Source organism: Pipra filicauda, unplaced genomic scaffold (genome assembly GCF_003945595.2).
Source record: "Pipra filicauda isolate LSUMZ 115617 unplaced genomic scaffold, ASM394559v2 scaffold25_size4600443_pilon, whole genome shotgun sequence".
Classification (NCBI taxonomy): Eukaryota; Metazoa; Chordata; class Aves; order Passeriformes; family Pipridae; genus Pipra; species Pipra filicauda.
Genome location: NW_024104376.1, coordinates 214,428 through 321,397, shown reverse-complemented (window position 1 = coordinate 321,397; position 106,970 = coordinate 214,428). Strand labels below are relative to the sequence as shown.

The following is a 106,970-nucleotide window of genomic DNA, read 5'->3' as shown; positions in this document are numbered from 1 at the left end:
TGCTTGTTCAGCTTTACCCCACCTGTCATGAAATCAGTGTGGTATGACTGATCCTCTGGCTTTGTTTGCAATTACACCCGCGGTCCTTGCAGAGAAATAACATAACAATGAAACAGGTATCTAAACACTAGTTATTTCATAAGCATTGGGCATCTGGGTTCTTGCTTGTCACGACTGCATACAGTGAAATTCTCAAAGTTATTTTTGAACTCTGTTGATTGTGTTTATGCTCTGGCTATTTTGGTGTATGCTTTCCAGCTTTGTGGTTGAGTGTTTCTTCTCCAGTATTTCCAAGCCAGCACCAATTTTAGGTTACTGAGGTAATCCAAGCTGTTATATAGTTTACACAAATATTTAGGTTTTGTTACAGCTATTTATTTTCTCCTAATTTGAATATAATTGTTTTGCATACCCCTGTTGGCCTGTTAAGACTGACAAGACAGCCTTATTGGAGGTAGCAATGAGCTATCTGGTTATTCTACTAATTGGCTGAAATCCTCCATGTTTGAGTCTTGGTTATGTGGTGTTTTTCTGGCTGATATCATCAATTATGACAGTTTTACTGGTGTATGGAAATACAAGGCCTGGAACATAGAACATGCAAGCCACTGCTTTGCTATTTTGCCTTTTACAAAAAAAACCCCAAAAGTTAAAAAAATTAATGTATGTCTGACTTAATAACCAACTACAAGGAAGGCAGAAGAGTCTGTGCTTTGGTGACTTAGGGAGTCTGAATTTATTTAGGGTCCTTAGCTATGACTAAAACCTGAGCATTGTGATTAACAGAGACAAGCTCATCTAAACTTCATGAATTTGGCTAATTCTTTTGTGGATCACACTCATTTTGACTTTCATCACATCTCACAAGTTCCACAATGTGTTCCATAGAAAGGTCTTCTCTCCTGTTATCCATTACTTTCTGTTCATTTCAGCACTATTCCTCAGTTCTTACATTTGGGACAGACTAGACAATCATTATTCAAGATAGCTGTGAACCATCGATTTATACAATGGCATAATGATATTTTCTGTTTTGTTTTCTTTTCTGTTTCTTGTTTTACTAGGAAGGAAATGTAACACATTCATTGTAGACAGTTATTCTCCCACTGTCTCACAGGAATCTGTGATGTGCTGAAACAGCATTCAGAGCTTTAACCTCAGTCACACCTACAGCTCAAGCAGTCACCTTCTGTATTGAAACACAAGGAGCACATCCAGTGGCACATCCATTGTCTAGGTATTCCTAGACAATGAGAAACAATCATTTAATGAGTGAAAATGTGACACACATGCTAATTTTAAATATTGCAGATGGCATTCCAGCTGAAAAAAAGAAATGCTTGAACTAAGGTTTGTGAAGCTTTAATAAAAATGAGCCTCTCTTGTGGAATAATCTCCTAGAACTGTAACTGTGAATTGTGTAATTATCACCAGGCTGATAATGTGTTTGGGTATTCAACTTTGGCACTGTGCCAGTATTTCCAGTGCTGGCTTTATCATTGCTTTTATTTTCCCAGCTACTTCTGTTGTGCTTTGAAGGACATCCTTAAGTTTCTAGGGTGTACATCTTTGTCATTTAAATGCCCCATTTCATGTAGCCCATTTTTCTTGCTACATTTTACTGTAGTGCTCCCAAGCACTTGGGAAGTCATCCTCCTAACACTCCTAGTGACCACAGCCTGACAGTGGTAACGTGCACTGTTACATATTATGTTATCTCCTGGTTCATTGTTTTATGTTTTAGTTGTGGAGCTTTGGAGTTATTTGAACTTCCTTTCTTTGATTTGTCACAGCTGCCCTTCATTTATTTAGCTGTTCACATCCTTGATGTTTGAGTCCTGGGAAACATTATACAGGGCCAAGAACTTCAAAGGCAAGACTATAATAATCTTCAACAATCCTTTTTTTGTTTCTCTAACTTCACTCAACATTAGTCAACCACATTCCACTAACAGTAATTTCCATTAACATTTATCAATTGAAAAACTACACCAAATCTTATCTTGGTCAAGACTTGATTTCATTCCTGCCTCCCACCCCCAGCCCAGCTGAGGATCCAGGCTATTTAGTGGTTCAGTCTATTCTCCCTTGTACTGAGAGGTGCACACCTCTCAGCTGTACACTCACTACAGCTTCTTAAAGCCTCAAATGTGCACCTGGGCAGACTGACTGCAGCTGGTGATTAGTTAAGTTGGCATGGCTGAATTAACTGCTTTTTGAACTCTTGCTTCCATTCTCCTACAGGTGAGTTTCCCCCCTACTTGTACCATGATGTTACAGGCTCCTGAACCCTGAAAATTTCAGCCCACCAGAGCAGCTCAAAGTGAAAACAGAACTAATTTATGCTACAGCAACTCCAGAATAAATAAAAATCCCAAAGCATCAGTATAAAACAATTTCAGGATTCTACCAAACTCCCTTGACATAGCATGCACTTCCTTATAGATTGGCAGCAACATTGATGGTTCAGCATCTCCTCATTTTCTCTTCAATTCAAATTCATTAAATGATTCATCCATGTTTCATGAAACCAACTTCAAGTTCCTGGAGAAACCAGGTTTTTTCAGTTAGATCATTGCTCTAAAACATTTTCAGTGAAACCAGAAGCATATACCAACAATAACAGTAGTTTCCTGAAAAATGAGACGTATCTATAGATTTATGTTCATGTTTTTGCTGGTAAGCCAGTTGGCTTCTGCCTCTCAGAATGGATTAGAGCTACATTCCTCTAAGTAGGGGCTTCAGTATATCATCCAGATGCTGATCTTCACCAAACTTCTAGGAAATTTACCTGCCACTTTGGCATGAACTTGAACAGCAACTTCCAGAGTGGTAAGCAAGGGACAGGCAAAGATGGCAGGCAGTACAAGCAGAACAAGCCTATACATTTCAGTTCCTAAGAAAATAATATAAAAAGCATCTTCAACCAGAACTACTAGAATAAACAAAACTGATTGGGAAAATTAATAACTATGACAAATGTTCCTGAGCACAGATAATGCCAACTCCTGGATAACATCCCGTGATTTAATTCCTATTGGGTTTCTGTTAAATAGCAGAGCTCTTAAGATACCATCTCCATTAACTCATGCCTTGGATGACGTTCCTTGGCTATATCAGAATCTCTTTTTTTATTTTGCAGAATGAAAAGAGGAAAGGAGAAGCAGGCATGCAAGGTCATTGGAAAATGGCACAAATTAAGGTATCATTTAAACCAGCATAATTAAGCTGCTATTTAAATACTTAGTAATTGTGTGAGCATTTACTTGATAAAAAGTGATTTTCTGGTTTACTTTAGAGGTGTCCAGGAAGAGATTTACATTTAAGCAAAATATAAATCTTGAATGAGGCTGTACACATATCAGTTTGTGCCTACACATTAGTAAAAACTAGCCAGTGTTGGAGTGTCTTTGGTTTCCTGTGTACACAATGACTGTATTTCCACTTTCTAATAACTGAAATAAAACATGAAAACATGATAGATAGCTGAGTCTTTGAACAAGCCCCTGCACATGTGACAGAGGTAACCGCCTAATAACTTCAAAATTTTCTCCAAGGCCAATTGCCTTGCTGGTACCACTCAGGCAAAGGACATTCTGAAGGCAGAGGATGCCTGACTCAGTCATGTGTAGTAACAGCTGGTCTCTGCCGGTACAGAACCGAGCCAGCTCCATCCCACCGGCTCCTCCTTCTGGTTGCCACAGAAAAGAGGTACGCCCTCCTTGCCTTGGTCATTTGGTACAGGCTTATACCAAGCACAGAGGGACTCTGCAAGCAGATATACACAACTTAGGAGTGCAGAGTAACTGTTTGTTAGCTAATGCACACAACAGACAGCTGAGACTAACACACTGCTAGGCTGAGTGTTAATATGCCCTGCAGCAAAAATCAGTGCGTGTTGGGGGAGCCAGTTCCTGACAAAGCAGGGAAAAGGCATCCTGTGCTGCTTCTTGCAGAAGACTGACTCCCAGTGCTGCTGAGCCGTTGTCTTCTGAGTCTCTGCTTTTGTTTTCTTATGGTTTAAGGACGTCAACAGACTTCCCCTTGAATCTCTGAGCTGCAGACTATTCCCATTGCAATAACCATGCACGCCTGTGGTTTCCACTCATCTTTGTCATGGCTTTAGCCAAGCACTTCTTCACAGCTTCCTACGGCAGAAGGAGCCCAGATCAGGCCACAGCTGAGCCCTGAGTCACAGGGAGACAAACCTCTCTGTGGAAGCCTTTTCCTAAAGGATCATGTGTGGATGAGAGCCTGCAGATACTTGCCCCCAGTCAGACTGTCCCCACAGCTGTCAGGACAGAGCTGGAATTGGTGACGCTGATGGGTGGCAGCTGCCTCACCCAGTACCCTCCCACCTACAGCCAAGACCGATCAGTGTGGCTCAAGCACTCAGTCTCCCTCTGTCCACACTTGCTGTCATGCTCTGGTGTGGAGTTAAAACTTAGAGGGTGCCACAGGATCACTCCAGGCATGGGGCAGAGTGGCTGGAAGCTTGCTGAGTGGAAAAGGGTCAACAGTCACTGAACATGAGCCAGCCCAGGAGGCCGAAAAGGCCAGTGGCATCCTGGCTTGTACCAGAAATAGTGAGCTCAGCAGGACCAGGGCAGGGACCATCCCCTTCTACTTGGCACTGGTGAGGCCACACCTCAAATTCTGTGCCCAGTTCTGGGGTTCTCACTACAAGAAAGACATTGAGGGGCTGAAGCATGTCCAGAGAAGGGGAATAGAGTTGGTGAAGGATCTGGAGCACAAGTCTGATGAGGAACAGCTGAGGGAGCTGGGGCTGTTTATTCTGAAGAAAAGGAGGCTCAGGGGAGACCTCATCACTCTTCAACTGCCTGAAAGGAGGCTGTAGCAAAGTGCGGGGTCTGTCTCTTCTCCCAAGTAACAAGTGACAGACAAGAGGAAATGGCCTTAAGTTGCGCCAGGGTATGTTTAGATTGGATATTGGGAAGAATGTCTTCACAAAAAGGGTGGTCAAACATTGGAACAGGCTACTCAGGGAAGTGGTCAAGTTGCCACCACTGCAGGTATTTTAAAGACGTGTAATGTGGCACTTAGGAACATGGTTTAGTGGGGGACTTGGCAGCGCTGGGTTAAGGGTTGGACTTCATGATCTTAGAGGTCTCTGCTGTATTTTGTGTTTTTATTTTATTTAGTGTACTTTGTAGATTATTTTTTTTTTCTTTGCATCTTATTGGCGTATCGAGAGACTTTACTGCAGCACGGTCTGGCTCCCGTGCAGCCGGACCGGAATCGGGGGGTTTGTCCCGGGTCAGAGCCGGTGGTGGAGGAGGAGGAGGAGAACGATTCCCCTCAGCGCCGCCCCGAGCCGCTCCCGCCCGCCCCAGCGGCCGCCAACCGCAGGATCAACGAGCGTGCGCGCGCCGCCGGCGCCCGCCTGCGCGGGGCGGGGATGGCGGGAATGACGGCCCTGGCGCGGCCCGGCCCGGCCGCCATGTCCGAGCGGAGCCGCGCCGAGGTGGACGCCACCCTGCAGACGGCCAAGCTGAACCCGGCGGAGCTGCTGCCGGCTGTGCACTGCCTCAGCTTCGGCCCGCAGGCCAGCGCCGGCGAGTGCTGCCTGCTGCAGCTGGAGCCGGGGCTCTGCGCCGAGCTGGAGGCGGGGCGCAGGTACGGCGGGGCGGGGGGCGGTGCTTGGTTCGGGCTGCGGGGACACCCCTCAAGTGTGGCTTGGGCCAGACTTCTGCTCTTCTCATGCCGTTTGCGTAACTGTCCCTTAAATCTGTCTCAGTTGTCTCAGTTGCAGTGGAAACTAAAGCTATTAACATCTACAAGACGCTTTTTTTTTTTTTTTAATGGTAAAACAGCTGCTGTGGAGCCTTCAAGCCAAAACTCAAGAGGCTGGAACAGGCTCCCCGGGGAAGTGGTCACGGCACCAAGTTCTAGAAAAATATGGACAACGCTCTCAGGCACATGGTGTGATTCTTGCGGCTGTCCTGTGCAGGGCCAGGAGCTGGACTTGATCCTTGTGGGTGCCATCCAACTCGGGATATTCTATGATTAGGCATCTGAATATAGGAGATGAAAAACTCGAGTTTTTAAAAAAGAGATTATGTCTCTAGAAGAATTCTGCTTGCTTTAAGATTTTCCTAGTGAAGGTCCCGAGGTCTGATGGATGGCAGGTGCCTGCAAGATAGACAACCTGGCAGGGAAGGATGTACAGTATTAACACAGGCATGTGGTAGGATGGTTACAGGACATCAAACTCTGGACCAAGAACAGATAATAGACAAGTTTTTGATACTGTTTTAAATTTCTTCCTTTGCTGCAATGCCAGTGACATAAGAAAAATGTTTATAATGATACAATATGAGAACTCCCTCTAAAGAAGGTAGTTCTCTGAGATTAATGTTAGCAAGCCTATTACTATTTAGTGTAATATTAATAAAGTGTCATTGGTAAGATGCCTGAAATACACAGAGGATCCCTTGGGGCACAGCTGATCTTTGTTCAGGCATGCAAGCTTAGGGAAGCGAGAGGAGCAGTTTGATTAAATTGAATCTGAGCACTTAATTTAGTGTAGCCTGTGAGGAACTGAATGTTCCTCTCTTGTGGTCCTGCTTTGGTATTTTCACGTCCTCACGAAGAATCTCTACTTAATTGAGTACATGAGCTGAAGAGGGGGGTTTGCATTGTCTCTTTGTCCTGAAATGTTCTAGAAGATGATTTTCTTTCCTGCCTGGAATTATTTGCAAGAAAATATATATGTTTTTTGAGAGGAAATTATCTGAAGGGCACCGCACCATAGTCAATTTCTGTTTGCTTTCTTTTTTCACAATGGACCAGTTTCATAGAATCATAGAATCAGCTGGGTTAGAAGGGACCTCCGAGATCATCAAGTCCAACCCTTGATCCACTACCGCTGTGGTTACTAGGCCATGGCACTGAGTGCCACATCCAGTCTCATCTTAAAAACCTCCAGGACAGAGAATCCACCACTTCCCTGGGCAGTCCATTCCAATGCCTGATTACCCTCTCTGTAAAGAATTTCTTCCTAATATCTAACCTAAACCTCCCCTGGCACAGCTTAAGACCCTATTCTCTTGTCTTGGTGATTGTTGCCTGGGAGAAGAGACCAACCCCCACCTGGCTACAACCTCCTCTCAGGGAGCTGTAGGGAGTGATGTCTCCCCTGAGCCTCCTCTTCTCCAGGCTGAACAACCCCAGCTCCCTCAGCCTCTCCTCATAGGACTTGTGCTCGAGTCCCTTCACCAGCCTCATTGCTCTTCTCTGGACCTGCTCCAGCACCTCAATATCAGTCCTCATTAAAGAACAACTCCGGTTGTAATCTAATTCTTAAGATTAGTGGACTAGTTCGGGCATTAAGCATCACTTAATCGGTGTTTTATGGGGGTTGTGTGAATAGGCATGTGGGGAGGTTTGACTGTGATCTGCATAAAAACGTGTAATGCTTGTCTTTTTGAGTTTTCTCACACTGAAATGAGAGGAAAAAACACAGTCAATTAGATTTACTTGACAGTTGAATCTTTATATTTTGGTGTACTGTGACTGCTGCCACCAACCAGAACTTCAGTTTATAACTTCTTTACAAATGTATAAATATGAAAAAAATCAGTCAAGTTTAATAGGTGTTCCTCCTGAAATAGAGTTAAAAATACATCTTTATTTTTGTGCTGTGTTTTTTTTTCCCAGCCTAGTAATCCGTGGTGAAAAGGATGAACAAGCAGTGTTGTGCAGCAAAGATAAAACTTACGACATGAAAATAGCAGATACCTCAAATATGCTGCTGTTTGTTCCTGGTTGCAAAACTCCAGAGCAGTTGAATGCAGATCTAGCATCTTGTAATATTATTCATTCACAAGTATGTCTTTCTGAGATTTTCTTTGTTTGCTTTAATTCTCTGTTTTCTTAATCTCTGTAATTTCTTGCCAAGATGCTTACGTGAAACTCAGCTGGGATTCACTTGCCTTAACACAAGCTTGTAATGCCATTTTAAATGCCTTGTGATATTGCTATAGCTGCAGGCTGACACTGCAGGAGGACATGAGTCTCCTGTAGGTTCTTTGTATATTGAATAGCTCCAGGAGGATGTCTTTATAAATATGCTTTATACACAGGGGCATGATTTCTTTTTGTTTGCATGCAGAGATGAATTGTTACCTTTGTCTTATGCACTATGAACATACTTTTATCAATCACCAGTGGATTTTTATATTTCATTGCCTGTGGTAAGTTTTTTTTATTGAAAACATTACAGTGATTGTTTTGTCTTCAAACTAATTACCCTATCAATAGATTCTTGTTTCCAGTAACTAGATTAACACTTTCTGCTGAAAATTTTTGGTAAGCAGCTTTGAATCCAGATGGTATATTAGAGAGTTTTAAGAGTCTCTATTTTTTCTTGTAGATTGCTGGTTTCTCCAATAACTATTGGGAATTAAGGAGATGTCGACCAAAACTGAAGAAACTAAGGAAGCTTTTAATGGAAGATCCGTATGAAGGGCCTAACAGTCAGGAAGATCAGACTTCAACATTTTCAAAGGTAAATTTCAAAAGTAAATTGCTTTCTTGTAATTGGTAGTGAGCAAATTCAGGTGAAGATACATTCTTAACTAGAAAAAGCTTTTCCTCACATGATTCACAGTGCTCCTTTGAGTTAATTTTTTAAGCCTAAACAAGCTGGTAATTGTTAGCACTTCCACTGAGTACAGGTAAGCAGCCTTTTTATTAGTAAAAAGAGGAGAAAAGGAAGGACACAGAAAGAGACTGGGGATTTCCCTCTTCATATGGGAAGCTTCTTGGAAGACAGTCTTCAGTACCTGTTCTAAATTTCTTGAGAGTTATATGACTGCTAAAGTCATAATGCAGCCTTTCCTTCTTTGGCACATATATGGTATGTTACGTGTGAGATGAGAGCACACCCATGTGCAAGTCACTTGCCAATCAGTAATTTATGATGACAAGGAGAAGCAGGGAGTTGAAGAGAATGACAGGGATGATATGAAGCAGAGAATGGGACTGATGCTACAAGAAGGGAAAACACAAATAAAATCCTGGTTTGCTGCCCTTTTTTGTTTCCAGGCAATTCAATTTAGGGTCTAAGGAGTAAAGGAGACATCTGCACTGTGCGGCATATGATCTCAGATAAAAGGCTGATAAAAGCTGTGGGGTTTTGTTAGTTTGGTTAGTTTTCCTTTTGACTTTAAAAACAGAAACGGTTGCTCCAAAGTATTTTATGCTGAGGCTTGATTGAAGCTGACCAAACAAGGCATCTGTGTGTGATTGGATGTGCAAATATAGATGTTACTTTTCTCCCTTGGAGAGAAAGGCTGCCTCTCTCTTCCTGGGTGATTAACAGACTGATTTCTGATCAATGTCATGATCTTGCCCCAAGAATTGCCTTTGCCACCTACTCTGATCTAGACATAGAGGGACATACAGCAAAATAGGGATGGCAGAGGTAGAAAGGCTTAAGTTGTCCAGAAATTATAAGCATTGACATAGGCTAGCAACACAACAAAATGTCATATGCAATAATATTTATTCATAATGTTGAATGAATGTTATAAAAACATGTCAATGTCTCCCAAACATTAGTGCCTACTTTGAGAACTGATCACCATTTATTTTGAAGGAGAATGTATTTCCTCTATGAGCTTGCTGGAGAACAACTAGATGTATCAGACACAAGAAGACAAATCTCACCTTGCCACTGATGGAACTCTAAATGAATCTGAAAGCTCTCCAGGGGAAAGGTCTTTCCTATGGGACTAATTCTCACTGGAATCCCAAACAATATGTGTGTAGTAAAGATTTCCACTGTGTTGTTTGCTTACACTTAATATTTTTCATGTAGTGGCAACTAATAAGCCACTTCTAATCTGTTTGAAAACAAATTATTCTATTTTGGTGGCTTACTGTAAGCTTCTCATGGTTTTCAGGACTGTATCATACACAGAGAACCCCAGCAAAAGAGCCATAAGGAACTATGAGACTGTGTGGAAGCCTGTTGCATAGTGATGTGATTAGCAAACTACAGGAAAACTTATAAATAATCTAGTACTGAATGTTACCGTGAAATGACAAGGCATACTCAGGTGATCACAGTCTGATAAGAATAAGGATAAGAAACGTACTAAATACATTATCTGGAAATTGCTGGTGTGGACATGATGCAAGTCAGTCCATTCTATTTTATATTTGTGAGGATGATGGAGCTGATAAAAGCATCAGAGCTGAGAGCAGTGATGTCTTCAAAAAAGCTGTTAGGAGTGCCAGCCAGACCCCAAAGCAGGGACAAATGCCAAGGACTTCTGTGCAAGGTATCTGAATGGCAGCATCTAACTTACAAACATATTGATTTGGGGATGTTTTTGATCTCAATTGCTAGCAGTGTTTCTTTAAGTATTATATAATAAGGTTGTCCCTTGTTGACATACTGATGGGAGCTTGGCCTGATGGTATTTCGACAAAGTGTCTAATAAGAATGTCACGGCAGGAAGAGGAGACCTTTTTATATTTATTAAATGCTTTTTTAATATGTGGATGTGCCAAACTTAGTGTTGGTTTGTTCTGTTTGTGTTCCCATAGTCCAATAGATCTCAAGTACTTAATACAATACTTTTCCTTCTGATAGGAAATAAGCTGTAATCAACAGAATTTTAATATTAGAGTGGATTAAATAGGCTGTAAGGTGAATAAAGGAATTGATCAAGCCCTATTTCCAATGGGTTGAAGTCTGGTATTTCCTCCATTTACTTCACTCTTCATGGTACCTTCTGTTCCTACCATGTCTTTACTACAGTATCCACAGCACCTTCCCATCTCACCTCATAACTGTTCTGCAAGGAGCTGTATGTATTGTGGCTGGGTCTGTGCTTCGTGTCTGCTAATTGGATAGCAGACACCAAAAGTGATAAGTGATTTTTGTTTTGCCTTTTCTTTGAATCTCACAGATTAATATATGTGATTTTAGGAAAGCCAGAATACATTGACTTTTCATTCTTGGTGGGATACTTTACTTACGATGTCTGCGTGTGCTAATTTGACATCCTGGGAATACAGGTGTATTACTTACACCTGGCACAAAAACTTTCCTGTAGTTGGACTGACTTATATTGAATAACCCTTTGAGAAAATGTTGTAAGTTACAGTAAAAGTTTCAGAGAATGTGGTAAACCTTAGAAAATTCAGGGTCTGAGGAAAAACATCTATCTTAAGTCTTTCCTTCATTATAGCTTACAATGCATTTAGCATGCTTGCTGAAGCAAAGAAGGACTAAGGATAACCTGGTTTATTTCCTTCTTTTTTTCCCTTCTTGCAGTATACAACAGAAGATTTGTTAAGTCTGATTCAAGCAAGTGAAGAAGAAATACTCCATCAATTGCAGATTATAAATGCCTGCAAAATTGAAGGTAGTCATCTCTGAAGAATATTATTGCTTATGAGGAAATAACCCTGCTATTGTCCCCAAAATATGTGTCTCCTTTTTCTAAGGCTCATTCCACATCCTTGTCTTTCAAGGTGCAAGTTACTTCAAAATTCTAAGACCTGCTTCCATAGTTCTATGTCCTCCACTGCTATGAAGCTGATCGAAAGAATAAAGCCGAGCAGGCACTGCCAGTCTGTCTCTTCCCAGGGTAATTCCTTCTTTGCTGCTACAAACACTGGCATCAGAGTATCCCACCCATTGCATGAATATTTTTTTGGCTGGTTGCCCTCTTCATGAATGAGTAGGTACTGCTTTTTGCAGTTCTAGAGGCAAAAATAGCTGATCCTTACCTAACTCCAGCCTTTTCCTAGTCCTTTCTTCCTCCCAGACTGGGTTTATCTCAGTGTCTTCCTACCACGTGAGGCAAAACTTGAGCAAGTGCCTCACCTTGGGACAGGTCCTGCTCATCCTTACTTGGCCATGCCCAAACCCACACCGGAACACCAGGTGACAGCAGTCCTTGAGTCATAGACTGAAACAGGGCAGAACTGAGCTCTGAAGGTTATCAGGTCCAAATTCCTGCTTTAGAACAGAGCCAGCTTGTAGCTGGATGCTCAGGGCCTTGGCTGATTGAGTTCTGAGCATTTCCAAGAGTGGAGATTGCACACCCTCTGTCAGGCTGTTCTGGTGTTTGACTATCTACAGGGGGAAAAATCCTAGTAACCAGCTGGGTTTTCCCTTGTTACCTCACATCCCATCGTTTTGCACCACTAGGAATAATTCTACTCCATCATCTCTGTACCCCATCCCATTATGTAAGCAAAGATCTCAGAGATGGCTTCCCTTGTCAGTGACACCTGCACAGTACCATTGTACCACAGCTGTGCTTTGTCACATCTGGATTGTAGTGGACTTGCCTGGTCCTGAACTGTTGCTTTGCAGTGCCAGTGCAGCCAGTCGTGTTCGTGCCTGAACTAATTACTAGTTTCTCCAGGTCTGATTCAGCTTGGGATGGGATTTGTAGTGTCTGTGACAGTTAATCTACATGAAGAGTTATGAATAATTGAGATGATTAAATGTCATTCTCCTTTACATTTGTTCTTGTTATTTATTTCTGTTTCTCACTTTTAATCCCTAAAAAGACAGAATGCTGCTGCCGTACTTTGTAAAGGTGTGACCTAAATGTCCAGACTCTGTAATGTATCTTAATGGGAATAGAATTAAGGTGTTAATGTTTTCCTTCTAACAGTGTTTTGTGATGTTCTGTTTGGCAGGATATTGGAGAATTCTAGAATTCAACTATGAAATGAAACTCTTGGATCACGTTACTCAGCTAATAGACTCAGAGTCCTGGTCTTTAAATAAGGTTCCTTTACATACCTGCCTGGAAGAACTTGGATCTCTAGAACCCAGGTAAGCAATTATTTTTAGTACTTAAAATTGCCTACATTCATTATTAACTATTACTAATCACAATAATTATTAACTGTTTTTTATAATTATAGTCTTCCAAATCTAGATTCCAGTTACCGTGGTGTTAATGATACATTTTCTTTGCCTCTAAAAGTATACAAGAGCATTAGTAGTTTAGACAGATAGGTTAGTAAACTGATTCTAGTGTCTATTGGTAATATTTTCAATTCATTCAATAGTAGAAACATTACAACTGAATTGTAAATGATGGAAGTAGCATGTACTTAAGCAGTAAATGGCTGAGCATCTTGAAACACCTATTCTGAACTACAGCTAGCCAAAAATGTTTAGTTTACCTCTTGCGTACTGTCTGAGATGTGGGTATGTTTTCTGGTGTAATGCTGATTTCAGAATATAAGAGTTGAAGTCATGAAGTAATTCAAGATTACCATTCAAACAAAGTCTTAAGTTTACAATATGTAGCATTTTCCATTCATTTGGCATTTGGCTCAGAAAGAGATCTTGCTTTTGTGTCTGCAGTTAGGCTATAATTTTATGCCAGAGTTCTAGAAAAATGCCTACTATTCAGTGAGGGGTAATTAACTGCCAAATTTTTGACTTGCATCCTAGAATCATTTAGGTTGGTAAAAGACATTAGGATCATTGAGTCCAACTGTTAACCCAGCACTGCCAAATCTACCCTTTAACCATATCCCTAAGTGCCACATCCTACACAGCTTTTAAAGACGTCCAAGGATAGTGACTCCAGCACTTCACTGGGCAGCCAGTTCCAGTGCTTGACAACCCTTTCCATGAAGAAATTTTTCTTACATCCAATCTAAACCTCCCTTGATACAACCTGAGGCCTTTTCCTCTTGTCCTGTCACTTGTTACTTGGGAGAAGACACCGACCCTCACCTGGCTACAGCCTCCTGTCAGGGAGTTGTAGAGAGCGATAAGGTCTCCCCTGAACCTCCTTTTTTCCAGGCTGAACCCCAGCTTCCTCATCTGCTCCTGCAAGACTTGTGTTCCAGACCCTTCCCCAGCCCCGTTGCCCTTCTCTGGACACGCTCCAGCCCCTCAGTGTCCTTCTTGTAGTGAGGAGCCCAGAACTGCACACAGGATTCATGGTGTGGCCTCACCAATGCTGAACACAGGGGGATGATGACTGCCCTGGTCCTGCTGACCACACTGTTTCTGATACAATTCTTTCTCATTGGAAAGAAGTAATATTGCAAGAGTCTCTTTTCCATATTCTCCTTATGCATTCTAGTCGTTGTGAGTTATAACTAGAAAGTGAAAGAGACCTTTGGGGTTGACAGGCTGAATTAACTCCCATCTGTTATTTCTGTCCCCTTTTGTTCGCTTTTACTTCTAAGTTTTTACCAGTTTCTTCATTTCACCCATGAAGAAGTCTCATCCTCTGCTCTCTCAGATTTATTTTTTCCCCTATACCTGTTCCTTCATCATTTTCTTGGTAACTGTTTCTGTGACATCCTAATGAACAGCGTTAAACTTGATTTCTGATTTTATTTTTTTTCCAGAGAGATGATAGAACACATTCTTTTAAGCTATGGGAGGAAATACATTGATGATGGTAAGTTTGTGAAAGCTTGCATGGTTTAACTTTGGATAAAGGAAATAGTTATTAAAGAGGAAATGCAGATTTTGTGAGGATGCCCCAAACAAATGAGTTTACTACAGTGCCAGTAAAAGGAGGGAGAAAACTGAGCTAAAAATCAGTAAAATTGTTAAAGGACATTTCATATGAAAAAGGACTATTAAACTGTACAAGATAATAGTGAAAAACTGGGAAATAACAGATGTACTAGAAGTGACTTATTAGGTGTCTACAACCCTTATTTTTGTGACTAAGACAGATCACTAGTAAAACTTAGATGGCATATCTCTTTGAATACCCTAGGAGGTCTCAGATATTTAAGCAACTAATTGTGCTGTTGTGAATAGTCAATGGCATGAATTCAGCTTGCCTGAAGTAGGGATCTGCCTTTGGTCCCTTGAACTGCACCACAAGATCCGCTTATTGTATTGATTAAATTTCCATTGCCCATCTCACACACAGACATAATATTGCAGTGCCTTAATCTCAGTCTCAGTTCTTCCCCACAATGGCTTTTGTCTCACCATTGGCTGAAGCAGGAGTTGCACTTAACCTTAAAGAACATAGGAAAGTAGTTGGAGTGGCAACAGACTGTCATCTTAATATATTTAAAAAGGTTGCACAAGTTGCATGAGGAACAAGTCTGAATGACAGGAGGTCTGTGTGACTGAAAAAATGGAAGGAAATGTTTATACATGATTTTGTTCAGAGAATTTTAGTTAAGTCAGTATGAGAGAAAATGAAGTCTCTTTATTCCCTTCATCATCTCAAAGAAGTGAAAATTTTGTTAATTGTTCAACCACAAACAGCAAATGCTTTACTAGAAGTCATTCAGAAATAGGAATGAAAGCTGTAGGAGAAACAGAGTACTGTGAAAGGGGAAAAATGGAGGGCAAATACATTTATTGATATGAATTAATACTGGAGCTGGGACAGTGCTGCTCTATTCTGCATAATTTGTTCTCGAGAATGAGAAGATACCATCATTTATCCAAAGTAGTACCAAGTCAGATGACTTACCAAGAAAAAGAAAGAAGAGGATACTTGGTTTACAGCAGACTGTAGAACAGAATGGAAGTACAAGACTGTTTTTTGTTCTTTTATCAAAAAGTGGGAACGCAAGATATAACCTGTTTTTTGTTTCTCAGCAGGGGAGGTTTACTTTGAAATGCATGAAGATAAAATATGTAGAGCTATAGCACAAATGCTTTTGCAAAATGCAGTTAAATTCAATCTGTCAGAGTTTCAAGAAGTCTGGCAACAAAGTGTCCCTGAAGGGATGACAACAAGGCTTGATCAGCTTAAGGTAAACACATAAAGAAGTACGATTCTTTCATGAGTAGGCTGTAACTGACTTGTGTCATACATAGATTTTATCCATTACTGGGTATTGATTGTGTTGTTTCTGTCAGCTTGTGAATTAAAGTACATTTTATGATATCCTCTATGAGCACCAGTAGTCTGGAATCATGATAATTCATGTTTCTGTAACTCCAGCATGTTTCACTGTTTGAAGAAAAGTTGCAGCTGTGCAGTTACTACTTGTACATGTAACTAGAACAGAGGCTGAAGCTGTTGTTGAGCAGACTGTAGTGACAGCCAGTAGAATAGCAAGCACTATGGGAATCCTTTTGCTCAAAGGAGACAGAGAAAGGCTGGAACTCAATGAATTCCCCCTTCCTTCTTGTCATAAAGGAAATTATAAATATTGCCTGTAAAACCAGCCCCTTTATGATATTTCTTCACTTTGCCTCTGGTAGTGCAGTTCTAGGAGGCTTTGGATGTGCAAAGAGCAACTTGTATGCAACATTGTCTGAAAGAAGTTTCTTTTTGCTTTACATTTTCTCTCTGATGCTGATCTACAGGGCTTGGCTCTTGTGGATAAAAGCTCAAGGCCAGAGACCATCTTTCTGCTAAAAGTAGAAGACTTACCTGAAGACAATCAGGAAAGATTCAACAGCTTATTCAGCATACGGGAAAAGTGGACAGAAGTGGATATTACCCCTTATATACAGTAAGGATATATTTCCTTTTATTAAAATATAACTAGCATTATATTCTTCCCTTTTTGCACTGCTGGCTTCTGATGAGCTATCATTGACTCAAATACTATACTTTGCATTTGAAATGAATATGAATTCTATATGAATAGAATACCTCTGGGATCGGTAGCTCTATTTGTTGGGTTTAAATGCGTGTAAAAAGCTGATACTACTGGATTTAAATGGGTGATAATGTGTACTTTTGCCTATTGCTTAAATGTCAAGCAAAGTTCTAAAATTTAGGTAATTTAAAATATTATGTGACAGTTTCAGTAGTTCATTTTTCTTTTCTCCTAATATCCTAATCCAGGATAACTTGCTATGGTTACAAGTATTTCTTGGGTTCATTTTGTTTGAGAATACCTCTAATGCCAGTGTCATCTGCTTTATTTTCTCTATAGAGACTTGTGTGCAGAGAAGCAGACTGTTGGTGCTCTCCTGACAAAATATGCTCGCTCCTCAATGCTGAATGGTGTTAAAGTTTATAATTCCAGAAGACCCATCTCATAACAAGTATTGTTTTATGAGCTGAGGATACTGAACAGACTAACAGTGAACATTGCTTGTTGCTGCCTCCTGGGGAAAGGAGTTGCCAACCACCAATGTTATACAGTGTACTGGAGTTTAAGCAGCTGAGCTTCTTGAAGGAGTACTGTTCTCTGCTCAGCTAAGTAGAATGTGAGAGCACTCATCTTCTTAGGAACTACAGTTCAGCTCACCTTCCTTTGCCCACCAGCTTCTTTTTCCTTTGTGTCTAGTTAAGCCAGGAGTCAAACTACTTCTTGAATACACTTTCATCTGTCTATCCAGAAGCTAAAATCTGACATGAATATTTAAAACCTTGATAATAATTCAGTCAATTGAATTGATTTAAACAGGAAAAGGGAATGTTTAGCCTTTTGCCTGTTAGTGACCGTTTTTAAAGATTTCATTGAATGTTAGTGAATAGTGCAGACCTTGAGAAGCTCATGAAAAAATCATTCCTGATTGAGACTACACTAGTCTTTATTTTGAAAGGTGGTTCTTTTTATGGTCACATCTGTGAATACCATTAGCACAAGCTCTTGACATTTTAACACTTGGCAGAATGGCTTTTTTAAATATTACAAAAACCCCAAATTGCACTGAAGTGTGAATATAAGAAAGAGCAGCTGGACATTATGTTATGAGTGTCCTATAAACTATCATTAAAACGTAGCTCAGATAAAACTAGTGCTTTACAGAAGACTACCTGTGCTTTTAAAAGAGAACTTATAAAACTTTGTGCAATTATTTTTTATTTTTTAAAAAAATTTGTTATGGCAAATAACTGCACAAAGAAATTGTGCCTTGAAAACTTGCAGTGGAATATTATTCTGTATAGAGCAATGAAACAGGAGTTTTTTGATATTATCATGAAGTCACGTGCCTGAGATTGAAATTTTGTAATCATTAAAAAGGATTGTTTGTGTGTCAGTGAACTGGAGCTTAATGTTAGACAGTTTTCAGATTTATTATTTAAACTTAACAGTTGTAGGTTATTTGATACAAAAAGCATTTGCTGCATCAAACTCAGAAGTGAGGTATGAAAAACCTTGGAACTGCCAACATTCCAGCTGTAGGGTGAGTAGGGAGGGGAAAGAAACTGTAAATCAAATGTAACTCTTAGGACGGCTATGTGCATACGTGGAATTTTGTTACAGATAAAATGCTGAATAAAAACTATTTCCTAAGCTCTGTTTATTGCTGCCCAGCGATACAAGGTCAGTTCCCTGTGCTCCTCAGTGCTGGTGCAGGGGTGTGGTGTTTGACTTACGATGGCTCCCTGCCGGGAAGAACCGCCTTGTTCCCTGTCTGGTTCCAACAGCTGTGGGCTTCCAAAAGCACCAGAAGGTTCCCTCTTGGAGATCAATAGTATCAATGTAAAAGCCTCGAAAATTCTTTCCATTGCATCACAGAAGGTTCCGTAGTTGAAATACACGACACAATTGATAATTCTGTAGTCTGTGGTCCCAGTGTATATTTGTATAGAAACCCCGGCATCAGTAGGGGTGGGTTTGTGAAACAAGTAAGAAATGAAGTATTTAATGAAAAGTACCATATTACAACACATCACAGTGCTCCTGATTTGTTTTGTTGGACATTCAGCATGAAATGACGCTTTCAAAAACTCCATCAGCTTCTTTGATGCAAGCATTTACTTGAACATAAAATAGATGAATTGACAGAAAAAATCTTGAACTTATCTCGTGTCCTCCTGACACTAAAAGTAGAGACCCAGGCGGGCTGTGAATGAAGGGGCCGTTTTGTGGCGGTGTGCCGTGATTCCAGGCGCGTTCCCGAATTAAATCGTTTTTCATTCCCAATCGGATGCCGATCCCCCCGTTCCCGCGGCACCACCGCCCCTCCCCCCCTTCCCGCCGCACCGAGGCCCCGCCCCAGGGGGCGCGCGCGTGCGCACGGCGGCCTCTGCGCGCCTGCGCACGGGGACACGGCCCGGCGCCTTACGCGGCTTTCGGATCATTTTGAGGGGTTATTTCCTTTTTTTTTTCACTTTTCTTCTGGCCGTCATTGCTCCGCCCTTCTGTAAAAAGCAACACTCCAAAAGACTTTTCCAGCCTTAAAACAGTAAAGCTTCGTGAATCGGGCCGTGACCCCTGACCCGCCGAGGTCGGAGGTGACCGCCAAGATGGCGGCGGCTGTCGAGGGACAGCGCGCGGCGGGGACGCGGCGGCCGCACTGCTGAGGGAGAGACCAGCGGGGCCGACCCTGCCCCGAGCCCGGTCCGGCCCCACCCGGCCCGCCCGACCTCCGCAGCGCTCCTTCTGCTCTCCGTGGGCGGCGCTGCCCCAGCCGGCGCTCCCGGGAACGCGGACCCCGGTGCCATCCCGATTCCGTAGCTCCCGCCTCCACTGCCCGCCGAGCCGATCGGTTTCCGCAGTTCCTGCGGAGAGGAAGCGGCTCTGGACTGGTACCGGACGCCCTGCGGCAGAGGGGCTGCGTGTGCACTGACAGAAGGTTATGTGCAGACACCGATTGCTGTTGGTGTAACGATGGTGCTCAGCCGAGCTGAAGATTCCTGACTGCTGGGGGTCACGGGTCCGCTGAGGAGATGAGTGATCAAATCCGACGTGACTCGGGGAAGAGTCGAAGGACCCATTGAACGAGGATGGTGTTGGTGCCAGTCTGACGGTCAGCAGTGTGTGTTGAGTGCTGCGGTTCAGAATGAATAGGAAGAAAGGAGACAAAGGATTTGAGAGCCCAAGACCATATAAATTATAAGTATCTATTTTTTTTTAAGTTGCTGTACTTGAAACCAGTGCACACTGAAACAGGCCGATCAGTAATGATTTACCTGAGAAGGTTGGAGCTATTGTTTGTGTTCTTGCATTCAGAAAACGTGTGTTGCAGGTTTATGTTTTACTGTGTAAATGGATTTACCCATGGAGTGAGCCTGTCAACCATGCAGTCTTATCTTTTGAAGATATTTACATTATGCTCTTCAGACCTTGGAGATTTTCCACACAGTGTCAGTACTACAGATCATACTACCATGTTAAATTCTTACGGCTGTGTCAAATCCTTTTCACTTAAGGGCTTTTTTATGTATAAAAAAATATTTGCCTTTGCAGCAAGCAGCTTTGTTAAGCAAATTGTCATTTTTACACATTCACTATTTTGGTTGTAACCAAGCTGCAAAGCAATTGGTGGTGGATTTCAGTTGATCTTTATATATTTCTCTCTATACCCCCTTGAATCCTTTATAGATCTGTAACACAAATATATTTCTAAGTAGAATCATTATATACAATTATATCATCATCATCATGGCTGGGCTTTGCGAACGAAGATTTGGGAAGGGCACTACCCACGTTTGTTACAAGCGCATTGGTGGCTAAAAAGGCCGATACGAGACAGGCATGTCCGGTTGCAAAAGGCACAGCAGAAAGACTCCTTAGGTGGTATATTCTGCAAGGCACGGTTCTTTCTGTGTTGTCTTTTCTCCTCAAGAGTGATCCTGCGTGCTTTCTTAAAAGCATCAGCAGCATTATAGATGGTATGTCTCCAGACCTCCTGATTGGAGGCCAGAGTAGACCAGTTATGTTGATCAATATGGCCAAGACTGAGATGTTGTTTCAGGGAGTCCTTTTATCTTCTCTTTGGGGCTCCTCTCTTGCAGCAGCCAGTGGCAAGTTCACCATAAAGCAAGATCTTAGGGAGGCGGTGGTCCTTCATCCTGGAGACGTGCCCTGCCCATCGCAGCTGTGTTCTCAGCAACGTGGCCTCAATACTTGTGACTGCTGCTTGCTCTAGAACAGATGTATTGGTCACATAATCTGACCAGTGGATGTTTAGGATTGTACGGAGGCAGTGTTGATGGAAGCGTTCTAAGAGACACAGGTGGTGGCGGTAGATGACCCATGATTCGGAACCATATAAAAGAGTAGACAGCACAATGGCTCTGTAAACACTGATCTTTGTACTTTAATACAATTAAATATGGGTAATGTCTGAGTCGGTTTTTAGGTGTTATTCTCTTGTAGGAATTTTTGTCATACTTGATCTCAGCTGAAGCAATATCACTTTTTAAGGTTCAGGGTACGTGAGTATGCATATAATGTGTGATATGTCATAAAAGTTGAATTATTGCAAGGTTGTATCTTGAGTCATGAATTACACTACTTTAATACCAGTCTTGATTAATATATAACCATTATTTTAAGTAATAAGTTCTTATGGCATCATCATGACTGGGCTTCGCAAACGAAGATTTAGGAAGGCTCTATCCACATTTGTTACAGGCACACTGGTGGCTAATGAGGCCAATGCGAGATAGACATGTCCGATTGCAAAAGGCACAGCAGAAAGACTCCTTAGGTGGTTTATAAAGCAAGACACGATTCTTATGGCATGTTCATTGTAAAAGCACATGCTATATCTTTTAATGTATAATACCTGCTTACATAAATTGTGTGTGAGAGTCAACTCCTCAGATAAATTTTCGCAGGTCTCTGATTGCAATGGCTACATACCATTTTTGATACTGTATATCACTGCAATGTTAGGCCTTGACACTATGCCATTGGTACTGCTTTATTTTTACGTATAGATAAGTGATGTTCAAAACCGATGTTGCTATCTTCTGTAATCTTCCTAGTAATACTCATAATGGTATGATACTATGTTTGATTTTATTAGAACTTTCTTGACCTTGTGTGCAACTTCTATTCATTATTTGGTTTAGACTATGTAAGCAATTTAGACAACCATTAATTCTTCTTATATAAGTATATTTTATATGCAATATTTACCTATATATACTTATATCCTGTATAGCTCTCTATTTTTTTTAAACTGGGTTAAAGTATTACTTTAAATGCTGGCATTTATGCAAAACTTACTTATTTTAAATTTTTCTTTTCTTCCAGTACAACTCATCAGGTGGTTTGTATCAACAACATAAATTTTCAGAGAAAGTCTGTTGTAGTAAGTATTTCTTAATAAAATGTGAAAGTAGAAATTAAACATCTGGGTTTTATTCATGCTTTTAGAGGAAACAACTGCACACACAAGCTAATTATGTTGTTCAGACTCTTCATATGTTATATTTTCTAATCTGATGCCTCTCATAAGTCTGTCATTCCTTGACATGCATCAAATAAAATACCTTCTAATTGTGAACGCTTTAATCTCTGTACAAAAAAGGTGTCTAAATGAAGGCCACTGCATTGCAAGTAGTATTACAGAGCAATTTGCTGTTCAAAATTGATGTTCATGCAGTGTTAGCTGATGTTAGAGATAGGTGTGTAGAGTTTTTTAGCCTATATGTGAGTTCACTGGGCCTTTGAAGAGACTGATGATTTCAGGCCTGAAGTCACAGAGGGTCTTTGTGAATTTAGACATCTGCTTAAATAGATTCTGCTTAGATTTTAGAAATTGTGTAAAGCTCAGATACCAAAACCTACATCATAGTGATGATAAATATAGTGATGCTAACAACTTGAAATCTAGTCAATAGAGGCAGATTATTTCCGGTAAAAGAAACATGATTGTCAGTCATGTTCAGTTTTTTTGTTTTGTTTTGTTTTATTTCACATGTGGGAAAATTCACCTGTTAAATAGCATGGAAGACAATCTACATGTCTAAAAGGGCAAACCAGTTTCCTTTTAAAATAAATATCTTTATACTGATGATCTTCTTTGAATTGTGCTAATAAGAATTCTTTTATATCTCCCTATTTTATGAGTTGATAAAGATTTTACAGAAGGTTTGTTTTGTGTTTTCATAGGGTTATGTGGAACTGACAATATTTCCCACGGTTGCAAACCTGAACAGAATCAAGCTGAACAGCAAACAGTGCCGGATTTACAGAGTGAGAGTCAACGATTTAGAAGCAGCTTTCATCTATAATGATCCAACGCTGGAGGTTTGTCACCATGAGTCAAAGCAGTAAGTGGTGTGTTTAAAACTCTGCAGATTTAGTGTTTTCTTTTGCTCTTAAGCATGACCTATTTTATTTTACTCTGAAGTTTTACCTGGTAATTTCCTAATGGTGACTTTTGGTATGGTGACCTAATTTTGGGGAAGTATTTTGGCAATAATTTTTCTTCTTTAGAATTTCTTTCACTAACATACCTTTGTATTGTTTTGAAAAAGAATCAAACACTTCTTTAAAAAGTACTTTATGGGGAAAAAGTCATTGCATTTAAACTATTTGTTTGTGACAGACACTCTGTATTCCTTTATTCATCACTTATACAAGAGCTTCAATAATTCAGTTTGCAAATACAGTTTTCATTTATATGGGACACTGAGTTGGTTATCAGAGCCATGAAATTTTCTTTTGAGTCCTGATAGTGAACCACTCGAGTCTATTAATTCTGTAATTCTACTTGTTTTGTGACTTGATATTTTTGTTGTTGTTGCTATTGCTCGGTATGTCAAAAATTCAGAATCCTCATTGCAGGGCTTCTAAGTTGTTATGAAGTGCTAGAAGTAAAGCTTTTGGTCTTTCCTATGGAATCAAACTTCTATTGTTTCTTGTGGTAGATAAGAGTATAAGTCCTAGCACGTTACCTGAACTCACTTTGAAATTTGAAAGAAAAGTTTCAAATTTATTTACCAGCTGATATCGAAGAGCAAATTTAAAAACATGAATTGTCCCACAAGTTTTGGGGAACAAATATGGGAAGGGAGTTCAGTAAAAAATCTCATCTCTGTTTGATTTTTTTGTAAGTGAAGCACAATGGGCAAATGTTTTCCCAAAGTATTCTCTTTTGATTTATTGAAACTTATGTTCATGTTCTCACACCTTCTTTTTGCTGAATTTACAATTTGCTGAATTGTTAAAGAACTTCTGGTGAAAGTGTTGTACATATTTAGCAGCAGTTGATATGAAATCACAGAGACCTTTAGGTTGGAAGAGACTTACTGACACCCAGTCCAACTCACCTGCTCACGCAGGGTCAATTAGAGCAGGTTGAATGGGGCTGTGTCCAGTTGGTTTTGAGTATCTTCAAGGGTGGAATCCCTGCAGTCTCTCCAGGCAACCTGCTCCAGTATTGATGACCCTCACAGTAAAACGCATTTTCCTGTTTTCTGATAGAATTTCATGTATTTTGTGTCCACTGACAGGACCAGAGAGCAGTGGGCACAAACTGAAATACAGGAGGTTCCCTCTGAACATCAGAAAACACTTCTTTACTGTGAGGGTGACTGAGCACTGCAACCCCAGAGAGATTGTGGGGGCTCCATCTTTGGAAATACTCAGATGACAGAAGTCATCTGGACATGTTTCTGAGCAACGGGCTGTCAGTGGCCCTGCTTGAGCTGAGGGACTGGACCAGAGACCTCCAGAGGTTCCAACCTCAGCCATTCTGTGATTCAGTAATAACTGGAATCCTGCATAACTTCTGGCAGATGTGAGAAAGAAGCATAATTTAAAATTATCAGAGTGAGCAATCCATTATGTTAAGAAGGGGATCAGGAGAGATAATTCTATAATTTTGTGCAGAGTTTTTCTGTTCAAACTATTCAAACTTAATAGAAAATCTCTGTATTTCATACCTCCTGTGTTATTCATAGTTATGAAAGACAGAGGTCACCAAATATTCATAACAAAAAATTTGTATGCGTCTTTCTGTATCTCAGAAGTCAAAGGCAACATAGGTTACAAAGTATTAGGTGAAACATGCATTTTTCAATTGAAATACCTGGTCCAAATTGGGTAATTAAATATAGCATCTCTGCTCTTAAGGCAGGATTGCAAACAGAAGTGCTAGAAATCTAAAACCTCTCAAGAATTAGGATCTCAAAAAAATCATCAGTGGATTTCCTCTGCCATTCATTACAAAGAACTGCTTCTAGAAACAGCAGTGGTTTGTAGTAGTTTTTAATCATCTGGTCAGCTCTTCCAAGTTCTCACTTGTTACGGCAAGTTTAGTGATGATGGCCTTTGTGCCCTTGCAGCTGAACTAGGCTGCAGCAGTTATTTTGAACAGGACACAGATTAGACATGATGTTTTGCCTCTAATGGTACAGAGACAGTTACCTTTTGCATAGTTTTCCTCAGTAGTCTGTTGAATTAGTAAACGTGAAGTTAAGAGGGTTCTTGGCAACCTGTTTATTTAAAATAATTTGTTTTCAATCTTTACTCTTTCCTGTTGTGTGTAGCAAGTATGAAATAAGTTCAAGTTACAAGGTTTTGTATACAAGTATTTTCTCTTTTTTTTGGATGATGGTTTTGGTTTCGTAGATGTTGTTTTCTAAAAGAATGCATAAAATCTTAAAAGTGTTAAAGTTGGATAAGACCTGTAAGATCATCAAGTCCAACTGTCAACCCAGCACACCATCATGTTCACCATTAAACCATGTGCCATGTCCACATGTTTTTTGAACACTTCCAGGAATGATGACTCCACCACTTCCCTGGACAGTCTGTTCCAATGCTTTACAACCCTTTCTGTGAAGAAATTTTTTCCTAATATCTAATCTGGGGCATAAGTATGTAGAAGAGTTAATTTAATGTACCCTTTCCTACTTTTTTATCAAAGTTAAGATAATTTAAAGACTTCTTACTCCCTTATTTAGAATCAGAATTCCATTAGAAATGGAAAATTCTGTATGGAGTAAAGATTAGAAGACTTGCTACAGCATCTCTGACTTGAGAGATTATGTTTGCTGATAGGAGGTGAAAGTAAAGAGAAATGGTTTGTTGTTTATGTTGTGCAAATTTTGGCATGCAAAAAACAGTTTAAAAAGGGTTGAGAAATTGGAGATTAAAAGAGCTTTATCTATGCAATTGTTTCTGCCTCACCATGATATTCTTTGCTACTTCTTGGGTGAGATGTCAGATCATCTGTGTGTTCTGAGTTTAAATATTCATCTTGTTTTCAGTTCAAATAATACTTCCAGGTTTTATCATCTATTACTGCAAAAATCATTGACACACAGTCTGTGTTGTTTCACATATTCAGTGTTGCAGGAGGTGAAACAATTTTTTTCAATCTTGTATATTGTCACTTTTGAATATCCTTTCCTAAAAAGGTAATTAAAAATCGCTAAAATTTGTAGGAAACGTTAGAAACTGTTAATTAGTGCATTAGATATATTTTCAGCTTTAATGCCATTGCCAGTTTATCTGTCAGTCCCAAACCATAGTTTCAGGTAACAAGCGAATGAGCTTTTAGAGGCTTATCTAGAAATAAAGTCAGACTTCGATCTTGTAATTTCTTTTGGGGGCTTCGGGACAACATGGCTTTTTCATATCAGAATAGATGGATGAACTTAGATAACACAGTCACTTTCTCCCTGACTGAGCAAACACCTGAGTAGTGAGGTATGAAACTATTCACACTACTTTCCCATGTATACACAAGGTGGCAGAGAATCCCATCTTTGCTTATGCTTTTCAGGAAGAGTTTGAAGTCTTGCAAAGACTGGAGAAAACAGGGGAGGAGGATTTTCCCCCAGCTTTTGACCCCCTTTTTCTTCTTCAGGCCTGTTACAACAGCTTTAGAGAATTTTGATTTCCTCTGGATATTAAGGACGTTAAGGAAAGCAGACCAACAGGCACTGTGGCCACTCAAACTGCAGCTGAGCCAGAGGAACAACCAATGCTGCTAGCAGTCGCCCCTATACAGAAGAAGGAATCCAAGACAAAATCAGTTTGCTTAGTGAGGGATGAAGAGGAAGTAGGGCCCTCAGAACAGGAGGAAGAGGCAGGGCCAGAGATAATCACCTCATCCCTATTGCCGGGTGAGCTGTGAGCTCTGAGAAACGATTTTAGCTGCCAGTTGGCTGAGCCTCTGGTGACCTGGCTGGTCCAATGCTGGAGTATTGCGGCCCACAATATGAAACTGGATGGTAGTGAAGCCAAGCAACTGAGATCCTTGTCCTGGGATGTGGGCATTGACAAGGAGATTGGGAAGAGGACAGAAACTCAACCTCTGGAGGCGACTCCTGTCAAGCATGAGGGAAAGGCATTCTCTCAAGGAGGATCTAGTAGAGCACATCAGACCCACAAGAGTATAAGGCTTTAGTTGACACCAGCACACAATGCACTCTGATGCCATGAAGATATGTAGGGGCAGAATCCATCTCTACTTTTGGGGTGACAGGGGGATCCCAACAGCTGACTGTACTGGAAGCTGAAGTGAACCTGACTGGGAATGAATGGCAAAACCACCACATTTGACTGGCCCAGAGGCCCTGTGCATCCTTGGCATAGATTACCTCAGGGCAGAGGAAATTAGAGAGCTGAATACCTTGCCTGGTCTCTAGAGGACCTTTCTGCTGTGGGACTGCTGAGGGTCAAAGAACAACAGGTACTGATTGGTACCACAGTAGTGCACTGTCAACAACACTGCACCAACCAGGACTCTGTGACCACCATGCATGACATGATTTGTGAACTGGAGAGCCAGGGAGTGGTCAGCAAGACTCTCCCACCCTTTAACAGTTGTATATGGCCAGTGTGTAAGCCCAGTGGAGAGTGGAGACTGACAGGAGACTATCGTGGCCTGAACAAAGTCACACCACCATGGAATGCTGCTGTGCTGGACATGCTGGAACTTCGGTATGAACTGGAGTCCAGGGCAGCAAAGTTGTGCCACCATCAATATTGTCAGTGCATTCTCCATTCCTTTAGCAGCAGAGCACAGGCCACAGTTTGCCTTTACCCGGAGGGGAGTGCAGTACACCTGGAACCGACTGCCCCAGGGGTAGAAACCCAGCCCCACTATTTGTCATGTACTGATTCAGGCTGCACTGGAAAAGCGTGAGGCTCCAGAACACTTGCAGTACTTTGATGACATTCTTGAATGGGGCAACACAGCAGAGGAAGTTTTTGAGAAAGGGGAGAAGAGAATCCAGATCCTCCTGAAAGCTGGTTTTGCCACAAAACAAAGTAAGGTCATGGGACCTGCCCAGGAAATTCAGATTTTAGGAGTAAAATGGCAAGATGGATGTTGTCAGATTCTAATGGACATGGTTAACAAAGTGATATCTATGTCCCTACTGACTGGTAAGAACGAAACACAGGCTTTCCTGGGTGCTGTGGGTTTTTGGAGAATGCATATTCCAGATTATGGTGAGGTTGTAAACCTTCTCTATCAAGTGACCTGGAAGAAGAATGATTTAAGTGGGGCCCTGAACAACAACAAGCTTTTGAACAAATTAAACAGGAGATTGTTCATGTAGTAGCCCTTGGGCCAGTCAGGACAGGACAGAAGAAGAACATGCTCTGCACTGCAGCCGGGGAGACTTGAGGATAACCGCTGGGGTTCTGGAGCTGGGGGTACGATGGATCTGAGGCCTGTTACACCCCAACTGAAAAAGAAATCCTGGTAGCTTAGGAAGGGGTTTGAGCTGCTTCAGAAGTGACTGGCACTGAAGCACAGTTCCTCCTGGCACCTTGACTGCAAGTGCTGGGCTGGATATTCAAAGGGAAAGTCCTTTCCACACGTCATGCCGCTGGTGCTACGTGGAGTAAGATCGCTGTGGTCACACAGTGAGCTGGAATAGGAAATCTCAATCTCCCCAGGATCTTGGAAGTCATCACAAACTGACCTGGTCTGAAGGTGAAAAGTTTGGACTACCATCAGAGGAGGCGGAAAAGGTGGCACGTGCTGAGGAGGCCCCACCATATAATCAACTACCAGAAAATGAAAAGTGACTTGCTCCTTACTCATGTTTCTTGCTCTACTGTAGCTCTACATCAAAAATGGAAAGCTGCCCTATGGAGTCCTACATGGCAGGTCACAGAAGCTATTGGGAGGCAAGGCAGATCAAGTCAGGTTGCAGAGCTGAAAGCTGTCCAACTGGCTTTAGATATTGCTGAACAAGCAAAATGGCCAGTGCTCTACCTCTACAGTGACCCATGGACGGTAGCAAATGCTTTGTGAGGGTGGCTGGACTGATGGAAAAAGGCCAATTGGCATTGCAGAGGGAAACCCATCTGGGCTGCTGAATTGTGGCAGGACATCGCTGCCCAGGTAGAGAAATTGGCTGTAAAAGTACATCATGTAGGTGCACACGTACCCAAGAGTTGGGCTGCAGTCTGTAATGCTGAATTGGTTGTTCAATGACATTGCCACTGTATGCCAGAACTACCATGGACAATGAGTATCTGCTCCACATACACCAGTCATGAACTGCTGGTGCACCTTGCAACCAACTGACGGCACACCAGCCCTCCTGCCCTGGAAGACATCTAGGACGGATAGAACCCGCAGTCGTGGACTAAATGAGCTCAACAGACATCTTGGAGGGATGACCATTGACTATGGAAATGGTACCTGTGCTTGTGTATGTATATATATATGTGTGTGTGTATATACATATACACATGCATGTGTATAGTAGGAAGGTGTAGGATTTGGGGATGACGTAGATGGTATAAAATAAGGGGTGGATAATGTCCTAGTTCTGGCCAGGACAGGGTTAAGTTTTGCAGTAGCTGTGAGGGGACCGTGGCCAGGACATGGCCAGGACCCAGAGGTTTTTCTGTCACCTCAGTCATTTTCCAGGGATCAGGGAAGGGCTCACTTCTGCCTCGGTTAACAGGGCAGAGGGAGCAGTTGGGTATTTTCGGAGGAGGTTTTCTGTGGGGTGAGCATTAATATGTGAATTGTTTGTCTCTTTCCCTGTACTCTGTGTTGTTTGTATTGTTGCTGTTACTGTTCTTGTCTTACTTCATTGCTGTTTCCAATAAATTGTTTTTATCTCAACCTGAGTTCTTTACTTTTTGTGCCTCCGGTTCTCCTCTCCAGCCCACCCTGGGGGAAGGGGGAGGAGAAGGGGAAGTGATTGAGTGGTGTGGTTTGGAGTGTTTCAGTAGGAACACTAAATTGGGGAATACTGTTCCTAAACCATGGCATAAAGGTGTAGAGAACTTTTGAAAAAAGAGGGGACAAAGTCCTTAAGCTTGGGCAGGAATGGAAATTAGGTTTCTCAGTGTGCTAAAGATTCAAATCATTGCCTTATTAATAAATTACATATATGTGTACAAATTATCTATTTAAAATATGCTGCATATAATATGTACTATGTCATATATATACTCCAATATCAAGTGCTAATTCTATCTCGGAAGCAAAATAAAATAGTAAATGAATTACAGGTAATGAAGAGTAATTAATTGCTTGTAGATCGAAGAACTTATTTTGCCAAGTTGATGTTAAGTACTGTAAGAAGACAGTGCTTTGTAGACTACGTATTTAGCACATATATTTGTAGCACTGGTGCAGCTAATAGTGAGAAATGCTATGGAAAGTTGACATGGAGCTATTTGGAATCAGTTAGTAGCTTTAAAAGGTACTTTAAAAACCTCTGCAGGATCTCTTCTTTATGAGCTGCATGCACTTGGGGTGTAATTAACAGTGTTTGGGGTGAATTCTGATAATAAGATGTATCTCTACCAGAAAGAAAACATGAATGCTTTTTTTTTTTTTTCATTGTCAGTCTATGCTTAGCATCAGGACAATTTATCATTGTTCTTTGGGCTGTCACTTTTGGTTTGTGCTCTGTTTTTGTTAAAATGACCATATCCAGTTTATGGAGAATAGTTCAACCTATGAAAAAATTAATCTGTGGTACTAAGCTTTTAATGGATTCTTTTACAATGAATCACCCATTTGAATTAGAACACTTCACAAAAATAGAAATATCAGAATAGACTGTTTTCCATAAAATGTTAAACTCTGTGGAGTCTACCTTTTTTGCTGTAAAATCATAACCTTTTCCTGTCTGTGAACTCACTGATGTTTGAAGTGTAGCCACAAGCTCATCACAATTCTCAAATCTGGAGAAAATTCTCACTGATGTATTGGAAAGGGATCCCCTATCAAAAATAGTCAATTTTCAGGACCAATTTAGATTAAAATTAAAAACTTTCAGACTTTACAGTCTAACAGAATGTTACTGTTGTTTGCTGTTGCTAGTTTTTTTAATTACTAATATAGTTCTTAGTCATGCTCATGTTCGTGGCTAGGCTTCATCCAGTCTTTTTTTAAATAGAGTTTTTCTGGTGGTATTTGTTTGCCTTTCTAGGATGCCATTTGAAGAGAGTTTAAAACAACATTGGCTAGGGTATTTCTTTGACCCCTCAGTATGACAGGTCAGGGAGGTAAACCAACTGAAAGCTGTCTGAAAAAAAGACTTTTTTTCCATTTGGCACTTGGAGCTGGATCCCTACAAAGTCAGGTGAACAGTAGTCTCCTTAGTGAGTGAGGGAGTAGGAATGAGTGACTGAGACTAGGAGACAGCACATCAGCTGGAGTTTAAGTGATTTTGAATTATTCTGGAGCCATAGCTGGAGTTATGGTATATTCCAGTATACAAATTCAAACTTTTGCATTTAAAACTTGTTGGTGTTAGATCCTATCTATAGGTACACTTCAGCTGTGAAAAAGGAAAAAAACTGTATTAAAACTTGAGTGTTTAAAATTTGGGTGTTTCTATGCTCAAATGGTCCCATTTACTATTCATGTCTGATTTTCAGGAGCTTCCAAGCAAAGTAGACAAGTTTACTGCTCCTGACATTCTCAGTCCTGGTAGTGGTGCCAGGGAATTTGTGCACTATAATTGCCAAAGATGAAGAACTACATGAAAATATGTTCTCATATTTCCGTGTTTTAGCAAAGTTTTTTATACGTGGAAGACTAAGAATATTAAGCATGGTGTTTTACATATCAAGACTTACAGAATGATGCTGGCATGGTTAATTACACTTCATTCTTCCAAATAAGGTACACATTTGGGTTGTTTTCTCTGTGGGTGGTGAATAGAGAATGGTTAGATGAAAGCAAAATCCTGAAATGAGGTCATGTCTGCTTTGTGTGGACTTCAGATTCCATGGAAGGTGGAGTCCCCAGCCAAAAGTTAATTTACTCCATTGTGGTATAGCAATCTTGCATCTGGGTCAGGGCAACCCCCAGTATCAATACAGACTGGGGGATGAAGGGATTGCAAGCAGCCCTGTGGAGAAAGACTTTGGGGTGCTGGGAGATAAGAGGCTCAACATGAGCCATCAAGGTGTGCTTGCAGCCCAAAAAGGCAACCCTGTCCTGGGCTGCCTCACTTGCACATGGGCAGCAGGGTGAGGAGAGGTGATTCTGCCCCTCCCCTCGGCTCTGATGAGACCCCACTCTGGTGAGTGCTGTATCCAATTCTGGGGTCCTCAGCACAGGAAGGACAGGGACCTGTTAGAGCAGGCCCAGAGGAGGGCTGTGGAGATGATCAGAGGGATGGAGCACCTATCTGTGGTGAAAGGCTGAGGGAGCTGGGGCTGTTCAACCTCAAGAAGACATGGCTCTGGGAAGATCTTACTGCAACCTTCCAGTACTTAAAGGGGGCTTATAAGAAGGACAGGGACAGACTTTTTGGTAGGGCCTGTTGTGATAGGACAAAGTGTAATGGTTTTAAACTAAAGAAGGGTAGATTTAGACTAGATATAAAGAACTCTTTTACTGTGAGCACCGTGAAACCCTGGAACTAGTTTCCCAGGGAGGTGGTAAATGCCCCATCCCTGGAAACACTGAAGGTGTGGTTGGACAGGACTCTGAGCAACCTCATGTAGTGCAAGATGTCTCTATCTATTGCAGGGGGGTTGAAATAAATGACCTTTAAAGGTCCCTTCCAACCCAAACTCTTCTGTGGTTCTGTGATTATATAGTGGCTTTATGCTTGGTTGTGTTTCTGCCTCCAGTGTTTGGATTCATCGGTGGTACCCAAATTCTGGGGAAAAGGTGATAAATAATTCTTTTCATGTATAGAGTTGTGCAAGCTTTTGAAGAACTTTGTGTGCTGGAGGATTAGAATTAAGAAAGATTTTGCTCCCATGTGTAGTGGGTTGGGTTTTGGTAGCAGGGAGGGGCTACAGGGGTGGCTTCTGTTAGAATCTGCTAGAAGCTTCCCCTGTCCTGTGGAGCCAATGCCGGCCAGCTCCAGGATGGACTTCCTGCCGCTTGCCAAGGCCAAGCCAATCAGGAGTGATAGTAACGCCTCTGAGATAATACGTTTAAGAACAGAAGGTTGTTGCGCAGAAAAAATTCCAGCCAGGGAAGAGCAGAGTAAGAACATGAGAACAACAAGGTAGACACCAAGGTCAGTGCAGAAGGAGGGGCAGGAGGTGCTCCAGGCGCCGGAGCTGAGGCCCTGCAACCTGTGGTGCAGCCCATGGTGGAGCAGCTGTGCCCCTGCAGCCCATGGAGGACCATTGGAGTGCAGAGACCCCCCTGCAGCCCATGGAGGAACCCATGCTGGAGCAGGTGGATGCATGAAGGAGGCTGTGACCCTGTGGGAGGCCCAAGATGGAGCAGGGTCCTGCTGGGGAACTGCAACCCGAGGAGGGGGAAGACAACGGTGGAGCAGGTTTTTCCCGGGTAGGACTTGTGGCCCCTATGGGGGATCCATGTCGGTGCAGCTCATTGGTGAAGGACTGCACTCCATGGAGGAGTGACCCACGGGACAGCAGTTTGGGAAGAACTGCTGCCCGAGGGATGGACTCACGACAGAGAGGTCCATCAAGGATTGTCTCCCATGGGAGGGACCCCACGGGAGCAGGGGAAGGACTGCTCTCCCTGAGCAGCGGCAGAAACTACAACTGACCGTAACCCCCATTCCCTGTCCCCTTGCACCACTGGGGGGGAGGAGGGAGAACATGGAAAAAGGGGTGGGGAGAAGGTGTTTTTAAGACTGTTTTATTTCTCACTCTTTGGCTCTTATCTATTAGTAATAAATTTAAGTACTATCCCCACTTTGAGTCTGTTTTGCCCGCGAAGGTAATCAGTAAGTGACCTCTCCCAGCTGTTATCTCAGCTCATGAGTCCTTAGCTGTTTTTTTTTCTCTCCTCTGTCCAGTTGCAGAGGGGAGTGAGAGAATGGCCTTAGTGAGTATCTGGCATCCGGCCAGGGTCAACCTGCTACACCATGCTTTTATTTTTGAATGTGACTGGTCATCCTCTAGTATCTCAACTTAAGCACATTAAATAATAAGATAACATCCTGCTCATAAGCATTTTAATAGCAGACATATGCATGTTCCTGCTCATTTCAGTAGAAAACAGTTAATCTAAGTCATAACTGAAGTAATGGTATGACTTTGGAATGAAATGAGCAGTTAATTAGCATCTGATATATAGTAGCTAACCTGATTACAAAAATTTGGGTCTGCAATTTAAATAAATTATGGTAACACTTTAAAAAAGAAAAATGTTTCTAGGGACTGAAAAGTATAACGTGTATTTCTGTGTTTGTATATTAAGGCCAAAACTCTAACCTGTAGTATTTTATGTGATATTTACAAGTGCATAAAAAAACCCTCTTCCTATCCATCAAGCTAAGGGAGGAAAAATACCATTGCCGAGCTAAAATCTTACTACATTTAGAAAAGCAACATAAGAGCAAAACTGAATATGAGGAAGCAGATCTTCAAGACAGATCTTTAGAAAAAAGATGCAAACTTAACTCAAAATTAAAAAAAACCAGAATTTTAGATTTCTAGCCCAATAAATGTAAATATTACTCTTATTGGCAAGAAAAGAACACTGAGCATTTCTCACTTAATTTATTGGGCATTATTGCTGCTTAAGTCTTTTTGATCATATATCACTTCTGCAAGAACCACGTTTTAAGTTCTGGTTGTTGAAATCTAAGCTTTACTCCTTTTCTCTTCCACTCCTTTAAAAGCAAAAAAAACCATGTGGTTGAAGATGGGCCTTGAAATTCAGTATAGAAACTGTATAACTGCCAAAATTGTTTTTTTGTGGTTCAGCACAACTGCAGTTTAAGAATTAACTGGGTATTTCTGACAGGAGGAATCTCAACTATTTTTCCAATGCCTATGCTGCTGCAGTCAGTGCTGTGGACCCAGATGCTGGAAATGGAGAACTCTGCATTAAGGTTCCCTCGGAGCTGTGGAAACATGTTGATGGTAAAGAGACCATACTGCAAGCTTAATTTAAGATGCCATAGAGTTGTTGGCTACAAATTTGCATAGGAAGATAGTAGATTTAAATAAGTAGAGGTAGTGTTACATTATTTTATGAAATTATGGTTGCTGTTTCCTTATCACCTGTCTCTTTCCACTGGAAGTCTGAAAAAATACCTTTACACTTCTTGGTAATATGGAGAAATGGTAGCAAGGTTTCTTAACACTCTTCACAAGCATACTCTTGGGTGGTCATGACCCCAAAAGACTATTTGAGGAAGTGGGAATAATGGAGTATATTGGGTGCTAAATTTTAATTTTGAGTTTACTTACAACGTGTATGATCCAACAGAGAAAATAATTTACAAGGATATAGCTATATCCATAATCATACAAAGCTATATCAATTTTATCCCATCTCACTTTGAAGAATGGTTATTTTAAAATTGATTTGGTAGTGGAAGTAGACTGCTTTATAAACTGGCATAATAGATCATGGGGTAAGTAGCTGTTTGAATAAATTACCCTCTGGTGTTGATTATTTTCTTACATGGATCTTATTGGTTTCTTGTATGATTTTCTTACATGGTTTAATCAGTTTTTCCCATGGATTTATGAGACCTGTGAGAGAATAATAACAACTGGATCATGAAGCTGACTCACAGTGTTGTCAGATGCACCTTAATGGGAAAGACATTTTTGTTTCTTTTAATTTTTGTGTAAGTTCCTGTTACCTTACTTGCAAGCCTAGAAAGGAAAATATTCAAGCATGTATAATTTCACTTTTCAAAGTTTGAATGCCAAAATATGGTGAGACCTGTGGGATAAATTTCAGTGTATGCTTGAATTTCTTTTCTTGCAAGTCTATTCATAGGTAAAATTTCTGTGAAACTAAACCAAAGCAAAGACACTTAAGTTACAGGAAAAGCATTAACTATAATAAGAGGTTTTAAGCAACTGCACATGAAAATATTATGTCTTTTAAGAATGTGCCTGCTACATGCAGTTTTTGTAGAACATTATTTCAGCAATGTACGAAGAGATTATGCTTAGGGTACAATCAGTGTATAAATATGCTTTACTGCTGGGAAATTGGAAGATGAAATGTAGCTCCAATTGCAGCTTTTATTAATTAATAAAGATTCCTATAAATTCATATCCTGTAAGTTATGCTTAGGAGGTCTCAGGTTTTGAGGTTTTGAGTTGTACATTTTAAATGGACCCGGAAGTCCATGAAAATGAAGTAAACACATAATCTTGAAAGACTAAGAGTCCAAAACTGAATTATTATTCTGAAATAACTTTTATGTAAGTTGTATATATTTACTCCAATTTTGGTCTTTGTGCTGCAGAGTTAAAAGTCCTGAAGGTGCATATAAACTTTTCTCTGGACCAGCCGAAAGGAGGCCTTCATTTTGTGGTACCTAACATGGAGGGCAACATGGCAGAAAGAGGGGCTCATGTCTTTTCGTGTGGTTATCAGAATTCTACAAGGTAAGAAGACTGTCTTTGAATGTTACACTATATTTCCTACTTAGTGTTGGAAATACAAATAATTTCTTTGAATTCTTTTAAGTTTGAAAAATTCTAGGACTTAAGTTGTGCCTGAAAGGAGCTTACTGATGTGAAGTAGCATCTAATGACTAGTAATTAGGATGTCTTGTCTTTATAGCTCAGCAGGAGGTAATGGCAAAAAAAATTGTAAAGCTTTATAAAGTTAATATATTGTAGGAGTCAGTATGTCAACATTCATATATTCTTAAAGTATTTAGGAATATCATTTGGAACTTGAGAGAAAAATCACCTGTGAAAAAGAGTTAAGTATAATTATTGACCATTTTCACCCCAATTTTAACTTTCCTAGATTTTGGTTTCCTTGTGTTGATTCATATTCTGAGTTGTGTACCTGGAAGCTTGAGTATACTGTAGATGCTGCAATGGTGGCTGTTTCAAACGGAGATTTGGTGGAAACTGTATACACCCATGATATGAGAAAGAAGACTTTTCATTACATGCTGACTATTCCAACTGCAGCTTCTAACATCTCCTTGGCAATAGGACCTTTTGAAATTCTTGTTGATCCATACATGCATGAGGTAATAATCTTCATCACAGAGGCCTGCTTTTTTATTTTTTTAAAAAAGAATTACTGACTTATGTTACAACCCGTATGTATTGGTCAAATGTGGATATGTCTAGATCATCGTCCATTAGTACAGTTATATGATAAAGCTTGTCTAGTAATGCCTGTATTTAAATTTATCTCCAAAATAATGCCTTTGAATGAGCAATAATTCTGTTTCTGTCTGAATTTAGTTGGAGTTGGGTTTTCTCGCAGTTATGTAATATGCTTGATATTTATGTATTTGAATATATTTGTAGGCCTTCTAACAAATTTTCCTGTGTTTTGTAGGTGACTCACTTTTGCTTACCACAACTTCTCCCATTGCTCAAACATACCACGTCATACCTTCATGAGGTGTTTGAATTTTATGAGGAGATTCTTACCTGCCGCTATCCATACTCCTGTTTCAAGACTGTTTTCATAGATGAAGCTTATGTTGAAGTAGCTGCTTATGCATCCATGAGTATTTTCAGGTTAGTATTTGAGAAAATTACACCACAGACCTAGAAGCTCTAGATCCAAGACTGTGGAAAAATATCTGTAAATCTAGTTATTTTTGTAACCTGAGTTTTGGACTCTCTAGTTTGAAAAGGCTCATTTTTGTTGGCATTACAGACTTTTAACACCATTGCCATTTTTATCTGTTATAAAGACGTTGGATTTGTATTTACTTTAATAAAAAACTGTCAGAGATTTTCCTTCTGAATTAGAAATGCCATGCATGAAGTGCAATTTAATCTCAAATTAAGTTGCAGAAGTTTGATTGTGTTTTACTTTTCTTCAGCTGGAATAGGGTATCAGGAATCCAAGAGAGTTTCACCAGTTACAATACTTAGCCTCTACACAGAGAGTTGTATATAGATATACTGATCTTCTGTAGAGCAGGAGATCTGCCTGATTTATAAGATTATTTAAAAAAAGGGATTACTGTCTCACTGGAAAAACAGTGAATGAATTATTTTATTTATTTTGGCTTTTAAAGCAAGGTCTCTTGTGTTTCTTTGGAGCTGGTGCTCATGTTGCGTTATTTTCTTTTTATGGGGTCCAGCACAAATCTCTTGCACAGTGCAATGATTATAGATGAAACTCCACTGACAAGGAGGTGCTTAGCACAGGCCCTGGCCCAGCAGTTCTTTGGATGTTTCATATCCAGAATGTCCTGGTAAGTATTTTACCATAGTATTCTCTAGAAAATGGGAAAAATCTAGAAAGCTAAAATTTTAATTTGCATATCGCGTTTTATCAGCAAAATAAGCGAAACACTAATTGTAGAAGAAAGGAAGAAAAAAGAAAAAATAATAAAACCAGCTCAATAAATGAAAATCCATTAGTATTTTTTGTTGTTGTTTGAAAGGAGAATGTGAGAGATAAAAGTTCCAAAGCCTGTAGAGATCGAATATGTCTTCCTGAATATTGTAGTGTGCTTTGGCACGTGGAAATTTTAGAAGGGAGACTCTTCTACATCATCAGTAAATTTCTGTCAGATATTCTGGATGAAGAAGTGTAGCCTGCATAGGAAGTACTTACAGAGCACAGAACTAATAAATTAAGAAGTTGTTCAGGGAGGGCAATGCAGAAATTAGTGTCAAACAGGAAAATTCCTGCTAAGGTGACTATAACTTCATTGCTCAGAAAATCTCCCCAGCTGGCTCTTGCAGTTATGATGAATATTTATTTTAAATCGTTTTGCATACACTTTATATATTGGGGACAATTAGCCCATTACTTTTTTTCATTACAAAAGTATATGTCTCAGAGTATCCTTATTTTAAAAACAGGAAATCAACATGTTATTAAATTGGTGTTCATTCTATAATAATTTCTTTTGCTCTTCCTTATTTGTAGCCTACTTCCATGGTGAATACAATTTTTTCTGTCCTTCATAATGATTCCCTTTCTGTATGTTCTTGTTTTATTCACTTCATTGTACCCTTTGTGTCATTCTTCTGTTTATGATTCTAGTTTCTGTTCTTGTTATAGTTTTTGTCCCTATTTTTCTCTCTTAGAACATAACTCACAGAAGATGTGTTTAAATAGGTGTCCACCAAATTGTGAAATAGATATTTTGTTGGCTTGCTGTCCAAATCTTCTGCATTGAGATGTTTATCAAGAACTTAAGATCATATAGATTGGCAGTTGCTTTAGCTTTAGTGTCCATTTCCACCCATTTATTGTTATTATTTCGGCTAAAGTAGCTTGGGTTTATATTTTAATCTGGATTTCTGTGGTAAAAGTTCAGTTTTCACTGACTTTTCAGTTTCATTGGTCCCATCCAGGTGCCAAGATCCATAAATTGGTTCACAGCTCATCAGACTCCTATTGACTTAGAGAAGTTATATAACCTGTTGAAATCTGTGGCTATTTTTGAGCTGGTCAAAAATACCATCCCCTACAAAATGTCTTCTGAAGTGATATAATTCGTACTTCTTTATTATTATAGGTCAGATGAATGGGTGCTAAAGGGAATCTCTGGTTACATTTATGGCCTTTGGATGAAAAAAACCTTTGGTGTTAATGAGTATCGCCACTGGATTAAACAGGTAACATCATAATAGTAGCATTTTCTGTACCTTTTATTTTGTGTCAAAGATACAGTATAAAACCAGAATATAAAACAGCTTTGCATTGCAATCTAAAGACATGTTTAGTAGTGACAAAACTTAGAGCTAAAATATTTTTACCACTTTCTGCAAGGAAAAACACCAAACATAGGAACCAAAATGCATTTTTCTGACTGCCATATGAATAATGAATAATGAATAATTGTCTCTCTGTGCAATTAGTTTTCCTCTTTTTGTTTGGACTTTTGCACCAAAAAATAAAGGTCAAAAAAGGCGTTACTTTTTGAATACATAGAATATAGGATTCATACGGATATGTATTTGGTGGATTCATTATACTGTGATGGCCATCCATATAGCTCCGAAAGGCTCCAGTATTAGCTTGGATCAATAGAGGATCAGGTATCTTTTAATGTCATTGAAGTGCTAAATGAAATAATGAAACAGTAAAAAATCCCTGTTGAAGGGATTTCTTTTCCTGGAAAAGAAATTTCTGTCTATAGCTTACATTTTCAAATGTAATGCTCTGAGACAGATACTTTCTAGTGATAGCAGCAGTGACTCCTCATTCTTTGCCAGTAACATTTATTCACAGGAAGATGTGTATCTTCTTCCTCTCCTCACATTCTCTCGCTCTCCCTATTCCATGAAATTAAATTCCTAACCCCATGGGCTCCATTAAAACCCCTTACTAACACGGGGACCCAGTACCATATCGTTATCTGCCTAATGTTCATTCAGCTCACCAGTTGTGTGCTGTCTGTGCTAAAGGCGTGGGTGCTACAGAGAACAGCAGAACTGGGTGTAGATCTGTTGCAGAGTTCACTGCTGTGTTGTTCCCCATGAGTTGCTAAGGGCGTCCATATAGAAGTGAGAGGTGCTACTGTCACAGCCTCCGGTTCTGCCCTTCCTTCTTTGAATGTGTTACTAGTGTATGAAAGTGTGTAAGTTTATATGAATCAATAAATATCAATACATATCAACATTTGAAAATTGTTTAACTAACATTGGGTTGCAAACAGACATCAGTTTACACTGATTTGGTTCATGTTGATTGTTGAGCGACAGTGAGCCCATGCAAACATCTGGCCTTAAAGTTAACCTTAAAGTGTGCTTGTTAACATGGGCACAGCATCACACAAATTCAGATTCATGTTCCTGTGCAGAGCTTGGGCCAGATGTATATATATATATATTCATATTTTAAATATTTATTTAATTTTATTTATGTATATTATATACATACGTACATGTATGTATGTGTGTGTGTGTAGTTGCTCTCTACTGCAAGGAAATGCTGATTACCCTTATCTCTTTTGATCAGAGACAACTTATTTGTTGAATAATAATACTCTTTAGCTGTAATGTAGTTCAGTATTATTGTGGGTTGACCCACTGTCCAGACCCAAAACAAGTATTAACTGCTAATTTCTACTGTTTTATTATTGTTTGTCATGCAAGAACATCCCCGATTTTAAAATATTCTCTCTCTCTGTAAATATGGTTAATTAGGAGGTGTGGCTTGAACAATGATATTAAAAGCTTTCTTGTCTTCTTTAAATAATTGCTCTTGAAATATGCTTACTTACGTATGTTGTTCTTCTTAGGAGTTAGATCAAATAGTGGCATACGAACTGAAGACTGGTGGAGTTTTACTGCATCCAATATTCGGAGGAGGAAAAGAGAAAGACAAGTATGTTTATTTAAGCTGCAAGTCATTGAAGGGTATGTTTTTATGGGGCCATTAATATATGCCTTGGGTGTGTTGTGTAGCACAAGGCCAAAGGCTGAAGATCTTGAGCTGCCCCAGGCATGTATTACCAGTCTCATAAAGTACATCTTGAGAATATTGTACTAAGTGTGGTTTTATTTGTCTTTCACTTTAAATCTCAAAGGGAATTAAGTATAATGAATGTTTTTAATGCTGTTACGAAACTGCTTTTTAGTAAGAGGATAAGAGAAGAATATGATGCCATAATTTTGACCTGAGCTATTTCTGGAGTGGTTAGTAGTTTTCAGGCTTTTTACACTATCCTCAGCTTTTTCTTTCTTTGCTCTGTTTTCTTAACCACTCTCAGATATCACCCTTTAATCTTACGCTGAGATTTCTTAATATATTTTGGGGGAAAAAGTATTAGATCAGTGTACTGTAAAGAACTATTGGTTTCCAGTGGATTTGTATTTTCTCAATAACTGTAGCTTCGGTATTTTTAGTTTAAAATTATTCCCCTTACCTGTATTGTAATACTACTACCCACTGAGTAATTTGAACCACTGGAGGTAGAAAAATATTACTAGATGTCAGATCAGTAAAGTTTATCTGTGTTTCAGTGACAAGCTTTTGCTGGGTTTTACTTTTGTTACATAAATTGATGTAGTTATGACACAGCCTCACAAGGAGTTGCTCTTTGTAAACTTACAAGCAGCATATGCAAAACTGTGAGGTTGGGCCTGTGCAGGTAGAGTGAGAGAATATGTGACTTTCTTGTCTTTACTGCAGCAGAAGCCCCTGTTTTGCAAATATACAACCAAAAAGTATCTAGCAGTGGTTCTCTTGCATTTGATTGTGTGTAAATCCAGATTTTGTTAATTTAAAATTAAAACTCTGGATTTAGAACTGAATGAATTATGAAAATCACCCATTTAACATTTGAATGGTGATTTTTTTTTTTTTTGAGATATGAAGAAAGTGTTTTCTGAAGTCAGAAATAGGACATGTTGGCTTGTTTCACAGCCAGGTGAACCCTCAGCAATGACCATGTTCTCTGGCTGTTGACAATGACAGATGAAGCTTGTATGTGCATGCCAAGCTGTTACTCGGTTTTGTTTGTCTGCTCATGATGGATTTTGATTTAGTTTACTGTCCTGTTCTTTCTTTTATGCAGACCAAGGACCTGGGTGCTTTTGTTACATGTACATCTGAAAAGCATATTACAATTAGCAACAGTCATTTTATGGCATGCTGTTGCTTATGGTGTCTTTTTTTAAAGAAAATTTGGGAAATGAGGTCTTGGCAGGCTTTTTAATTGGCAGCATTACAATTCAGCAGCATACTCACCTATACAGAGAAACTAAATTCATGGTTATAGGATCGGATGAAACTAGAGATAAGGGGCACATGCTTAAAAAAGGGAAATTCACTGAAATCAAAGTCACTTCGTAACTGTTAATTTTATTAATTTCATCATATTTATTCTAGAATTGATCACAAATTATTGACAAAATCTTGTCCTGATGCTCATAAATGTGTTTCCTCTATGTGACATATTATTGAAGACTGTGTTTCTACAGTTATTTTACTACTTCACTGTATTTCAGCTTGTTAGTAATAACCACAACATCACTTACATATAAATTACAACTTGCTGTTTCTTGTAGATTGCAAAGTTCCCTTGTATGTAAATTAAATATATGTTCCTGACTCTGGTAGATGATTTGTATTTAGGGGAAGTATTTTCATAATGATGTCTACAACATTTTTTCTCCAGCATATTCTATGCATTTCTTTGTTCTTGTTGTTATGATGCAGTTTTCTGCCAAACATTTTTGCGGTACAGCAGTTCTAACTAATAATAATATGAAGAAAATTTGCATTAATTAATAATCTTTTTCAACTGAATTAGAAGTAGAATAATATAATAAATCATCGAGGAGAAAAAAACCCCACCTTCTTTCAGACACGTGAATTAATTTCTATGCAAAACACAGGTCTTACAGGTTCTTCCTGTTTATGTCTGGTGTAACACAGACTCTGCTCTCCAGAACCCTTGTTCTAAAAGACAAAATCCCAGACCTTGAGCAAGTGAAAGAAAGGAAACTGCAGGTTAACTGCTATATGGATGAAAGCTTCAGAACAAAGCTTTGTGTCTTATGTTTTCATTTTGTGTTCTCCTCTCTCAGACTTTGGTTCTATTCAATTTTGATTCTGCTGGTACCACCCTATTATAAAAATTAAAAAGTTGAAGAAATTTATAAAGATATATTTCATATGGAAGAAGCTTACTAGCAGGTCTATATTGAATGCCAGGACTGTGTTCAAGAGCATGATCATTATAAATTTCCATGGAAGTGTTGGTTCAGTTTCCACTTTGACAAGGGTTCTAGGTCCATATTACTAATTTTCTCATTTGGTGCCAATTCAATAAAAGTTTTAGAAGTATAATGGTTGAAGAAAAATATTATCTGAAGAAATATGCTGATATTGAATGAACTACAGAATATAACTGTCAAATGCAAAGTTTGTTTTGCAGTTAAATAGTGTAACCAGTACCAAAATCAATCAACACTTAGTAACTTTAAGAAGGCCAAGAATGTGGGTCCTGGCTTGGTTGTAATTTGCAAGAAAAGAATTTTACCAGAGTCAATCAACTGTATAATTTGAAGCTGGATAAATAGTTTTTATACTGAGACCAAATTATTATATAATGTCTGAACCACAACCTCAGTTTCCCCCTTGAATTTCAATTCTTTGATTGTTGCTAAACCTTCCCTACCTCAGAATAGAGAATTATCCAAAATAACAGGAGAATTGTGATAAGGAAAACTTGCTTATCAACCAGAAACAGCAAGGAGTAAACCTATGTACTTCTTTTTCATATAATTACTGTACCTAAGAAGGGCTTAGATTAGGGCTTAGTACTTGCTTAGATTTACAAATACTTTTCTTTTTGTATCTTCTTAAGGTGTTTCAACAGATACTCATAAGCAAAGTAAAGGGAATCTCCCAATAAATAGAAAGATGGAAAAATTATTAAGGCACTGCAGCTGCCTTGGTTTTTGTCATCTCCTGAAATCTTAAGGGCTGCAGATAAGGAGCTAAGTACTGGTCCTGTCCTGCTAGAATACTTGCTGCAATACATCTTTCAACTGCATAGAAAGAGTGGTTGAAGTTAAAATGGTTTGTTTAATAGGTCTTTGAAAGTTTGGGAAAGCAGTCTCTTCCTGAGGTAGCTGGCATGAAAGATCCAGCTTATAGCACTTACCTTTGATCGTTACAATCTGTAAATCATTTCATTCTGTATTGCTGTGCCTTCTAAAGTCTTTGGACAATTCTGGTGTCTGGTTCATCTGGAAATGGTTTAGTTAGGTTATCTGTAAGTGAGAATCACAGGGGAAGAATCCAGTTTTGAGCCCAGAAATTTTAAGTTGCTGGCATCTCAATGTTGCAATGGCCAATTTCTAATTAACCACCAACCAGCATAAAATAAGTCTGGATTTCCACTTCTTAAGAAGTTGGCCTGACATGGTGTGGGTGCAATTTCTTCTGATGTTTGTTATTCATTCATGGAAAACTCAAATGTTCTGTGAAAAAAAAAAAAAAGAAAAAACATAGCACAACAACATAGAGTTGCCACAGACTTGGTTCATCAATAAAATTAAGTCAGACTTTTAATTATTTGTACTTCTCAAGAGAAGTAGCCTACTTGAAAGGAGGCAAAAAAAGTCTTATTTTTCTAAAGCATTCTGTATTACAGCTACTTTTTTACTTTGAAACTGGACCACAAGTCAGAATACTTGTGTTCTGAAATGTAAAACTTGGTGGAGAAAATTTATTTCCATCAAAATTAAAGTCTTTTGGTGCTTTATTGCTGTATGGCCACTAAGACTATTGAGAAATTGGTTCTGTTTCTTAAAGTTTTGGGAGTTTCACCATTTGTTTGTCTTCTGATATGGAATGAACTTAAACCATTTAAAATGTTTTGCTTATAGTCATAAAGGGTATATGTGAAGGAACACCACAGATAGTTCAAATTATGGAAACAGTGTGGTAGCTGTAATGTGATGCTCTGCCTAGTCTTTCTTGGCATATTATCTGATTTAGAAGATATCAAGTTTGCCAAAGTACTGAAAGATAAAGTTGCTAACTAAAATAAGGAGAAAGCAATTGCTTTGGCTCATCACATGAAAGTCTGCTTGAATTGTAAAACTCCTACTTTTCTTTAGTTACAGAGTTATTTATTTAAATCAAAAATATTTACTATATACAGTATAAGTCACTCTTAAAAGGGAAGTGGAGCAGGAAGAACATTGATTCATTAGTAATTTCCAAAAAAAGTCACAGATTCCTTGCTCAGTCTGTTAGTGCCACCAGTGTCTTTACAACAGGTATTGTGTGCCATTAGTCTCCATCCAGTACTTGCTGGATTCCAGATACATAACACCCTTGTCACCTCTCTGTACAAATGAGTGATCATTGTAAGCATGCCATTATTTATAACTAAAGCTGCACAAGAGATCTTAAGTAATTGTTGGTACAACTCTAAGCTTTGTGCTAGGTACATTTTAAGTTTCATTCAATAAAATGGCAAATAGAGAGCTGTTTTGTTTTTTTTTTCAGCCCTGCATCACATTTACATTTTTCTATCAAACACCCTCATACACTGTCCTGGGAGTATTACACTATGTTCCAGTGTAAAGCACATCTTGTTATGAGACTGATTGAGAACAGAATTAGCATGGAGTTCATGTTGCAGGTAGGTATTTAAATGAGTATGCGTAATGTAGAAAACTTTCTGTCTTTAATTGCATTTCTAATCATTAAATGGGGTTTAGAGAAGAACAAAACAGGTTGTCATAGGATTCCATTTGTAGTTTCAGTTTTAGGAGGACTGAACAAACATGAAGTGTAGGTCATTTGTGCTAGGATAAGGTTAACTATTATTCTTATGCATATCTTATAATACTTTTTATATATTGCATATTCTGTTTAATCTTAGGGTATTTCATTGGTTTGGGTTGTTGTAATTGGTTGTTAAAACTGAGAGCCCTAACTGATGTTGTTGTGAGCTACTCTCATGAAATTATAAATAATGAAAGTAATGAGGCTCCAACTTCTGCTCTCTCCTCTGTATAAAACTATCAGTGCTAGATGGAACATAGATGTTTAGATTAGAAGAAGCAGTTGAATAGAAGATTGTAGTTTTATTCTGAAATGCTAAACTTCTGCAGAACTGTAGTTTCTCTTCTTTGCTAAATATCTTTTGTGACATGCCTTACAAAAGATAGGGTACTACAAACAAACACCCAGTCAGGAGCTGAATGATATTTTCATATCAATTTCAGGTTTTGAGGGGGGGTTCATTTTTTTTGTTGGTTTGGGTTTTTTTTTAAGGAAAACATGTATGTTGTTGTGCTAGAGCTGTTTTAAGAAGTTATCAGGTTGAAAATGCAGCAGAGAACCTGATGAATATTTTATTTCTGCAAAAGGAGATAATGATCTGTTTTACTGTAGATGATTTTTGAAAGTTGGTGGATTTTAATGGATTTTATGTGTGCATATATATATGTAACTTTGAGAAAGTTATATTTGAGACTGCAAATCACAATTTCTGTTATGTTGGCCTTTAGTTGCAATTCAGCTGCAACTGAACATAAAAGCTTATTTTATGTATTGAAGTATTTAGGGAAACTAGTAACTTTTTATCATTTTAGGTTTTCAACAAATTGTTGAGTCTGGCCAGCACTGCTTCATCTCAGAAGTTCCAGTCACACATGTGGAGTCAGATGTTGGTTTCCACATCTGGGTTTTTGAAATCTATCTCAAATGTCTCAGGCAAAGACATCCAACCTTTAATAAAGCAGTGGGTGTATCCTTTTTATTCTTGGTCTGGATTGTTAATATGGGGAATGAATTTGTTTTTTTAATTGGGACTATTAAAGGAATGTGGAGAAAGGTATGAAACAGGTACATTATTGTGTGAATTAGATGTATATGTGACTTCACAGCCTTTTCATAGTCTATGCTGGCTTTTTTGCATGTTCTTTACTAGAAGGGATTTCATTATTTTAAGTTTTACTTTGAAAGAAGCACAAGAACTCTGTGGGAATTTAAGGCCAAATTATACTAAAGGGATTCCAGAGGACACTGCCCATAGAAATATGCTGAAGTCTGACATGGAAAATGCTATAGTCTGGTGCATTTTAATATGTGATTTCCAGTAAATCCCCATGAAATAAGTGACCTAAAGCACAGACTGATAGATTACAATACACTTTAATAGCTTGGTAGCTGGTGTTAATATTACAATTTCAGGTAAAATAAACCTCTGTGTGTTGACTCTTCAAATTTCAGTGATATTAGGCAAGAAATAGGGTTTCTTATTGTGGATTGATATGAGGGAAAATTTGAATTTGCTCCATTTAACAGGTTTAATTGTTAGTTTTATTTAATGTGACTACAGGCTGGAATCCTACGTGACTGCAGCAAAAACATACCTTACTGTTCTAACAGACAACAACACTAGGTATTTATATTTATACATTATTTATCTAAGCTGACTTAATGTTCATGCATCTCAATATCTAACTAAAAAGCCCTGTGTAATTAATATTTATAGAGTAATATGGGAAGTTAGCACTTTATTTGCATCAGAAGTATTCATGAAGTATAAATACACATTATTCTTATTTCCATATTTGAGGAAAATACAATATATATATTCCCACTGCAGCTATACCTGAATGTCAGCATTAATCTGAGCAGGATGAATTTTAACTACATCTGTTGTGTAAGCAAGGAAGAATTGTAACTCTCAGATTTGGGGATTTTTCAGCTTCTATGGACTTTGACCCCAAGTCTTATCCTGTTAACTGTACCTTGCATTTAATCCTATGATTATAACCTCCCTACTGTGCTCGAAACACTGTTACACCTGTGACAGTAGATTGTCCACTCTGTAAGACCACAGCAGGTCTTTATGTTGTTTGGGAGGAGGTCTTATTAAGTAGAGCTGTCTTATGCTCTTAACAAGGGCTGTGTTGATGCTGAGTTTAAACCTTATGCTGAAGAAACCACTAGAAATGCCTTAAACTCTACCTGATGTCAAAGTCTCGGAGCTTTATGAAGGCAGCCTCTGTGAACAAAACCAGTTGGATGTATCTGGGCAAATGGCCAGATTTTGGGAGAAAAGTTAATAACCTGTGTACAACAAGAAGCATCTTCGAATCTGGAAGCTCCTCCCCTAAGTGTCAGGATATGAAAGAACAGATTTTCCTTCCTTTCTTTTGTCTTATATTGTCAGAGACTTGTGAAAATGCTCATTAGACTAAAACGCTTCCGTTTAGTTGTTTTAGTTTTACTATAAATGAAGTGCAGTAATGGCTGTCATCAGACAACGAATGATGAAATTATTCACAGGAAGAGTTGGCCTCATAAATTATTTCCTGGGGAAAAAATGCAGAGTAAGATTGTTACTTTTCATCATTCGTGTTGTATACTCTCATGTATATGTGAACTCATGTACACATACACATGTGAATGCTCACATGACCCAGTGTGAAAAACTGGAATAAAATAATTGAGTTAAATGTAGTGTGGGTGGAAAACAGAAACTGATGTCTACATTTTCCCTTTGGTTTCATTCAACCAAAATATATAGTAAAACAAACCATATTGAAATTACTGAAATCTTACTCGATTACTTTCTCTGAGAGCATGTTGAGGACATTGGATGTGGTAGAGTCCAGTACAGTTTTTCATAATTAATTTTTTCTTACTGATAGTTTTCATTGTACTTCAGTTTTTCTCCATAAGAGACAATACTGGACATTAAAGAACTGTTTAAAGAAAAAAAAAAAACAAAGAAGCACCAAAACCTCAAAAATCTTGAAAAATTCATGATGAACGTAAGTGTTGTCATGTCCTTGATTTTATTGGGATAGGAAATTCTAGGAATAAAAAAGCATAAACCAAGTGTAAAGAATTGAGAATTATGTTTGTTTATAACTACTGCATTGTGCACTAGAATTCCTATACTGCTTATTAGGGATCAGAGTGGAGTGGTAAAATTTTATGGTAGCTTTGCATTTAATAGAAAACGGAATGTATTGGAATTGGAAATAAAACAAGACTATACATCTCCTGGGACTCAGAAATACGTGGTAAGGTCCATTTTCCATATTTTACCTACACGTACAAGTTTGATATATACATTAACAAGCATAATTTTAATGTTAATAACAAAATCTTATGAACTTGAAGGGTCCGCTCAAAGTGACAGTGCAAGAACTTGATGGCTCATTCAACCATACATTGCAGATTGAAGAAAACAGTCTTAAACATGATATACCTTGCCACTCTAAAAGCAGAAGGTAAGAACTAAAATACAAACTGCAAGTATTTTTAGTATGGGTATACGCAAACATACAGTGCATTTGATCATAAATATATGCTTTTTTTGAATTTTATGTTTATATTTTCTTAATCTTACTAAACAAGGTTTACCTGTAAGTGGAGAAAATAGAATGTCTTACTGTTTAAGGACAGCTAGAAATCTTACATTTTATATGCAGTTCTTAATTATAAGTAATTTTGTAAAAGTTTTATAAAGAGATTATTTATACAGAATGAGTTGAATGAAAACCAAATAATGAAATTATTCAATTGGGAATCACAAATTAGGGGGAAGACAAATGTAGGCCAGAGGAGTGCCTCAAGGGAAGATCCATGAAAGAAGCACTTGCATAGTTTTCTGTTAAGAGTGCCAGTGCTGTTCAGTAAAACTAATGGGCAAGAAAAGCAACATACTTCCCAAATAGATTCTCTCAGTTTTCTAATGCACTTTCATAGTTACTTTGAATTCTGCTTCTCAAAGTTCTACCTTTGTGTGTAATTGTAAAAATGATGGGAGTAAAAATTATAGAAATGGATGCACAGCTCAAATTTGTGAATACTTTTTGCTGGAGAGAGCACTATTTTTTGGTGTGGTGAAATACACTGGCTGGCTTATGCTCCATTTATAAACTTGTATTTGCCAGTCTGGTAAGTAATACTTTTTTTTTTCTGTTTTCTATATTTAATAGAAATAAGAAGAAAAAGATTCCACTGATGAATGGAGAAGAGGTGGACATGGACCTTTCTGCTATGGAGTAAGTTGGCTTGTTGTAATTTCTCACTGTGAGTCTGAGCCATGTTCTCCTTGTCTAAAGCATGCTATTTTGAAGAACTGGATAATAATCTTGTACTTCGTTATATGACTGGCAGATTTCAAGACTATACCACATTTCTTTTTCTTCTTTGAGACTTTTCTTCTGTAGCTGAGGAAATGCTGGCAAAGTGTAAAAAGTGTTGGTTAACCACTATAATCTGTTTTTCTAATAAATCTTGGGCATGGTAAGGTGATACAATAAATTACTTAATTCTTACACATTTCCAGTGATACCTTTCAGCTGACTCTACAGCTAAAATGTAAACAAAAATTTGCTCGAAACAAAGTAAGGCCATTTTTTGTTGATGAGGACCATTTAACTGCCCTAAGACAGACAAGGTTCTGAAATCTGTGGTTAATTACAAAAGAATCCTTTTAGATTAAAAATAATGATGAAGTGCTTCATGCTGAAATTCACACTGGCATTAGTTTCAGTTCGAACTGTTAAGCTCTTTGGAAGCAAATTGTTACTCAGTGTAAATACCCACCTTAGCCTCCTTGAGTTGGAGCCAGTAGTGCCTGCAAAAATCATGAAGGTTTTGGTACCTTGTTTTCTGTAAGAAGGGAAGTAAATAATCTGCTCTTGAAAACCAGTGGTGTCTCTTTGAAGAAGGGAAGATTGCTTGTCACTTTAAAAGTGTTGGAGATTCTCATAAGTTTAACCTCATCTCATATGATGAGAAAAAATTTTATAAGGTATATATACATTGAGCAAGTTATTACTATCATTTCTATATGACAGTTGACATATGAATAGTCTTTTAATGGTATTGAAGAATAATAAACATGAATATTTGTGAGGATTTTTTATCGGTTATGTTCAGGTCACTGTTGTGTTACAGTGAGCTGAGACTTTAATGATCTTAGAATGACCTTTGAACTGGTATATGACTTACACTTTACCTGATAACCTTCTAATCTGTGATGCAGTCATTCTGTTCTCCAGTTTGGACTCCTCTGCTCCAAAAATATCATATACATTCTTTCTTATTCTTCTAAATCCCAAGTATACACTTTATCATTGTCCTTTCTTCTCTAGCTACTATCTTGATGGTAATTCTAGATATTCTAAGATGTATAAAGACATACACCTCATATTTATAATGATGCTCTTTTCATCATTCCAAACTCTCTCCTAATTCTGTGTCAGTATTTTGCTGTTGTAACTTTTATGTGGAAAAACAAATAAGAGAATTTATTGCATTGTTTGTGCTTGTTGCTCCCGTAAATTCCTTCTGCAATTATGGTGCTGTGTGAATACTAAAGCATAAAATGCTTGTTCAGATGGAATACAGCTGCGTCATTTTATCTGTAGGATAACTTTAATCCCATCTATTGATACTTTCACTTTTATATCATTTGCATGGTTACCCTTGTCAGCTTTCAACATCATAGCATGTGTGTGGTTGTAAAGCACTTTCACATCTATTGATAAAAAAAAATGGATATTTACCATCAGATTTCCTTTCTTGGTTTTTTTTTGGTAGTCTTAACCTTTAGAAGGTGATAAAGTGCTTCTCACTTACCGCATCTGAGAAAGCAGAATCAAATAAACTGAGATTATACAGTAGTTTACCATAAACACAGATCTGTAGGTTAAAAATACTAAAACACTGTGTTCACTTTGATGTATTACGGGTTTGGACAGATTGCCCTGGGAGGCTATAGAATTGCCATCCTAGAAGCAGGAGATTGGACTAGGAGACTTTCAAAAGTCCCCTCTAACCTAGTTTTTTTTATGGTTCTTTGCATCTAAACACTTTACAAATAACTCAGAGCAAGTTAGAACATCTTTGAAATTTGTACAGTCTTGAAATTTTGTAAACTATTAATGTTTTTCGTGTCTGTCTTAGTGCTGATTCCCCTTTGCTCTGGATAAGAATAGACCCCGATATGTCAGTACTGAGGAAGGTAGAATTTGAACAGTCTGATTTCATGTGGCAGTATCAGCTTCGATATGAGAGAGATGTGGTTGCACAAGAAGAAGCCATTCTGGCATTGGAAAAGTTCCCTACTCCAGCATCACGTCTTGCACTGACTGATATCCTGGAACAGGAACAGTGTTTCTACCGGGTGAGAATGATGGCCTGCTTCTGCCTTGCAAAGGTGAGGTTGTCTGGGTGTGGGAGTAAGGGAAGAAATCCACTAGATTTTGTAAATGTTTGAAAAAGGGTCAAAACCCATCACAGTTCTTAAAATGGCTTGATATTTAGCCTCTTAAATGTATTCGCCAAGTATTTTTAACATGACCGATTTGAAAGGAAAGCTGTATTATTTTAGTCTGTAAATGGAGACTACATAAGGCTTTCATAATTGTCAAAATTGAGATGTCAGACATGAAAACCACAAGGGATTTTTCCAGATTTCATTAGGTGGCAGAAATAAAAGACTTTTGTTTAAATTTTTTTCAGAACCAAAGTATATTTTTATTATTTTACAGGGAAGTTCCTTGGCCAATTTGTTGAGAACTCTGAAGTGCTGAAATTCATCTTTGCTAATATGAATTCACATTGCTGCTCTGTATCGTTTCAGATTGAATAGGGTCACAAAACAAGCATCAAATTGGGCTAGAATTAAATATTAAAAACCAAATAATTGTCTTGAAAAGGGAAGATCTTTTTTTGTTAGGCACAAAATTAACATTAAGAATGAAAATTAGAAAGCCCCATAAAACAACTGGATGGAAAAACAGAAGAACAAGAGTTTCTGAAAAGGCATGTTGGTGACATACTTTTATGGATGTGAAGACATATATATTGACAATTTGTAGAGTTCAGATTATTGGCATCTTTCTGCTGTATACCTGTTGGGAATAATTCAGTACCTGTATAGAAATAAATCCTTAGGCCATATTTTAAAAATCAAAATCCAAGAAGTGTTTTTGACAAAGTATTTTAATATTATGAAGCGCTGATGTAAAACTGCCAGTCTTTGTGCTGGTGTTGGTGCTGCCAGTATCTGACTTAAAATATGTGCTTTTCGTAATAAGTTCACTTGGAATATCTAAGAGTGTATATCCCACAGATAAATATTTGAAAAAACAGTTGTTAAAGCATTTAAATGCAATAGTTTTTTCTGTCTTTACTTTGAATTCTTAGGCAGTTGGGCTGCAGATAATCATTACTGGGTTTGTTCAGTTGTAATTGTATGGAAAATCTTAGGTCTATGGATAAGGTGGTTGACTTACAGAAAAGAGGATTATAAGGCAAGCAGAAAGTATGGCTGTGACACTGAATCAAGGTGAAGGAACATGGCAGAACAGAGTTGTACATATGTTTATGTAAGTTACCTAGGAGGAAAAGTGTAATAGATTCTGTTAGTGATTCCAACATCAGGACGTTAGCAGGAATAGCTTCCTGTTGTCATTAACTGTGTTTATTTTCTCGGCTTTTAAATATTCAGGATTTGTATTCTTTATTGAAAAAAACCAAGTCCCTCATGTTTATTTGGTGGGAGGGTTCTTTTTTGTTGATTTGCAGTTTCTAGCTGGATTGCAGTTACTGTTGTCAAATGTTCTTAGTGTATTCCTGTTGATACAGAGAAATGATTTGTGACAATGCAATTATCAAACTGAATTTACTACACTTTCTCAATATACATCATATTAAAACAGCACTTCAGTCTCTCAGCCATAGAGTATCCAGGAGGCACATTAAATCCTCATCCATAAAGAAATTAAGAGATATGTGTTTACGTGCGCACACACACACACTCTGTGCAGAGTCCTTCACAACAAACATAACACATACAGAGAAAGGAGAAAATAATGTCACAGTATTAATTCCTAGGACTATGCAGGCTGATTTTCCAGTTTGAATCCGTTTCAGTATTGGGGATATGCAATAAAGTTTTAAAAAGGAACACTACCATCACAAACTTTTCCCTCCCAAACATTGAGGAGATTCATAGCTGTGCATGACAGTTACATCTTAGTGCACTTTTTTATGCTGTACTGAACTGAATGATGCAGAAATGGAGTGTACCTGCTGCCTTTTCAAGTAGAAATAATGCAAGACAGGAAGGCAGGCTACTTGCATTATTGTTCAGAGAATGTGCAGATATATTTAATTCAGTGTGTAACGGATCAGTAGAATAAGTAGAAAAATTGGATTCTGTCAGTAAAGAGAAATTCAAATGAGTCAGAACACATGATAAAACCAAAAAATACTGAAAAGATGATGATTTATGTATTATTGATTTAACTTGAAAATACAGTTGTTCATCTGCAGTTTTTGCAAAATGAAATGCTTAAAATAAGTTAATGTTTTAAAATATACACCCTGATATTAATGGAATTGTGAATGTCTTGTAAACATAGTAAACTTAGATATTTTAGGGATTGGATTTTATCTGACACTGCTACATAAATTTCCTATTTGCAGTTTTAAGTTCTTCGTCATGGTTTCTAAGCAGTCTGGGATTAAGCGTCCTCTGCAGGAAGAGTAGTTGAAGTTTACAGAAAAAGCTATACCTGCATCTTTAATTTGAACACTTCAGTTATTGCAAACGGAACATTGAGTGTGACTACAGTATTTTCCCTCTCTGACTTTCCTTTGAAGCCTGACTTAGTGGGAAAATGGTTTTCAGTAATAAAGCACCCATTTTACGCAAGAGCAACAGTGAAACAGATTGGTGCCCATATTGAGATAGCCTCTTGCTTTTCTTTCACTTCCTGTGTATGTAATAGCAGTTGAAACAAGCTAAATAATTTAGAAGAAAATTATCAAATTCATTTATTTCTGTGTGAGAACAGATTTTTCCTTAGCTTTTGGTGGGTCTGAAACGATGGAAATTCCTGCCACATTGTAGGGTGCATTGGTCCCATTTGTTTGTGTGCACGCACACATCAAGCACATTAACCATCAGCAGGCACAAGTGTTCTTGTCTGCAGGCTTTCAGTGCTCCATACAGCAAACGTACGAAACTCAGGATGCTGGGAAGGCACAAAAAGCAGTTTTATCTTTGTGGTACCAAAGCAGACTACAGCAATAAATTGTTCTCAATGCACAGTCTTTATTAGTAAATTACAATTAAAGTTAGAGGGAACTGCCTTGCCTTTCACTTTAGGGGTGGTCTTTTATTCTTAGGGTGGCTGAGGCCTATTTTATAGTCTAGGCTGAGGTTACTGGCAGGGTAAATTGGGGAAGATGGTATTGCAAAATACTCTTCCATCACTGGCTTCCGTAGAGTCAGAAAACTTGGCTTAGTGAACACAGGATTTTCATCTAAAATATATGAAAGAGAAAATAATTAAGAACAGAAGTTTATCATGGAAAGATAATTAGTTGCAGACATCTTCCAAGTGGAACAATTTTCATAAAATTTACCTTTAATGTAGAGAGGATATATTGGGACTGACAGTGAAAACTTAGCTAATATAAGATAATACAATGATGAAAATAAGTATCTATTTAAAGGAGAGAATGTTCTTGGCAATTATCCTTTTTGATTATGGGAAATGTGTATTTTTCTACAGCCAAACTAAACTTGCAGTGGTCATGTTAATATGATTTCCCTTCCCCCCTGCTTATTCAGATTGCAAATTCCATGGTAAGTACGTGGACAGGACCACCAGCCATGAAGTCACTCTTTACCCGAATGTTTTGTTGTAAGACTTGTCCAAACATTGTGAAGACCAACAATTTCATGAACTTTCAAAGCTACTTTCTGCAAAAGGTAAAATTTATTTTTCTCAATGAATGAATGTTTTAAAAGAATTGTCAAAATAGGAAAATGTTCCTACAGTTGACAGTTACAGGAACCTGGATAGCAGAATCCTGCTTTACCCCTTCATAAAAATCCAAAGTAACTAATTCTTTTTCATATGTCTTCTGTTTGTTCCATCTTAGCAAAAAAAAACAATTTAAAAAATTTTAACAATTTTTTTCTGAGTAGCTCAAGTTAAATTAACAGTTTCTTCAGAAGAATGGAGTGCATAAAATAATTATTTGCAATTATTTGTGAGCTCATTCTTAAATAGCATTGTAAGGAAACTACTAATTTTATGAATTCAGCAACTGCCTTTTTTCTTTAGTAGCAGTTATAATCTCATAAATCCTAAATTGGTGGACTTTTTAGGCCAAGACACTGCATAATCCTTCTTGCCCTCTTCTTTCTGTTGTCAACATCATGTATTGCTGCAGCTTATTTTGGTGTTAGACAGGTTTTTTTTACTGGAACCTATAATTTTTGGTTGAACAGTGGATAACAAAATTAATTACAATTTTCTTAGGATTCACTTTATAATTATTGTGCAATTGAGTTCTTATTTCATAGATTTCATATCACTGATGATAGAGAAAACTCAAATTTTGTTTTTCGACTCTGTCCAAAATTGGTTTATCCTTCTTCCCACATCTCTTTCTTGGACCTTCTCTTACATTTTTCTGTCTTTTTTTGTCACTGCTCATTCTTTACCACTAAATCTTACACTCTTGTCCCTTTTTAATCTCATGTCCCAAGTTTGTAGATCTAGAGTAAGATTCCTAAATCTGTGTTGAGTGGAGCTTTTAGCTCATTCTAAAATAAATACCTGATCAGAGTAATACCTGTCTGGCTAATAATTCTTGAGGCTTCACTGACCCTCTTGTTTCTGTACATCTCAGTGGTACTGGAAGCTTAGACATTGTGTTCACGTGAAAACACCCAAATTCAGTGTCTGTTTCAGAATTAATTCCATCATCATTTTCTGTCTTTCATTGGTTTCATTACCTTTTTAATAGTGTCTTGACTCGAGAGTCTGTTCTTGGATATACATTTTTCTTTTTGTGACTAATTATTGAGCAATAACTACATAGTTTATTTGATCTGAAAATTAGATAGCATGTGGTAAGTCTTTCAGAAGTTATTTAAGTACAACTTTTCAGAGATTTGCTCTTGTAAATTTGTTAATTGCTGATTTTCAGGATGTACTTTTTTTCAGGGTGTAACTATCATTCCACTAATGTAAGAATGATGCTAGTATTAATTTCATTACACAGACTATGCCTGTTGCCATGGCCCTTCTGAGGGATGTTCACAATCTCTGTCCTAAGGAGGTTTTAATGTTTATTTTGGATTTGATCAAGTATAACGATAACAGGAAGAATAAGGTAAAGAATGTGTTTGTTTTAATCTATTACTTTTTTTTACTGTTGTTGAAAAAAGCCTTAGTTAATGCACTGCATGATGTTTTATGCCACAACTGTAAATATGTGGTTAGGAGAGTTGATGGAAAGGTGATATGCTAAACTAAACAGTAAATGTTACAGAATGTTCTCTAGCTGATATTTCTATGAAGGCACTTTTCGGATGTTTCAAAGCTCTTTGTGCTTGTTGACTTTCTAAGGACCTGCCTGTCTCCATTTGCACACATACTTTTCTTGCTTTACTCTCTTTCGTTCAAAAGACCCATGTGTTTTGAGAAAATGTGCATGAGGCTAACACATAGCACTAATTTGTTGATATTTTTAACGTTGAGAGTATTTGAAAGAGCAAGGAAAGGAAATAATCTTTTTTTAACAATGTACAAGACTGTGGTATTCTGAGTTCTGAATGTCAGCTCTAGCTCACAGAACTGGATTGTCTTCATCTAGTTAAATAACAGATGAAACCTGTTCCATCACTAAACTGAAGCATCTGAGTTTGAAATGTTATCATCCAAAGTTCCTTCTCACAGACCACTTCTGAAGGATGATTATATGACCTTTCATATCCTGAGATGATAAAAAATTCCATCTCCCTAGCTAGTGGAATTGGACAACTATTAGGAGCCTAGCATAATCTTCCCAATGACGTATCCAAATTTGAGTGGAACCAATCTGATGTGTCCTAAGCCTCACTTCTTCTTGTGTGTAGAAACACATACTGTAACAAAACATTTGTTGCTTATTACTGAAATAAGAGGGTGATGGAGGGTGGAAAGGTAGAGTTAGACACATGGATGCAAGCATCAGTAGTCACAGAAAGTGGTGAGTTGTGCTAACGTCTCTCCAGCATTAAAGGAGTGATTGGGCTGTACTGATGTTGCATTTGTTTAGAATAAAGTAACTAATATTCAAATACAGTACTTCTTTCTGCTTTTTATAAATTTTATTTTTACAGTTTTTGCTGCTTACTAACACAACCAACAGATGCAAAAGCCAGGATAATGGAAAGGGTCAAACTATGAGCCCACGTAAGAGGGGCGAATGAAGAAGCAAGATTTTCCCAGCTAAGCAACAGTGAGCTCATTAGTTCACTTCAGAATCTTACAGATTTGCTGGTTGGGTAAACTATGATTTTCTGAGGTGCTAAGCACATATTAACCTTTGTACTAAATACAGAAATAGACAGGTAGGTTTAGATGCTCACATTTGAAATAATGGCTTTTATTTTCCCTATATGGAAGATTTTCAATTCCTGATCTTTCCATTTTTATAAAACAATGTATTGACATTAATATGCTTTTATTACGGCGTGAAGAATAATGATTACTAGTATGTCTGCTTGCTCAATCACTCTCAAATCCATTTTCAGAACTAATTCATTCCTGTTTTGCTTTCTTGTGCAGTTTCTCACATGGGTTTTAAGATCTCATTCTAGAACAGGGCTTAAGCATTTCTTAGGTTTGAAAGAATATATATTGTTATATTTGCACGTGTTAAGTGTTGTTTTTATCTAGTTTTCAGACAACTACTACCGTGCTGAGCTCATTGATGCCCTAGCCAACTCTGTGACTCCTGCAGTCAGTGTGAACAATGAAGTTCGAACACTGGATAACTTAAATCCTGATGTACGACTTATTCTTGAGGAAATTACTCGTTTCCTAAATATGGAGAAGCTTCTTCCCAGTTACAGGCATACCATTACAGTCAGGTATGGTTTAATGATACTACTTTTCTTGTGTTTTATATACCCGTCTGTAGTTAGCTTTTGAGATTTTAGCTTGTATGTCTTAATTTTAAATGTGAAATTCCTTCCAGTTTTCAAAAGCTGATAGTGCAAGTTTGTCTCGATTGCTTTACTTTTCAACATTCTTTTCTGTCAGTGTAGCCTTTTAATAGCAGTCATAAGTTGATCATGCCTAGGCCTCTTTAAGAAGAGCATTTATGAAAGTTTTGCAAAGTGTAGCCATGTAACAATAACTGTAGAGCACACAACATCATCTGAGCTGTGTTTTCTCTGACTTAGTGCAGCTCTACTGAAGCTAAACAATGGATTTGACATGGTGGAGAATTTTATTTGTGTGAGATAATGAGAGCTGTGTGTTAATGCTGTGAAAGTAGTTGTAACATGTTAACAAGGTAACATAATTCTAGAAAAATTGCAGTACTTGATTTTGAGAAAGTAGATTTATTTTTCTGGGCCGGTATTCCATAAACCTGATGTAAATTTTCTCTTTCTACCATGTCTAGCTGTTTAAAAGCTATCCGAGTGCTTCAGAAGAACGGTCACGTCCCAAGTGACCCTGCTCTCTTCAAGTCGTATGCAGAATATGGGCACTTCGTCGATGTCCGAATAGCAGCATTGGAGGCTGTTGTTGATTACACAAAAGGTACTTTCTTCCAAGTATTTTGACACTTTGTAACAATTCTCAAACAAATGTAATGGTTACCTCATTAATATCAGGTCTAAATGGTGTCCACCAGAAGACCTTGTGTGATGACAGGTACATCGATTAAAAAACTGCTTTGTCCTAGCAAATACAAGTTTTATGAAGATGTGCTGAGCATTGTTTCTCAGTGTTTTGCAAATTGAATCAGATACCTAAGTTTTGAAATAATGAGTGGATGGCACAATGAGTCGTGGTAAGAGGATTTGGTGATTTCTTCTTAAAACTTCATTTTCAGTGACTTTGATTCAATTGATTTCAACCATAATGGCTAGTCAAAGTTCTTGGTTTTGCTTTACCTTCTTGCTAATATTGTTATTTTGCTTTTTGTATGCATCTTACGGTTATAAATTTTAGAAACTTAGATTATTATAGTGATTTTCTGGCTGATTCTGCTTTGCCATTCCTTATACATAGCTTATGTTTGTGAGATGTTTACATTATTTTAATATTGCCTTTATCTTGGTTGACTGCTGCAGGTCCATGAAACAAAACCCTGAGTAGTTTCTTAAATGCTCTTTGAAGTTGAAACCCAATCCTGACAGATTTTTTAGAGGCAGTTTAAAATTATAGCTTCAATTATTTGCATTTCATAAAGTTAATTTAGTATTATATTGTCCTTTTCATTTATTTGGGTTAGTCTTTCTCTGTTCAGCAGATTTGTAACACTTCTTATGTTTGAAGGTTTATCCATGTCAAAGTGGCCAAATCCTTCAATTCTTCCTCTGAGAGCAGACTGGTGAATTTAGATTTCTAATTATTCTGTGTCAGATTTCATGGTTTTATTTTGTTTTCTGGGTAATGGAGAGTTACCTTTGCTTGTTGCATGAATAATTGTTTTCTCCTTTTATTTAAGGACTCTATTACTTTGACATTACTCCTGTCATTCTATCCAAAGACTTCTCAAATTAGATAGGCAATGGGAGGTTTTAAGGCGATTGGAATCTTTGAGTGAACACATCTGGTGGAATTCAGGAGTACACTTAGAGACTGAAACCAGGCTGTTATACAGAAAATCTGATAACTTCAAGGGAGGTTGTGCACTGAGCATCTCTCTCAGGCTCTGTCTTGTAGTCGAGACAGATTACAAGACAGATCCAATGCCTAGTGGATACCAGGCATTCTGTATCCATTACCCACTGCACATACACCATTTGGTGACCCTGTGAGTGATACACAGCTAAAATTCAGAACTGTGCTGGTGCTATTCATCTCTCTCTCTCTTAGACTGCTTGCTTTATTCTTCACTTCATGTAGTGTTAGTGGAAAGATTACTGGAGAATGAAAAGCTTACTCATCAGCACTCTTCCTTTAGAGTAGTCTCCTCACTAATTCCTCCCACCCTTTGGAAAGACAAACTGATAGAAATAATGTTTTCTCATTAAATTCTTGACCTTTTTTGGATCGTGTTTATATTTAATAAGTGGCTTGGGTAAGAAGTGTGCTACAAAGTAATACAGTACATCTGTAAAACAGCTGATCAAATGGGGTGGTGTATAAGCAAGATAATAGGGTAAGATGTTTGAAATATTCTACAGAAAGCTAAAACTTGAATGGTAAAAAGGTAGTAGAAAGATTACTTCAAGAAATCAGTGATTGAGCTGAACTAGGTCACTGTGGGAGCTGAAAGTGATAGACTAGAATACTTCTGTACCTAACTGCCTTACCCCTTGCCAACAGCCTTTTCTCTGATGCAGAGATAGCAGATGCAGATATCTGTGTGCTATGAAGTCACTACAATTTGCAACACAGCCTGCTATCTAGCTGGTCATCACTGTCATTTCTCAAATACAGCTTTCCAGCACTGAACACAGTAGCCATAGAGAAGTAATTAGCAGTGCTTGTCTTGCAGAGCCCTAAACCTGGCTTTGGAGGGAGAAATGATTGGCCATCTATTGCCAAGAGATGTGATTCTCATTGTTCCAGGCTACCTGGTTTCCAGTTCATACTGAATGCAAACCAGCAGTTATCAAATGCCTGTTGCTTGTGCCAAAGCTTGTTTTTAACAGTTCTTGTAAAGGAAGATGACGAATTTTGTAATTTCCATAAAAAGGAAAGTCTGTATTTTCTGGGTGGAACCCTCAGTGTAGGAATAGAGTGCCTTTTTTAAGTTACTTAAAAAGAAATCATTTCTCCATGGAACTGAATAAGTTGTTTTCTTTGCTGTTAATAGTGAGGTTTTTTTTGAGACATGGTAACTTTGTAAAATGCTTGAGGCAGCATATAAGGGCTTGGACAGTTGATCTAAACTGGCTTGAAGTGAACAGGGTTTATTAACTTTTTAAAATTAGCTTCTGAGAGTTATATGACTAATAGCAGTTATTTGTATAGAACAAAGCAATTGCATATTTAAAAGAGATAACAACAAACTATTCTAAATAAATATCCATTATCAAATCACATGAATGTTAAAGTTTAGCATCTCAGAGATGTTCTGCTGTAATTGAGAACTGATACACCATCTCTTGTAATTGAAAAAAAAAAATTCAAGAGGATTTTTATTTCAGAAAGCAATCCCTTGTTTTTGTGTCTACCAGAAGAGAAGTATGAAAACCTACATGTCTTTCTTTTCCCACAGTCTTCTTCTAGACAGACTGTCAAGCTACAGACAGGATGGGTGGTCAGTGCAATGGGGAGGAAATCAGGTCATGGGCCACACTCAGAGGATGGTGATCAGTGGTTTTTACTGAGGCTGGCAGCCTGTCACAAGTGCCTCAGGGAACATCTTCAGAAATTATGTGGACAGCAACGTTCAAAGCAGCTTCACCGAGTTTGTTGATGACACCAAAGTGGGTGGTGAAGAGGACATGTCAGAAGGGAGATACATCTTACAGAGAGACATGGACAGGCTGGAAGAGAGAGCAAGCAGGAACTGTATGAAGTTAACAAGTGCAAGGTCCTGCACCTGGGACAACATAACAAAAAGCCCAGAACAGGCCAGGAGCAGCATCGCCAAAAGGCACCTGGGGGTCCTGGTGGACAACAAGCTGACCATGAGTCAGCAGTGTGCTGCTGCAGCAAAGCAGATCCTGGGCTGCATCTGCAGGGGCAGTACTAGCAGAGACAGAGATGTGAACATCCCACTCTAATGCTCACTCTGTACTTGAGTAGTGTGTATAGTTGTGTCCCCCACAATTCAAGAAAGATGTGTACAGGCTGGGGACTGTCCATAGAAGGGCCATGAAGGTTGATCAGAGGGCTGGAGAACCTGCTCTGTGAAGGAAGACTGAAGGAGTTAGGTCTTTTCTTCCTGGAGAAGGCTCAGGGGGACTTCATCACAATACTCCAGTACTTAAAGGGCAGCTACAAAGTGGATGGAGTGTCTCTCTCTCCTCCACGTGGAAAGGAGAAGGATTAACAAGTAGAAGTTGCACCAAGAGAAGTTTCATCTTGATATAAGAAAAACTTTTTACAGTGACAACAATCAGTCAGGGGCACAACCTCCCCTGGGATGTGGTGGAGTCCCAATCACTGGAGGTTTTCAAGATGCAGTTGGCCAGAGTGCTAGATAATCTCATCTAGGCTCCCTTTCCCATGAAAGGTTTGAGCAGATGGTCTTTTGAGGTCTCTTCCAAACCAGGCTGGTGTATGGCTCTCCAACCTAATAAGATTTTTTCTTCCCAGAAAAAATCAGGTTTAATTTGTCATTGCTCTCCAAATCGTTTCATAGTTCCTGTAAAAATTTGAAGAGCAGGTTAAATGCATTAGTAGCAAAGTTTTGGAAGCCTAGCAGCCTTGGTTTACGCTGTAAGGCAAATAGCAGGGAAGACTGACTTTATTTCAAGTAGAAACAAGTTCAAAATACAGAAGAAGAAATTTTATTCTTTAATCACAGAAGTATGGTGTTTCCTGGTTTTGTTATCCAGTACTGTAAGCCTAAAGGATTCGTCTCCCAGACTTCTCATTTTCTAATCAAAAAAACATTCTAAAATCTCTTATGTTATCAGAGTAATTGCAATTTGCTAATGATTGTGACCTAGTGTTTGCCATGTTGCAATTCTTTGCTGTGTAGTAATACAATATTGTTTTTGTTACATGCAAAACAACTTTTGCATGCAGTGTTCTAGCTGCCTTCTGTCCCAAGCCAGGAAAAGCAGCTGTGCCTGGAGCTGCTTTTTTAAGGAATTAATCCCTTAAAATGCCTTCTAGACATAGCTTTTCAGATTTCTCTGATGTTTAAAGCAAATCTGAGGTTGTCGTTCTGGTCTGTATGGCTACGAATTTGCCCTGGCATCATCCAGAACTGTGTAGCCATGCTCTTAAGGGTGCATGGTCTGAGCTAATACTTCCTGCCTCTAAACAGGGCTTATCGGTGCCCCACCAGTTTTGTTTTGGTTGGATTGCAGGAAGAGCAATGCTGACTTGCAAATGGCTTGCACAAGACTCTTCAGCCAGCTTCTAAGCAATATTACAATGGAGTTGCCTTCTCCCAGCCCAGGAAAAGATCTTATGTTCTAGTTGTCCAAAGTATTTTTAAAACTTGTAATAGAACAGTGCTGATTCTTATGTTATAAATAAATGCTTCTTGTGTTAAAAGCAACTTACCCTAGTGAAATAACAAGAGAATAATAGGTATGAGAATTGATGGGACTAAAGAAGTTACATTTAAAAATTGTTGACTGAAAACTGACTGAAATCAGAGTGAAAAGTTGAACTGAGGTATTTAGAACTAAAAATACAGTAGACTAGGGGAAGAAAGAAATACATTGTGAGGACCACAAAATGGAAAGCAACAGAAATGTTTTTGGACCTGTCTATACAGTAATGCACCCTCTTCATTGTTTTAAAGAAATGAGAAGAGAATACTGTTGTAAAAATCTTACAGTTATGCACCTGAGAAAAAGATATGAAAATTCTTTCATTTTTTTGTGTGATCAGTGGTGATGATATCCTACGTTGTTTCCTATTTTGCAATGTTACTCTGATAATCAAAGGAATTTTGTAATGTAACTTACATTTTAAACTAACAGACTGACTTTGTTTCCAGTGGTGTCAAGCAGCAATTTTCTAGAAGCATCTGCTGATAGGTTTCAAAATCCATTTTGGTTGCAAGGTATACTGATTTAAAAAACTAATGAAGGCTAGTGAGGAGAGTATGATTGTATTTCTGTATAAGCCTCTGTAGTATACCTCTTTCTATCCTGTTTAAAGAAAATAATCTTTCACAGATTTCTGGGTATGAGAATTGTATATTCCCTATTCCCTACAGAAAAAAATTATACTTCTTATTGTTCAAAGGATATTTGAATGTGTTCATTTTAGGAAACACATAATGTCAAGATGATCCTTTACTCTGATCTTCCCAATCAGTGCTTACGCAAATAGTCAACTTGGTTGTTGTTGAACAATTAAGGCATGTAGGAGTTTCATAAATGTTTCCATTTCAGTGTAGAGTAAACCCCTTTTTACTTTGAATTTGCACTATAATAAATGAAATTCTTCTTTTGTTGCAATGATTCGAGCTGTTTGTGTGCTAACTCAGGAACTCATGATTGTCTTGATCAAAATCCTTCTAGTTTATATATATTTATAGGCATTGCATTTTATTTTGCTTTGCAGTTGATAGGAGCTATGAAGAATTACAGTGGCTGCTTACTATGGTTCAGAATGATCCTGTACCCTACATAAGGTTAGTGAGTTAATAAACAGCCGTATTTTTACTAATGCTGAAACTGTTAAATAAATTCTTGGCCTGGAATCAGTAGAATAGATCAGATGCTTAACTGCTTAAAACTTCTTCACAAAACTGTTTTTCCTTCTTGGTGTTCTACATTAATTGAAATGTGTTTTGATGTTTCAAGAGTTCGTATCTCAAAAATTAGTATACTCTGTTCTTACTCTGCATTATATTATTTTTGTCTTTTATGTACTACCCTGAAGGCAGAAGTCTGAACTTAGATGTTATTTCATCATCATAAATAAAGTGTATAAATCTGGTGTTGCATATGGCAAAAAAGACTTTGTGATCTATAGAAAGGACAGAGGTTGAGACATAGTGCGCAGAATATTTGGACAGCAAGGGGTGTAAAGCAATTGTTAGACTGTAGATGGGGTGAAAGGATCATGTGAAAATATGGTATAATTTCTGGTATTGCCCGTTTCAACTTTGTTTTCACACAAGTGATTGGATATTTTAGCATGTTTGTTATAAACCTGGGAATGCCAAGGTTCATAATTGTTTTTCCCCAACACTTTCTTCTTATGACCACCATTAAAATACTGAGTTTCAAAGATAAATATTACTTTCGCTATGTCTCTGTAGGTGATTTCTTACAAAGATCATAGCTACAAGATTGTTCTCTGTTTTATTTCTGTCATTCTTGTTAATGACAGTAAATACAGTTAGACTCACTAGAGGAGGTTTAGCTTCAGTCTAGGAGGGAGATTGAATTTAATTTGTATCCTTTTAAAGAAGAGTTTAAATTTTCAACTGAGTGCAATATGTTAACCTCTTCTAAAAGAAAAAGGGAAAAAAAAGTATCTGCAAGGGTCTTCTTGTTCCAAATGTGTAAGAAGCAGGGGGAAAGCTGGCTATACAGAGAAAAATCATTAAAATAATAAGTAATGGAACAAAGAATTATTTGTTAAATGTTTTCAAGGCCAAATTTTGAAGAAAGAAAGTGGAGAAAAATGTATCTACTTTCAGCACAGTGTGTAAATATTGTAAGCAAACATGGTAAGTGAAGAATCTTTGTACTCCGGTGTAACTTGAGAGGTGGCAGTGTTTCTTTCCAGGAAAATGTGCTACTCACTGGTTTTGGTCCTGCCATTTTGCGTCAGTCATAAACATTTACAGGTTTTTAAAAATTCTTTGGTGTCAGAATGTAAGGAGTTTATTTGCCAGTGTTGCTTATTCTTTGTAATTATCAAGGCAGTGTGCAAAAAAAGATGGTTACTAAACAGAAGAGCATAATGTATTCTACAACTGTTAACAGTTGTGTCTAATAACATCCTGCTGCTTTGCACCTTACTTTTTAAAGTTATATTGCTGATAGTAAGTCTATGTCAGTGCATATTGTGGACAGAAGGAAGAGCTGAATGCATAAAACTGATTAAAAATTTGGAAGAAATCCTGTAGTTGAATAAGTTTGTAAGAATATTTCAAACTGAACAGACTTGGTATTCGTAGTGTATTTCTTTTGGCTTTAATAAAAATTGTTTTTTCTATTTCTTTCAGGCATAAGATTTTGGATATGCTGACTAAGAATCCACCTTTTACCAAGAACATGGAGTCCCCTTTATGTAATGAAGCTTTGGTAGATCAGCTTTGGAAGCTGATGAATTCAGGTTGGGGTTTTTTGGTTGTTTTGTTGTGTTGGGTTTTTATCATAAGGTCTTTTGAAATAAGTGTTAAAGACATGCTTCAGAATATGCCAAGAGCTCTCTTAGTTTCAATAGTTAGAAAGTGAAAATTTAGTCTCAGAGGTTGAATATCATGTATGTACTTCCAGAACGTTCTCATTGACACAGGGTGCTAAACCTTGTTTTTCGTTCTTTTGTCTACCGATGTAGTGTGCTTGGATGTACTTTTGCACAGAATGATTCTTTTAACCAGATGTTCAAAGCAAATGTTTCCTGAAATAATGATGTCTGTGTTACCCTTTTCTCTATAGTTTGCTTTAGATTAGATGGTCTCTCTTTGTCCTCTTTTACTAAACTCTGAGAGAACATGAGAGGATAGCATTGGTATAGATAATTTAAATGAGATTTTTAGAAGTGAATTATAAACTAAGACTCGATTTCCTTGTATGATTAGGAAATATCCTAATGAGAGAAGGGCTTGCATCTTTACCGTTGACCTGTTTTTTGTTACTGAAGCAGTTCTATCCAGTCCTGACAAACTGCCCTTTAACAAATGGCACATTACTACATAGATTATATATAAACATTTATGTAGCTCTTTTAGGTCCTTGAAGGCTTTCTGTTTTCTGTGTGTCATTATTCGTAGTGTTTAAAAGTTTACAGCTACGCTCCAGGGTTTGAAGTGGGGAGACTACTAGCATTTCAGTTTCATAGGATTTGCCAAGTGTCAGGCACAGAAAATAAACAATTTTGATGTTCCCATCAGAAAGTTTGTTTTTGCTTTTTCGTGAGAGAAGAGTGTGTGCAGTGTTACAACCATTACCTCTTTTTGCAAGTAACAAATAGGGTATACTTTCTTATTATGATTCCTGGGGCTTTAAGCACTTCAATTTCTATACCTCAAGATGACGTAATGTTTCAATGTATTTTCTGTTAGGGATAACTGCAGCATTCCAGGGTGCCTTGAAAAAAAAAACCTTGTTAATGTGTGACAAGTTAGTAGCCAGGTTTAAAACTGGAATCCTGAGTTGCTTTTATTTAACATAAGCACATGCAATAGAAAGCAGACTCTGGTTGATATATGTAATCTTTTCTTTTTTTCTATGTTAATCTGCATTAAATTGATAATGCTCACAAGTTCCAAAGATTGCAAAGAAATTCAGCGACCAATTGTATTTAAGTTTAGCTGTTCCACTGGAGAAGGAAAGAGAGGCTGAATGGGAATTCTTCAAGTCATTTTAAATGTAGTGAAGAAACTGAGCAAATTATTTGTTGTTAAAATATTACAATAGTTTTTAAATTAATATTTGTGAATGTGTCATTCTCTGGGAGTATTTTAATGTTGTAAATGTCCAGATTAATATTCATACTGATCTCATTTGTAACTGAGAGTAACTGGTAATTTTAACTGGTAAGGGTAAGCTAAGATTACTCAAAACACTATTTAGCCTCATAAAACTACTATTTACAGGGATAGATCTTATAATTTTATTTTGTGCTAAGTCTTACACAGCCACATTAATATGGCAGTTGACACATCTGTGTCTTGTTTACCAGATATAGCTCAATTCCTCCTGGGGAACAATATGTTCAATAAACTTGCAGTCACTTAAGAGCTGGGCTGAGTTAACACCAGAATCGCTGTATTTGCAGCGTTGCACCAGATGTTACATGTCTTTCTGTTGTGATTGGTGCCAGACGTGCTTTGACTGTTTGTGTATGATGATATAAAAGCAGTACACAGTTTGCAGTGAAAAATAATAAAAAACCCGAAAGCATTGCTTTGTGCAGTAAGAATACATGTCTCCAGTATAAATACAAATTCAAATACTGGGCATCCAGTGAAGTACTTGACATAGTAGTGATATCAATAAACGTGCTTCTGCATTTCTCTATCAGTGCAGTTTCCAGAGGGTATAGATCTTGGCCATGCTTATGGTTTCTTCTATATTTCATGGAATACATGGGCAAGTGCAACCAAATCCATTGATATGGAAAACCAGTTTGGTTATGAAATGTTCTATTTAATTGTCCAATAGAAAAACTTGAGGCGCAACTTGAAAAATAAAAGTTTATGGGTCTGGTTATTTTTCTTTTATTTTTCATTATGTTATTAAAGCACTTTCCCAGTCTTGTTCAACTAAACATGTCTAGCTTACAACCCAAGCAACTTAAAGCTTTCCTTTTGAACAGGATGTGGCAGGTGAGTTAGAGCCAAGAAGAAGCAGGAATAATGAAGGAAGTGTAACTTAAGCACAGAAAATGTCATACTTTGGTAGCCCCAGATCGCTTAAACTGTTTTATCTGTGGGAAAGCAGAAGATGGTATCTCTGTGTTAACAACAATCTCTTTTGGATTTTAGGAACTTCACATGACTGGAGATTACGATGTGGTGCTGTGGACCTCTATTTCACACTTTTTGGCCTCAGCAGACCTTCTTGTTTACCGTTACCAGAGCTTGGACTTGTTCTTAATCTGAAAGAAAAGAAGGCTGTACTTAATCCAACGATTATCCCTGAATCAGTTGCAAATAATCAGGAACCTGTGAATAGTACTAACAATCACGGACAGTCAGTAGGATTTCAGAACACCGTAAGCACAAACCACCTGCATATACTTCCCATTCAGCTGCCTACAAGTCCTTGCTTTGGTTGCTGATTTGATTTTGTACTGTGTTCAAGCCTCTCATGCTTTACCTAAACTGCCTTTTTATCTTATTGCTCTTTATTCTGTCCACTTGAAAAGCTGGCATATACCAGCTTTTTTGACATTTTTTAAATTTTTTGCATAGCATATGCAAGCTTTTTACTTGTTTTTTTTTTCTAGTTTCATCATTTCTATTCTCTACAAAACTTTACTTTTTGTATATTGCTTATGAGACATGAAGTGCTTCACAGAAATGTTTGATGCTGTAATGAAAACCTTTTTTATTAGACCAGGAATATTTATTATAGGCAAGTTATGCAATTTTCCAAAACAAAACCTTTTATCAGTAAATTTGTTACATCTTAAAATACATAGATACACCTGTTTTTAAACAACTTTAAGAGATGTGAAAGTTGGAACTTTAATTCATTGAACGCATTTGAATCTGACTGTTTAGTACTGTGCTCTGAAGGATTTGTAACAACTTCTGAAAAATGGCATACATTCAGCTTGATATCTGTCTGGATCTGGAGTCTTCTGTCCTAACACATAATACATTGTGCAGTTACAGAATAGATTTTTATAAGCTATTAAGTTCATTCTTTCCTTAAGAATAACTGCCACTGCTGCAGGATGGAGTATTTTTGTTGGACATATTTAATTATGAGGGGAAAAAATCAACAGACATGGAAATAATGAGGATTTTTCTTAACAGTTTCAGGAAGTGCATTTGATTGAAACTGTTCAGGGATAGATCCTGAAAGAGAATGTGAACATGTGATTAGCAGGTTTGGAACTCTTTCCACCCATTTGAATGGGATGGTTTACTGATGGTTTATCAGTCCCATAGTTAATGTCTAAATAGTTTTTACTGAAAAGTATACTGAGAGTACTAATTAACAGCACCCCACAGGCCCTTTCCAGCAGGGGGAGAAAATGCTGGTAGAGTCAGATATCATTAGAGCTCTCCTGCATATTTACAGAGCATGGAGTAAGTCCTAATTTGCTGTACATAATCATTAGAATTAAATAGCAGGAGGCATTTTGTTGGCAGATTTTTAGGTTGCAGTTCAGTGACCACCCAGACCTTTTTTGGAGCCAGGCTATCAACTCTTAACTCTTCTTTTTCTATACTGTTCTCTCCTTTGTGCTAGCATAGGAGTTGTTGCTGCATAGTGAGCTGGATCAGGGGAGGATCTTGTTGAGCAGTACCTTTTTATGAACAGATACTTCAGGTTCCTGGTCTGGTTCATCACGTAGTTTAAAAATGCTTGTGGCACCCCAGGACAGAACCGTATGAGGAAGAGGCTGCTTCTTTTAGCAGCGGTACTGGCTTGGACTAGTGTAAACATATAGCTCCAGTATAAGCCTCAATTTACATTTCACCCATCATATCTTCTCCTGTGCCTCATCTCCGTTCTTCTACCCCTTACTTTAAGGTTACTGTTTTCACTGTTACTCCCCCAAAATTAAGGGAACTGATTTTCCTTGTAAAAACAAAAATCACAAACAAAAACTGCCTCTCAGACAAAGTTCATCCAAAAGTGTTTCACCATAGCAGTGTAATGGCCTAAATAATAGGGAATTTAAAAAGGAAATATGTATTTGAGGGGAAAAAAAGAATAAACAGGTGGTAGAATTCATCAGATTAACTGGATTCTTTAAAGTAGATGTAATCTGAGAGCATAAACATGTTAAAATAAGTACTGATAGACTTGTGACACTGAATTTGCTGAGGATGGTAAAAGTTACCCACTTTATGAAATAGAATTTGAATTGTTCAGGGCAAGAGTTTGTGGGACTAGAGTGCCCTTTGTAGGATAGAGAAAGAGCAGTTTGGTGGAGGAGCGTATGCTCTTGAGAGTCTGTGATATATATGCCTTTTATCTAGGTTGTAGTGAGCTTTTAATTATGTTTACTTCTGTGGATACTTTATTTTCCCTTCAATATTTTGTGTATTGGACTTGTTGGAATACCTGTTTTCATGACTATATGTATAACTTAGTAGAGTCTCCTATTTTTATATTTTTTTGACCTTGATATTTTTTATAATCTAAGCAGTAATTACAAAATACTTTAATTCTTTTTAATAATTATTGTAAATTAAAAAAAAAAACAACCAAGCTATAAGTACACATTATGATTTGTACTCAATAAAGTAAGAGTTAGCTTTTATAACTAAGTAGAAGATTTAGCTAAATCCCATGTGTAGATCGGAGGCTGTCATAGTTTTTCAACTGAGATTTGGCATAAGTAGAGTCCACGAGGCACAGATTTATAGAAAGGCTATTCAGAGGCAGCAAATGTTGTTGCAACCAACAGTACCATGATTGTGAGAAGCGACAGAAAAGATGCCAATGCTAGATATGCAGAGGGAGCAGGGATAGAAGTAAAGAGAAACTAGTTTGTAGAAGTGGTTGGCACAAATCCATACAGGGTTTTAGAAAATACTTTTTGCCAGTACTACAGGGAAAACTTTGTTCAAATCACCCACTTTACTCAGAAGATTTTTCTGCTATCAGGTCTCTTTCTCTGAAACATGGATCTTGCTACCTTCTAATTTTGGTCTTTTAATGCTGCTTCAGGAGGATGATCATCTTATTAAGGAAACAGCATCCAGCATTTCTGGTCATCAGCAGGGGGTGAAGAGGAAGGCTGATATGCCACTCGGGTCTCCATTGGAGCCAGGGCAAATACTAGAGAAGAATGAAGACAGTAAAGTCAAACTCAAAATCAGAGTAAGAAATGGAAATTCAACTTGCACAATGTTGTAGGGTGTTCAGAATAACAGCAGTGGCATCTGCTGACTTCCCTTGAAGCTGTGTTCAAACAAAAGACATGCTGTGTATATGTGTACAGCAGCTGTTATGCTTACTTTGGCAAAATCATTTCCTATCAGATTCTTTATTGGCTGGCAAGAACTAAAGTTGACAGATAATGCTCTTGTTCACACAGCTTCACAGTAAATTAGAAAGAAGAAAAGTAACTGACCCTTTTTAATTTTATTGAATTATTATTCCTTTGCAGTGGTAGATATCACTTCCTTTCCCTCTCACCCCCAGTTTACCTCAAAAATTAAATATTTTAAGTTCTATTTAGTGATGTTTTTATGAGTTATTAGCATCTGCTTGTTTTTTTTCCTGGTATCTTAGTTCTCAAACTCTCAAGAGGAGGAAGAAATTGATATGGACACAGTTCATGACAGTCAAGCCTTTATTTACCATCATTTGAATATGCTGGAGAGACCATCCACACCAGGTATGAGTAACTTTATTGGCAAAATGATTTTATGATTTTTTAACTATTTCAGTTGTGGAGTGTTTTTTGCTGCTGCTTATTTCCATACATATAGTGTTGGTAAGTGTTAAATGTTATCAAAATTCCAGGAAATATATAAAGGGTGCATAAGAACATTTCTTTACCTTCCAGCATATGTATAGATACATGTGTATAGATACATGTGTATTTTCACACATATCTAAGTAAGACAAGTATATACCATGCTTATAAAAGTGAAAAGCTAAGGAATGAATAAAAGAACACAAAGTTGAAGTAGAACCCCATACGCAATTAGGTAAAAGTTCTTTTGCCATATGTGTCATTTAAAATGTAATAATTTTGGAGATTAAAGAAAATAGCAGGACTCTTCAGGTTAAAAAAAATATCAAATATTAATGATTTATGACTTAACATTAGCAGTTAAAAAACACAAGCCTCAAAGATACTTAAAAGGGCTTTTCAAAGTTGAAAATATGGCATCTGTGAGCAAAATGGTTTCATTTCAAGCACTTCCTTTCTTTTAGTACATCTTAGTATCTTTTTTCATAGAATACTTGACAAAATTATTGTCAAAGCATTGTGTTTCTTAGAAACCTTAAGGCAGGCTGAACTTCACTGATGAACTTTCATCTTCTTTGCTGATCTGTCAATGGCAAAGAAATTCAGTGGGCAGTCTCATTTCCTCAAAATATTTTAACCACATTTCTAAAGTTTAGTTCCAGAATGTGCCAGTGGAGCTAAGCTGAGGTAATGTCACAATGTACTAAGCATTCTGAGAGGTCTTCGTACAGATCCAGAACAAGGTTTTATGGTTGCAATACTGCATTGTGTAAAAGTGAAGTTTTTGGCTTTAGAATTCAGCGTAATTACCCTCTTCCTTGTTTTTCTGTTTTTATCCAGTGACTGCCTAATGTAAAACAGAAGTAGACCTTAGCAGCAGGATCTGGGGTGTTGGTTCCATCCTGAGGGCCCTAGGTCCTGAGCTATGCTGACAGGTGACCTCATCTGCTTTCTCTGTGACCTGGCAATTTAGTGGCCCCATTTAAGAGAAGGGCTGGTGGATGCTTCTGCTCCGAGAATCCTGCTGAGGCTGGTGCCTTAGTGCTTGCCAGCGGTATGGAAGCTGTAAGCTCATATTCTGTTAGAGCCTAGGACTTAACGTTTTTACTTCCTTGGCAGATGCTCCAACCACTAACAGGCTTTGTTTGTTTCTTTGTCATTTTTATTTTTTTTAATACAGGTAACTGCTGTAACTGCTCAGCTAAGCAATTAAGTTTGTGTGGGGACATTAAAACACAGAGAGGTCTGGTTTCTGGATTCCAGATGGCCTCCAGTTAATGACACGTGCCTATACAGCGAACTCCACCAGGATGGCTTTGCTGTTAGAGATGTAGAGTAGCAAAACTCACAACTTTTTGCCTTATTTCAACAGAGTAAAGGGGCAGGCTGCGTATAGGTTGCTCTCATGAACTTAGAAGCCTATATCTGCACAACCTTTACCTTGAACCTCAGAGCTCCTTTGAATTTTGTTCTCAGAGCTATGGTCAACCATCACATTTTCTGTTATGGCAAAGAATGATGCATCCAGGGCAAGCAACTGCAAAGCTGATCCGCTGAGGATTAGTATTTATAACTCTTACATGATATTTTGCAACAATTTTTTTACTAGGTTTACACACTCTACAGAATATCAAGTCATAAACAAAACGCTGCCAAATGCTTCACAAATAGGACTTATGGGACCCTGTGTATGCCAGCTCTGTGCTCCAGGACTGTTGCAAATTAAGTTCGCACTAGGGGTCAGAAAGGGTAAAGTCTGACCAAGAGTCAGAGTAATGGCCAGTTGACTGCTGCTTTTGTAGACCTACAGCAGACACAAGCTACTTGAGTTTCACTTGTGTGCTGAATGACCTTCTCACCTCTGCTGTTTAGACATTCAGCACACTGGAATACATTTTCTTTCCTAGATAAAAAGTGAGACAAATGCCGGGTTTTGCAACAGAATTCATTTTAAATAATAAGCCTTTGAAAAGCATTATTTTGAAACACTTCAGATTATTTTTTCTTTTTTTTTTTTGTTTGTACGGTTAGAAACAGTTCCACTTCACATAATCTTTGCTTCTAAAATTTCACCTGTTTCTTATTCATGCCATTTTTCTTAGAAGCAGAGATGTATGAATTTCAGACTGAGTAAATAAAGATAGTTCCATCTTTAGGAAATTATATACTTCTGAGGAGAAACAGATGGGGAAAAATAAAAGGATAAATAAATAATTTTTTCATGCATAGGAGTTTTTTGTTTTACAAAGGAGTTGCAGAAAATATTTCCTGAGGGCCTTTGAGGTCTTGCAACAATGACGGAGGGTGGGTGCAATTCAGTGAGTGATTATTGTGAAATAGATTGACAACAGGTTCAGAAATGGTCTCAGTATCTTAGTAAATCTGTAAGATCTTGTATCTGCCTTAGTTCTGTGACTCGTACTTGGAAGGAGTGAGCTGTTAGTCCTTATGCAGTTTTCCTCCCACAGCTGTGGGTTATGTCCCCACATGTCACATGAAGTGTTAGGTCATCAGCCAAACACAGCCTGCGAACAGCAGCTGCCAGGAGGAAGTTCATGTTGGGTCTGAGTCCTGCTGTATCTGTGGTTTTTTGTTGGGTTGTTGTTTGGGGTTTTTTTACTCTGCACACCACCCCAAATGATAATTTTGATTTGTTCAAGTTGATGTAACCCCTGTAAAGCCAGGACAGTGTTGTTTTCCTTTAAAAGTTTGTAGGAGTTTTTTATTGTATGCTTCTGCCTATGGATATGAAAGGTTAGGATTGAGACAATAAAAGAAGTCTTGTAATACAACTATTGCTGGATTACAGGTTTCAGTGGTGTAATTACAGCACCTTTCCTGGTTCATATAGAAAATAAATGTTTCAAATCCTACTAAAGCATCCTGACCATGATAATAGAACTGTGGACTCCGGTAGTTATAAGGGAATCTAAGCATTTTTTCAAGAAATTATTAAAACAAATGAAACATCAGTTGTGAACTGTCTGAAGAAGCTATTGTGCTGATTACTCATCTGCCCTAAGGACTAGAAACTTGGTAGCCTCCTTTGAGCCTCCAAAGCTGTGCAAGGTCATGTTTCTAATGTGAGAACAAATTTTATTTGCTACTAAATCATCAAGAATAGTAGGAATGCTCCCTACTCTTAAGATCAAAAGAATTTCAAGATCAGATTTTGTGTAAGCAGCAGATTTGAATTCTCAGATTGTAAGGTGACTCGTCATGTGTTGTTGACTTCAGTGAAATCAGATAAAGATACGCTTCTTTACTTCAGTATTTCACTAATCTGATAGTACAGTACATCAGAAGTAACCTTTAAAAGGTTTTTGCTGTATCTGTCAGTGGTTGTTGATTGGCCTGGTCTTTTCTGCTTTCAAAATAAATGCCTGGCTACAGTCTGCATGATCTGCCAGTGAAGTTACATATCATTATGGCTCATCACTGATAAACACTTAATTAGAATTTCCCAACTAGTTTTGATGGATTGAAAGTTGATAAAAAGCAGTATCCAATTCTCTCTTGTCTTTATTTCTACAAAGGAAACAAAAGAAAATACAGCAATGTTCTCTTTGTGCATTGGCAGTCCTTTTTCTGATCACGTTCAGAGGTAGTGGGCTTCAAGGACACATCCTGAGCATTCAAACTCAGATCAAACAAATTCTTTGGCCATTCTGTTAATACTTTTGCAGTTTTCCAGGATAATCAAATTGGAAATTTCCACTGCTGACCTTGTAGGTTGCTCTGTTTACTATGTAGATGTACATGAAACTTTGGAGGTCTAGGCCACACACATACATGTTGATTGGATTGTGGTTTTGTTTATCGCAGTTACTGTCTACACTTTCAGGAAATTATGATTTATCTGCATTGACTTTTTTCTGGAACAATTTGAAACTGGACATACTGCACATGCTGCAGTAAAATGTAGAGGTAAATTACTGTAGTTATTATATTTAAAGAGTACATTTCCAACAGCAGATCTGAGCCTGAGGTGCAAGTCACCACATTTTGAATGTGGATGCAGCAGTAAATAGAAATGCAGCAGTAAATAGAAATGCAGTAGTAAATAGAAATCCAGTCTGAACTGTTAAGAAGCCCTATCCTGCAGCTCTGCAGTTCCCCGAGTTAGCTGTAAGCACAGCAGTACATCAAAGTTCAGCCATTAGTGGTTCTCTGCCATTAGTGGTTCTCTGCCAAAAAGGGCTGTGGAAACATCAGCACACAGACAAATATATAAATGAACAGTTCTTGGATATGAGGGCACCATTGAAATGATGAATTTTTGCTTTACTATCTAAGGAGGTAAATGTTGTTACAACTGTTCTTTTAGAATACCTTTTAATAACACATAATATTAATATAGTATCTGTTTGATAGTAGCCATTACACATATGTTGACTTTATTACCCAAGATATAACTGTTTCAAAAATGGTAACTCATAGGCTTTGAGGTTCTGTAGATAATTTTGCTTCACTGAAACAGTGTGTGTTAATTGTACACTTCACAACGAAGGGTGTTTTCCAGTGCTTTATCCTAAAGTAAAGAAAGCAGCTTTAATAGAAACAAAAGCACTGCAGATAGTGACAGCGTGAGAATTGCATCAGTGTGTGGCTGCAGTGTGTCAACTACATGATTTAATAAAAACATAATATTGTAGCTGTGACTATCTCTGAGAAAACAATGGTTCACTCTGAAACCCAAAGATAGCAAATTTTCAAGTGAACTACCTGAAACTGTTGGAGGCATAAAGTATTCTGAATTGGCTTGCTGATTTAAATGTTCTTTTTTTCTAAAATAGAGATTTCACTAGAATTTCTACAATATTAATGTAAATGTAGTAAAAATAACACCACAGTTAAACTGTTATTTTAATGTAAGCACAAGGCAATATAGTTGTTAAATTAAAGTCAAATGAAGAAATTAATAAAATTATTACCAGTTAAAAGTATATTTTAATTAAATCACCAGCTTGCCTATTCAGTACTTTAGGTATACCTTTGGTATAGGTATAAGGAATTGTCCATCTGGTTATAGATCCCACTAAAAAATGAAATCAAATGAAACTGTAAATTGGAACTAGTTAAAATATTTATGTTGGAGCCAAACTATGTGATTTACTTAGCACATCCTCAGAGAACTTCTGGGTGGTTTTATTTTTTTTAACTAGACCCTTACTTCTTACCCTCAAAATTTAAATTTTCTCCCATGGACCTTAAAAGAGCACTCTCCTAGAAAGAAAATGGATATTTTTTTCAGAGATATATAATTTGAAAATTCGGCTTCTTTAGACAAATTACAAGACACTTGCATTCTGGAAACTTGAAATCATTTATGCTTGGTAACTTTTTATTTCTGCTTTGTTGATGGCTCAACAGATGCATAAACACAGCATGAAATTAAAAAACAGTGTGTCTGGGATGTTTCCAGGGTAACACTAAAAAGAAAAAAAAAATAAGGAAAACCAGGATAATTTTGAAACAGTTTTTATGATTTTTTCCATTCTTTAAGTGTTCTCTTTTTAGAGAAAATGCTAACCAGAGCTGCAGTTCAACTGCTAGGCAAAGGGAGTGCATTATCCTTCTCATTGGTAAGCTTTCTTTGAGTCCTGGGAGAGACACATAAGTGCTTGTGTGCTTGTGCTGATGTCCCTTTCTTCCCAGAGCTGGTTGGTGTCAAGTTCTGGAGCACCAGCCTGTTCTCAGCCAAAACACTGGACCTGTGGGCTCAGCCTTTGCTGTGATTTGTGAACTTGGTTTCTCCCTCTCTGACATTCGAATAAATCAGGGCGCAAATGGGGTCGTTTCAAACAAGGTCATTTTAATTTGTAAAAATCTTGTATAAGCCAGCTGTTTGACATTGATTGTCCATGGAAAGAAACAGAGGCTCTAAGTATGTGGTGTCCTACCCTCTTTACACAAAATCGGAAACATAGGAGAGACTGTATGAAAGATCTTATGAAAGCTTGCTAGCATGTTAAAATCTCAAGTTACATATTCTCAAATTGTAAAGGTTCAATAACAAAATAAGATTAAATAGGTAAAACACTACCCAACAACATAGTTCAATGTTAATGCACTCATAAGTCTTAAAAAGAGAAGAAACTTACTTAAATAATTGAACAGGATGTTATAATTATCTAACAGCAATTTGTGTTATGACAGAAAATATGACTTTAAAACTTATCAGGATCTAAATCCCTTTTATTCTAAAACTAATATAAGAGATCTATGTTTTCATATTTTATTCTCTCTCACAACATCCACAACATTTGTACTGTCCCTGTGACAAACTGTACACAAGTTTCTGATCTTTCTCCCATCAGATTGTAATTCTGTCTAATTTTAAACACCTACCCAGCTAGCTGGAACACCACAAAGCCAGTAATTACACTGGAATCTCCACATCCTAAACAGAAGGAGATCCAAGTGGATAGACACATGTATGTGCATTTTCTTCCAAGGAATGCTACTAACCACTTCAAAAGTGAGCTCCTGGGCTCACCCTCCACTTATTTTGTGTTTCTGTGATTTGAGAAACTCAGGTTCCACTCCCTCTGCCAGGAATTGAGTTCCCTGAAGGAAGAGGGAGTGCTCTCTGCCTCCTTGCAGCAGTCCTGCTACTCCTGTTGATATAAGGATAATGATATTGCCCTGTAAAGCAACTTCTGTTTAGCCTTGCTTTCCTTAACTATGCTTGGCATGTTCCTGGCATGGGCTTTAAGTAGATACTAATTAAAAGGAAGAAAACAAAGTATTCTGCAGTTTTAACAGTGAATTTTATGGATAAAAATCTGTAACATTTTCTATAGAGCTTTTATAAGTCTATCCATTTTAACACACAACCAAGTTTGATAGTTTGTGCTCAATCTTTTGGAGTCATCATCCAGGATCAGTATATTTGATTCCTGGTTTCAAAGCACTCTTTAACAGTAGGAGGAAATTTTCCAGATAGCTGTTATTCTTGCGTTTAGAAAAACCCAACAGATTAGAGTCATCATTGACCTCTGTGAAGAAATTGTATGTGTACTCAGTGCTGGCTGAGTATTAGATTTATGTGTACTCAGTGCTGGCTGGTAGAATTAGATTTTTGTAATGACATTCTTTAATTTCTTACTGACTTCTGTGCCATATTACCAATATTGACTGTCTCCTTAAGTGTCAGTAACCCTTGAGTTGCAGTTGGATCCCATTTGTCCCCTTCTTGAAGATCTTCCTCCCTCTCTAGGTGGTCACCGTCGTCTCTTCAGTCCTGTTGGCTTGAACTACAGTTGAATTTGCTCCATAGCTTACTCCAGTCAATGGTGTTTAACTGCTTTAACTAATATATTTTTTTAATATATAAAAATAAGTCACCTGAAATAAGTAACAAGTTGATAATACTGACTGTTGCCTTAGCAGAGCTGGTAGTTCAGTAAACTGCAGGAAACTTGCACAAGTTGCAGGTCATGCAACAGAGTCAGGAGGGTCTGTTTGATTGCATCTTCTATCTTCCTCCATATTCACTAGTGCTTGACACTTGTGCTACATCATCTCTGCAGACTTAAGCCACTGTCTTTATACCAGTTCTATTGGGTTAAACTTTTTAAAGCTTAGAGGCTTAGCTTTGGTTTGAAGTTGTTACAGATGTAGTGTCTGGACTTACAGGTTTAGTTTCCATATAAGAATAACTCCACAATTTGGAACTAATGTAGCTGGGAAGTTTGAAGAGTTTGTGTAATGTGTGTGGGTTTTTTCTTTTCTTTTAAGTTGACTTGGTTTTACCTTGTATATTTTAATTTATCTTGTCCCTGTGGCTTGACAACATGTGAGAATGTTTTCTGTATTTTGGATAATCTTTTGTACATTTTCTGTGGATGAACACTGACCAATGTTTTTCAGGCTCTTTGCCATGACCTTTATTTCTGCCTTACTGGGAGCTCTGCTTGTGTCACTGTCACAGTTCACCTTTAACTACTGTAGCCTATTTTAATGGTGTCAAATACTTACTGCTTTGGTTTTCTGAGGTACAACCTCCACCCTTTCCTTTTCTAGTGGCTTGAGTCAGATATGCTCCTTTTTCCACCATTTTGAGTTCTGTTTAATGGCAAACTTTGCATCCTTGCAGCTGAGAAGTAAAGTTCTCTTGACTAGAAGTTGTATGCTTTACATGAATGAGCTCAGGTTACAGGGATAGGTTTAGATACAGGCAGGAATACCTTAAAAGAAAAAATATACTTGGAAATAGTTACACTGTGAAGCAGTTTGGTATCTTTTCCCATCAAATACCGTATACTTGCACGCTGTCTGCATTGTCAAAAAAGGCTGCAGATAACAATGTAAAAAAATGGTCGAAACTGTGAAGTCAGCAAGTAGAAGTTGGAATCGGTGTGTATCTCTTCTATCTGCCATAACATACATAACCATAAATCTTTGCATTGATGACATGAGCTTACTGCGGCATAGTTCTTTTTAAATAAGAAATAAAGCTTTTTTAAATACTTGTATATTGGAGATTTTAAGTTTATAGGAAACTGTTGTACTCTAGACTAGCCTCCTTCATAACCTCAGCAGAATTTTATTTTGCACCATATTCACGTCTTGTGGTTAAGATCAAACATATTTCTAGAAAGACATAATTGTGCTGTATAAGACTTCAAGCAATAGAGATGTCACCGTGTCCCATAGTAAGTCGCTGATCATCCTCACTGTAAAAATGTTTTGTGTTTCTAGTCTGACTTCTAAACACTTCATACAAATGTAGAGTTTGTTTTTCCCAGACATATTTAAAAACAAACAAACAAAAACTAGAACAGCTGTACCATCTAGAAACTTTCCTATAGATGTGCTTGATTAAGTCAGTTCTTAATCTTTTGGGTAAGGCTAAAAAGAAATTGTTTTCAATACTTGTTTGTCATACAAGGGAGCTGGCTCTTCAGACTTGCAGGAATCATTACCACAGACTAATCATTCTTGCCTTTAGAAGTACAAAACTAATCAACCAAACAAAAAGATGTGCTGGAAAAGAAACATGTTTTCAAATATACAGGAAAAGATAATTGCAAACATAATTCCTTTTTATTTAATGGGGATATTTTCATCAAAAACTGGAGGGGGGGGAATCCCCAAATATTTAAAGTAACTGTGAAGAAAATAAATTTTAAATAAAACTTAGGGAAGTAGCTGCCTTCAAAAATCTGATACTGCTTTTCTGCATTTATATAGTTGTTAAAGCACATTTTTGCACTGTGAGTGATTTGATTCAATTTCTGCCTAAAGGAATCTGAGCCTTCCTACCTTCCAGGCACTTCTGCTCTTTAACAATTATCCTTAGATTATTGCTCTTTAATCCCTACTATTGAAGCTATTGCAGTCTATGTGAAATACTGAAATGTTAAATGAGTCAAAGAGAGAATGAGAAAGTCATTCCTGGATTGAGATGTCATAGATCATATTTTCCTTCTCCAGGTTCAGATACAAGGCTTGCTCAATATATAAGTAGTTCTAGTGTATTTGTTAAAGATGTATTGACAAAGGTGATGTAATTGTCTTTATTGGGATTTGGTTTTGTTTAAGAAAAAACTTTGTAAAAACTTTCAAATAGACTAAATTGGTTGTAAGGTGCAGTTTTTAGAAAAAGCAGTTTAATTTTTCTGTTCACAGTCAAAAGTTTGTATGTCCTTGCAGGGAGCATTAGCTCCTGACTGAAAAGGGTTCACATCCCAAAACCACACTTTTATGTATGCCAGCCTTGCACTTTATGCTAGAATTTTTACAAACAGTTATATTTGCATTATTCAGGGTATAGTGGCCTTCCTACTCTGTTCAAAAATTAATTTCAGGAAGTTTGTATAACTTGGAGTTTCTTAGCTCTTCACAGTTCCTAATTGTCTGGGATACTTTTATGCTGTTGAGGAAGGAAGGACTATCTCTGTAAAAATTGTCAGTAGTATGGGAACTTTAATGGCATGTTGAGAGCCTTCCCTGAAAAAACCAAAAAGTTAATGGTACAAGTATCATAACAGGTTCTGTGCTAGCATGTTTAAATGATAATGTAGGCTTTATCTAATATTTCAGAATTTCTTATCTTTGGAAAAAATGCAAGTTAAACATTTACTAATCCCACTATATCTATTCCTTTAGGTAAAGAACAATCTTCGGGAGAGATAAACATGCACCCTGTCTCAGCAGCTCCGCTCTCCGTGTTTAGTAAAGAATCAAACTCCTCAAAACACAGCGATCACCACCACCATCACCACCATGAGCACAAGAAAAAGAAGAAGAAACACAAGCATAAGCATAAGCATAAACATAAACATGATACTAAAGAAAAGGAGAAGGATCCTTTTGCTTTCTCTAACAGTCCAGCCAGTGCACGATCAATCCGTTCCCCATCACTTTCAGACTGATATCAATGGCTTCTCTGGAGTTCAGCTTGCAATATTCTCGGAGTGCTTAGAAGGATGTATATAACTATAGCTTCTATCTTTTTTTATGGAACTAAGAATAAGTGAATTGCCTTAGCAATTCAGAACCTCTGCCACCTTTGAAGCCTTCTATTTGCATATGTGGTTGTTGAAATCTAATTCAAAAAATATGGTTTATGATTCTGATTCATTTTGTATTTCACTGTTCTCCACACCTCCCACTCTTTTTTCCATTTTAAACAAAGAGAATGGCTCTTTATGTAAGGGCCCCATGTCCACTGGCAACCCCCTGCACATCACGCTGACCATGTGTATTGCCAGAATCAATTATGGTTTAATCCTTTGAAGAATGTTAGAGGCTGAATATGTTTTAAGCCAGAGCCAATTGCCAGGCCTTTGGTGACAGGCTGTTTCCAGAGCGGTATTGTATGACCTCCTCAGAAGACAGGGATTTTCTGTAGTCTTCAGCTGAGCTGTTTCTTGCTTTAACCATTGCAAAGTAACGTCAGACTTTTAAAAGTACAGTATATATAACATTTGCATTTTTCAGATACTAAAACTCTTGAAAAATTCCAAGCTGCTTTTAAGCTGATGGTATTTATTATGGACATGAGCCTTTGAATATGATGAAGTTCTGCAATTGTTTTTGGAATTTTAGCAAAATGCATAATGCATGTTTTGTCCTGTAATCAGGCTTTTAAAAATCCAATAAAGTTTGCGAATTATTTTGACAGAGGCAGAATTTTTTCTTCAAACTTGACATTGGAATATGCTTTTGAAAGATGGTTTTGCTAAAATTTAAGAATAATTTTAAAAAGCTTAAACATTAAAATACTGAAAAATACGTATTTCTTCCTGCTGGGGTGCTTTGCTTGAAAGCATTCTATATGGTCAGCTCATGAATCCACTGGAGAAGTACATCAGTAGATTAAACTAGGTCTGGGATTTGAAATGATGGATACATTTAAATTTCTTTAGCTGTGTTTTATGCAGTGTACTATTTACACCTAGGAAATGTTTTATTTAAAAACTTAATTTTTTAGATGTTTTAATAATAGAGAAAAATAATCTCTGCCATTTTTAATCTGTTTCCTTTATATGTATGTAGAGGCAGTGTTTTATTTCCATGCACTGGTTGACTTCTGTTGCCCAGAGCTCACATAACTTTCTATAAGATGATTGTATTTGGGTTAATTTTTTTTTTTTTTTTTAAATTTTCCCAAATTTCCATGAGAGACTGATTCTTCTTTTTAGAGCAGGGAGTAAAAATTTAAGAGAGACTCAAGAGGATTTTTTTTAAGCCATATTTTGTTTCATGAAAGTTAATAAATACTTTTCTATTCTATACCTGCTGTTGAATCCTGTAGTTTCTGTAATAACAAGTTATCTGTAGAATAGGAACGTGATAGGCTCGGGTATTTTGTAATATGCATATACTTATTTTATTATTCAGACACCACATCCCTTTAATAGTGCATCCCTTTAATGTGCATGGACACATGTTAAGGGACGTGCCATGATTCAGACGTGATTCTCGCAGCCTCTCCCCATCTGCTGCTGTGCCACGTCCGGGGAAGCCCACCTTGGTTTTGTTTCCTCTTAGCAACCACTGCAAGCTTAGGTCAGCTAAAGCTGCAAGCGGAAACCTACATGGGTAGAATGAGGTACTGAGCCTGTTGTGGGTAGACTAACCATGTGTGCAGCTCAGCTTAGCACCCCTGGGGGGGCAGCCAGCGGTCAGGTGAGCACCGTGAACTGTGAATCGCAGGCAGAGTCTGGGAGGCTGCAGTAATGGCTCGATGGAAATACTTTGAGGTGTTTTTCCCTTGGCTAAGGAGTGTGATGTAACAGTGCCAAGGGTGTTTGTGGGAGACCTGGGCTAATAAGCAATGAAAGCTGGCATTGTTTGGGAGAGTGAAGGCAGATGCATTTATGTTTTAAAAATGAGGTCATGGGTAATTTAGGCTGGTGTAGTTTCTACTTTTGGAGATGTGGATTTACACTCTTGGGCTGAGGGAGAACGCATTGTTCAGTGATAGAGGCACGGAACTGAGGCAGAGCTGTAACACGTGAGAATCAAGAGATTGTCAAGGAATTCTGCCATCGTATATTTTGCTGTATGACTTTAAGTGAACTATTGAATATATGCTAAGGAAATATGGCAAAGATACTGCCAATAGAAAATTGGAAGTAGGGGGGGAAATCTAAAAAGGCTTTTTCCAGTGCAGTTTCTGAGATTATGTCATGTTCCTGGTTCAAAATATCCATTTATGTGTTTGATGGAATACAAAGTTTGAGGTCTGCAGGTGATGCAACATGGACAGGCAATGTTCACAAACTGATATATGTGCTCAGAAGTTAGAATAATTCAGCAGATTGCACAGGTGATTCAAAAGCAGCAAACTGAAATTCAGTAGGAATAAACATGAAATACTGAACTCCAGGGAAAATGAAGTGCCTGAAAGCAAACCATTCCCCCCATATTGTAAGAGCTGCAGTGAGAAAAAAAAGGCATCTGGTTGCAGAGAGGTGAGCAGTTTGATACTATTGCAAAAGTAAAACTCACTTAAGGATTAAGAGGAATTTTTTATGTAAGATGTGAAAGTAATTATTATATCAAGTGCCAGTGATTGGGGGCAACATATTTTAAGAAATAGGTGGGCAAATGGAAACAAGATATAACATTGCATATAAGAAAATAAATAAAGGGAACTGGGTATTCCTGGTCTAGAATAAAAGAAGTCTGAGGAAGGAACTCGCCCTTCTCATACCTAAAATATTGCTACAACGAAAAATGTTTATCAGTTGTTCTTGATATTTCCTGTGGGAAGGGAGGGATTAGCTTTATTCACAAGAAAAAATATTTTTGTTGAATGTTGAGATGAAAAACATTCTAATAGCCACCTAATGATGATGTGAAAACTCATTTCTTGTAGGCTTTTAAACAGCAGATTGTCTGGAGGGGATGTTTATGGGATGCTTCACCCTGCCACAGTGCAGGGTGGTTTCTTTGATCTTCCATTTTTGTCAGTGAAGTTTCTGCGGTGACTCCCTGGACGTGCTCGGCACTTGTGGAAGGTTTTGGAAGCAGAGCTCTTTGCCTGCCAAAGATCTCACCGATTGCAGTTTAGCCTGGGCTTCTCTTCTGCTGAAAAATTGATGAATATTTCAAAGTTATAATCTGACACTGATTCAAGTTAAAACTTGGTATTCGGACAGTGAATTAAGCTCTTTATCCTCTTCACCTTCATTGCCCGTAACCCGTGCAGTTGCTTTTGGTCTGGGTTGTGATTTTTGGTTAAAACTTCTGCTTTATAGTGCACTCAAAACACAAGGAAAAGTATTGTATTTAAGTGGGGTATTATCCAAATACTGGAAGAATGTGCATTACACACATAAAGTAGAAATTAATGTTGTTGAAAATGTGCAAAGCAGTCAAAGTCTGGAGAATTTATTTTAGTATCTCAGCTTTTAACCTGAATTCCTCCATTGTAATACATGTAAGTGTAGGGCAAATATGTAATATTAAAATATCTATATGCATTTTTAATGCAGACTTTTCATTTATCTTGGAGTTTTTTCTTTATTTCTCAGTGTAATTACAGAATAAAATGTCCACAAATTAACTACTGGATGTCTTAGATTTGTAGGCATGCTCAAGTATCTAATGAGGATATAGCTTCTCTCCTTAGGTGTCCTAATAAGCACGTTTCAGCTTTGGTCAGTCACTACCAGGCCCTGTCCCAGTGCTGTGGAGGGAGGGACAGCAGGATGCAACTTCGTTGAGTTCTTGGGTGAGCTTGTAACATCTTTCTGTCATAAACTGTGCTGTCCCCTAAAGCACTCCAGCTGGCATTAGGACTTGTATCAATGATAACAAGGTGTCTTACACTGTTTAGCTTTTGGGGATATAAAAGCTGTTTAGTTTTAGTTGATTTCATATTCATAGAAATATGATAATTATTGTAAATTGTAATATATTTTTACTAATTATTTTCAGTTCCTTACGACAGTTTATTCACAGAAACTTAAGAACCCAGTTTTTAATGGCGCATCAGTATTACACAGAGGCCTTTAAAATACACAAGGTAAGTAGAAGTGTTTTAGATGAGATTTAATTACTTTTGTGTGTTTACATTTTTATATAGGCATTAAAATATATATTCTTAAAATACATGTGTACTTCCTGATTTCATAATCTTAAATGGCAATAATATGTGAGTATTTGCATATGATTTAAGTCATGGCAGCTAATATTTAAAGTCTGCATTATTCCATAGTCACCTGATACCATAAATATAGTTTTTCTAAACACATTTCCAAGGTTTTCTTTTATTATTATTATTCTTTTTGTCCTGATAAATCTACAATGTTAGTAATCTTTGTTGATGTAGATGAGTCAGGATTTAATTTGAAAGACTCTTCTATTTTATTGAAAAATACTTTGGCTGTTATGGTGCTTAGGATGTGGTCACCATCATAAAGTAACAGAAAACTGAAAGCATATTTAGCTGGATTTTCTTGATTTCTGAGTGAAAGTGAATTGCTATGAATATGCTTTGGGCTGATCTAGCAGCTTGTTCCTGCTGCAGCAAGCAGCTGCTTTTCCCCCAGCAGCTCCTGACCCCATAGTCCTTTGTAGGATTATTTTGCTAACTGGGGTCTTCTGTGGCCCAGTACAACTCTCTAATCTGTGAATAAAATTGGGGTAATTCTTGCAGCATTAGGGATCTGAAACTTTTGGGGAGAGGCTGAGTAGGCAGCGAGGCTGATGCCCGGCTTGTGGAGCCAAGGTTGGAGTGGGAAGAGGGAGGGAGGGAGGCATGAGTGGGAACAAAACCCTCTTTGGCAACAGCAGCCAGTTCATTTGGCTCTGCTGCTCCTTGTGACTTTGCTCTGAGAAAACAATACAATAGGGAGAATTCAAGTTTTCATGTCTGCGCCTCTTTGGGAGTCTTAATTTTGTTGTGAATTGATTGAGTGATTGTTTTGAATTAGATTCATTTTGGAAATTTTGGAAGGCTGGAGCGAGATGAACTTACATGACTGGCAGTTATTTTTCCTTTTCTGTTTTAAAAGAAAAATGGTCTCAACCATAAAGGACAAAAGAAACTCACTTTAAAAATTACTGCAAATGTCATTTCAGGTCAAATAGAGTTTTATGAACTATTTTTAGTCTTTTTTAATTTATTACTGTTATTCTATTTTGTTATATTATATTTTACTTTTATCCACAAAATTCAATTTCACAGGGGTGTTAATATGAAGTATTTAATTCTGAATATGCACTTTTCCTTTTCTAAATGTTCCTGTATTTTATAAATAAATCATACTGTAAAGTGTAAGTAACTGATAAAACTTCTAAATTAAAATATTCCCTAAAAATAAGGAAAGAGTTTGAAAGCACATAACGAATCAAAACACGTTTTCAGGCCTGATTGATCCTCCCCCTCTTCAAAACCATCCTTCCGGGGCAAAAAAAAGCCTCTTCTGGAAGTTACCTATTCCTCACCTTTGCAGGAAAAGGAGGGATGACTGAGACTGGCTCAGAATTCAAAAGCTATTTGAATTCATGTCAGTAACCCTCTGTTTGTCGTGGGAGCTGGAACCCTTGTGCCAGGCCCTGGGGTGCCTGCCTGGGTGTGGCTTCCCCGCAGGACCCAAGAGGACACTGAGAGCACAGAAAGGGGCCACGGTTTCCCTTCAGCACCCAGCTACAGCATATGTGGAGGCAGTCATGGACCTGTTTTATCTTACACTTCTGGCTTTGCTGAGCTTCTAGTAATTTATTTTGCTAAATCTTTCAAGTTTTTAATGCCTTAAACTTTGGCACTATGGAGAAGTCTTTGGTCTTTTCATGGCTCATCTCCCATACAGGAGTTGAACTGAAGCGTAAGGGGAAGAAGGTTTCTTAGACGTTTTGTAACTATTTGAGTACAACTTCTCATGTTGATATGGCAGTCAGTGGAAGTTAATGACAATGCATTATTGTTTTGCTGGTTTTAGTCACTTAATTCTTGATTTTTCTGTACAGTGAAAAACTACAGATAGGGAGGAAGGAAGAGAAAGGACTGGGATGGTCTCTCACCTCAGGTAAGGGAGACTTGGAGAGATTAAAGGTCTCACATCAGCTCTGCCACTCACCTTCCTAAGGCAGTCTCTGCTGCTTTTAGTTATTATGGAGCTGCCACTGTCTTCACTTGTTTTCCTCTACTATTTCTTTACCTTCAAGTCTTCTTCCAGTTTATAGATGTAATAGACATCAGAGAGATATCCAAGCTTCAAGAAAGACAAATCGCTCAAAGGCATCCACTAAAGCAGAGGGTTTAAGCTTCTTACAAGCAGGTTGATACCCCACTTGGGGTTTGAGGCTCTTGTCATGGTCTTTCGTGGTCTGTTCCCAATTCTGTGGCCAGCAGGCTGCTACAGCTTATTTCTCCTCTCTGAGAACCAGATACAGATGTTGTCCCTTATGGACATTTTACAGTTCCAGAGTCTGTGCAAGCATCTTTCTTGTGTTTGGAGCAGTATGTATAAAAAATGTTTCTGCATCTCAAATGTCATTTTACAATGTTGGAATTCATATGTTTGTTACTGAGTACTTGACTACTTTCAAAATACTGAACACTTTCTGTTGCTTTTCTTTTGAGAGTCAGATTTTTACAAAGAGACATTTGTTTTTACAGCACTGAAAATCTTCCAGGTGCTCAATAAAACACTCAGCACTTACAAACTAGGGCAAGACGCAGAGGAGGAGAGAGAACAAAGCCTTTTTGTACATCTCTTCTTGGAAGAGAAATGCAATTACGCTACAGAAGAACTGATAAAGGACTTCAAGGAATTGCTTATTGACTACTGCTATGATGAAGAGATCTGAAAACCTCAGAGTAAAACAGTGTGGAAAGGGCAGCTGAAAACAGTGCTCTCTTTTCAATAAAAGTTCTACAATTTAATTGGAGACAAATGCATTTATATAATGAAAACAAGACAGTTGTAATGTGTATAACATACAACAGCTGCTTAATTTGTGGCCATTGTCCTTGAGTGCTGTATTCCTCAATTGAGAACGTAGCAAGAGCTCCATTTCTTTTCCAGAGTCAAGCACTGTATTGTGACTGAATACCTGTCATCTAACTGAAACTAACAGCTTGGGGGTTCGCTTGTGATTTTCCTTTAATGATTTATATTATTAGAAATAGAGAAAGCTTCTAAATGTATGGTTTACAGTTGTTTTCCTGAAATCAAATATACTTTACACCTGATTTACCTGTTCTATAATAATGTATATGATGTGTACTTGGGCTGCACAGAAACACAGTCAGGGATTGGCCTTTGAGCTCTACTTTGATCAATATGGTTGTGGTTTTGAGTTGAACCAACGACTTGTACCTTTCCCTAGAGTCTGAGCCAATTTGGGGCAATCAGTGTCACCATTTGAAGCAGCTTGAGCCATTGAACTTCCTTCCAGCTTCCTCAGTTTGAGTGCCAGCTTTTCTCATTCATCTGCCTTTCTTGTACTTAAATATGATGGAGACTTCACCCAAGGATGATGGGAGGATTCCATCTGAGCAGATTTTCAGGCTGGGATGATCCTGCTCCACATAGTGAGCTCCTGAAGCAACTCCTGACAGTTACCTGTCTGCTACAGAAAAAGAGGGAAGCTGTAAATCTTAGAGTGTTTTTTGGTAACTCAGATTTAAAGTAAAACTGAATTAGTATAAGGCATCCATAATGCTATCCCTGTTAAAGGAAGCTCTGGGTGCTGAGTTTTTGTATGTCTAATAATTAATATTCTTGGGGCTTTGACAGTCATTGGAGGGTCATGACTATCCCAGTTTTTTGGATCCTGGTATAATTAAGAATTTTTTTAGTTTCTTTTTGCATCTGCAGCATTCCTCTCTGTAAAGACAGCATGTCTCTCTTCTTTCAAATCACTGCTCAGGTCCTCTATTTGCATACAAATTACTTCTCTGCCCTTTAAGGGGGGCAGGATAAAGTAGACAAGAAGCACTTAAGCTCACCCGAGCTGCAGTCATAACTGCCAGGGCTTTTTCTCCAGCCTGCATTCTGCATTGTGACTCATCTGTTCATCGACCATATCTGCTGTTTAAATGAGCTGTTCTGGACATTTCGTGTGGCTGCATGTGCTGCACCAACACCTTGCCAAGCAGAGGAAGGGGGACAGACTGGAAGGTGAACCGTGTGTATCTCTCATGAGCTGAATACACTTCACAGACAAGGGCCACCTCCCCCCCATCAGCTCTCAGGCCCCTCTTCTCCCTGGCTCCATCCCACTGCTTTTGTGTCTCCCCTTTTCCTTCGCTCCATTTTCTTTTTGTTTACTATATTTTTACATTTCCACAGCCTCAGACAGGAGCTGTTCAGGGTGTCAAGGTTTCAAACCTCACTGGGATGAAGAGCAGATGGAAGTACTTTTATGCAAGGACATCAGTACCTGCCACCAAATAGTCTTTCATGCCCTTGAGACAATTACAGAGATGGTTAAAATGGCATATGCATGTGTGCAGGTGAGGGCACTCTGGTAATTAGCCACTGTCTAAACCCAAAACTTGTTGTTTTACTTTTTCAGAGGCTTTGACTGCTCTAGTGATTTATACAACCTGGGTGGATAGCATTCTGTCCTTGGCACAGCTCTGAGGTGGTGGAGCGCACTGGGGAGAGGGAGCAGCACCACTGCCTGGCACATCTCTGCTTTCTGGGCTGAGGGTTATGCTGGTGCTCCAGCAGCAATCACAGACTTGTTTGATCAAAGTGAAGGCAGCAATTTACCTCCAAGTGCTGCTCATGTCCAGCACCGTGTTTACATGCCAGCCTGTGAACAGGCAGCCGAGCAGCATTTTCAGCCCAGAGGAAAATAGGTAGTTTTGTTTAGGAGTGGGTATATTTTCTTTTTAGAAGGCTAGTCTTCTGTTAAACATCTTAAGCGTGTGAAGTTGAGCTAATCATTTACTACGTCCCTTCCATTCAGAGACTGTAGATTTTTTATAAAAGAATTTGTTCTGAATGATTGTAGGATTTCTATATAAATTGACTTTATATGGCACTGACTGTGTCCCTCTGAGTTAATAATGCTAAAACTAAGGTTTGATTCTGAAATACAGCAAAATCTTAGTAAAGCATAGGGAAATGAGAGGCCCCATTGTGAGCTAATGACCTCTGTGAAGGAATGAACTTGTCAGCACTGTAAAAGGAGATACACTTAATAGCTTTTTACAATGGATGCTTGTATACGATACACATCAGTATACTGTGAAGTGGCTTGTTATGATAAGACTATAATATAGAACTTTTCTGTTGAATGGTTCTCTCTTCCTACTTCTTGGGAAATATTTGTTCAAATAAATATGTGGGTTAGTGAGGCAACAGATAGTTATTTGTCTCTCAAGTGTGAGTAATGTAACATGAACAAGCATTAATGACCTAACTCCTTAGTTCAACAGGAGATCCTTATTTTTCTTACACGCTAGCTTATTTCTTAATATTTTGGAATCCATTGCTCAGTGTGCGTTGTGTGTTCCCAGGGGAGCTGAGTGCAAGTTACAAGCTTTGGATTAACTCTCAGTTTTGCTCAACTTTATCATCTCTTGCACTCTCTCTGGGGCTTCTTCAGCTCAGTGGCTGGCAACTATATGTATCTGCTCCCTGAATCATCCACTAACATCTGCCTGAAATAATGAAAGACTCACAGTTTTCAGTGGACATGACAGGTAGAACTGGCCAAACCATTCACGTGATTTAGAAGTCCTTGCCCAATCTCCAGAAGAGACTCCAGCATGGCAAAATCAAAGCCCTGTGAATTTCTGTGAGATTTATCACTTTGGTACACAGCTGAAGCAGTTCACATAATCACACAGCGTTAGCAGAAGGGAATGGGCACTCTGGTTTCAGCCATTCCAGAGTGAAGTCTGGTGGTTTAGACTGACCCTGAAGGTGAATCAAATGTGAAATAAAAACTTAAGCTAACCCAGGGGGTGAGGGAGCTAAGCGAATGGGTGAAGAACTGGAAAAAGAAACCAGTGACAGAGCATAAAGTCAGAGGAAGATCTGAGGGGCAACAGCAACAAGGAAGAAAAGCTGGGCATCAAGGGACAATGGGCAAAGATGACTAGACAAAGTAATCTAGAACCACAATCCACTGGGTTCTAACCAGAGGTTCAGGAGTCTCAGTGCTCTTGGGAAACAGGTTTCATATCCGTTTGCTCAAAATATATGTTTTATTTCTCTCTAGGTATCAGTTACCAAAGAGATGGCAGTCTACAACAGCTGCATTTGCCAGTCTCTTACCTCACGCGAACCTGATGTGTTCCAGTGCTGCTGTTGAACCATGAAAGAGGCAGCATATCATCAGCACACTAGGAATTGCTCTTCTTCAAATTCAGTCTTTTGAAATAAAATTTAAACAAACAAACAAACAAACCGAAAATATTCTCTTTGGAGAATATGAATAAGGTCCATTTGAGTGGACATAAGACCATCTGGGCAACCTTATGCAGTGCCTTGGCATTTAAGCATGATGAGACAATCTCAGAGCAGTGTTGACTGGGGAGTGGGACTGCAGGAGAAATGAGGTCATGCTCAGGTCAGCTCAATCTTGTTCTGGAGAGTGAATCCTCTTTCTGTGTCTCCATAGAGAGAATTATTATGAGATGCTGCCAGGTCATTTCAGCTATAATTTTCAGAAAAGGTAATTTTTTAGAGTCTCTGTTCAGCACTCAGCTTGAAATGCTCAGCTCTGATTAGAACTACTGAGACTTGATGGCTTCATGTGGACATAACAGGGGTCTGTGCTGCACACATCCGGTACAGCCAGTCTCTGGCAGTGCCTATTACAGACTGTGGTGGTAGTGCTATATAATGCTATGAATTCTTGAAGCTGGGATTCTTGAAGTCTTAAGTCAGGCTCTTAAAATTAGTGGAAATAGTTTGTTAATGTCCCTGTGTCTCATCTGCAAATGGCAATAGTGCTGCCTTTGCCTCAAAGGAGTGTTGTCAAAATATTTTAGAAGCAGCTTGGACACCACTGCAAGGACATTTCTTGATCATCTTGTCCAGAAGTAAGCTTTGAATGGTGCCTCATAATAAAGAAGTCAGGAATTTGTATGCAGTGACTGTGCTGAGCCGCTGTGTTGCTATTGATATCAGTGGCAGCACCTGGAAGATTCAGCTGGTCCTGCAGCCCTGATGTGCAGCTCTGCAAACAGCAATGGTGTGGTCTGTGCCTCTTTCTTCTTAGCAGCATTTAACATTGCAAAATGGATGTGTCTGAGAATAAGCTGCCTTGACATTTCTGATCTGGAATGGCTCCCTGCCTTGGTTTGCAGTGTGGTGTTGGTGTGGGGAAGCAGATGGAGCAATGGTACTGTCAGAACATCTGGCTTGTTGAGGTGGTTGATGTTGTTTGAAACATGAGTCTACAGCATCAGGACCTGTGCAGAAAGCACCTGAATAAACAGGACACACACAGTCCAGAGCAACAGAGATTAAACAGTGTCTTGCCAGAGGACAGACTGAGTGGCAATGGGAATTTATCCTAGTTTGAGTGATTTGGAGTACGTTTTGGGTGATATATTTTGCACTTACGTGATGATGCTGATACCCTAAGAGCATGCTAAAGCTGATTGTTGCAGAGATATGAATATACTAAAAGATGAAGGAGAATTGTTGGCCTATATTTGGTGCCCTCTGTGACATAGAATTTGTTGCTGTCTTGATCAGGTTCTCAGTAGTATAGAAGCACAAAATCAGCTGGGAGCTCTTCTGCATTAGGCAAGAGGTTGTCCCTCAGCCATACTTCAGGTTCCCTTCAGCCTTGTGCTGTGTGTTGAACACCACGTGGCTTCTCAGTACCGATCCCTATTTGTATTTGACAAGCGACCTTGGAGCTGGGATAAAATACAATTCAAGTCAGTGGCTACTTGCCATCCCTTGTTATATCTGCCTGCTTTAAGGTCATTGAAAAACATTAGATGGACTTCTGGTGAATATAATTGGTTTTCTCTTTGGAGAGCATTCCAAATTTAGCACATCCTCTCCGAAGCCTTAGCAAAGCACTTTCCTGGAGCTGCATCAAACCCCAGTGCTCAGTGTTTAAAGCTCAGTGTTAATGCCTGTTAGAGATGATGTTGTAACAGTTAGAAGCTCCTGTCACACTTTGAGTGATGGTTTTGTTTTCTTGAAATCTCTCTGAGCATCTTGGAGATGTCAAATTTTGGAATCAAACACTGACTTTAATGCAGAAATGTTCCCCATGGGCCCTGATGTTTTATCCAAAAATCCCAACCTTTGTATACAATTGTTGCTGTTGATTTCCAGTCTAGGGGTTTGTTTCAAATTCCCCCCCAAGTTTGGTGTCATCAAAAAAGCTCACATCTTTTTGCAGCTAATCAGAAAGAAGGGTATTAGGAGATCATCTGACTTTGCAGACACTGAAGGAACCCTCCATTAGTGGCTCTTGATCTGAAGATTTTTTAAGTGATTTTGTATATTATATTCCTTTTCCTGGAGGGACGCTGAATCCCTCTCTTGACAAAATGAGACATCCCTTTTCTGCTTCTCTCCATTCTGCACGGTTCATGCTCTCCAGGGATGGGAGGAGTTCCTTCAATGAAATACAAACAAAGAAATCAAGATTCAGTTGCTACATAGAGAATAGCAATTAGCATTTTCATTGTTTAAAACTCTTTACATGCCTTAACCCTCTTATTCTTGTTTTCCAGGTGAGGAAATTGATTTAGTTCAAAATTCCCCAGAAAGCCCTGGGTAATCCTGTCACTGAAACACAGAATTTCTTTGTGTAATGGAAAGAGCATGAGTTCAGGAGCCAGCAAGTGCCAGCTCCTGGATTGTTTCCTCAAACAATCATAGTGGATATGGATTCATTCAGGGAACTTCTTGGTTTTGTCATGAAGTGTGAACTTAGCCATCACATTGTTGCACCTCCATCTCAGAAGTATTTTGATGGAAGTGAATTTTTTATGTAAAGTTCATATCCAAATTGCTTTGTGGCACCACGTGGAGGGTGAGATTTAGTATCAGGTAAAGGAAGGAATCCCTGCTCTGAATGAACGGCCCAGCTGTGTGTTACTGTTGGGCCTGTTGCTAATATTATTTCTGATGAGGCATGTTTGCTTACTTTCACCATGACTGTCCGGAAATCCCATGGCAAGGAACGTCAGAACATTTGCCAAATCACTACTTCACCCATCAAGCTGATTGTTTTGTGTTTTTCAGTCTGGTTCACATTAAGGGTTTGCTCCGTCACTGCCTTTGCTCTTTTGGGCTATATTGATTGCTTGTGGTGGGTTTTATGACAAACGGCCCTTTTTGAGGGATTACTCTCCCCTTCTCTCCCTGAGCCTGTGGCATGTTAGTAAATAAAGAACTAATCTTTTCTACTTCAGACACAGTCTGTCTAAGGCAGTTCATCCAAAGGAATCAAAAGCAAATACTGTCCACTGGTTGATTATTATTATGTCTTTTGCAAAGCAAACAAGAAAGAAACAGCTTACCTATAAAATAGAAGTAATAAAGCTGAAAGAGGCTTAATTTCTTCTCCTGACAGGTATCTTATTTTTCCATAAGTCAAAACCTCTGCAAGAATGAGAAGTCCTGCAGCTGAGGGAGGCTGGTGCTGCCTGAGAGCCAACTGGCTGCGTGCAGGGAAAGTTTGGCAGCCTGGGGGTCTGTCTGACTGGGGGTGCACATGGCTGAGCCCCCCCACGCCAGCAAAACTGGGGGGCTGAAGTCTCTCCAGGAGGTTCCTCCAGAGCACAAGAGGAGATTTAACTGATAAAGATAGGCCTGAAAGGCTGTCTCAGATCTGCTGTCTACAATCCCCATGAAACTCTGCAATGGACAGAGGGGGCCTTTCACAGCCTGGGTTTGGAAGCCTGGCATAATCCCCAGCCTCTGATTTAACAATTTCATCTGACGTCCAACCTTAGATGAATGGCAAAAGCATAAGCAATCAGAGAGAGTAGATTTGCTTTGCAAGGGAGAGGCAACACTCTTGGAACCCCCTGGAAGTTATATTATTGCTCTTATTTATTTGCTCAGTTCCACATTGATCCTGCTGGTTTTACCTATTGGTAAATAATGAGCTGAATTAACAGAGGGGTGAAACTGCTAGAAAATACATGCTCCAATAATTAGTTCTAAAAATGTATTACTTATTTTATTTCTGCTATGCATTTGTTGCATTTATACCTAAATTTGCTTTTTGTTGTGCTTCAAGAGTTCCTGAGTATCTTGCAGGTAGCTTGAAAAGGAAACAAGATGGGGTTGTGCTCTGTAAAAACTTTAAAAAGGAGGAAGGCACCTTGAAAAGTTGTCTTTTAAAGTATATCTTTACTTAATTTTACTTTTGAAATTTGTATTGGTCCCCTGGAAGGTGGGAGAGGACTGACAGTTCAAACAGCAAAATTCTACTTCAATAGTAATTATATATTTTCTGAAGGTGCTACCTTGTAAAAGGTAAAATGTGTTTTTTTCAGCAAGACGTTTATATGCTAAAACTTCTGTGGAAATTATTGTCAGTAAGGCAAGAAGAAAAAGTGGAAGAAGAACAGGTGCTGTCACCTGTTAATCTGGGCCACCTGTTAATCTAGGTGTGTTCTATGAAATGCCTCTCTCTGAGGTAATGGATTTACAGTGGGGTGATAACAAGAGGCACAGCAAGCTAAGCCTGGAGGTGTTTTCATCTTTTGAGCCAAAAGGGATGATAAGACTCGCAGCGGTACTGAGAAAAATGGACCTGGAGGGATGGACTTAGAGATGAACCAGAGAAATCTAACGTGAATTTAGGCTCTGATGAAGAGCTTTTTAGAGTTTTCTAAGTCAGCTCAACAGCTTTTCATTAATGTAGTCTGACATATATGCTTATTTCAATACTGTGATCCCTAACAGCAGACTTCAAACAGAAACGAAAAACTCAGCAGAACACAACTTGGCAAGGTGCTGTGATGTCTGAGTTGTATATGCTCTTTTGGCTACACAGAAGAGGTTACAACAACTTAAACTGGAAATGCTCAAAGCCCTAATGAAAGGTTTCATGTTCGAAACATGGAGAAAGATTATGCTCTGAGCACATGCCAGAAAACAAGAGGGAGGAACTGACACCATGTTAGCTGAATTTGAGCTTTCCTTTGCTGGGAAAAAGGCCTGAGAAAAAAGTGCATCTCTGTAACAGGAAATTGTATTGCTTAGACCATCTACAGGGACTTCTGGCTGTGCTGTGCCATTCCCTGGCATGCATGTCATGGAAGTGGCTGAGAGCTGTCAAGAAATACAATGCTAAGAGATGGCATATATAAAAATAGAGATGTTCAGCTCTCACCTGCCCCAGGCCTCTTCCTTGGCATCCCCTTGCAAGCACATTGCCTCTTTCTGTTCCAGTCTCACAGGCTCCTGCTCTGTGCATATGGACTACCAAAAAAACCAAACCAAACCAAACTAAAACCCACAAAAAAAACCAAACAACAACACCTAAACCAAAACAAAAAAAACCCCAAACAACCCTGAAAAAATGGGTTTTAAACTCTTTGTTTAGGAAAAGGTGCCTAAGCAAGTGATCATCAGCTTAAATTCACTGTATAGGTCCTTGTCTCTGCTGGGATGTTTTGGAATCCTGTTGAAAACAAATTGACAGAAGTAGCATTGACGGTAAGAGATCCTGCAAGAACTAAAGCAAAACCTCAGGACATGCAAATAAATATCCATTTCTTGGTATTCCTATACACTTACTTACTGCTGCTTGTGAGCAGCATGGTGCGGATAAGAAATCTGATCTCATTCCTTACTCTTCTCAGGGGTGGGAAGAGGTACAGTGCCATTGACTTGCCTCCTTCATTTAGGCTGCCATTCTGTACTATTTCACCTCATCATCCAGCTAATTAAATATGCAAACACTTATAAATTATAGCCTATAAGCGGGAAAATTCAGTTGCAGATAAGTGTCCAAATTTGCTGCTGTAAATCTTGATGCAGTGGCTCATTGACACGTGGTTAAAACACAGCTGTAAATCTCTTTGTGAGACGTGGTGGGGAAGGAAATCCAGGAGTTTTTCATCACAGCAGTTACAAGGAAAAGGCTCAGAGCTCTTTGCTGCTGCTAACCCAATCCCATTGGTGTCCAAAGTAATTAACAGATTCCTGTTTTTGTACCAAGGCTGGAAAGTGATAAAAAGAAACAATCAAGTTGCTTTAACCTTGATTCCTGTTACTGAGAAGTTCAAACACCCACAAAAGCCTTCAGATGTTTTTCACTTGAGTTCAAGTCAAACATTGCAAAGTTTGCAGTTCCCACCCCCCACTTTTGATCTGGAGTATGATGTAATCAAACTGTTTGCATCTTTACCTTAAAAGTAGGTGTATATCTAATGTACCAGCTTTGAAATATCTTTAGGTGCTGCTAAAAATCTGTCCAGGCGCAAAAATTGCCAGTGTTTTCAGAAAATCTGCGCTAAAATATTTTCTTATATTTTTTGTATTGTAAAATGCAGACAAAAAGGAGAATGTGCATGGAGATATACAGTGGGAAGAATATATGGAGCTGTCTCTGTCTCTCCCCTTATTTGGATATGATTCTACAATTAGTTAATACAGGACTGCTGAAAGTGGTGGTCCTATCCTCCATCCACTCTATTTCTGGGAATTCCTGAGCATCAGCCCAGAGGCTCACCTTGATCTGAGTCAGCTTGCTAAACATCCAGAAATCCAACCAAAAGCAGGGGGGAAAGAGCAGTCTGTGCCTTTTGGGGACCTACATTAAATCCCCTGGCAGCCAAGTGAGAGCCATAAGTGGTACACTGAGGGGCAGCAGTACCAGCTGGGGGCTGCCAGCCTCCAGACCTGCTGGTCTGTGGGCTGTGGGTTAGACCCTGCTCTTGGGAACCAATGGGGACCAAACCCCATGAGAGCTTAAGCACTTGGTGCCCAGCACTTGGTGCCCAGCACTCAGCGGTATTTAGCAAAGGGCAATTCTGTCTTGTAAAGGACAGCGGCACAAACCTGTGAGCTGGAGGCAGCTGTGACGCAGTGGATTTTGTGAGCAGGTTTGGAATAGAAAGCCAGTAGGTTTGGGCACTACAAGTGGGAGGCTGTTCCGTGCATACAGCGAGGGGACACAGCTATATGAAAGGAGGCATTAATCAGGAACACGGCTGCAGCACCGGTTCAAAAAAGCAGTTTGGTGCTCGCTTACGTCCTTTTCATTCCATCAAAGCCTGAGCACTTCATTGAATAAAGGCATATGGGACCAATAAAGCAGATTTAAGGAGATGGAGTCCAGGTGGCAAAAAGGTATAATGGGAAGTGACTTATGGGAAAATGTTGCATTCAAAACTCTTCTGTTGGTTTAGGTGACCCTGTAAATCCAGACCCTGCTTTTAGTCAATGGGACTACTCATGAGAGCTAAATTGCTTATGTTGCAGGATTGAGCCTACTGAAAGGAAGACTTTTCAAGGAGGTTCAAATAAATGTTCTAACTCATGCTTATAGTGTTCTTGTTTTTTAGCATGAGCCCAGTTGTGAACACAGGCAGCCAATTTGCTGTAATTTGTATATTTAGTTGGCATGTGTTTACAGAGGGGAGATCTGGATTTATTTTAAAGAAGTACTTTGCCCCTGGTTTCTGTATCCTTACCTTAATCCTTCTCCACAAAAGACGCTCAAACAAAACCCCCGTACCCTCCCTCCCCCACTTAACGGAAAACTTGAAAGCAAACCCTTCACAATGTACCTTTCATATGCACATAGGTACCTTGCAGTGAAATAAGAAACAGCAGAAGAGCTGTGCAATAACCATGACAGAGTGTGCAAGGAAAAAACAAGCCTTCAGTAAAGTACTGCTTTGTTAGATCTTAATAACAGAAAAAAGTCCCTTAGAAATAAATCCTCAACATGATTCTCCTATGAAAGAGAATCCTTCCACGTTGAAACCAAATGTTCAAAAGCTCTGTGCTTTGTTGTATTAATGCCCATAATTTATTCTTCTTAGAAAATATCCCTCGCAGGCTGTTAGAACACGCAGTGTGGTACATCATAATAAAAACAACTTAGAAAGCAAAAACGTTAGAATGAAAACAAAGCTCTGAAAGCTTTAGTGAATAAAGCCATGCTGGGGGGTCTGGAAAAAGGACACAGATGTTGTGAGGAATCAAAAACAGAAGATAACATGCAAGCAGGAATATAAACCAAGCTTTGCGAACAAACTGGAGTCATTTTAGAAATTGCAAATAGTTGCCTGTAAAATTCATTTGTGTAGACCAAAAACCTTCACTGCACAGCCTGTCCTCTCCGCAGCATCCAATACTGAACAAGCCAGTTTGCTATTAGGTTTTTTCCCAGGATCAAGTACATTTCAGTGCAGGAGCAGCTGTCACTGTGATCAATACCTTCTCAGTCTAGCACTCATAAGGGTGCTAATATATGTTGCAGTTGGGCTTGTAGCTTCCTCTCACAATGGATTTTTCTTAGGCTTCACACAAAGTGAAAGGATGAGTTGTTCAATCACTTGAAGTATTTTTATACCCCAACTGGAGATGACAAGAAATAAGAATTATTATTATTATTATTTTCTTCTAAAAAATTTGACCAATTTCCCCAAACTCAAAAAGATCGAGATTTTCATATACTTTGGAGATTCAGCTTTGTTTTCAGGAAGATGAAAATCCAAGCACTATAGTAATGGTGGCCAATGCTCTGATCTTGAATTACAAACAGTGCATGAACAACTCAAGTAATGCCATGGCTGTTGGACCAACAGATGCTTGCTGGCACAGCAGCTGGTGGGTAGTTGAAATTCCTCATCATGCTTCAAAAGCTGGTCTTGGTGTATCACCTGGAAATCCATGGGTGTGTCCAACCAGTGTCCTGTAGTAGGACCCCTTGGAAGTCATCAGTCCTTCCTCTGTAAGCCTTTTCTGCAGTTTCTTGACTTCTCCCTTCTCTGGGGTATGTTGGCTGTATTTGTAGCTGTGTTTGTTGGCTGCTCGCCTATGGATCAGTGTTAGCATCTGTTGTGTTGCTCTTTGGTGAAAAAGGCACCAATGCTCTTGGTGAAAAGTTTTGTGGGGAGTGTGTAATTATCATATTTATTTAACCTTCATAACCCTTATTCCTAGTGGAATATCTCATGTCAGGCCTTTATAGTCAGGTTTCAACACTGGATTTTCTGTAGCAGATAAGAGCAGCCTTGAAACTTGTTGTGTTCCCTTCTTTAGGGATTTTATCAACTTGTTCCCTAGTTACAATTTGTGAGTTACTGTTTCATTTAAGAAATCTGAACATCTTGTTCAGGATGTAGAATTTGACATAACTTGTATATATTGTACAAGACTAGGAACTTCAAAATTAGGTGGATCTGTATCTGTGTTAAAGAGATATTTGGGATAGGGAATAGAGATTGGCTTTGGGCAAGAAAACCAGTAGAAGAGAAGGATAGGAGATGTAGAAAGCAATGCTTTGGTGATAAGGAAAGTAGATAAAGGAGCCATGGTGTCAGCCCTCAAGCCAAGAGCAGGATCTTGTTTGATGCTGGTAATGCTCTGCTCTCCCCGTGGCTTTTCTGGCGTTATCCAGGACTCGGAGTGCCCTGCATGAAGGCCAAAGTGATAAAACTTTAATCTATCTCAGCTGGTTCGTGCTCTCACTGGGGAAACCTTCAGCCCATGCAGAGCCTTTTCATGTTGGTCAGGGACAACTAAGCCTTAGTTTGTGATCTTTATGATTCTTCACATATCCACACTTTGTCTCCCCACACACATTTACCCCCAACTACTATTTATGGCCATTTCTCTTCCATCCCAAGCTCCCCATGGCAGATACCCTCAGGGAGGTGGATCCTGCTGGTGCAGGTTGGTAAAGCTGTGCTATTTTATACCTGGTCATAGCCTGGTATACTGTGGTCAACAGAGCTCAGGAGAGGAAGATTAATCTTTTGATAGATGATCTTTAGAAGCTCTGGGTCTGATGACTTTTCAAAGTGAAGATACATTTTTGCACAAACTGAGAATAAAAGGTATCATAACATCTCCACTGGTGGGAAAAGTCTAGTGGAAATAAAACAACATTTCATGACACAAAAAATGCTGTTGAACAGAAGTGGTAAACCTCTGGACTTAGAGCAAAGCTGTTATGCAGCTGCAACGCTGTAAATGAAGGGTTAAGAACAAGAAAATATGCCATGGCAAAGTCAGAGATACAAGACCACACAATCCATTCAGATTGCAGAAGGAGTAACTCCAGCCATGCCTAGAAGGTTGCTGGACAAAGTACACTTTTTCCATTAGCTCAGCTCGTGCAATTATGCTTGTACAGAATTACATATTTCAGCGCAGTTCTGGCCACAGAAGCTATTTCTTCATGCTCAGACCTGTTTGCAGGAGGTGAAACTAAGCCGGGTCATTGGAGCAGCAGAGAAACTCCTAATGAAATAAAACCGCATGAGGCTGTACTTTGCAGGGGGTGGATGGCTGGATTAGGCAGCATATTAAGTAATCCCCCAGGATATTTTTCAACAGTAATTCACACTCAATGATCAAATATGGAACAGATTAACAGGAGGAGGAGTTGTATATTTCTCGTAAGTCACAATCTTCTTTTATTCATGACTATCTGAAGTGCAGTTTTTTTGAAGCACTGTTTTTCATGATTGGTTTTAGTGCTGTACTACTCATGGCATATTTAACTGCCAGTATAATTTTCTGATTAATTTATTTGCATCAATATCGTTGAAAAATGAGTACAGAAAGTGCAGGGATTAGAAGTCGTTATGTTCAGAAAGTCTTTATTTCTAGCAGGCTGGGACATCTATAAACACAGCTTTTAAAAATACGATTTTAATGTCCAGCCCTGCCCTGATCTGAGCAACTTGTGTCTTGTTGTTGCCTGAAGCCAAGTCCAGAAAGCAGATCCATCACCTCTGATCACAACTCACTGAGGATGTGCTGCAGGGAGAGGCTGTTTCATATTTTCACAAGGGCATGTAGTGAGGAATAGCTTCAAACTGAAAGAGGGCAGGTGTAGATTAGATATTAGGAAAAAATTCTTTACTGTGAGGGTGGTGAGGCACTGGAACAGGTTGCCCAGAGAAACTGTAGATGCCCCATGCTTGGAAGTGTTCAAAGCCAGTCTGGATTGGGCCCTGAGCAACCTGGTCTAGTGGAAGGTTCCCTGCCAGTTGGTAGTGGGGTTGGAACTAGACGAGTTTTAAAGTCACTTCCAACCCAAACTGTTCTGTGATTGCATGAAAATACACTGATGCCCACAGCCTGTAAAAGAGTGGTGGTAGCACCGCACAGATCACCTTTTAGGGGTCTTAACTAAATCTTTATACATATACATTTAAAAACTCTCTGTTTATGGGTAGAAATCCATTCCTAAAGCCCTTCAGGTCAGGCACTGGCTTTCACTGGCATCACTGTGTGCTCCTCTGAATGTATCCTGCCCCCGGCCATTGCCCCTGCTTGGACTGTGCTAGTTGTTGTGCATTAATTCTGACGAAGCGTTATCTAAAGCGATACCCACTGACCCCCATGACATCCTGGGACAGCGGCGTCTGTTTTGCTAAACAGCCTGAGTTTGTTTATACAGAATGAGAGTTGCCCAAGATTTACTTTAACTGAGTATGACTCAAAAGAAGTCAGGAGCTGTATGACCAAGAATAATGTGGTGTTAAACTGATGTAAAGATCAACCAAAATATTTTCAGATTGCAATTAATATATTGGGAAATACTAAATCCTGCTAGTTCCTGCAAACCATGCTGAAATGAGACTGAGTAGGGAAGCTCATGCTTTTCTCCAAATACAGGTATATTTTAACTCTGTAAACGTGGAGAAATCATTTAGTTTGTAAATGTAAACATGTCTTTATTTGGCAGAGCACTTATAACAAAGAGTTTAAACCCCTCTGCTGTAGAACAGATGTATTTTCATGGGGCAGCAAATACTTAGAAGTGCTAAGCTAAAATTAAAAAAAAAAAGGAAGTGAGATGGGGATAAAAAGCTGCACATTAGCTTCTAAGGAAAGTGAGACATCTCTTTTTACTTGGAATTCAAACAAGTATTAGGGAGCACAGTGTTGGGAACAGCCTGCTATGAGGTGGAGATCTGTGAGTTTGCTAGCTTGTTTCTTTGTCTTCGGTACATTTCTGCTCCCTTTACTCAGATATTTTGCTTCTAGATATTACAGAATATATGTATATTTTAATTTGCTTGCATTTAGTACTTGTAGAACTCTAACTGGATTTGTATCTAGAATTTTTTGACCTCACATGCAGAAATATTTCTCAATCAAACACTTGAAATCTGTCTGCTTCTGTGATCTCTGTGTGTTATCACGTACTCTGTGCTATCTTTCCAACAGCAGCCCCGTTTCATTTATGATACAGGACTTGCTACCTTTGCAGTAGCTCCTCAAAGCTTTGATTTTATCCTCCTTTTTAATGTTTGCTCTCTTAAAGGACTGATGTTGAGGGAAGGGGCTGGAGGGAACACGGAGACTGGGTAGGGAGATTTCATAGTGGGGTTTGATTTTGTCTGGGCGATGGGGCAGGATTTATTTCAGGACAAGAAATTCCCTTTCCCAGCATGCACACCACCACATCTTTTTATGAGAGATATGGGCTGTACTGAGGGAGTGGTGTGTGACAGCCAACCAGCCATGACCCCATTCCTGTATCTCATTGTGACTGTGAGCACCTCTTAAAACTCCTTTCCTTTGAAATAAACCTACAGTGTGATCCATGGTCTGTAAGGGGCTCAAACACACCCAGAGAAGATGATCTTCAGAGAGGTCAACCATTAAGTGTGAGCAAGTTTCACACAGTGCTGAGCATACACAAAGATCTCTTGAAGATTTATAACTTGGCAAAATTTGTGTGGAATGTGATAGGGTTGGATGAATGTATTCACTTGACAAAGGTCATTCTTTCCTGGTCCCCGAAATCCAATCTGTTGCTCTAGAGTATGTAAACCTGAGGTCTATTTATGGAAAGGACAGATATTTTTGTTTAACATTAGTATAACAAAGAATGCATCCTTTAATTTAATCTCAAAAAGGTTCCGTGTATTTTGCTGTAAGTTAAAAATAGATTAAAAACCCCAACTCCTTTCACCATAAAAATATCAGTGCAAATTTAAGTTTGTCAGAGCAATAAACAGCAAAAATCGAGGT

The 106,970-nt window shown here is 38.5% G+C and overlaps 2 protein-coding genes across 5 annotated transcripts; both read left to right on the top strand.

Annotated features, from left to right (window-relative positions):
- Positions 1-5,415: 5,415 nt before the first annotated feature.
- DSCC1 (DNA replication and sister chromatid cohesion 1) lies at positions 5,416-18,207 on the top strand. 2 transcript variants are annotated; one of them, XM_027727033.2, is made up of 9 exons: positions 5,416-5,637; positions 7,681-7,849; positions 8,396-8,530; positions 11,312-11,402; positions 12,694-12,832; positions 14,377-14,429; positions 15,605-15,759; positions 16,319-16,467; positions 16,897-18,207. In XM_027727033.2, the coding sequence occupies exons 1-9, from the start codon at positions 5,420-5,422 to the stop codon at positions 17,003-17,005; spliced, it is 1,218 nt and encodes a 405-aa protein (XP_027582834.2). In that variant the 5' UTR covers positions 5,416-5,419; the 3' UTR covers positions 17,006-18,207. The 2 variants fall into 2 exon arrangements, with proteins under 2 accessions (XP_027582834.2, XP_027582833.2); XM_027727032.2 differs by having other exon boundaries at positions 15,602-15,759.
- An 826-nt stretch (positions 18,208-19,033) lies between these two features.
- Positions 19,034-85,121, top strand: TAF2 (TATA-box binding protein associated factor 2). 3 transcript variants are annotated; one of them, XM_027726923.2, is made up of 26 exons: positions 19,034-19,752; positions 21,907-21,961; positions 22,765-22,925; positions 34,790-34,908; positions 36,258-36,399; positions 36,770-37,001; positions 37,319-37,503; positions 38,079-38,192; positions 39,471-39,570; positions 41,199-41,284; positions 45,929-46,064; positions 47,023-47,177; positions 49,356-49,470; positions 49,571-49,680; positions 50,392-50,457; positions 52,370-52,622; positions 56,052-56,192; positions 57,497-57,607; positions 59,158-59,351; positions 59,891-60,030; positions 65,647-65,716; positions 67,265-67,374; positions 69,752-69,981; positions 72,621-72,773; positions 73,188-73,293; positions 83,491-85,121. In XM_027726923.2, the coding sequence occupies exons 1-26, from the start codon at positions 19,700-19,702 to the stop codon at positions 83,754-83,756; spliced, it is 3,603 nt and encodes a 1,200-aa protein (XP_027582724.1). In that variant the 5' UTR covers positions 19,034-19,699; the 3' UTR covers positions 83,757-85,121. The 3 variants fall into 3 exon arrangements, with proteins under 3 accessions (XP_027582724.1, XP_027582725.1, XP_039238101.1); XM_039382167.1 differs by lacking the exon at positions 19,034-19,752 and adding an exon at positions 19,789-19,837 and having other exon boundaries at positions 21,904-21,961; XM_027726924.2 differs by lacking the exon at positions 72,621-72,773 and having other exon boundaries at positions 19,038-19,752.
- Positions 85,122-106,970: the final 21,849 nt, after the last annotated feature.

What these genes read in the sequence shown, in the direction of transcription:
- TAF2 (XM_027726923.2), top strand. Translation starts at nt 19,700, where the DNA reads ATGAATAGGAAGAAAGGAGACAAAGGATTTGAGAGCCCAAGACCATAT. An exon ending in AGCCCAAGACCATATAAATT is followed by an intron (nt 19,753 to 21,906) that starts ATAAGTATCTAT and finishes TTCTTCCAGTAC; the next exon opens with AACTCATCAGGTGGTTTGTA. An exon ending in AAAGCTACTTTCTGCAAAAG is followed by an intron (nt 56,193 to 57,496) that starts GTAAAATTTATT and finishes TTCATTACACAG; the next exon opens with ACTATGCCTGTTGCCATGGC.
- DSCC1 (XM_027727032.2), top strand. Translation starts at nt 5,420, where the DNA reads ATGGCGGGAATGACGGCCCTGGCGCGGCCCGGCCCGGCCGCCATGTCC. An exon ending in CTTGGATCTCTAGAACCCAG is followed by an intron (nt 12,833 to 14,376) that starts GTAAGCAATTAT and finishes TTTTTTTTCCAG; the next exon opens with AGAGATGATAGAACACATTC. An exon ending in GATATTACCCCTTATATACA is followed by an intron (nt 16,468 to 16,896) that starts GTAAGGATATAT and finishes TTTTCTCTATAG; the next exon opens with AGACTTGTGTGCAGAGAAGC.